The sequence below is a fragment of the Strigops habroptila genome, chromosome 11 (assembly GCF_004027225.2).
Source record: "Strigops habroptila isolate Jane chromosome 11, bStrHab1.2.pri, whole genome shotgun sequence".
Lineage (NCBI taxonomy): Eukaryota > Metazoa > Chordata > Aves > Psittaciformes > Psittacidae > Strigops > Strigops habroptila.
Genome location: NC_046360.1, coordinates 28,679,655 through 28,823,833, shown reverse-complemented (window position 1 = coordinate 28,823,833; position 144,179 = coordinate 28,679,655). Strand labels below are relative to the sequence as shown.

The 144,179-nt window shown below is 38.2% G+C and overlaps 1 protein-coding gene across 1 annotated transcript; it reads left to right on the top strand.

Moving 5' to 3' along the window:
- The first annotated feature begins 36,465 nt into the window (after positions 1 to 36,465).
- On the top strand, positions 36,466 to 133,013 carry LOC115614361 (contactin-6-like). Its single transcript, XM_030501153.1, is given in 20 exon segments — positions 36,466 to 36,622; positions 52,605 to 52,700; positions 60,683 to 60,886; positions 62,696 to 62,798; positions 75,036 to 75,220; positions 77,768 to 77,904; positions 81,307 to 81,436; positions 82,476 to 82,626; positions 97,904 to 98,031; positions 105,170 to 105,345; positions 105,685 to 105,802; positions 106,665 to 106,823; positions 106,934 to 107,083; positions 110,735 to 110,805; positions 113,477 to 113,711; positions 114,235 to 114,350; positions 115,280 to 115,466; positions 118,918 to 119,030; positions 120,766 to 120,934; positions 132,926 to 133,013. Coding segments are annotated over 20 exon segments (2,781 nt in total). The 5' UTR covers positions 36,466 to 36,480; the 3' UTR covers positions 132,937 to 133,013.
- Positions 133,014 to 144,179: the final 11,166 nt, after the last annotated feature.

Genomic DNA, 144,179 nt, shown 5'->3' with positions numbered 1-144,179 from the left:
CTTCTGCTTCTGCTCTGGTAGTTACAAGTGTTTACTATTCAGTCTGTTATGGATATCTGGAAAATAGTTTGAGTGCAGAAAGCGCCTCAGGGATAAAAAGTTTGAAAAGAAAAATGTAGCTGTATATCATTGGCATTCATGAGAAAATTCACATTAGATGCCTTCGAATCAGGTGCTCAGGAGACAATACAGAGATCAGGAGCAATGGTGTGCCAAGAATGCAAGCCTATCTGGGACAGACTCAACTTATTTCCTGGCAGATGAAGAATACAGAAGTATGTAGGGCCAAATTCAAAAGATAATATAGATGTGTAGAAGCTGGTGGGAGGGAAAGCTGATGCTGCAGAATAAAAAGGCTATGCATGCACTCCCTGGATTACAGCCTCTTATCTTCACATTTTTATTCCTTTCTTCCTATATGCATTCAAAAGATCTCTTTCTATAGGTAGTTACACCAATATACTAGCCCTGGAGTGAAGCTCCTCTGCCCTCACCACTCTGGAATCTAGCCCCAAATCCCTGTTGTTAAACACTGTTCCTCTCACCAGGTCAAAAAGTTGCTATTTCTATAACATAGCTACATTTTGCCATGGGTAAAAATGTCAATTTGCTTGAATTTAGCTAAGAGCAAAATCTCATCATCCCCACTGCCTGACAACTTTTACCTCAGAAAGATGTCAGTTCACCACCTGAACTGACTCTTTCTGGCTTTTACAAAACTAACAGGCGATTGTGGCAGAAAAGTGAAACGGTGCGTATTTTCATGAAAAATCAGATGACACCAAAAATGCATTTGCCTCTTTGTCACATACTTGATCTTGTGTTTTGTTACTCAAAAAATAAGCACTTGAAGAAAGTATAGGTCTTGAAACCTAAAGGCTAGGAACCAGATCTAGCCTCAGCTCAATAAAGAACAAAATATTGACACTTCTGTTAATGCACTAAATATATGTCAGACCTTTTTAATTAATAAATGAATCTATAACATATCCCTGTCTAAATTCCATTGCCAAGGGAAAACAACAGTACAACTGCAAGCTTCAGACACATGACAAAAAAAAATTTTCCTTCTGTGCTAAGTGCAATGCCACTAAGTTAATATATCTACTCCTATAGCATGTTTAGACTGAAATTTTCAATATTCCAGATATCTGAAAAGAAATATTTCATGAAAGCAATACTTTTGGGCTCTTTCTTTCCAATAATATTACCCAGAGTATTTGCAATGCGAAGCGGCAGCTGCACAACCCATCCAGGCAGCAGCTTGGTGCTGTGCAGCCTGCAGAGCCATAACAGAATGGTGTATTTGCCCCAGACTCATTTCAGCCACCTTTTTCCACCACAGTGTTTATAGAATCATAGAATAGTAAGGGTTGGAAAGGACCTTAAGATCATCTAGTTCCAACCCCCCTGCCGTGGGCAGGGACACCTCACACTAAACCACGTGGCCCAAGGCTCTGTCCAACCTGACCTTGAACACCGCCAGGGATGGAGCATCCACAACCTCCCTGGGCAACCCATTCCAGTGCCTCACCACCCTCACTGTAAGGAACTTCTTCCTTATATCTAATCTAAACTTCCCCTGTTTAAGTTTGAAGCCATTACCCCTTGTCCCACCACTACAGTCCCTAAGGAAGAGTCCCTCTCAGCATCCTTAGAGACCCCCTTCAGATACTGGAAGGCTGCTATGAGGTCTCCATGCAGCCTTCTCTTCTCCAGGCTGAACAGCCCCAACTTTCTCAGCCTGTCTTCATATGGGAGGTGTTCCAGCCCTCTTATCATCTTCGTGGCCCTCCTCTGGACTCACTCCAACAGCTCCATGTCCTTTTCATGCTGAGGACACCAGAACTGTACGCAGTACTCCAAGTGAGGTCTCACGAGAGCAGAGGTGCAGGATCACCTCCTTTGACCTGCTGGTCATGCTTCTTTTGATGCAGCCCAGGATACGGTTGGCTTTCTGGGCTGCAAGCGCACACTGCCGGCTCATGTTAAGCTTTTCATCAACCAACACCCCCAAGTCCTTCTCTGCAGGGCTGCTCTGAATCTCTTCTCCACCTAACCTGTAGCAGTGCCTGGGATTGCCCCAAGCCAGGTGTAGCACCTTACACTTGGCTTGGTTAAACTTCACAAGGTTGGCATCGGCCCACCTCACAAGTGTGTCAAGGTCCCTCTGGATGGCATCTCTTCCCTCCAGCATATCAACCGAACCACACAGCTTGGTGTCGTCAGCAAACTTGCTGAGGGCGCACTCAATCCCACTGTCCATGTCGCCGACAAAGATGTTGAACAGGACAGGTCCCAACACCGATACCTGAGGGACACCACTCATTACAGTTTTCCAACTGGACATCAAGCCATTTACCACAACTCTTTGCGTGCGGCCATTGAGCCAGTTCTTTATCCACTGAGTGATCCATCTATCAAATTGATGTCTCTCCAATTTAGAGACAAGGATGTCGTGCGGGACAGTGTCGAACGCTTTGCACAAGTCCAGGTAGACTGTTTCTATCTCTTCATCTCATATATACCCCTGTATGTCCCACACGTCACATTTGAATGTCTCAGGACAACTTCCCCCATAGATGAGAAGAAAAAGCGACAGCTAAAAAATATCTGAGGATTGAGTCCTTCCCTATGGACTTGTCCTTTCTAACGGGAAAACAACAAAAAATTATGCTGACTACTTCTGTAACAAACATATTTATAAATTACATACTGTTGACAAATGGACATGTGATCAGTATTTTTAGGGGAAAATGTAATGTTTCCCCCATGATCATATTTAACATACTTTGTTTTCCATCTATCTATCTAATACTGACTGTTCAAACTGTGGCATAACAATTAGAATAAGTGATAGCGTTACATCCAGAAAACAAAGAGTATGATGGCACAATTTATCTTGTTACATTTCTTGATTTAATGCCAGTCTGGGATTTCTAGTCTGAACCAGATTTTTCTTATGCTATAAATATTTCATTTTTTTCATTTATTCTTGATTTAGTTTGACAGTAAATAATCCCATGGAAGCTGCTGTTGGAAAGACGTTGTAAAAATTATTAAGTGCCTGCTTGCCAGTTGGGTCCTTGTGTTTGTCAGAGAGAAATAAGTAAAACAGCTGGGTTACTTAAAGGAAATGTGTGTATAAATATATATATATTTACAATAATGCCCCATAATTTGCAATCTTTGAAGTAGAAAAAATACAGAGCTGAGGATTGATCAATACCTTATATGAATACAAAGAGGCTGGGGTTTATATTCTGGATATTTACAGCAGTGGATACTTGCTTCTCGGTTTCAAAAGACTCATGTATAACCCAGTGAGAGGAGAACAGAAAGCAGGGTGTTTTTCAGAAGGATCTGTCCTTGTAAGAAAGGGCAAGTATCTTGGAAAAGGATGGATCTGTTCAGTTATTGATTTTACTGGTGATTTTTTTTTTTTTTTTTTTTTTTTTTTTTTTGTTGTTGTTATTGTTGTTGTTGTTGTTCAGAATATTCCCCCTGGGTACCACAAGTAACATCGGAGGGTTCAAGTCCTTTTTCTTTTGACCCATAATTGCCTTTGGCAACTCTTGCATCTTTAAAATGGATTTCAGGTGATCTGCACAAAATAACCCACACACCAAATCTGTAATGACCAGAAACAGGACATGTTTGAGAGATCCTGAGGAAAAGGACTTGCGTGGGACCAGAGTTGGCAGCACTGGGAAATGCTCTCAAAATGAGCATTGAATGAAATTTCAGGGTTTTTTTACACAGCTGAAGCCATTTATACTTTCAAGTGATGCAAATGCTTCAGCAGACCCCAGATACGTGTGAAGTAGGACCTCATAGAAGGTTAAAAGAAACTCTGCTTTTTCCATCTTTTTTTTTTTTTGTTAAATCTCAAAAGCTTGTGTCAAGTTTTGGTCATTCCCTGCCTGAAATGGTAGCTAGCAAAGGTGCACCAGGTTTACACATGTCTCCCCTGAGACCACCTACAATTTTTAAGTGAAGTTTATAAAAACCTAAGAGCAGAATTAGGTCCCCTGTAGAAGTGGAATGACTCCCAAAAGAGTTGAATTTCTTAATTTTCTAAAAAAACCCCATCTTTCTTACTCATATTAACAATATGTTTCAGGGCAATCCTGTATGGTAAGTTTTCACACTGGTATGAAAAATGAGATAAGTGAGAAGGGAATATGGATCTGTAAATGTGGATCATAAATGTAATTTCTCAGGTGAAAATATTCAGCACTTAAAAGGTTTAGAATGATTTTATGATTTTGTAAACCCATTTTATTAAGTGATTTCTGGTTTCAGCTGTTTTATGAACTGATTCCCAACAGTAAATTACTAGTTTGCCCTTTGGGAGTGTAGGCCAAACAGATACCTTTTTCCTGGTTAAATTCATCATATATTGACTGAAATGTCAAAGTAAATTAAAGCAAATTGTTATGTAAATCCTTATGGGTGAATGTTTCATTTCTGAAGAATAAAGGTCAACAAAAAGAAGTTTGGTTGGTTTTTTTTACATAATGTAAGTACGACATTGTATTGCCCTCTCCTCCCATATGAGACCTACCATTTTGCATTACTACCTGCTTATGTTGCAATACCTTCAGCAAAGGATCTTTTCTGGAATCAGAAGCCATATTGCTATAGGGCAAGAAACATCATAAAGTGTTATGAAGATTTAGAAGTCAAGAAGAGCACATTTTTGCAAACACTTCCTTCTAACCCAGAAATTTTCGGCCGATTTTTCTTTCTTACTTGGAGAAACTCACTCCTGTGCAAGTGATCTCTGTACCACATGGAGTGGATGGATGGTTCTCAAGCAGCATGTATGATTTTAATTTATCTCATTGCCAGCTTTGTGTCATTTGGGAATGATTTTTATGCTGGGATGATCCTATCAACTAATTATTGCATTTTTAGTGTCTTTTAATGGTGCAGTCGAACATGATTTTACATGGGGAAAATTGGAGTATTTATTTTGAATCTGTACTTTAATTACTCAGTATCACTTCCTGTTTTTACAGGATATCAAGGTAGTCACACGAAGACACACTTTATTTTCCACTGATTGGATGGGAGGAATTTTTGACCTTGGAAAGTGGAGATGGTGTTGCTATGGAAACTAATAAGTCTGCTGCCATTCATGAGCTGCAGCACAGGTAAAATGTTCCACTATTAGTGTTTGTGATTGATAAATCTGTATCAGTATCATAATTCTTCCAGAAAGGAGAAGCAATTACCAAAACTAACAGTACTTATTCACATGAACAAGTGACTAAGGAGCTTTTCGTTAGGACATGCTTTGATTTTAAGCAACACAAGGTGCTGCCTTTCAACCAGGAAAACACGTTTCAAGACTATAAGAAAGCTGTACTCCAGGTAAAAATATTCTGAACTGTAACACTGAGAAAAAAGTACGATTGTTACTGGGCTAACAACATACACATGAAAGACATTTCTTAACCACAGCATAACTAACTCCCAAGCCAGTAAATGGAGTGGATTAAAAGCTGAAACTGGTAAGTGAGGTGTACGGGAATGCTGCATGGATGGTTTAGATTCCAGACTTAATATCATGCCCTTCAAATGCCTCCATTCTAGCAAAGGGCCCTTAAATCACATTGAATTTAAAGACAAATAAAAGCATTCATGTATGAAGTTCAAAATAGGTAAAAATCATAAGGACTATCAAAACATAAATACCAAAAATGAAAGAAAATCTGCTTAATGCCCAAAGCAAACACACATGTTCCTTCTTTGCCTTCAGTTGGCATGATGATAGACCCTCATGCAACCCATCCTGTCATTGAACCAAGTGCAGGGCATCCTCAGGTTGTATTCAGAGGACAGCTGTGGTTGGGGGAAGCAGGACTGTTTTACCCCATTCTCCTTAAATATCCCTTGTGCTTAATTAAAACATCAGCATGTTGCTAACATAAGGTAAAATGTTCATTTCTGCCTGGCTGGGCATTGTTCACAGCAAGGGTTTGGTACTCTGAATTCATCCTTTTTTGAACCTTTCTTTTAATTCAAAGCACATAACTTGACAATCCTGCTTCATAAAACCATATAAATGGGATTAACTCATATGACTCATTATAGACTCATCTAAAACCAGACACAAAATGGTAACTGAACCTTTGAGGTTATAATGAATTTGGGGATGACCTGACCCTTCACACTTATCTGTGATAAAAACCATGACAACTGCCTTTGTCTTCAATTAATGTATTGAACTCTAAATAGCCGGGGTGTTACTCATGTGCTTACAAGGAAATTGTATTAAAGTAACCTCAAATGATACTTAAATTAATTATGTAGTGCAGGAGTCAGCAGCTGTTTGAAATGAAGAGACAGAATCAGAATGCAGACTTCAGTAGTATTTTTAGATATTATTTCAATTAAACTAGATAATATTTTATCTAATAGATCCCAGGTAAAAATATAAATCTCAGGATCAGACTTTCTGTTAAATCAATACTAAGTGCCTATTTCAGTAATAAACAGCCAACATGATAAGGACTTCATATTAAAGTATTTGTAGAGATTTCAAGCAAGCAGTCACTTGTTTAGTCCTAAATATGCTGAACTAAATACAACAACCACCTATTTAGAACCCCAATCTTCCCTTTAATTGCCCACTGCACTGCCACAGCATCTATCAGCTCTCTTGGGTACTTCTTACAGATCATTTCTTTCTTTACTAGTCTAAGTAAAGGACTTGTACCAGTCGTTGGGAGTACAGGATTCCCCTATAATTTGTTGATTGCTTTTAGCAGTTTTGAAGTAGGTGGTGATCCTGGAATGTGAATTACTGGGTTGCAGTACAGCTTGGTGATGGACAAGATATTTTTATACCATGTTTTGTATTTCCAAATATAACCTTTTCCTTCACGTCTTTCCACAAAGCTTTCATTTTTCAAACTTTTTGTCTTCTTCATCTTACTTGCTAGAGTATCATCTTTTAATGAGACCAGTATCCTCAGCCAACTGAGTTAAAAGGTGCTAGGAACTCACTTTTATGTTAACATGTTTTTTTGAAGACTTAACAATAGATAAAAATCTAAATGTTTCCTATTCCCAGGCACCAAGAGCAGATCACAGCTGCACCTTTGTCCTGAAGCTGACATCAATTAAAGGAACAGCAAAAGCTCCCGCTGTCTTCACTGAAATGAGACAACTTATACCTGGGTATAAATTAACCCCATTGATTTCAGTGGAGCTATGCTGATTTTCACTACATGGCATTCTGAAATATGCTTGATTGCAACAGTCAAACCTGCAGTTATGGGCGAAACTTCTTTATTGTATGTATGGACTGTTCGCATCAATTTTTGAGTAATAAAACCAAGTGGGAAAATTAGGAATTAGTCATGATGCTCAGCAGAGCAGTCTTGTGGGCTGGACCTTGGAAGGTGATTCAGGCTGTTAGATGACATTGGTCTGTCATTTCTTCATTTCTACCTCAGGTCTACCAGACATGGAATGAAAATGATATTGATATAAATCTAAGGATTAAATGGGCTGTACAGCAGAGCTAGATGTTACTACCCTCCCAAACAGTAATTCAATTACTCAAAAATCAAACTACCCTTTATATTCTCTCTATATGGAAAGATTGCTAAAGAGTAATATTCCCTCCCACCCTTATATTCCAGCAGAGTTTTTTTATGTGACTTGACAAAGGTCTTTGGGTTTTCTTGCAAATGCCTTAGTGGATTAAATAAAATAAAGTATGCATGCACAGTGACACAGCAAGGGAACAGATTAGACTTTTTTTTCATAACCCATTGCTATTTAAATGAGATAATCTGATCTAAGCAGAGCACCAGAGACAAGAAGGTTGATTAAGAGAAACTCAGAGATCCTTACTTTAAATTCTGTATACTTGTTACAAGGATGTCTGGCCACTATCTTCTCACACTATTGTTGAGATTTAAACATTACCTGATATCAGTATGTTAAGAAAGAGCCCTCATTTTCTGGGTTAAAGATCAAGACAGAATTTTGAGAAGCCGATATGAACAGTAAAGTGTCCAAAGTGCTCAAAAAAATTAAAACAATTTTTTCTTTACACCAAAACTGTCTCAAGTTTTCCTCCTATGACTGCTCATGCTCCTTCCTCTGGAGCTATTGTTCAAGGCTGGTTACCAGCAATACCATTTTGAGAGTGGAAGCTGTCTTAAGTATCCATCAGCTGCACCTTAGACTGCTAATTGGAAATGGGTGCCAGGCCTGATTCTGCAGCATGTTGTCCATGCAACAGGCGCCTCAAGTATCTGTCTCTCTGGTCCCTCCATGCTTCCTCTGTCAATAAGGATTTATGGATTCTGCCCAATGCTGTAATGCAAAGAATAATTTGATCGTAAATATGTTGCAAAAGCCATTCTCCCACCCTTTGCTATTACCCAGTTTAGAAATATAGGATAAATACTGGTTGCAGATCTTAGGTAAGAAGAGAAACCAGTGCAGTCTGATTTTCTAACGTCTGACCTAAATATATGACACTGTGGGAACAGAAGTTGACTGGTAGCTCCTTACACAGCAGCTTATGTACAGCCCCACTTTGGCACCAGTTTCATAGCAAATATCTGAGCTTTCCTGCTTCCTTCTTTCAATTCTCTTTGGCTCTTTTCTGTTCAGGAAGAGGAGTTCGCTCATTATTTCTGCAGTTTCTGTCTTCCTCCTGGGTAGCTTATCCAAATTTTCTGTGTCCCTCCCATTTCTAAAGGTTGTCATGACCCCTCTTTTATCTGATTCCTGATGTCTTCTGCCCTTCAAATAAAAACATGAAGTCTTGCATATAGAGATGGCCTTTGCAACTGTCCTTTGCTCTGCTGATTGTCTTGACCCCATCGTGCAAGCAAATAGGTTTTCCAGGGTTAAAGATAAGGAAAAAGAAAAATGTCAGTAAAAGCTATCAGGCTCCTAAAATTAGCTATAGACAATATAAATATTAAAAGCCAAACCAGACAGTCTGAACCTTTGGTTTGGAAATGAGGCAGTAAATGTATTTTTACACAGTCCTTTGGCTTATTGGCTTAAATTAAATCGAAGATGCAACTGCAATCTCCCAGGCTGTATTTTGGCCCATCATTTTGAAACTGCTAAATTAGGGAGAGAAATTTCATGATGTAAAGTGCCCTTATACTCCTTTGGGTCATAGCATGATGAATATTGAATACATCACATCCCAGACTCTGCCTGCAGTCTCTTGCAGATTTATTGTTAGCATAACAGCACCTTTAGGAATGGAACAGCAGACCATATATTTTAAGACAAGTGACATCTTTGCTATTTCTAACAGTGAACTGCGGAGATAAACTAGTCCAGCCTGGAAATGTTAAGGTTTCTCTGAACAACCAGAGGCATTCAGAGACCCACTGATGAGTCAGAGAATGATAACAATTAGGTCTCCCTTGGACAACATGGAAGTTTTCGTGACTTTGGGAACAGTGACCCCAAAAGCTGTATTTCTGTAAATTACTTCCAAGCATCTGGCAGGAGAGGATGACTGGTGCTTCCATGACCTTCTCATAAGAGTGAAGAGTGACATTTAAAGAAAAACCTTTGTTTGCATTTTATGGGGTGCCATGTGGTTCAACTCATTTCCCAACATCAGTGCACAACAAACATACCCCGGTACAACAAAGCCAGCAAAAGATCGTGCCTAATGCCCTGAAGATGCAGTGCTGGGGCAGGTGAAAGAGTGGTGCTGAGCTACGGAGAGGTGGGCAGCCCTTCCCCTGCCATTTCAAAGACTACAGATTTGTTTGCTAGTGGCAAGACACAGGAAAAGGGACTGTGACTGTATTTAGAGAGGATGGGCTATGAAATTTTTTAGTTACTTTGATTTGGTGTTAACAGGGTTTACCTGATTTCTGTTCTTAGAAAGACTTCATAAAGGTTTTGCTAACTGGCATGACCTTCACCCTCATCTTCTTCTGGTACCTCATTTGCTTTCCCTTTATGTGCAGTGGATCAGTTACCTGGGTCTGACTTGGGCCAGAGTCATCCCAGTTAAAACCCAGTACTCTGGGAACTGCCACACTTATGCTCAGACACAAACCTGGGACTTAATATTTTTTGTACTAGCAGGAAAAATACTGTTATCAAAACAGACAGTCCGTTTTGAAAATATTACCCAAAATATTGCTTTAAATTGGAGAGCGGGTGAATCACAAAGACGGAGCTGCTTGCCCCTGTTCATTTCTGGAAGGGCTTACACAGAACTGGTTCCTCTGTATTTAATTATAAGAATGAGGATGAGCAATTTTACTACTTCCATTTCCTGTCTCTTATCAGAACCACAAACTGTTTCTAACTCAAGGGCAAAAACCAGACAAAATAAGACAGTATGTGAGAAATGTGAATCTCTGTCCTCAGTGCAAGGCAACATAAAGGACCAATCCTCTCATGACAAAGAGGACCGGTGCACAGGAAGCCTGTGAGCAATTTCTGTTTTTACCACTTGCTGGCTGCTTGAGGAGGAGGATGTTACAAAGCACCATGGAGTTTAAGATAACTGTTTCCTTCACTACTCAATTCAAAGAGGGATATACTAACACCAGTTTGTGGCTTTGGCTGCTATGATAATGAAGCACACGTAGAAAGAAATGATAATGCAGCAATGATAATAACTTCAATAAAGAAGTGACAACCTACATTAATGGCAATTAGCTGATGTGACAGTGAGAAGGACTCAGCATTGGTATTTTTGTGCCTCCAGAGATTGCAATGGCAGTCTTATCACTTGCTTTGTAAGGGAAGAATTAGGGCAAAGCTCTGCATTTTTTAAAGCCTCACCTTTTATATTCAGTGAATGTAAGCAGGTTTGAAGCTTTTCACTACAGACATAAACCCACCTTGAAGCTGTCGTTACTCTGAGAGGGCAACAGAGTGCAACATTGCCGCGTTTCCCAAGTATACCATATCACACCACATCAGACTGGCCTGCTGGATACAGGGAATGATAATAATTTAATACTGTATAACATGGCTAGACTCACATTATAGAAACATCTTCTTTATTAGTCTTCATATCCAAGAAAAAAGTCCTTTTTGAATTCCCTTGAGTGCACAGACATATGGTGAAAAAGAGGTTAGAGCTCAGGTGCTTCTTTGAGGGTGCACTTTCAAAGTTTAGGTTGCATAGATTTAGCTGTCAGAAAGATGTTATTTGCAGCTCCTGAAGTTAGGTGGAGCATGCTAGAATTTATGGAAGTCATTACTAGAGTTTTATGTTTTCTTTATCACTCTAGTGTATAAGCCTCTTCTATAGCCTGAAAGGCCTAACCCATTTTTAGTCTGGTTTAAACAATTACTCTTTCCTAATGTCTTCAATTAGTTACTTTACCTTTATATCTTTTCCCCTATGCTTTGAATTTCACATGATTTCTTTCTGCTTCATATCAAGTCATTTCATCTCTCTGTAGAAAAGGCTTCTTTGTAAAATAACATCCTGGTATTTTAGAATTTGTTCAAATTTTTTTCAGTTTTTGTTTGCAACAGCTTCAAAGATAATACAATTTTACTTTATTATCACTGCCAAGAAGTTGAAATTAGCAGGTGATTGAGCACTTAAAATATTTTGAGCATTTTCTGTTGCCAGCAATAGAAAATGTAAGCATAAAAAACCCCACCTTAAAATGGCACAATAACATATCACTGAAATAGTTTACTGAAGCACATTTAAAGGAAAATGTGATTTGAATATAATTCTTCCATGAAATATAAATATTTGGTAGGCAGCCTGCTTCCAAAACTCCAGATCAGTTACATATGAGCTGAAGCTGTACATTTGCTGTAGTCTTCCACATTGCACAAGATATTACCCTGATCCATTGATTTTGTTCACACCTAGAGACCTTCAGAAAGAAGCCCACAGCCTATGTTTGATCTCCCACTTCTATAACAAACTACCTTTTAAGCTAAATTTTAAGACATTGTTTTTCAAAGGTCACTGTTAGAGCAGAGTATTTTGTTTATCGGTGTTAAACCAAACCCACATTGCTGGATTTTGAGATCCTCCATTTCAGAGTTGAGGCTGCTGCATCATGATCCAACATAGTGTTATGGTAATCAAATAGTTACCAATACATGGAAGCCCTTGGGGTTTAATAGTAAAATTTATTATATTTTCATCTTCACAACCAATGCCTCAATTAAAGCACTGACATGTGAAACCTTAGGTTTTATTATTGTAAGAATGATACACATGTCCTACATGAAATGGGGAGAAACCCAGCTGCAGAAAAAAACCCACTAGCAGAAAAGTGATGTAAGTGGATAGTAAGAATGAGAAGGATTTGTTTTCAGACCTTGGAAATGCAAAAAAATGATTAAATCTGCTTTACTTAGAAATGGAAACCCAGATCAAATTTCCATGTTGTTTAATATTCGTACCCAGCAGATCTGCACACGCTGACATGGGTGAAGACCTTGCCCACTAACTTCTAAGAGCTGAAACAATATCTGCTACTTCCATGTAATCACAGACTGATTATCCTTTCCATTGTTTGCAGAAGCTCGAAAATAAAGCGTCTCTAGTTATTGATTTGCTACTTCTTTTTCATTTAGCAACTATTGATCTCTGTTTATGCGTGTGTGTTTCTTGTTGAGCAGAAATTAACATTGAAAACTTCTTGGAATTCACTGCATTCACACCTACTTGACATTCCTGGGGAGAGCTTGCTACCACAATCACTGGAACTGGGCTTTTAAAAAATCTGTTTTGTTTTCTTCTCCAATCTCTTGGCAGTAAAGAAAGACTTATGCACAAAATGTTTTTTTGTTTGTTTTTTTGTTTTTTTATTATTATCATCACTGGCACTTGGGACAGAAAATGTAGTTGTCACAGAGTTTGAGCTCACAGAGTAATTTCCAACCACACAGTATTATTTAGGCTGTGGTTATCATGCCTACATTGAAAAAATAAACTTCTTAGGAATGTGAGGCATTTTTTCATTACTATCTGGAAGAGAAACTCTTGTGATTACCACTAAAATTGCTTGCTGGGGTGTGTATGGGAAGCCAGCTCTGAGACACATGCTGATCTGTAATTTGAGAAAAATATGGATGGATTACTCTAGTGGGGCTTTGTGTAGGTTCTGAATGAATGAAAATATCAAAGATAGCAATGAACCATTCTTTGACTGAAGCTATTATATCTGTATCACCTGTAAAACAGTCCTCTCATTGGTCTTATTACATTCAGATGCTACAGTTTTCCTAGTTTTGGCTCTATCAGCTCCAAACACAAACAAAATCACAAGCCAAGTATAGATTTTCCATGAGACTATAGTCCTGAACCATCAAATAATAATGCAAATAAATTCTTTTTATCTTGATTTTTTTCCCCCATCCTCCAGAACTCCATTTTTCTATATTCTTTCATTAAATGCGGGGGTTAAACTCAAACCTCTCTCCCCCCCAGAAAAAAATTAAAAGCAAAGTTTAACATTTATGGAATTATATAGTTTCAGGAACTGGAGAAAAAACCCACAGCCACCATTTCAGGATTTATATTAGTAATTGCCCTAGTTGATGGCATAGTTATCATAATTAGCATCCAGAGATAAAGCTCTCTTCAGCTTCTTTTGGACGAGCAGAGAAGGGAGCAAGTAAGAAGGCAACTTTTGAATGTGGAAGTAGACCTCAGACACACAGGAGACCTGCAGCCCCCACTGCTCTGGGTCTCTGCTTCCCTCTACCTGTGCAAGGTCCATCTGGAGGTGACAGTCCTTGTCCTAGCAGGGCAGCCTAAGGAAGAAGCTGTCTAAAGTCCAACCAGGTTTGCAGCAAGAAGTAGACTTTAATCCTAATCTCTAGGCCTTTACTTTAATGTATTTGGTGTTTAGACCCTTTTTGAATTTTGACAATAGGATTATTTTTCTTTTCCTCCAGCATAGCATAATACCATGGTATTTTGTCCTTTGTTCAATATTAATATATGTTTTATTGTTCTATTCTAATTACAATCTCATTATTAAAGGGGCACTACGTTTTCCTCTGACAGACATTGCGTTTCATTGTTAGTGGATCTTGGTTGTTCTGTGCTTATTGTTATTAATGATATGTAGCAATTGAATTGGTATTAGAATATTACCCTGCTAAATCATTTTTGCTGCTAATTAAGGCCCTATCTGTGACATTGTTTAGCTCCAAACATCATGCTCCTGCTTTTCAGCCTGCTATAATTACCTGCAAGTCATTAATTTCTACTTATGTAAGTCAGGTCGTTTACTCAAGACTCCCGTGAGCTTTGTGATGGTGTGAGCTTCTGTTGGTAAGAATGGAAAGTTCTCATGGACAAAGGTATTTTTGTAATGACAAATGCACCTTCCACTGTACCCTGAAAATCCTTTAGAAATAAAATAATTGTACTTGATAGTTCCAAACTGGGGACAAAAGAAGGAGGGTTTTGAGCGAAAAGTGAAAGGTTACTAAAGTAACACAACTATTCAAGATAACAGCAAGGAAAGTCACCACAGCTTTAAAATGTCTTCTCTTCACAAAACACTTGTAATATTAGATGTTATACTATTTCTTGGGATATTTTCTCTAAATAGGCACCATCACTTCATTATATGCCTGGTAACATTATTTACTTTTGCTCCTGCACAAAAAGAAGATACAAAAAGGTCATTCTTCAGTCATTAGTGAAAACTCATGCTAATGGCTAGGGTCTTTTCGATGTGTGCCTGCAGTAAGTATGATTCTCTTTAAGTGATAGGACATCTGACATATTCTGCATATTGCAAACATTATAAACAATTCCAGGAAAATTAGAAATATTGTTTATTTCTGTGACATTTATTCTCTAGCCATTTTAGTGGAGAGTAAAAAGGTGTGACAAGGAAGGAGATATTTCTAGTGAAATTGCTATGCCTGAGCTATTCTGCACACACATGTACTTTACATTTGCACACCAGTGCCACAGTTACATAAAAGTTGATTTCTGTATCTTCATTAGTTCATTTGCATTTCTGATTTAGGAAGACAATACCAAGAGAGCCACAGTTACTGATGGTGTTCCAAGCATACGTGGAGTGGACTGAGGTCACACCTCACCTGCTGGCGATGTCACCCTGAGCCCCTTGTTTTGCTGCCAGTGTCTGCTCATTGGCTTCCCCTTTGCAGAATTGCTGTGGGCTCTTGGACAGGTTTTGTTTATATTGTTTCACTGTCCTAACAGATATCCAGGCTGCCACTCCACCCTGACCATGGTACAGTCTCCATCTCATAGACCGTGCCCTGAACTCACCCTGGAAAATGACTTTATAGTTTAGAGTAAAACCTATCCAAACTTTGACTCACATGCTGAGATGGCCTTCCCACCAACAGGAAAGTGATTTATGAAATGAAATTTCTTCATCCTCTAATATTGTCTCACTTCACACACTTATGCCAAATAGTTTTTGATGATTGATTACTTCTCCTACAGCTTATAAAAAAATGTATACCAGCGCAGGCAATGTGAAAAAACCTGCAGGGGTTAATCCCTAGTAACATCTTGTTGAGCATTAATCAGCTTCATATTTCAGTCATATTAGTCTAAATCTACAAAAATCACTGATGATATAATGCAACTTAAAGCAGAATATAACATTATACCTCCAACTACTGTTTCTAATTAGATTTATTCTGCTTTACACTGAACATAGTAGAAAGAAAAGAGTTTTCTCTGCATCTTTCTTGTAAACATTTGTGGTTTTGTGAAACACAAATAGTTTGCTTTAGGCCAGAGGCAATGTAGTCATTTATGCAATAGATATTGGATTCATATTTGCCTGACAAGTGACCTTATCAGCTATAACTTGTCATCTTCTAATCAGTCTACATTTATTTTTTTTTCCACTAAATTAACCCCCAGCCTCTCCTGAAGATGAATTGACGGTGTACCAAATTGTGTGTAGTGTTGCAATTAAAACGGTGGTGCATATGTACTCCACAGATTTGCCTTAAAGAAAGGTACTCCTCCTTAATATCATATCAGTTACAAATTGAAATAGTTTTTATTCCCAATGATGCCACTGACTTGCAAGGCTTACTGACCAATAACTATAATGTCTTCTCTTTAGAGAGTCTAAAAATAATCCCATAGCACTACAAGTGCCCAGTGAGATCTAGGGACCAGGAATACCTCTATATTATTAAAACACATTTCAAAGTACAGAAAGCAAACAACAAACCCAGCTTTATTATTGCTCTTGGAATTTTCCTTTTATAACAAATCATAAATAAACACCCCCTATAAAATCTGAAGCCACATGAAGTTTATCTGGATTCCAAGTTCATTTTTCTTTCCATATTTATTTTCAAGACTTTCTATGGCATGTTTAAATTGATAATTTCTGGAGATGTAGAGAAGTACAACTTTAGGAGCTGGGTAAACTTTCACATAAATAACCTTCATGTCCACAATTTTTGAGCTCCTCCAAGGACAGATAGCTGTATCTCAAAAGTTTTGAAGATTTGAATTTAATTCCTTCATAAGTTAAATGCTCAGGTCCTTAATTCTTTTTAACGTTACTGTGTTTTACAGATCAAGACTGACATGAAAAGAAAGCACCTGACATTTGTATGGAAAAGAATGAAATCCCGTGAACAGAATCCAGCCTAGCTCATCTTTTATGCCTTAAAATAACTTGGGTTTTCAGTTTTGGCTAAAAATCTAAACCACATGATTTGAAAAATCAACTGAAATTCACATATATTTAAAATAAACCTGACCTGACTCAAGATTTTATGTCACAGTCTGATATGTGTAAAACACTGCACTGTGCATATACATAACTAATTTATAGGAAGAAGTTGAGAAAAGAGCAATTTTGTCAGTCCAAAGCTGGACGTTCACTGCAAGTCAAAAAAATAGAACAACAATGTTATATTGCACTGATGTTTTACCAAGATGTTAATATAGTTTTCAAGATAATAGATAAGTGAAAATACTAGCATGCAGAAAATAAATGTGTTTAAACAAAGACGTGTTATAAATTTGGTTGGATACAATTGTTGAAGAGAGGAAACATGTAATACCCTACTTTCTTTCCTTTAGAACTCTGGATTCTAAACCTACCTAAATTAGAGCAGTATCTATTATTGATTATGTCATTCCCCAGAAATATGGCCTTCAGACAGTTTGTCATAACTCTACTGGTGATACTACACAGCAAACGCATTAAGTATCAGTCAAGATGATACAATTTTCCAACTACTACAAGTCAAGCAAATATGTTCTCAGTCTTCTGGGACAACCTTTCCTGTAGATGGATGACACCAGGCTGTGATGTACGGACTGAAACAGAGCAGTCAGTCCCTCATAGACCTTTATGGTGCCTTTCCACTGGTTTTGATCAGGGCCTTAACCCTTATGGGAAAGACAGGCACTTAAACACCTAAACCCCACTGAAATCTGGGCATCAAGTAATACCTGGACTTTTGCCTTTACAATCTGAAATTGTCTACCACCTTTATCTGTTTTGGTTTATTTTTATTTACAATATCTTTGTATTAAAGTTTCTTGGAGTTTTACTCTGCATTTTACTTTATTTTGTCTTTGCATTTATTACATTTTACTGCTCATATTAGCCCCATAATTGAAATACTCTCTGCTCCAGCTCAAGTTTGCTATGATGAGAAGTAGCTCCTGCATTGAGTGCACTTCTTCCTTTGGCACATTATGGCATCAAACCACTTTCCTTTTTTTCAAATCTGCTTCAGTTTGAATTTCACCATTGGCATAGATGAGATGACTAATCCAATTCCCTCTACACAGAGCGCTCTCTTGCAGTTCTTTCTGCACTTCTACTTTTTCCCTGAATAGTTGTCATTTAATGCCCTGTTATCTTAGATGGTACTCATTTAGTGGTTTATTAAGCAGTAATTTAGCAGCCTGTTATCAGTTCCTACTGTAGCTGAGAAAAATATGCAACCCAAGTATGCAAGATTTCTGCAGAATTACAGCATTTTTGTGATTTTTGGATTAGAGAAAAATTACTGAAAAGTAATACATATGAAATGTTTCCCCTGCATTTCATTATTGTCCCTGCACTAAAGCTCCCATCAGGCTATTCAAAATGTAGATTGTCTGATCTCTATTTCTGTTTCCAGCCCAAGCAGTGAAATTTTACAAAATTGCAGAGAGCTCACTGGACTGAGATAAGCGCAGGGAGGTCCTAAACCTGGACCCTGGTTTCAATTCTTCTGCCTGCACTCATGCTATCCTTTCTGCACTGTTTTCGGGTGGTGAGAAGGCATAAGGCTTAGATTAGTTTCTGTGAGCTGCTTAAAAATCAGTGAGTTTAAGTGAAATAATGGGCAAGGATAGAAACCAGAGCCTGCCCTAAGCATTAAATACACTAGGATAGAGGGATCAGTGTAAATCCCAGCTTGAAAAATAGTTTTGCAGGATAATTTTGATGATAACATAGAGAAAAGCTTGATTTGAAATTTACAGCTTTTAAGATCGGGATTAAAATAGAAATACTTTTTTATCAAAACAACTTCATCAATAAAGCATTCCTGTTTCTTAAAATTGCCAGATTACAACAAACAATAAAAGTAGAGACAAAAGGAAGCAGCTAAGAGGGTAATGAGCAGCTAACCAGTCAGCTAAACTGGCCCTGGTGACTGAGCAGGTACCAGAGGTATGGGATTTTTTGTATCTGCTTGTTAAAAACATTTCTGGTTCCCCTCTGGAAACATATGCACTAGAGACACAGCTAGACAAATCACACAAAACCTCCCCAGAAAGAATATCATCTCACGCTCTGGAGGCTTTTCTCTGGAGTGAGTGCTGCAGGAAGAATTAACAGGGACACCTAGAAAATTGTATTTTGGACTATTGCTGCTTGTAACAGTATAGCATTGAAATGATGTTAGGAACAAACTTCTGAAGGGGAAAGGGGCTGCCTTAAAAGCATAATGGTAGGTCTCTCCAATTTTCCCCAGGCTTTTCCAACATAGCAAGATTTCCCTTTCATGCATACCTGTCTCCAAGCCCTGCTGAGGCCAGGTTACCCCTGCCCACTGAGCCCTTCCCATTCTGTCTCTGGTCCAAAGCAGAACTTCAGTGCAGCCTTATCAGCCTACATTTTTTTTTTTTCCCCCTCCTTTCAGCTGGGTTTTGTTTTGCTATTTATGCTGTCATTTATTTAAGAAGAGATCAGATAAAGGCCATTTTTTACTTGAATGGAAAAGAACAGTAATTTGACAGTAAGACATTCCCAGCTTGCAGTACATCAGAGATGTTGATATTAGCTCCTTTAAAACAGAGACCAGAGACACAAGTTGCCTGAGCAACTCCATTGCTAGCAGTTACTTTTTAAAAATAGAGCATTTACAAAGTTATGTTTGTGGCTTCTGCTAAATTTTGGGATGCCTTTACTTAAAATGATTTTAACTTCATTTGTGTTTGCTCAGAAAAAGATCATCATGAAGATATTGAATAGTCACAAAAGATGATGGCTTCAAATAGTGTCTTTTGGCTGATCTATAGCCACTTGCTTTGGCAATTTTATTTGAGAACATTAGCACTGATGCTGTGTTCCTAATTATTTCTGAAATATTGTGCTGTTGCCCATGCTGAAAAGCGTAACGAGCAAAGCAGTAGGCTAGTGTGAAATGCAATGTTCTGACTGGTTTTTAATCAATGAGTGATAATGATAGCTTGTGTTTTGACTTTCACTGTTTAATTGCCAGTAATAAAGCAGATCTTAGTTGATGATATTTAACACAGTTCAGTTTCATTTATCTCCATTTATTCTATTTATTCTAAAAGTGCCTGGGAGCTTTCAGTGCTTGACACAGTAACAAAATATACAATGCTAATTATATTTTGGTTGCCTAATATTTTCCATGATAGAGGATCATGATGCCCTTTCATGGGAACCATTGCACCTCACTGAAATGCAGTAGATGTCTAATGGTAAAGCTATTTTCTATGAAATCCCAACCAGATTTTTCTGAGATACAGGCAGTTCAAATCACTATGTCCTTTCTGCTGCTTATGATAGTTGTGATTTTTCTTTTTCCAGGATGCCAAAACATTAATTAAACATAAATATTCTAAGGGTGAGGCTGATCTGCAGGTGATGCTGCTCGAGAAAATACATCTCATCAAAACAGCCATCCTGGCTCAGAATACAGGTGCATCCAACTGATTACATGACAGCCAACCAAAAGCAGACACCTAAAGAAGAACATAAGAGCTGAGATGGCGGATAGCTTGAATACTATGTTGCATATACTACAGGCAATGACCAAAGCAGAGCTGAACCAGGGTAACTTCTCTGGTCTGGATAGTGGACAAAATCAAGCAAAATCCCCTGGGGGCAGAGAAGCGTGCTGTACACCACACACCAGGCAGCAGTTCTCTATTTGTATGGCAACACAAAGGGCTAAGAGGGAAAGTGAACAGATATTTCTGCCTGAACCTTGAGTTTCTTCCCTGGCCAACAGTCAATTTTGCAATAGACTGTACCTGATTTTTGGTCAAGAAAAATCATTTTTTGTGCTAAAGTTCCAAATTTAGTTTTAATCTACTAAATGGATGTCAATACTGTGATAGCAAGCATATGTAAATCAGTCAATATGATAAATATTTCTATAATATCCTGCCTGATTAATCTAATTTAAATCAGTATTGGCCTTAGGTTTAAAATGTTATAAATACCTCTTGCATTCCTCTTCAATTACATGTAAGAAAATAAAGACCCTTTTAATCTTGCCTGGATCATTGCTTAAGATGATTTATATTTCAAGGTTTTATTCCCAAGTTATCAATCATCTGAAAGCAAGAAGTAGGTGGCAGCCTGAAATTTCTGTATTAGAGCTTCTTGTGTCCTAAAGATCTTTGCTGTGGTAGTAATTTGGACTCCAAAAATTCTCTTCACATGTTGTCAAATGATTTTCATGATCTTTGTAATTTCTAAGCATTATTCGAGAATATAAACCTTCCTACCTACATACAAACTCATTTCTGGTGTCAAGTTCCTACAGCTAGTTCCTGACTAGCTTTATTCATGCCTGTTATTTAAGCCTTAGTGGGAAAAGCGTCTATGAATCAGCCATTTTGTTCCAGTTATTCAAAGTAAATAAGCAAAATTTAAATAACATGTACACAGGGCTTAAGCATCCACCTGCAATTTAAGTCCCCTATAATGGTGACTGTACCTAGCTTTCTACAAGGTCTGGGACTCATAATACTGCAAAAAACAAAACACTACTTCACATTACAACATGTTTCTTCTTATTGAACATAAATGGGAATCATGAAGCGTGCCCTCTGGAAACAAAAAAGGAGCTGCTGTTTGTTTTACTATATTCAAACTATTTGCAAACTAACCTTTTTCATCATTTCTTTTTCTTTCCAATGTGGCTGGATCTTTGCTACTAAGTAACTGCCTGTACCTAAGAATATAATGCAGCTGTCATCAATATCCAGTAGCTATTGCACACCAAATTGGTACAGTTCTCAAACTCCGTACTATAAGTACACTAATTATAAGTTATTAAATGGTTTGCAGTCAATATAAAGAGCAAAGAGATATTTTTAGCAGATCTCTTCCCTCTTTCCCTACAATGTGTGTGTATGTATAATTGCTTGTATGGATGTATATGTGCTATATGTTTATATGCATGCATAAATATAGGATAAATACGTGTTACATAGTACAGTGTTTCACACACAGAGAAGATTAAGAAAAAATGGAGCATCAGTTGCTTATATTTTGTTCATTAGGGGTTGATTCATTGCCCATTGAAGTTTATGAAAGGGTTTCACTGACTTCAAAGCACTTTGGCTCATAGTCTTTACATAAAAAAAAAATGGATGAAGCATGAAACTGTATCTACCGCCAGCTATAAGAATGCTAGCCAGACATAGCATTCATCAGGCTGCTGCACATTTTCTGTACTGAAATTACAGTCACACTGGGGAAATTTAAAAAAAAAAAAAAAAAAGTGTCCTGGTACATTCAGTCATATTTGATCAGTATTTTTCCAGCAGATTCCCCAAGTCTTTTTGCCATAGGGTAGTAAGAATGGTGCTATGAAAGATGGCAAAGATTTGTGTGAATGAACTTGAAGATTAAAAGGCTTGGTTGTCCCAGATACCTCAGGCTAGCCAAAAACAGGGGAGTGGAGGAATAATGCATTTCAGTCTAACTCCTTGAAACCACTCAGATGATTTGTCCTAACGTAGGAAAGGGAAGAAAAGAGAAACAGAACTATTCCTCCCCCTAGGCTTGCTCAGGATCTGGAGGGTGGAGGCGATGGAGCAATTCCCTTTGTCTCTCTCTGTCTCCAGTCACTGGATGAGAGTGCAGGGCTGCAAAGCAAGATGCTTAATGAAAAGACTGAAATGGGTCTGCAATAAGCTTAAAGGCTGGAAGAAATTTTCATCTCTCTTACCTCCCCTCCATCTTTTGAGCATAAGCAGAACTGTAGCTTGCCATACTGTTACACGCTTATTCAACTTAGTATTTTGCTCTCTCCTCTTTACAGAGCATTGATCAGTAGCTACAATGGAGTTTTGGAGTCATTACACAGAACCCCAGAGCTGATCAACACTAGCAGTAACAAAAATTGTCTGACCTTAATTAATCACCATCCTCCTAACACAGTAAAGTGCACTTCTATCTTGCACAAAAAAAGTTACAGAGAAACAAAGTTCCAGATTTATTTAACTAGCAGGGTATTAAATGATATAGCTGTTACCTTTTCCTGTATTATAAATTATTGAATTAAGCCTTCAGTCAGTTTGGCAACAGTGCCAAATGAATATTACAACAGTACAATGCAGCAAACAGTATCTGTCATTGAATCTAGGTCTCACTTATAACTGAAATTACAGTGAACAAAATGCTTGTGCAGTAGATTGGAAAAGGTTCATTATTATTTATTCATCTTGCCTAGTAACACAAAAACTAATGAAACTTCATTGAGAAGAGTGCACGTCAGGATTACTATACATCATAGACACATCCCTCTAACTTCATTGTGGATATTTGTCTCTGTAATTAGATGTCTCTTCCACAATAGTTCCGTACCTGAAGGACATGACCAAGTTCATGACATAAAACAAATCACCTACACAGATGAAAAGGCTTCTTTTATCTTGTCTACATCTTGCACAACAGCACAAAAGTCTTCATAAAATATTTCCATAAAGCCAATGAAGCCATGCATAGGTAGTAATTCTAGCATTGTTACTCACACATTATTTAATTTTTAATAAAATACTAGATTGTTAATGCAGTTCACAAACCAGTGTATTCATAACCCCTGTACCTATTCAGGCTATTGTAGCTTTACACGTATCTCTGCAAAGAATTGTTCATAAATCTGTTTTCATCTGTAGCCAAAGGTGTAAATTAGTGAAGCTTCCTTGAATGCTATCCAGAATGCATCAATTATCAGCAACTTTCCTTCATTGTAGCTTGAACTTGTGGTCTAGAATCTTTAGGGAATATTTTGTTTTTGTATTGAATGCAGCCAGGATCATGTAAACCAGAAGTAAGAGTTTGATTGCTATACTCACTATGAAATTATGAGAAACATCACATTTCGGCACTTAGAGATCCATCTTTAATTATTTTGGAATTAGAATGTGCGTATCTGTCAGACCAGAATGCAGATGGGTAATAAATTCACTGATACCCAATTATATTCACAGAAATTTACCTCAAAGTGTTGAAGCAATGCTGGTTATCATAACAGAACTGTTAAAAATGTTTGAAGCGTCAGATTTTGACAAATTCTTTTGTCAATAAATATTTAATTGAAAGAGACTTATAATTCAATGTGGTCAGTTTTGCATAATAATTACCACCTATGATATATCACATGTTTTTATATGCTAGATTCTGACAATCCTGACAGCTGGTAAAACTACTAATTAAAGTCATATTTTATACTTTTATTGTTTGTTTTCACACCCAAGTACTTCAGGAAAATGTGCAGTTATTGTATAACCTGAGTGCATTGCTTGCCACATTAGCCTCAGATCACCCTACCTACACCATCATACAGGTTATGTTTAAATATAAGAAAAATATTGGAATATTTGAATAATTTTTCAAGGAATAAATTTAGGGGCTACAGAACTGTTTGCATTGAAGACATTAAACACTTTTGTGCCATTAGCCAGGGCTGGAGAAGCAGCACTATTTTGGTCTTGACAGTTACATCTCCAAACTCAAATCCAGAACGTGGTTCTCCAGGTGAGCAGGAGACCACTATCCCAATTTGACTTTTTCGATAGGAATTGAGACTTGAAGGGAGCCCTGTGTCTCCAGAGCTTTGCTCATCAACATCCGCAGGGAGAAAACTCATAAAATTTGAAAGCCCTTTGGGGAAAATACTACAGGTTTTAGGTTGCTTCTGCCTGCTCAAACCTGTAACACCTAATCTCCCTTTCTCTGTATATGTCTACTGCTTCATTCTCTGATTCAGAACTGAATGTCATCGAGAGAGAGACGAGGGAAGCCTGCCTCCCATTTTCTGTCATTCTGGCAAGCTGTTTTTCTTTTCACAGAATGCTTTCATGGCCCTTTTTTTCTTTTCCCACCTTCTTTTCCAGTGTTAATATCTGATTTCTTGAACTGATGTGCATTACTTTACACTTTCCTGATAGCAAACAGTGTCTCATCAGTTACCTCTTCTTTTGCATCTGTCATGCTCCTTTTAAAGTCCTTGAGCTACCTGGTCCAGGCTTTTGATGAGGCAATAATCATTCTGTTCTGCTTCTGACAAGTTTAATCAAAAACCCCAATGTTATTTGCAGGGAAAGACTCAACAACATTTGTGGGCCCTATAAATTCCTCCTCTTCCAATTAAAACTTGCCAATGTCTTCAGCTGTGAAGAAAATCAGATGGATTTTGAATTCATTTGGATTTTTCATATTTTTTATACCGATGCTGTCAGTACAAGGAAGAAGTCTCTAACCCACTTGTCTCATCTTTTTAGCTAGAACTGACAGGTGTTTTACTATCAAGCTGATTTAAAAGAGGCCTCTTAATCAGGTGTCAGCTTTGGCCCATAAAGTCATATTAATGTTTTGGATCAGATATGAGGCTCTATCTAAGGCGCATTAAGAAAGATTCTTTAGAAACTCACTATACCTGGAATTTACAGCCTTCCTTGGAGCTTAATAGCCTGGATAAATTCCTCCTTATCTGGTTTGCTTATGTGAATTATAGCAGTTTTGCATTTAGAAGCTTTTTAGAGTACAGATTTTACCATCATTTTGGCCTCTTTATTCTTACTGTCTTCAGTAAGGGTAAAGTGATAGGCTACATATAAGCCTACCTGGGCAGCAGCATCACCCCTCCGTGCCTGCTGCATGAGTCCAAGCGAGGAAAGAACAGCCCTCGTCCATTACTTATCTGGGATTCTTCAAGCACACAGGACTCCTACAATCTTTGAGCACCTCCACAAAACATGGTCACAACAGAAATAATCACAGAAGTTGCAAATACTGCAGACTTTGGAGCTCTCAGAACAGAACTGTACATTTCCGGCCCTTGAGTATTAAAACTCTTGAGTTTGTCTACTTGGAGCTGATTCACACAGGCAAACCCAAAGCCTTATGTGGTCTTTCTCTGCCAGCAGAGCATGATGTTTCTAGGACAGTTTCACCAATCAGAATTTATCTGACATTACTGATCAGTTTTGAGTAATAATAATTACAACTCCACTTCGCAAAAAAATCGTAATAGAAAGAAAAAGCTGTAGTACGAAAGGGATAAAAAGAAAACCAACTTGTTTGCAAAATTCGTCTACTAAGTTATCTATACATATGCTACAGACTGGGTCTTGACCAGTCTAAATTGCTCTCAGGCTGTATTGCCTATCATTTCCAGCTGAGCAGATAACCTGATAAGGAGCTAAATATGAAGCCAGCCAGAGTCAGGCAAGAGAAAAGAACAGGGAGCAGGATTTGGCTGGAAATTAAGTTGATCAAGTGTAGGCTCCAGATTTGTGATTTATTTTCTCTGTCCGGATGAGACAGTGCATAAGCATTTAAATATTTCTTGTGATTAACCAAAACCTCTGACTACATTTGACACGAATATCGTAGCCCGAAATAACTAACCGTTGCCCACAAAGCACTGTGATATTCTCTGCTGATACATAATTATGAAGAAAACAGGCTTCCTCCTCTTCCATTGGCACTGTGTTAATCTCAGTATTGGCTGAAGACAATATGAAATAACGAATAAATGAATGCTGATTCATTTTAATACTTTAGATCTGAATTCAGACAAGGATAATTATGGTCTTTATGGAGATCATTTAGTATCATGAAATACTTTTTAAATTCTTACAAAACATTTCATAACAAGAGTTTATGTTTGCTTTCTAGCACTATGCTGAGGATTTGCACACAAGTTTTATGTACAAAATGATAAATATAATAAAATATTCATATTCCAATAGATTTAAAAAATCTGACTTACTTAAATCTTAACAAAAGTAAACAGTCCTACAAAGATTCATTTGTCATATGTATCTCTGGAGAAATCATGGTGACTGGTGTTGAATCTGGAGAATGGGGGAGAAATATATGGCTATTTGCTACACAAAACGCAAAAGGATGCATCAGGAAATTAGAAATGACCAACCTGACCTTTTCTATAAATAAGAGATGGACTCATAGTATACCATTGTGCATTGAAAGTGCACATCATTTCTCACAAATTTCATGTTATTCTCTGCTGCGGATCAGGCAGCAAGAAAAGGATATTAAAGAGAAAACAAAATGATAGCACAAAGCCACCTGCACTAAAATTCATGGACAATTTTTTTTTTGACAGGGACTGTGATGTGTCTGCTGTTAAGGAGCTGTTAGGGTACATGTAAACCATTGTGTCCTTGTTTGACACCATAAGGGTCTGCTGTATTAAGGACATTGAAAAGGGATGCAAGAAGTAAGATGTTCAAAAGTCTGCAAATGACAAATGAGTCTAGATTCCATTTAGAACTCATTATGAGAATTTAATTCCAGATTTACCAAAATATTTGCATTTTTATCATCTAAAGCAGGGATTTTTATGTACATCAGGCAGCTCACCATTGTTAATTTCAGGCCCACCCAGCTACACTGATTTAAAAAATGATCCCTAGGTCGTTTGGGCACTTTAGAAAAGCTTTTCACTGGTGCCTCTGGGAAGTTAGCAAGAAGGACTAACAGGCTAAGTAAATTAACCCAGAAGGGAAAAAAAAATCTGCCAAAGAAAAGACAAGTCAAAGGATCAATTGTAGAAGCAGCAAAATAAGAAGTCTTAAAATTTGTCAAGGGATTAAAAATAGAAGAGTAACAGGAAAAGAAACAGATTATTTAACTATAGCCAGCCACCCTCTCTGAGGGCCACTCTGCCTTGCCCCGCATGGTTTGCTGAACAAATTGTCTTCTTCCCTACTCTCCACAAGACGACAGACTACTGTGAGAAATAGAAATAGTGCTGGTTTACTTTACAGTCATTTGATTCTGAAAGTGTGAAATAAAGGAAAAATAATTTGGGGTCTTAAGTCAGTATCGAGAGATGTGTAAACTTTCTGATAGAAAGTTAGAACTGTAAGATACGAGTTATTTATTTTTCCTACAGCGTCTTGCTCTATGACTAGAGACCCTTGGAAGAACCTCAATATAAAGACTAAAAAAAAACATGAATTTAAGCTCTAGACACAGGTGAGGACCAAAACACATGCTTGTCTTTAGGTATCCCCACCAAAACCAAACAGCAGGGCCATATCATGTTTTGAATGTAGTTGAACAACATACATAGTCTGCAAAGTTTAACAAAATGAAAAAGTTATGGAAACTGATACTTTTTATGTGATTTACTGCATTTTATGGTCTGTTATGTCACTTATAACATCACATATAACATTCAGCCAAGTTTAATATTTTGTCTTCAGACCACTAGCTCATCTCAGCTGTTTTACTGGCCTGACTTACTTGATATCCTAAAGTGAGAGGATGTATTGCTGCTTCCTAGTGTGCCCATGCTATCTCCTTTATAACATGAGATATTCTTAAAATGAGATGTGTCTACCCAAACAGCTATTGTAGTATAAAACAAATCAATCTTTTTGAGTGCTACTTTGAATTTTACTCCAGTTCTCTTGAAGGCTATTTCTCACAGGTACTGATCACGAAAACACACTCACAGCTGGGCTGACATTCTGAGTTTCTAAAGGATATACAGTGTAAATTGGGACAACAGACACACAGGAATAGACATCTCGATTATGATATGTGAAAAACATTGTAATTATCAGATGCCATCCTTAAAAAGGCTTCTGGTCAAAAAGCTGAAATATAAAACATTTTGCTTTGTTCATCACTCTCTAGTTTTGCCAGATGTTCTTTGCTTTAGTTCCACTGAAGCAAGAAAGTCTACATTCATCAGTAAAAAGCAATTTTACCCCTAGAAAGATGAGGTTGTCAACTTTTCTGGTTTAGTGAAAAATATTTGAGATATAAATTAAAAATAATTAAACAAAATAAATAAAAATATATAATTAAATATTACATTCTTATTGCTTCAGAACAAAATTATTCATACAATTCCGGGATTAGGGCTCTCATAAAATCAGCAAGTGTCACAAAAGTATGCAAGCTGACAAAAGCGTCGATCTGGCTTTCTCAAATTGCAGAGGACATAGACTGGAGTGGTTGAAAAGTACAAAGGGAGATGAGTATGCATACAGCTGGTTGCAGTTACAGATCTGATTTTTGACATGCACTCTCCAGTTGCTTATAGCCCTACAGAAGATGCTTGGGTTGACAGGGTGCCAGCGGCTGGAGCTGACCTGGCTGGGGGGAAGCTTGGGGAACTGCCTGAGGGTTCGCACTGAGTTCATGCATCAGGACAGTTGATCATCTGTGGGGATGCAGGAAGAGGCTCTGTTGGTGTCAGTAGAGCAAGACCTATTTGTAGCAGCTAAGAAAATTTTCTAGAGTTACAGAGCTATAGAGCACTTGGAGGATTGCACTTGGCAACCTGGGGACAGAAGTGACAACACAAAGTGTGGTAAAGCAGTGGCCTTTGGGAAGTAGGTGGTACTTTCCCTCTCTCATTACCAACAGACAGACAGAATAGGTGAATAAAATCACTGCCAATATTTATATTGCTTCCAGAATACAACTGTAGAGCAATTAGTTTTTAAGGTTAATATCTCTTCTTCCCAGCTATGTAACTTTACTGCAAACTCTGCATTTCTTGGACTCATGTAAGATATCCAAGAAGTGGAGGACAGCTTTATTCAAGGATCTGGGATCACTTATTTGTTCTACCACTAGGATTCAGTTATAGCTGTGAAAAAAACCACTTAATCTCCATGAAAGGTTTCCTTGCAGGAACCTCTGAGATCCTGAGGAAGCAAATGGGTTTCACCCCAGCCCAGGTCTCTTGTTCCCTGTACTTACATGCTACAATTAGACTCTGTGGGTCAATAGGAGGCATACTTCTGAAAATTATAAATAATCAACTTTTACTTAATGCTGGTTTTGTTTTAAAACGGCCCAAACAAGGGAGAAAAAACCCAACCAAACAAAAAAACCCCCAAAACCTAAACTCAACCCCAAAACCATTACATACCTTGCAATCCGGAAGCTATTTGCTGGTCTGCTAGGGGTCCTCCTCTCCCTCTCCCATGGCATGCACTGTCATGGACCATAGCAAAATGCCTGTGTTGCTGGAGTTTGGCTGCAGCCTGTGAGCTGCCTGTCTGTTGAAGGGTGACATGAGGCAGGCACATCCACCAGGTGAGATGGGAGGTAGAAGTCCCAAACACAGAAAGCCACAACTTTATCCTTTCCTGCTTCCAGTCACCATCTAGAGCACAAATATGACGTAGATGGGGGAGATTTAATAGATTGTGTTATAGCTTCCAGAGGAAATATGCAAAGAAGTTAGTCTTCACTGTCACTTGCAAAATAAATCACCAACACCTGGGATATGTGATTTTATAATCAATCAGTCTTGAAATATTTCCTCCTTAATAGCCAAATGTCTGGAGGTGCATTCTCTGCTGAATATAACAGCACACCTTAACTTTTGACCAAAAGCAAAGGACACCAAAAGATGCTTTTATGTGTAAGGACATACTAAAGATGTCTAATCTTAAATTATTGTTTTTCTTTCACAGAGGAAGAAATCCTTCATGGTCCTATTTTTATCCAAGAGCCATATGATATCACTTACTCCATGGGCTCAGCAAATCCAGAAATCTTGCTGAACTGTACAGCTAAAGGACACCCACTCCCATACTACAGGTGAAGTCAACTTTGGAAAAGCAGTGTCTCACTGTAAATCTATGTTTTAATCAGTAGAACGCCATCATGCATACCTCAAAATGTGTTGAGCACTTACAGAGAGAATGCACATGGGTATAGTAAATTTGAGGAATGAAGGAAAAATACTTTTGCTAGGCTACTGTTAGGAAAGTTAACATAGGAGAAGAAAGTACATAATTGAAAATTGTCCCCAGATTATTTTAAAACATACAAAATTACTTCTGATTCCACAAAACAGCTGCAGAAAAAATGGAAAAATGGAAGCGTTGTGTATCGGTATTTGATAAAGCTTTCCATACATCAATAAATGCTTGGAAAGCAAACCAGCAACATCCTTGCCCATTTCTAGTTCTAACATTTCGGATATATATTTATAGTGTTTATTTAGAGAAACAGCAAGGCAAAACTCTGATATGTAGTTCAAAATACTCTATAGATGCACTTGAAACCTTGGTACCTAAGACTGTGTGTTTATTCAATAACTATCGACTCATTTAAAACAGATTGCTGCACCAAGGATGTGCAAACCTGAGTCTAATAAGAGGAAAAGCTGGAAATCTGGGAAAAAATAACAGTGTGCTTTCTTCAGAAAAGAATGGGGAAAATAATTGCCTGGGAAAATAATACTACTAATAAGAATAATGAAGAAAATGAATCATTCATGCAAGACATGAAAGTTGTGTCTTACCAAATACTTGGTACTTATTCAATAGCTTTTAATTGCTCATACAACAGTTTCCTCTGTAAAGTACTACTACTAGTTAGCAACTTGGCTTTTATGCTTCATGTATTAATTTGTTTCAAAATATTGTGCTAGTAAAAGAATACTTTATCTCCTTTTCACAGTGTAATTTCTCTTCCTATGAGTAGAAATCTTCACCCATTTCCTATCTGATTTGTTCATCCTGTTTTCAACATGAACATCTACTGTTCCATGTCACAAATCTCAAGTTATTTCCAGTTCATTCATCCACCTGCTTCATATGCACATATACAGGCAGCATCATCAGAGACCTGTCAAAATTGTTAGCTCTTGTATTGCACCCATGATCTCCTCACATGCACAGGTAGTAGAGACAGCAAGGTTTCATTAGGCAGGAGACCTTTGAAGTCTCTTCACATCATATAGCTGGTATTCATTCATATTTTCTCTTTCACTTTTTGCCTACCCATCCATTAATTAGATTCATTATTTTCTTTGCACTATAAGGACATTTTTCAAAGCCTCAATTACTCTGGTAATCTGATATCAACAGCTGGGGATAGATCCTGAACCATTTAGGTCAATTAGAAGTTATCAGACTATCACTGCTATTACAACCTGGGAGCTTTTCACTATGATTTGAAATGAATAAGGAGTCTTCAGCATTTTGATTTCACTAGAGCTAATGCCAGTTTTGTCAGATAAGGATTGAACCCATACATTTAAAGTTCCAACAATTTTAGATAAATGAAGAACAATATGAAATTTTAATCATACACTTTGTTGAGTGATGGAAAAGAACAGCAAGGGCTACTGCAAGGTTTTTCTTCCTTCCAGAAATACAGAACCACTACAACAGGAATAAAGTTAGACACAAGCTAATTTGCTATTTAGCATTTTTTACATATGTATGCTGATTAATACATTTATTTAAGAAAAAATGCTTAGCATTTCCTGAAAGTTTTACTATGTACTATATTAGCCTTATAGACTCAAATAGTAATAGCTTTTTGCAACTGCATTTCAAAATCCTGGGTGTCTAACAATCACAATGCAAGATCTATATAGAGTTGAAGTAGACATAAGGGCTAAGTAATAAAAAAGGAGGGACCCTGATTTCCCGCTGGACACTGTTGGAAGTAGAGAACATAGATCAGATAATAATGGAATCAAAAATATGGACATGTATCTCTAAAATCAGCACGTGTTGGGAAATCTATATAAATGTCCCGCTGAACACCATTTTATCTACTATGCCTTTTCCTACAAAATCAAAATTGTTTATAGTATCAGGTACATTATTTCAACCGTTTCCCTGTGTGGTGATGGTGGCAAATAAAAATAACCTTTCAAATCAGATTTGCGATTTTTTGTACTTAAGCTTTTCTGTTATTCTTGATTGAGGGATTACTATCAACTAACAAAAGTAACAAATTTTAGTTCTCTTTCTGCTTACAGCCTATCCACGAGCCTATCACAGTTCCATAGTTTTCTTTCATTAAGTCATATAGTTCAGTACAACTAACCTTCCATCATACTGGAAAACAAAACCAAACAAACAAAAGAATTCACCTAGAGCCAAGCAAATGTTTTCTGCACTATTTTGACATTTCCTGTTTGGTCTCAGGTGCTTAGTTCTAACTTTTCCTGAACTTACGTTCAGTACCCAGAATAATCACACAATATAGCATTTTCAGGCATGTTAGAAATTGAGAAGTTTTTTCCCCTCAATCTTCACAGGAGCAGTCAATTGAACAAATAAATAAGAAATCTAAGGACAGCATAAGCATTATTCATTATAACTGTATTTTAATATTTCAGCATAACTTAGAATTATGCAGTAAAATAAGATAAATAGATTTGAATTCAATCCAAATCAAAGTACCTTAGAAAATAACTGCATCAGACAAATAAAAGTGAGAGGTACAGAACCACAAAGTCTAAGATGATTGCAAATGACAAAATATGTTTATAACCGTTGCACAAAATCATAGAATGATTCCCAGTAACCCCAAGAATATATTTGTCTTCCTTATACTCTTTCCCTACCAAAATATTAAAGATTATAGGTGACCAAACAGCAGGTTTATCTTCCTGAAACAAACTTGCTCCAAAGCTCATTATCAGCCTGTGTAAGTGTTGGATTGCAAGCCAGATGCCTCATGCCTTTATTTTTTCTTTAAAGAGGTGGCTCTAGGCTGAGGAGTCTGTATTCTCAGCTCTGCTGGATTTACTTGAACATGGAGCAGGATATAAGGAGAGGTGTCAGGATCATGGTGTCAGTACATACATTGCCCAGAAGAAATTCTACTCAGAGGGAAAAAGTGAAGTCTGAACACCAGAGAAACCTGTGGGTTTGAAGCTTAACCATCAACTTGTGTATAATGAAACATAGTGACATTTCTCAAACAGGTCCTAAGAATACCTGTACTCTGCAAAAATCTCTGATGTTTCACCATTTTTATAAGTTTGATGTGCTTCTGTGTTCTTCTAACATTCTTAGCTAAATATTTTTGCAGTGTGAAAACATGATAGAAATTCATTATATTATTTTTTCCACAATTCCTTTATAAGATATGCTATAGAGAGATTGTATAATTTCCAGTTGCATTATAAATGCACATTACTCACACATTCATGTCCATTAATAAATTCTACATATCCTTGTTTTTATTTGCTTGGAAGTGAAGGCTATTTGAATAGTAAATCACAAGTATTGATTAAGTAGTATAAACAACAGGTAATTACCATATATTACAGGTTTATTCTTCTGTCAGTGATATGACTGCAGTGTACTTTAGAAGGAAGTTCCCAACAAGTCCAGCATAAAAGATTTAACATAACCCAATGGCTTGGAAAGATAGTAGTATATTGGTATATTCCAATGTTAACAGAAACTGGTAACAATTTAAGAAAAGAGAACAAGAGAGTGTAGACTACCTCTTACTTGAGAACTTTAAGCCATTATGGGAAGCAGTGGAGGTCCCACATATAGATGTTCTGAAAGTCTTTAGCTTAATGAGGAGTTTACTGGGAATATTTTATAACCAGTGTTCTATAAAAAGTTAGATTTTTGAAGCTAATAGCATATGATAATTTGGTTTATGAATTCCTAAACCACAGTTTTCTTTAAGTTTGGACATATCAGTATGATTTGAGAAGCCTTACATTCTTAAGGAACTCATGAATTCAGCATCAGAACATAGCATATTTTAAAAAGTTTGTGTTATGAAACAATTGGTCCAGGAAGCATTTCCCGTAATTGATGAAAAGTATTTGCCAATCTTTGCTTGAAGTTCACAAAAATATGTAGGTGATCCCTGCCTTAAAAGTAAGTTATATTTTTTTTTAACATAATTCTTCAAAGATTTCTGTGTATTAGTGTACAGCAGAACACACAAAGTGGTTAAATCTTTGTCTATCACATGAATTCGTTAATTCGCTCCCTTCAGTGATATAAACATATTAATTAGGAAAAAGCCCACACCAGGAGATGAACCTCTGATCTATATGCAAAGTTTAATAATCATTGTACCACAGTGATTAGAATGATTATGGGGATACTGTGAAGAATTCATTTGCAGCAACTAAGCCAACATCTTTGCATTTGTTTTGAAAAACAATTATAGACCTTAATTGGGAGCCATGTAATGATGACAGCAGTTATTTCAGTGATTGATTCAGAAATTAAAGAGAACTGGCAAACTAAATACCAGAATATCCTATATTAGAAAACTGAAAGGTTTAGACAGCATGTACCATATGCAAATAACAAAATATGGCAAAATACTAACACTGATACAGACAACGGCTTCATAGAACAGGCTTATGGATGGGCACCAGCTAAGATTTTGCTCCTGTATGAAAAGGAAGAAAGCCAAAATGCCCCCAGAACAACAGCATAAATCTAGATCAACTAAAGCAAATCAAAAAAAGGAATAGAGCAGAGGTACATAAAGGTCAAAAATCAGGTGCAATTGCTGGTGTTCCACTGTTGCGTCTAAATTTCTTAATGTTGATGCATTCATGAAAGAGGAGGCAGTGATTGGAAGACCCAGATAAATAATTTAACAATGCCAGATTTTTTTCATAGGATTCAATTGATTTCATATTTTAATCAGTCATTACTTATCTTTAAAAACAACAAAGGCCCACTTGAAAAGTCAGTATCCTTGTTTTCTCTGTACATATTCATCAAGATTTGCCTTGGAACACAAATGTATTTCACAGCACAGATTGAAAAACCTTTCTCCAAAAGAAAAAATGCCTGTGCAGTCTGATCTTGTAGAGGGAGGTCTGTGGGCAGCAGAAGTAAAGAATTGTGCTGTGTATCCAGGTCAGATCTTCCAGGAATAAAGTTATGATGGAAGTTTGCTTCAATCTGTTATATGTGGAAACTACCATCACTATCAGTAAGTTCAGCTTTGCAAATAACAAGAAGTTGAATTTTTTTTTATGCTGTGATTTCAGGTAATTAACAAGTGCACAATTGCCCTTGTTTCAAGAACTGCCACAAAGCCTGCAAAAGTGAGCCATTAGCAGCTCCTGTGTGGTTTTTGCATACTAGGGAGGGGTACACAACACACATAAGCCAGCAGATGTGTTACAGACAGAAGAGATGGTTGTGGTATAAAATTAGGAAAAGAAAATATGTGGTTATATAGTTTTAGGATGTTGGCAACCTGAAGTGTGCCATTAACAAGCCCAAAGCTTGCAGAAATCAGTGAGGTACTTTATTGTTCCATCAGACCTTATGTGGAAAATGAAAATTCAGTGACTAACAGTAAAGCCAAAGCCACAAAATTTCCCTTCTTAAAGCATAATATTTATTTTCTTTGAAACATAAATTTTATTTTGACACTTGTAAGTAGCTTTGCAATGTTGCAGACCATTCATTTCCTACTTATTGGACTAACAGGGACAAATCATGATTTAAAATAGTAACACTCACCATTAAATTATCAGTCTCAAACTTGCTGTACAAAAACTTCTCGTCTGTCCTCTGAAGTATAATTCTTCATGATCTATACCTCCAAATCATTTTTGTAACCAAATTTATGGCATCATTGCAAGGACCATAAAGTACATTCAGGTATCATTTATACCATAAAAAATAAGGTAGCTGTAGTTGAGGCATATACAATACTCTCAAACGGATGGATAACTTAGTTTGTATGAATAAGTAATAATTACTTTTTGTAGACATTTGTATGAACACTGGTGACTAGCATAAAAGCAGTAAAGATTTTTCAAAGAACAGAACTATTGGTATTAAGATTGATATAAGAAGCAGTCTTGTGTGAAAAATTATGTAATTTTGTGATATTTAACTACATTTTTATCATTACAGGTATGCTACAGCACACTGTTTAAGATAAATATGAATAGGCTCTGTAAATTATAAGCATAATTTGATTTTTTTCCCCTCAAAGGTGGAAGCAAAATGGCACAGATATTGATCTTACCATGAGTTATCACTACAGGTTGGTTGGAGGCAGCTTGGCAATCAATAACCCACATAAAAACCAGGATATTGGAACATACCACTGTTTGGTCACAAATTCATTTGGAACAATTCTGAGCAGGAAGGCAAAGCTTCAATTTGCATGTAAGTTGGGAAGATCATATTTATTAGAGCATTATTTTCTGATTAATTCTGCACATGAAGTGTAATTTATTGGATAATTAAAGTATCATCGGTGATTCTTTTCGAAAGGTTTGTCTTACTTCAGCAATGCTTATTCTTAAAAAGCCTTTCCTGGTAAATATTAATAACAAAACCAGACATATGACGGCTGCTGGCTCTCAGGAACAAGAATAACATTCAGAAAATTGAAAGGTCAAGGAAGATGAGTACAATTTTAACTTAATAAAAGTGTTTCCACTTTTTAAGACAGTGCTTTCTTTGTTATATTGCAAGCAGTTACAATTGGAGGGGGAGAAATGTTGCAAAAAGCTAGGCTTTCTATTGTCTATAGCATGATGATACCAGAGTCCTAAACACATTGTACTCCTAATTGCCATGCTGATATTTTGCTACATTAACAGGATAAAAACACTTTTTTCCTTGTACAGTGTGCAAAATGGTGAGCTGTACACCAAATGTTGCATATTTCAGCTCAATGGGGTATAGCACGCATGCTGTCTTGAGACTACTTAAAATTTATTTTAGGCTTGCTCCCCATTTCACTTCACAATCTTTTTCACAATGTTTATACGTGGTGTCTGCGTTCTGTTAACGCCCCGGGGTGGGGGAACAGCAGCAACAGCCAAAAAACTAAATATTGCCTCCAATCCTTTTCCTTCAGTGTAAAGGTCTGAGCTGTCTGTTGCTGGGAGAAAGCAATTGTTTTCAAACCTCATTAATAAAACATGTGTCTAAAGCAAGCCTTGTGCCGCTATTTCAGACACCAGCAAACGTATTACTTATTAATCTTGTTCCATTTCTCATAGCAAATCTCATGTCACAGGGGTTATACAAAGGAGACATTAGAGGTCAGAGCGGTTCACAGACTCTCTTTTAGTAGAGCTGATCAAATGGTATACCACTAGTAACTCATTTAATAATGTTTTACCCTGAATTTCTCAAAGAGCTTGTTTCTCAAGAGGTGATCAAACGGAATCAGAAATTTTGATTATCTTCCCACTTTTTCTGAAATATCTTTTCAAGCCAATCTTCCTGTATGGGAAATTATTTCAAGATCTGGAGATTAAATTGATTAGTTTTTAGAAACTAGAAACTTTAGAATGAATAGATGGCCATTACAAAAGGCTGTCTATGGAATCTACAATCCCCAAGGCACCCGGAGAGGCCAGAAACTGAGCTGGAAAAGACCCAAAGAAAAGGAATACCCTCAAAAGCACAAAAGAGATATTAAAAATTAAAAGGGGGAGGGTAAAAATTAAAAGGGGGGGGGGGGGGGAACGAGGAAAACCAGAAATGTCTTTGGAAGAAAGAAGGCTCTGGTGATTGTTCAGCATATCATATTACACAGTGATTTTATCTTTTTCTGGAAAATTTTATCCCCAGTTCAAATTCCTGGAAGCAGTTTGGTTTGCCATCACTGCTCTCCCAGCCCATACGGAATCACACTGGCTTGGTGCACCAGCTCTTGGGGAATATAAACAAGTATTCTCACAGTGCTTCTTTGCACAATGATTAATGGCACTTCTTTCCTATGGCTTTCTACGTTTACTTTTACCTATCACCATTTCATAACCATGGGTAGGTCCAAAGCTAGCTCTGGAAAACTAGTTTTAAGACTTTGCAAGGAGAAGGGTTTGGAGAAAGCTGAAATTGAAAGAAGGGAAAGAAAGCTTATGGCAAAAGCCTTGCTGGTAAGGAAGACAGAGGAGAAGAGCCCTTTCTCAATGGACAGTTTTCATTATGAGATAGAGTTTACTAAGGATCTCAACATGGGTGTGCACCTTCCTGCAGAGAGCAAGGTGGCTCTGCAGAGGCCTCTTGCAATTCCCCCCCTCCTGGTGCAGCACAGCCGGGGGTCTGCTATCAGACATGCAAACCTGAAAGAAATCACATGTGATTTCTGCCCTGCCTGAGGCAAAGCACATCTCAGTACAATGCAGCTGATGCCACTTAGCAGCTAGAGGATCTGTTTGCCAGAAAACAGACTTTGTCAATGGCATTAAGCATTTTCAGTTAACACTGTGCTGGTGAAGTATTCCTTCTGAAGAGCACTTAGCTCACTAATAGCTTGAAGTCTAATGCCAATATACAACAATCAAAACAGGCTAAATATCAAACAGTTCCTTTACTTAGGCTTCATACCCCCACCAAGGCACACCCCAAAGTTACCATGGGGAACAGGTCACAAAAAGTTGGGTCTTGTTTGTCCACAGCAGCAGTCAAACCCACAGCTCCCATCCTGTCTTAATCCTCCAGTTCTTAACAGCAATCATTTAAATACATCCCATATTCAAGAAGCACACCACTTTTTCTTTAGCAGTGACAGATATTTACATCCTTTCCCATATAAAAGAGAAGACAGACAAATTGAAGGTTGCCATTTACACTGGAAAACACAAACATACAGGAAAATGCCTCAATTTAGCAGCATCACTGTGAAACAGTTTTATCTTGTCTTACAATAGAAAACAAAAAAACCACACTGCATGGAAAATGTTATAATGACCTCATGAGAATAGTGGAACAAATTACCTCGAAACAATTATTTCACAGCTAACATTTTCTTATTTCTTCTTTTCATGTTGCCATCCAATTTACTTCTTTGTTTCAACCAATACTTCAGGCTATATCTTAAAATCCAGGCAGGCATGTTGATATTATGACATTTTCATTCAATACCTAACAAAAATGGGACTTTTCCCTGAATTGGGCTGCCTTGCATATTATTGCAATCATCATGATAAATAATTGAATCAAGACTATTATCCAAGTAATGGGGTTTATGTGTATTTGTCTTTTACTACAAGGTAACTAACTCCTAGTATGAGTTTGAATTAATGATACCTCTGGAAACCTATTGTACATGCCAACTTAATATGTGAAAAATACTTCTTCCTCTGTTCAAGATAGTGAGCTCTCTAACTAGCAAAATAAATGTGGTAAGAGATTAGAAATATGTCTTCAGATTCAGCTGGAGTTTCATGCTTATCCTCTATTAAAAACAGAGCTGTCAAATGAAAGCTGCAGGAGGAATATAGTACAGAAGGAAATGGCATAAATTATTACAGGTACAAGCTGAAAATGAGAGACAGCATCAGTGAGAGCAGAGCAAGAGGACATAAATGCATTAACAGCGTACATAGGATGGCAGTCCTGTGATACCTGTACTTCCTGGCTAAGGTTTGTTTTGTCATAAATAAAGTTGAAAGCTCCTCATAAATCCTGTATGTCTGTTGCTACCCAGCAAGCAGTACATTTTGAAAAACTAAGATGTTTTCCAAGAGCTGGAGCTGTTGATCTGGATCTTCAGTCTGGTTAAAAAGCATTGGTGTCAGATCTCAGCTTGGGTAGCCAGAGCCCATCACAGGCACAAAGGTCCTTACACAGATTTGAGCTTTGCTCCCAAGACACAACCTGCCATCCGCATGGTGCTTCCCCCCCTCAAGTTCAGTATTAACATCCAGCACAAGGTCACCTGTAATGCTTCAGGTGTACGTAAAGGGAAGGTCAAAGAAACTGCGTGGGGAGCTCATCTTTGTGAAGAATGCAAGAGTCAGCTTGAAGAAGTGGGGACAGGGAAGGTTTTCCTTCCGATTTTACAGTTTCCAAACCAAAATGAAGATGTTCATGCACAAGCTTCCCAGATGCCACAAGTTTTGCTCCTCCTGCATGCACAAGGGAGCAGACACTTGTGAAGCAGCTGCCCTGAGCCCTGCCATCAACAGTCACCTTCCAAAGCCTGACAGAGTCTGACCAGGCACAAACACAGCAGCTATTACTTTTGAACCAAAGATACTAAGATCACAGTCACATTCAAAACTCATAAAAGAAAGAAGCAACCAGCATTAAAGGACTATTTTGATCAGCAAAACTGGAGTTTCTCCTGTGGTGCTAAGATGCATTTATATCCATATTAATGAGGTTCTGCAAAAATCTATTTTCATTAATGAAGATCATCTAAATTGAATTTCATGCCTTAAAAAAGGACAAACAAAAAATCTGTTAGAGAACTGCTTACACATGGCTTTAACCAGAACTCAATCCCAAGGCACACAGGGGATTTGTTTTAATTATTTCATCAGTTTTAAGTAAAAGTAACTGTGTGAAAATGACTAGTCTTGAGGGAAATACCCATAACTAGCCATAGTAAGAGAGTCTGTCCATGCATGTTGCTAATTCTTTCAGTTCTCATACATGTTTATAACAGAGGCATTAACAGGTACATAGAAGAAACAAAAAGTGCAATTAAACTAGAAAAAAAGTACTCCACCACGAAAAAGAATCATGTGTGAACCTAATTCATAACTATTCAGGACATAAACCCAAAAATTCAGTATTAATTGAAAACATCTAGTTGCCTAGGGATCTTAGATTAGATTCTCAAATTGTCCTACCACGGCTGACAGACAGTCTTGATTGTGGTTCTCTCACACCTCAGGCCCCCATAAATTATCATGAATTCTGAGAAACAATGACAATTTAAATTCATGAATAAGCTTAGTCATTTTGTCCTGAACCACACATGAGGGCACACAGTGGAGGTGTTAGACCACGTATTTAAAAGTTCCCCCTACAGACCAAGGAAGGATTTTCCCTTGGCATTTCGGGGCTGCAACCTTATTCTCACATTTTTCAAAGGGGTGCTCAGGGTGCATCCCTTTGCTTGGTGTTTTTTCTCAATAGCATTTTTCTACATATGCACATCCTGCCTCCTCTTGGCCAGTGACAACATACAGCAGTGTGAATGAGAGCAGTAGTGCTGGAGCACTTGGAATAAGATCTGCAGCTCCCAAATGCTGTCACATGCTTTCTGTCAGATAGACAGAAGACACAGTTTCGCTGAAATAGATTAAAGAGACAATAACCCCTCCTGGACAGAGTTTTTCCATTCCAAAACATAAAATAATAGTTCATCATTAGCATTTAACTGTTTCAGGGGAAATATAACAAAAGCAATCAAGTCCTTTTAGTCTTCACGAGATCATGACACTCTGAGCATTAGCAAAGCCCTGTTAGAGTGACTGTCTATGAGATGCTCAGCTAGCATGAAAGCCCACTATTCATCTGATTACTTCATCATGTTATTTACCTTTGACTGCACACAAATTACAGAAACATCACAAAGCAATACAGCATGCCTCAAAATGTCATAACCCTTTTTACTTGTAGTATATGCTTTGAAACAGAAAATGGAAAAATCAATACACTTAGATCAGATAGTCTGAATTTGCAAAGTCTGAGCATGCATGAATTTTAGTCTAAGTGGCACATACGCTTTCAGATTGGTTGTATTGTGGTACTGTCTGCGTGTCCCCAGAAATCCCTCTATAGCAATTGTATTTGATTAAAAGGTGTACTAGATGTTGTAACTACCACCTCGAGTAAAGCTCTCTGGGTCTTTAAACTGGTTGTTAATTCTTCACTGCATGCAAGGGCTGGCATACTGATCAGGCTGTCTAGCAGCTTACACTGCAAGAATGAACACTGCAACTTTTCTTTTTCAAAAAGAGGTATATGCTTCTCAATTTAGCACTCAGTAGCACTCAGAGATAGCGAAATGACAACTGAAGAGCAAAGAGGAGGAAGAGCTCAGCTTTCCAGTGGCAAAAGCAGGTCAAAGTTACATCCCACAAAGTTCCACTTCATTTACTAAGTTTCCTTATCCTCTATAGGGACACTTCAGGTAAAGTCATAGGTTTGCCTCTAGTCACATCATTCTATAACCTACAAATGCTAAGTAATGCATTAAACCTACCTCTCTGTTTTGAAAAGATTTCCTTATATATAATGCAGAATCACATCTCAACTTGTAGAGATGTGGAGAATCAGGTAAAACCAGCGTCCTTTCCAGGCTTTGCACAGCCCTCCTGATGAACCTGGCAATGCCTCGCTACCTGCACCTTCCCCTGAGCAGGTGAGAAAAAAATGCAACCTGCAGCAGCAGCACTCCCTGCAGATCAATCTTTCTTGAAGGAGAGAAATACTACTGTCATCACTTCTTATGTCACTAACTAGGCTTACAGCTCAAAATTCCCCTTTGGACTTTTAACCACAGTTAAAGAATCAAATATAACTACAGCAGCAGTACCTACCTCTCCCTGTGTATAGGTAGCTTCTGAATAGGATGAGTTACAGTAAATACACCAAGAATTCAGTTTATTACTTGGAAATAAAGCCCATATTTTGTCAAAATTCTGCCTGGAGTAAAAAGAAACAGAATTTTCATTTATCAGTTCTGATAGCTATGGACACTTTGTGCCAATGCTCCAGCACTCTTGGAAGCAGTTCCCCATGGTAGGAGTCTGCATCAAGATCTTTACTTAACGGATGCTCTCCATGGAGGAGGCTGAGTCATATTCCACCCCCCCCCCCCCCCCCCCCAGTTCTCCACAAAATTAGGAAAAACCTGTTGATAGCCAATATGCATTGCTGTAAGAGGTCTGTACACTGCTCTAGCTACTCTCAATCCGGGCACTGTTTCCTTCAAGGCTACTTTGAGCACAATATTTGCATAGAACCAGCTATAAGCAATGCAGCTTAATCACTCAAAGAACAAAAGTGCTGCGAGACCTCACTACATTCAGCTCATCTTTCTGTATCTCTGTCAAGCTTTCCAGTATGTATTTCTTTGCAGAAGTCTGTGCACATGCAGGCTCTCACAGGCTTAAGGAAACGCAGGAACCATCAACCACCATTCAACAGTGACAGGACAAGGCAGGTTGATAATAGCATTGCTATTTTAAAACTCAGATACTACAAGAAAGGGATTATGCAAATATTCAGACATTCCTGAAGACAAAAAGAACAGCCTGGAATCTTAAAACCAGAGGTAATGGATATGTCTACATAATGAAGAGGTTTCACTTTCTCCGTAATCCCCTAACGGTTTGAGCCAGCTCTGTTTGCAGAGCCCAACTAACATATATCAACACTAAATGCAGTCATTACCTCTTGTTAAACACAAACTGGAGATGATTAGCTAGTAACACTCCCCTTTTTAATGCTGTAGTAGACCAAACAGTATCAGAAACCCAAACTGCATTTTTCTGTCTCAAATGGTTCTAAACATCTCTCAGACTACTTAATCACCATGTTCAAGGCTATATTGTATCAGAATAATTTATTAAAGCTGTTTTATTCCATTAGGCTAGTTGCTTAAACTTTTATTATAAAAGCAGGCTCTCACTCTTCTTATACAGGAATTCTTTATCTGTGAAACACAGACATACATTACAGAGGTTGTAAGGAGCATTAGAGGCAGTGATCTGGTCAGATAAAGTAGTAATAGGGAACGTGTAAGTATTTGAAGATTATCTTTTAGTTATATATTACTATTCTGTAGTTCCTATAAGTGTTTATCCTAAATCAACCCATTGCAAGTTGTATTGGAAAAGCAATATATGGGATTGAGATATGGTCTGTAAGAAAGCATCTACAGGTCCCAAAGCCACTGGATTCTGATAAAATTTAATATTTTTTGAAGGACAAAACAAGTCTATATTTGCAGTCTGGGTGATTTTCTTTATCTGCTCTACTTTCATTGCAGACAATATGACTTAGATTCCAATAAATTACTGAATATCCATAACATCCACATGAGCTTCTTCATTTTTTGGTGTGACAAAAAAGTTACAGGTAGACATTTGCAAGTTAAAAAAAAAAAAACCAACAACCAAAAAAAACCCCAAAAACACAAAAAACCCCAAAAAACCGAATTACATTCTTTGGAATAAATAACTGCCTTTTTTAATAAAAATAATGAAATTTATTAGTTATTTTTGCAGTGAAGGTTGATCCTGTCTAATACAAAGGTTCAAGGTACAAAATAAATTTTTCTTTTCTGTAGTTTACGTTGAAGGAGGAACAGCGTTATTCCTTTACACTGTGCAAAGTACCAATAAAGCCACAAGCACAGTTTTTCTCTATAGGCAAACCACATCTGGTACAGAGAATGCACTGAGCTGTAAACATTCATTTCTAAATGCTACTGAAAGAAAAAACTAAACATACATTACACACGAAATCCCACTTACAAAACTCACATTCAAAAATCCTTTACACCAATCATTCAGATAAATCTTGAAATTCCCATTGGAAGGAAGTCTTTGTTGGCTTTGCAGCTGGAATGAACAAGATAAAACAGTGGTGTTTAGAGATAACCCAGGGTAATTCTGCAACAAGTATTGGATCAATATCTTGAAAGGGCTGGGCAGGAATTTTGGAAGGGCTGAAATATACATAGATATACTTGTTACATTTTCAGCAGTGCATAAAAGCCTGTTCTTCCTTGCCACTTTTTAATTGTACGTATTTGATCATAGATCATCCTATTGGTAGAAACATTATAAAAAGAAATTAATAACCTGAAGTGGGACTGCAGGGTGTTTAAGAAGAGGAACCCAGCAGGACCCTGGACACAGAGGACAAGCAACCCTTCACAGGACTGGGAATACAGCTGCCCACTGCCAACAGGGTGGCCAAGGTCCAAGGGAAAGAGCAAGTTCATGAACTATCTCCACACATCCTGCAAAAACAGGTCACTGAAGGAGCAGGGGGAAATATAAATGAAAGAAGCCAGCTTTGGATAAGAGTTAACATCCCTGCCGAGAGGTATTTTGACACAGAGGGCCAGGGCCATCTCTGGTATAAGTCAGTCAAATCAGTGTAGTTCTGACAGGGATAAATCTGGCCCATGAGATTTACACTTGGGAGACAAATCTGTTTTTAAGAGCACTCCAATCTGGAGAAAACGCATGCAGACGGCAAAGTGACTCTGATGACAGGTGACAAATGAACTCTGCTGTGACAAGTGAGAAAACTGCTCAGGAATATAAAATATTAAAAATATATTTCTTACATCCCCCTCCCTTTGAGAGGGTCAGATCCTCAGGTATGCCTCTGGCCTGCAGATGAGGTTTAGCATAAGAGCCCTAACGCTGCACCAACACTTATTGCTCAGTGCAAGTCCTGTGTTTGGTTCAGAAGAGACCTTTAATATTTTATGCTGCTAACTCTGTAAAACAGAAGGGAAAAAAAAACCCCAGCTGTAGACAAGCAGTACATCTTCACAGCATATGTTTCTTTGCACTGGATTTCTTGGTGCATGAGCAAAAATCAAGTCAGCTAAGGATTCTTCCCCTCCCCATGTTTAATTTAATTGTGACCTTCCATTTTTTTCCTCTGGAGAAGCTTGATATTACTTTGCAAAGGGCATTTTCACTCTTTAATTGAAAAAGAATCAGGCTGCAGCAGAAATTATTGTTCCCCACCTTGAAAATTAGTGCCTAGATTGGCTATTCATACCATTTAAGCTGAATTGAAGACCTGGGGCCTGTGTACATCCTAATGTGTAAATTACAGGTCCTCTCCCCTTAGAAGCTCCAAAGCAATTTAACTAAATAAAGGAGCACTGATCAAGGTCCTTGGTTGATTATGCAGCTTTAGACAAAAGACAAGACTCAACAATTATGCTTTTCCCCTCTCAGTTTGGCAGATTGCTCCATCAGGGCAGAGAGTAGCATCTGGGCCCTCCTGATGTCCTTCTTTAGGGGGGAGAAATAGGGAAACATTGTCTTTTAACCAGGGTGGGATGCAATGTTCACCTCAAGTGGAGAACTAGAACAAAAGTCTGAATTACAGTTGATTTTTAACCTGTCCTGGTGAAAAGAAACACTCAGGTGCTGCCAAGGCTTGTCCTGGCTGAAACAGCTTCAACTCGTACAGACCCTGTGATGTTACAACACTGACAAAGCAGAGCATCACATGTGCTTCAAATGGGGAAGGAGCAGAAGAACCCAGTAGGTGTTCAGTGGAAAATGCAAGTATTTAAAAAATCAGGAAATGGAAAACGCTAAGCAGCTTCCAGACACCTTAATTAGAGATAACACTGTTCTTAATCTCAGAATTGAGTTTATAGTAAATCAATTAGAACATTCAAAAAATTGAGATTAGATGGTAACAGGAAAAGATTAACGTATTGACACTATTATCAAGACAAAGGAACTGTCAGAGGATTTGTTTAGCAAGTTTACTACAGTTTTGAAAGCTCACTGGAAAGTAAACTTTTTTCAAAGTTGTAGGAATAAGATTAGCCATTCCTGTGGGAGATGTTTGAAGAAAAAGATATTTTCCATTTCACCTATTGGTAACCAAGTTTCAAGAGGTTGGTACTCATCTCCTACAAGATCTTGAGGAAAAGAAAAGACATAGTTAGATGCACAGGTCTTCTGGAGTGGTCTGAACAGATGATCACAACCTTTTGGTAACAGGCATAGTCTGTTTCTAAGAGTGTTTTAGCCCAACAAAAGTTTGGGACCTCATGTGAAAAGGAAAAACAAGTCCAAGATCTGGCCAAGTACGGGACCTCCCAGAATTTGAGATAATTTAAACCATCCAGTAAGTTCCAATTTTTCCTATTTGTAGCTATAACAGACCTGATTCCAATGAATCAGGCACTGAATTCGGATGCAGACTGACCAATTCACTACAGTCACAGGCAAGTGAAGGTAACTAATTTTCAGCTCATAACACAGCTGTTAGAATTGCTTATAGCAAATCATAACAATGAACTACTTTTAAGAACTGCTGAGGGTGTAATTTTTATCCCCTTTTCTTGTGTGAGAATTTCTATTGTGATACATCACATCCAGTAACACTGATCATATTCTGATATATCATAGCCAATAAGAAAAACTAAAAGACAGAACAGATGCTATATATCACAATGTGACACAGCCACACGGCAATGTGAAAAATTGTATTGATTTGTCCTCAGGAGCATAGCTAATTTGTAAAGTGCTCTTACTACTAATGCCTTAACATTCATTGCACATTTCAATAACAAGTAATTACAACTATAATATTTGGGATTACGTAATGATAAAACATTTAAAAATCAGAAGTTCAAGAAAGCATGAAATTGCATTAATTCATATGAACTGTTCATAATTATGCAAGGTGATAAATTAGACTCTTTAATTGTCTGTAACTAACAATTCCATATATTAAAACACCCCAGTTTACTTCTTTGATTATATAGAGACATCTTATGCTCATTTTTAAAATGGACTGGTTTGGAATTGCTACGCCTATCCCTGAGCAGTCAAAGGATTTTCAAGCATATGATTCAGAGGTTGAAATGAATGAGTTGCTACTTGTGATTAGGTTTTTGTTCATATCAGACATATTTAAGTAGTTCATCAAGCCAGGAAAACTGACCTTGTCTTCACACAGGGTTGTGCAAGTGAAACCTACCACTCTAACACTTGTAAAGCAGTTTTACATTAAAATACCAACCCAGATGTGTGGGTAATAGTGGTGATGGGAAATTAGAAGAGCTATATTCATGATACAATCAGCAGTTACGTCAGTGCTGAGCCTTAAAACACTAAAGAAATTCTGTGTCGCTGGACCTATTAATTAGCCAATTAACACAAGCACTTTAGCAGGAAATAGTCGTGTATATCAGTCATAATTTCTAGCTCTATCACTTCACATATCAATGGCACCTCTGTGCTCAGTAAAGCTACACTGACAGTCATCCTCATTCAAAACCACTATACTTCTCAACTTCCGTTTTTATTGTAATCAGATATTTACATGGAAGACTTGCAGGCCATATACCTCCCTGTCATAAATCGGCATTACTTCTTTGACCGCAGTAGGGGCACTATTGACTTACACCAGCTAAAAAAAACCTGACCCATTCCTTCTCCCTGTTCCTCTTTGTACCTCGTAATGAGCCATAAGCCTCCTTCACCTCAAGTATTCCCACTTACATCATAGAAAGCCCTGTAGTTCTGATTCAGTTTCCACAAAATGCCATATGTTTTGCTTGTTCTGGGCACACACCTTTCTTGCTTAGGTCTGCAAATGTTCCCAGCTGAAAATGATGACTTCTTGCCACATGCAGCTGGGTCCATGCATTTCTACTCTTCACTGTGAAGAATCACTTATTCATCTGAATATTTTGCTTAGCCTACATGACCTCATTATCACATCCAACTGATTAATTGCGCTATAGCAATAGTAATCTGCCAACACGCACAGTGCTGGAAGAAAGTTGCTTTTTGTTAAATTCACAGCTGATAAAGCAATGCAGTCTGAAGGAACTTGCTGTTCAAAAAGTGAGATAAATACGAAGAATGGAAGGAATTATGTAGGAACTAGGTGATTATTTATAGATCTCTGCAGAAACACTGAAGCTAACAAATATACCATCTGTTAAATAGTCATACTATTCCTAAGTGCATATTAGGATTCCAAATGTGTGCCAAACACCTGATCTTAGCAATTTTAGCTAATACTCTTTTTGACAAGGAACATCATGCTTTATCAGATTATGTCACATTAAGTTATAAAGCTGTGCTAGGTAACCGGGGGAACAGAGTGGTTGTGCTCTGTTGGTGTAAATGCCTGCTCAGGGCAAAGAGAAGTAGTTTTGAGAAGTAGCCAGATTTGCAGAACAAGAGCAAAGAAGTATGTCTATGTTTATATTAATCTTCAGTGTTATTATACATTTAACATTTTAAGATTGCAATTAGTCACTGAAAATACACACTACTCCATAGATGGGAAAATGGCTGCAAAAATATTTTGGGTAAAAAGAAACATTATTTCTGATGGTCCACCTCTTCTCTGTTACCCTGGACTACATAAGAAAGATTTAACTCAGTATTATTCTCGTCTGAATGAGGTGTCATAATATTTCATAGGAGATGTTGCCAGCCTTAGAAAGGGTCCAGTAAAGATGAAAACAGAATTAAGACTGACTCCTTTAATGAGTTATTTTTACTCATTTCACTTTGTTTTGCTCTTTGAGGTTTTTTTAATTCTTTATTACAGAAAGACACTTAATATATTAATTTTGTATAATTATCTATCAAAATCAACTTCGATAGAAAAAAAGCATTCCTGTTTAGGCCTACTAACTTCTTGGAGGTGGCAGTTTCTAAAAGATGCAGTGTGATGAAGATCTGAGTCAAACATTGGAATGAATTCTCGAAAGAAAACTTCTATACCTAGAGATTTTTAAAACTGGGTTAAATAGTTATCTGCTAGGAAGGACATCACATGCTGGTACCCATCAGAGGCCACAAAAAACCAAAAACAACGAACAAAAAAAAGGATTAAATGGCCACTTACGTGCCTTCATATCTACTTTATACCTGCAATTCACTAGTAAGCATAATGGGATGAAAATCTCTCCAGCACCAGAAAAGCCGAGTTGGTTTGTATAACCGAACTATAAACTTGCTATGACGAAGCTCAGACCTCTGCATACAGAATGATACTCAAAGTTGAAAGTGTAAATTAGAAAGACAAAGTCAAGTTTTCCCCCACATACACTAAATAGTCCTGCTAATTACAACACAGTGAATCCTACAAGAGATCTAGTACTACTGCTTTTTTGTAAAGTCAGGGATACTTGTCATGGTTTTAATGGAGGAACAGGCAGGTAATAGTTTCCAAGATGAGAGTAAAAACAATACCATGATATCTTGTCATTACATACAGAATTATTAGCAATTTATTCCTTCCAAAAATCTCTTCCAAAATCTATTAAAATTTCAGAGTATTACATAGTTAATTCACACTTGTCATGAAAACCTTTTGCTTCTGTTACACTGTGAGGGTGGTGAGGCACTGGAACAGGTTGCCCAAAGAAGAGGTAAATGCTCCATCCCTGGCAGTGTTCAAGGCCAGTTTGGATGGGGCCTTGAGTGACATGGTCTAGTGCAAGGTGTCCCTGCCCACAGGAGGGGGGTTGGAACTAGGTGATCTTAAGGTCCTTTCCAACCCAAACCATTCTATGATTCTATAATGTGCTTCTTTTCTTCTCTGCCCTTTTTTAAGTGTCTCATAACAAGTGAAATTTTCTCAGAAAGAAAAAAAAAAAAAAAAAAAAGGAGAGACATGATTTACCATAGGCAGAAAGTATTGGAAACCACTAGTTAGACTACATGTATTTTCCATATTCCTCAAGAGTATGAGTTTTTTAAACTCCATTTTTATGTAGAAACTGCACAGTCTGCTTTGTATTAGCAGCTATATAAAGCAATAACAAAGGGAAAAGTGACCGTTTTTGTTGCTAGTGCCAGAATCCAAAAAGTTATCACTTTTTGCACCTTTCCAGTCATCTATTTAACATAAACACTAAAATTTGAGGGTCTTTATTTTTCCAAAGCTAGCTTCTTCTCCCAGAGGGCAAAGCCTCATGCCAGCCAACCCAAGCAAATCACTATCTAATGTCTTAACAGTTATCCCTCTACCACTTTCACACACAAATGTTTTCTGCTGACTTTTTCCTTCTCAGAAAACACTTAACCCACAGAGAACAAAAGACAGATGATAAATTTTCTCAGGCTGACTTTTCAAAACAGGTAAATAATCCACTCATTCAAAGATTGGACCAGTAAGTACCTTCTAAATATGAAACCAAACTAGTTGCATCCACCCACTGTTTTCTTTTCCAATTAGTATTACAGGATGAAATAAATCAGTTTTTTTTCTGGATTTTGTCTTTTTTTTAATCTGTTCCCACATCCTCCTACACCTTCCCCCTGCCCCTCCCCAAGACTGCAAGGCAGCGATCTAGCCAGCAGGTAATTAAAAGAGCATCAGAGTTTAAAACACTTTCCCAGTGTATTGACAGGTACTATCTATTGTGGCTATGACAGAGCAAGGAAGTGCTACAGCTGGCTAATTCAATTCAGTCACCTCTGGGTAGACAATGTCTTCATAGGAGACCAATATACAGGTGATGAAGAGGAGGAAAAGAAAAATTAACTGTATAAAGTTCAACTAAGGGGTAGAAAATTGATATATTGACATAAATAGCTGAGCCTGTACAGGTAGCAATCATTATTGCTTTGACCAAAGAGAACTGTTTCTCTCTATTGAACTCTGGATCGGGTAGTTGTTCAATTGATGAAAAATGGAACAATTGTTTGAAACAAGAAGCTGCAGCAAGGTAAATAAAATAAGCTTAAAAGCAAGCACTATGCCACACCAGTATAAAGAGATATAATGGGAAGATGATACCTATTACATTAAAACATATTTTCAAAGTATTTCAAGCAATCATTTTCCAAAGTACTCCAACCAAAGTAGAAAGTCTTCTCATTAGGATGAGAAATTAACCAAAAAGTTAAAAAGTTTAAATGTACATCTGTTGTGTTATATTTTGTAACTGAATTATTTAAAGGTAATGAGACTGCCAATATTTCCACATTTCAGTAAAACACAAACAAGCAAAAGAGAGAATATGGTGTTAGATGAAGTAAAAAAAAAAAATAATAGCTGTAAAAATCACATTGGGAGATAGGCATGGGCATGTTTATACAGGAGATTTCCCTAAACCATCACAATTTGCTTCTGAAAGTATCCTCTTTCTCACCTTTAAAGCCAGTGATATAAAGTTTAAGTTAACTAAAACATATCCACTTACTGCAGCCAGCTTTAGGACAGAACAGACTCAAGAACACAACATACTTTTATCATCATTTAAGTACACTCTCTGTGGGAGACCTGATGAAGTTCAATTATCACTTGTATATATAGACAAGCACACCTGCCTTTATTTCTATAAAAAAAAGAAACAATGCAAAATGTTTTTCTTTCTCATGTAGATTAAGAATTTAATAAGCTCCCAAAAAATGATGCTGGAATAATACACTAGTTTTGTGATAAGGCTATGTAAATACAAACTCACAGGGTTAGAGTAGAACTGCTTTATGAATAGGTATCTCATGATTGCCTGAAGACTAGATAGTATGTTGGACAAGCTGTTTTTTCCACGTAGCATGTCATCTCACATACTGAGATTATATGATATTGAATATGTGAATATATTGTAGAATTACAGAGCTTCATAGCCTGGGATACAGTTAGGAACAGATCTGATAGATAATAACTACGTCTTGTTTTCTCCTTCTCTCTCAAGATCTTGAAAATTTCGAAACAAAACCAAGAAGCACAGTGTCAGTCAGAGAAGGACAAGGAGTGGTTCTGCTCTGTGGTCCTCCACCACATTACGGAGGTATGGTGAACAACTCTACATACTGTGCACCCTCACCATCAACTGCTTGCTACTTCAATACTGTAATTTGAATTCTGCATTTTACAGATCTGATTTGCCACGAAAATGTGGCTTTTGTTCTTGCATACCCAATTCTCGGCTTCTCGATAATCATAAAAATAGTAGAAAGATGTAGATTGGAAGGGAATTCTGGAGAAGCAAGCTCACTGACTAAAGGGGATTTGATTAGGTCAGGTTGCCTGATAATTTTCAATGCTTCAGGTAAAGAATTAAAGGGTTTTTCTAGAGAATTGATTTGAGGGCACTTTGAATGTGTTGTCACTGCCTACTACCACTTCTTAACCATAAGGCTGTTTTGGAAGCCTTCCTTTCTGCATGAGGAAAAGTCCAGGTGACATGCAATGAACCAGTAATGTATTTAGGATATTTCATACTTTTCATCCAAGAACACCCTACATATGGTGCAACTTTCCTTCTCCCCCTCTTTATATATGTATTACCACTTCCAACATCAGCGCTTACAGAGCAATACAAAGGCTTGAACATATATGTACACTGCTGCTGTGATCTTTTTTCTTAACACTTTTTGTACCTAGCAGAAGTGAAGCTCTTGAGTGACCTTTTGAGATTATTTTTTTCCCCAACATTGACTCTTGCAAGTTTTGAGTCATACATATTCACTGATCTTCTCCAGTGGTGTCAGAACCAAGATCAAAACTGCTTCAGAACTTTTGAAGCCTGGAGTAAGAACTGTGGCTTCCTAACATAACTAGCTGAAGGTAATTGGACTTTTACTGCAGAAAAACAAATTCATTTTAATAAACGGGAAATATCAATAACAGTAACCAAATTGTCTTGTCCTGGACTGAAAGAATCAGAAGTTCTTAGATGACTCATGCCCTGCTTTCAGCAGGAGTGACCACACATCCACAGGAGCTGCAGTTTATGTGCTAGCACCAACATCCCGCTTTAAGCAGTGTTTCCTCAATTCTTCAAGAAACAGAGTTATAAAACAAATTCCCATGAGAAGGTGAATAGTGATCTATAAAGAGGATGCAGTGTATCAGAGATGTAGAGAAACCCATCAATCAATTTAAAGCCTGCAAGTCTTGAACAGAGAGGAAATGTCAGTTCACTTAGTGTTTACAGCCATATGAAAGAAGTATATAATCAAGGAGATGAAGTGAAACCTGGTCCTTAAGGGCAGAAGAGGCTTGATGTATCAATGGGACAGACAGAAAGACAACACATCCATCCTGGAGTCAGTAAGCTATATATTTTCTTCTTGCTGTAGGGTAAAATTATGATTTGACAAATAGGAATGAGTAGAAGAAAACATTCAGAACAAATAAATAGTTAACAAGTGAGTTCACCCCAGATTAATTGAACTGACAAAACAGTATCCATGAACAAAGCATTAGCCACAGTGTTTCTTAAGCTGCAGATGCAAGCTATTGACCAACAGGCTTGAAAAATACATTATCTGAAATAACAAGTCTCTAGAAAACAGAAACTGAGTTCTTTTTGTCATCCAGAAACACTGTGTTTATGATTCAAAATTATATGCTATGGAGATGAATTACATAGTGTGAATTATGATAAGTTGTATACCATCTTAGGATGCTTAGGCAGTTTTTATTAAAAGGATTGTATATTTAAGGTTTTAATCAAAACCTTTGCCTCCAACATACAATATCTACAGGAGAAAGGATTACTAACCATGCATACAGCTTCCATTACAAGCATGCTGCACAGTACTTTACGTGTGACAGGAATTAGTTAAACATAGACCAATAGGAAAACAGTCACCTTTCCTTATAATGTGAACAGAAGATAAAGCATCTGTATAATGTGTCCTATACACTAGGAAGCAAATTGTTCTTAGCATTTCCTGTCCAACTTAGGAGATACAACCTATAACCAACGCAGACTTTTTGCTAGTATGAGCATTTACAAGGAAACCAAGGTTACCTGTTCAGGTGGAACACACCAGCTATCCTCTTAAAAAGAAGTTATCCATGTCATTGAAAAGGCACCCAAAGGAGCCAGAACAGATGGATACAGCCCTTCAGTCACTCCTTCCTATAGACCAGCTGCTACTTTCTCCAGGATGAGTCACTTAACAAACCTGGCCCAACCCACACATTACAGAGAAGGAAAACGAACATGGTTCTGATGGTTACTTTCCTTTGACTTAAAGACAGAAAGCCTCTGTACAACACTTGTTCAAAACAGTTAATAATATAGCATTCTGGAATAGGATGCACCAAATAAAACCTCCTGCCTTCCTGATAACCTAGAAAGTCTGTGTCTCTTTTTTCAAGCAACAGAAGACAGACAAGAACCTAAGAAAACAAGGAGTTTTTATTAACCGAAGTTTCTTTTACAACATCAAGCAGAACTACATAGACAGCATGAGAGCTCAAGAGGTATTTCTGCCATCTTTAGCATCCAGAGAAGTGTTTCACATCTTGCTGCCTATCACTAGGAGGAAACACCGCTAATCTTACCTAGCCCTTTAGCAATGGGCTTCAGACAAACAATCTGAAGTTAAACTTTCTGCTAGGTTCACAGGAAAGCAAGATCTGAAGATACCATTAGGCTGTTTATTATGTGCTTTATGTACTTTTCCACATTTAGAAATATTTAAAACATTTAAAGCTTAACAAAGCTAATTTGTTTGATACAGGTAATAAGAACAGCTGTACTACACATCTCTGAACTGAGACTGCAATAGTAACTTTTTGCTTATACAGGAGAACCAAGTATTCCTCTCTCATCAGCAACAGAGGATACATTAAGCAGCAATTTGATAGAAATATAACAAAAAATTATAGAGAGGTTGTTCCAATGGCTTTCACATCAGCTTTATACCTCAAACTAAGTCTCAGGGAACAAAAAAAAAAAAAACCAAAAAATACCAAAACCTGGAAGTGTTGTGTTAAGGCTATACTAAAAAGTTTAACACCAAAGAGGAATTTACTGTATATTATTACGAACAAACATTAGCACTTTTAGCAAAAATAAAAAGCAAACCTACCTCTCAAAGACTTCGCTTGCATTTTAAATTCAAGCAAGCCATTAAAAAGCTGTTATAATTTATGAACAAAAAAACTAGAGCCTGTAATGAGCTTTTGAGAGTACGAGCAAAGCTGCCCCATGTTATGCAGCCCAGCCTAAACCCTTCCTTGAGCCCCTCCTTGCCTATTTATGTACCTGCCACTCTCCAGCTGTTGTTGTTTATGAGGCTCATTAACACACCTTATAAAGTTCAGCATGTGAGTTTCCTCTGCTTAGTAATGAGGCTCTGGAGTGCAAGGATAGGAAGGTAAGCTGTGTTTCTTCCTCTCAGAAGTGTCTCTAGCTTAAGTTGTTTAGGTCAGCTGATTCTCCCCCCCCCCCGTATGTAACTGACATATAGTGTTATTTTATTATGTAAAGGTTGTTTTTTGTATGGAGTTAATACCTGTAGACAGAAGGAAAGAAGGAAGCTTGAAGAAGTCTTTGTTTTCTAGCTGTGTACAAGCTTGACCTGACTATGATTAAGAAGTTGCTGCTTAAATGGTAATACTTGACACAAGATTGTAGGGGGAATTGTTATTCGTTTATTTTCTTAGAAGTGAAGTCTAATATAAGGCCTGTTTCCTTCAAGCTGGCTCCCTACAGAGCTTTAAGGAAGTTGCTAATCTTGTTAGGAGCAGCAGGGTCCCTTACACATTTGCATTTACTTGTGCATAAAAGCAGCTCGGATTTGAAGCTGGGATGCTGAGTCTGTAGGCTTTTCTCTGTGCTGACATTACTACACCAAGTCTACATTAAAAAAGTAAAAGACTTTCAAGGAAGTAAGAGCTCTATGGATCTGCTTAGTGTGGGAATATGCCAGATCCTCAGCCAGCAGAAGGGTGGGGAAGGAGGTGCCCATGAAATCAGGGTATAGGAAACTGGGTGTGTAGAAAGGGTAGGATGAGACAAGTAGCGTTGCTTTATGTAAAAGGGTCTTTGATTTCTGCCTCAAGTTGCTTCTGCGTTTTATACAACAGCGTACTTGATAAAATGTGTAATGTTAAAGTGAAGGTTTGAAGCATATCACTGTTTATAGAGGTGAACACCCTAGTCATGGGTTTAGAGTCCCTTTCTTTCTGCTCCTATTTCTCAATGCTCCTATGAATCTTTAATTCTTTCCTGCCAGCTCTGTCAGGAGAGGGAGAGTCTCTTCCTTGAGACCAGCCTGTAGCTGTTCTCTGGCAGAATGAGCAGAATTGATTTGAATTTGCTTGGGCTGAGGAAACTGATGAAACATTATATTCCCTAGACTAGTATATCAGGAGTGATTATCATCTGCTCTTCTTTCTCAGCTGTGCTCTGAAAGAAAGTGTTCATAGCTGGTGGGCATAGGTGATGCTCTCCTGCCTGGCCAAGCTTAGGACTTGCCCATCAGGCAGTGCCTGGCTGGAAGATGAGTTGACCTGCCTTTGGGGGCCTTCGAAATGAAAAAGGAGACTGACACCATATAATCACCTACCTTGGATTAAAAAAAAAAAACCCGAAGAAACCCATACATGCCTTAGGATTGTAGCACTAAAAATCACACACACAACACCTTGTGATCAGTGCACACCTCTGGAAGGGCTTCCTTTTTCAGCAGCTTCTCTCCCTTAAGCCCCACTATGTAGTTTTGCCTCACACATTTATTGTTCAAAAATATTGCACATTAGCTATAGCGAAAAGATCAACAGGAAAATTGGGCTAATTTGTCTGATATCGAAAAAACTCTATTCCCTTGCTTCAGGCATGTTGATTCATCTTCAACATCATATGAAAACTGAATACTCTGGAAGGAAAGTTACAGCCAAACAGGCCTATGCACAAAGGAAAAAGCAAAACAGAGAAAAAAAACCCTGTAAAATCTTTGGTGCTGATAAAGGCTAAGACTTGTGTAAGACCTTTTATGCTGAAGCCCTCTCATAGCAGTCTCTGAAATTCAATACTACTGATGCTGTGATGGGTATGTTGAAGTGTGTTCCTAACCGCTGTTGAGAAATCCTGTGGTTAAATGGGAAACAAAAAAAAAACCCTTAAAATTGTAACTTTATTTGTTCTTCTATGAAATAGCTGGCAGCAATGATTTTCAAGTTCATTTAAGCTAGACTTCAGTAGGAGGTCACTATCTCTTGATAATTTCCCTTCTATGCCTCTACTACCTTCTGTTCAGCATCACTTTCATCGGACTCTTCCTGGTATCCAATTTATTCATTCAAATGAATGTAACCCTAAAAGTGTTAGTGTGGGCCTTTTGTTCCTTTCTTTTGCTCATTCAATGGGTCTGCTATATGTCTGATTTATTCAAAGTGACCCAAAATGGAAGTGTTTAATAATAGCTTCTTTTATAATGCAACATTAGATTTTCTAGCCTATTACATCTGTTGATGTTGTCAACTTTCTAAGAAAAGATATTCTGTAAGGGAGTGTTCTGCTGGTATTATTCCTTAAAAGAGGAAAAAAGTTTGATTTCCAAAGTTTGGTTCCTTTCTCTTGAGATTTCATCCAACTCCCATTGAAGACAATTAAAATCAGGGTTTCTGCAGTTTAGTGGAGCTGAATTAGGCTCTAGGCAAGTATGGCCTGCGGATTGGTGGTGATGAACCTGCACTTAAAAGAGTGGTAATGTTTATATCCCTTATTCTGGGGGGAAAAGGATTTAAACTGCACTTGCTCCCAGTTAATGGGAAAATTCATCAATAGGCCCTAAGGCAATGGTGGAGTACAGGACAGGGAGAGTAACAAACTTCAGAAAATGAAGTCAGCTGGAACCCCTTGAGAACTGAAATCAGGACAGACAAGGACTGGTTCTGTCTTACTTATTAATTAATTCAAAGACTGACCTCATGAAGAATGTCTGTGTAGCATAAAGTTGGTTTTAATAGAGTTTTACTAGGAATCACACACTCTAGCTGCATCATCAGGTCATACAGTAGGAATGTGTTTTTTAATTGCAAATCATAACATGGTTTAAAGGTCCTTCATGGGCATCTATTTGGTGTCTTAGCAGGTATGGTGGTACCTTGTTAGAGTGGGTCAGTGCTTTCTTCAGCCCTGTAATTCCCAGCACCAGAACTAGATGTTGGCAAGGGAACATCCAAACTCCTTTTTCCTATTAACTCATCTTTTAGTTTACCTCCAGTTTCATCACTATCCTCTCACAGAAGTCTGGGCATCCAAATATCATGTTCCAACCAGTCAGTGCAGTTCTGTTGCACATAAGCCCTTATGTGCCTCTGTGTAGGTCTGTGTGAGGAGGAAAGCAAGAGTTCCAGCTGTTATTAAAGGGGCATCAGCATATGAGCCCTCAGGTGTTCTGAAATCTTGAAGAGGTTGCAGGCTGTATTTCTTCTTCAAAAAATCACAAGTTTACAACATACTGTTTAATTGAACATAGATTAAAGTATTTACCCTGCCAACCCTCAGCATTTTGTTTACAGTCCCTCACTTGCAGATTAAAACTTCAAAAAATTAGTTGAAAACCAGAGCTTTGCCCACCCGTCACTTCAGTCTGTTTGTCCAGCCAGTCTGCAGTTGTTAAACTTTGTGCCTGAGACAGGAACACAGTGTGTACGTAGTCTCCATAAGATGTATCAGGTCATGGCTACATCCCTTCATTCTAGCTACAGGCTGATCCTCCCTGTGGGGAAAACCCATCCTGCTTCAGATATCTTTCTGTCAATAGATGCTTAAAATGGGTATCTAGAAGTACATGCAAATGTGAAAACATGATGCTTTTATCTAGTGTGTATGCATATGTATATATAATATTACCGTATATTACTTGTGTAATATAACACGAGTTACATTATTTTAGGCTTTGTATCTTCTGGGTTTACTGTACACTGGGAAAAAAGTTTAGCGTTATTCTGTAGTAAAACAGAGCTTATTTGCAGGATTTAGCCAAGTATAGAAAGTGTCATTGATTGCTCCCTGGAGATGCATAATTTCTAATGAGAGTCCTAAAATGTTAGAAGATGATAACATAAAAGTCCACAAAACTACTAGAGTTTGCAGACTTATTACCATACTGTACCCATGTTGTAACTGGGGGGGGGGGGGTGAGGGGTGGGCAGGGAAAACATAAATAATCTTTCAAATGGGATTGTTGATGGGAAAATGTGTAAAAGTGAAGCTGTTGGCAGAACACTGTTAGCTTATGAATTATACATTTAATTAAGGAAAGCTAAACTGGTAGGCTTTGAAACTTCTGATTTACTGTGTCTTATTAAAGACAGAATTCCAGTCCTGCTCCTACCATGGTGTGCTGGCAGCAAGGCACAGCAGCTGCAGCGTGAGGCTGGCAGGACACCTCGGGTGTACCCATGCTGTGGTATGCTGTGTTACAAGCACTGAACCTGCTTGCTGGCAGCATAACAAGGCTTGTCCAAAAAACCCATCTGAAAAGAAGGGCCCTTGGATGATAATCTCACAGGGAGATCTGCACTTCAAGGGTGGGCTAGTCAAATAGTTTTAAATTGCCTCCAAAATATTTGCATGCAGCTGAGCTCTCCTGTCATGATAATTTCATGATAAAGCTCCATGTTACCAGTTTTCTTTTTCTACATTCAGAGTGAAGAAAGGAGCTATAACACTGACCAGCAATTTACTCTCTGGATGTTCATAGGGAAAGTGTTATAAATAGAAATTATTTACTAAAACAATGATCTCATGGCACTGCAGCACAGCCATTCCTACTTAAAAAGAGGCTAAGCAGGAAAATGAAAACTAACAGGGGACAAAAACTTTTTTGACCTTCTGAAATGGCTTGAAATGAGTTTAAAACTAAAGTAATGCTTACCTTGTTGTTACTAATTTGTGTATCCCCAGTGGTTTGCCCTATAGCTCACTTGTTCTTTCAACTGGCAATGTTGCACTTAAGCACTAATGGGAGGCAGATTATACTGGAAAAGGATGCATGATACGTATCTGGTGTTTTCTAGGCTTATCTTATACATGGATCTTCAACAATAATACCTTATACGTTCAGGAAGATAGTCGCCGCTTTGTTTCTCAAGAAACTGGAAATCTGTACCTTGCCAAAGTAGAACCATCAGATGTGGGCAACTACACCTGTGTTGTGACTAACTCTAAAGTGGACCAAAGCGTGCAGGGGCCACCCACTCCTCTCACTCTCCGCAGCGATGGTAAGTTATCTGAGCATTGTTGGCTAAAAAAGTGCAGCACAATCCTAACTGGTTCACCTCCAGTTACTGATACTGCTATATGTCCTCATGGAGGTAAAAGGCTTCCAGTAAAAAGTTATGCAGGGAGATGTTTGTACAGTTTCTGCTGGATTGAAATGACATTTGAACTGTCAGGACAGGGATGACGAGTTAAATGCATGCAAAGAAAGCAGTGCTCAACATCATTGAAAAATAGCAAGAGAATGTCAAATGATACGCTAATATTTTTCATCTTATAGATGCCTGTGTTGAGGTTTAAATCCACCAAGCTTTCTAAATTTATAATCTAGGTTTAGCTCAACTATCAAATCTAGAAAGGTGTTTCAAAATGAGTCATTGAGGTGAGAAATTCACCTGCATATACACAAATAATTTTCTGGCAACACTTCCAATTAAATGCTCACAGTCAGAAATATATACTTAGGAAATTTTTACACAAAGTTTGTTTTGTAAGTTTGTTCACCTAAATTTCAATATAGTTGTACTGTTTGCAAAACAGTGGCAACAATCAGTAACAGAATTCTGTATAGAGTTAGATTTCTAAGGTAAATAAAACTCAACCATGCATTGTAGAATAATACTTCCACTATGAGACTGTGCTGCTTTATAACCTAATTGGATCACCCAAAACAAAGTTATAGTTCCACAGTTCAAAAGTTAATAATTTGGTATAGCTGCAATTGTAAATGCTTAAGATCCTTTCTGAATATTTTCTTCCTTTCAATCATTTTATTTTATTCCTTTTCTCAAATTTGTTCTATCAGTCTTTTCATCTTCCCCTGTTCACTTCGGTGGCCTCTGGATTGTGCGCTAAATAGGCAGCCTCTAGGGCAATGGTGTGAATTGTATGTGCAATATTAGTCAGATCCCTGCTAAATATAAAATAAGAATCAGTTCATTTTCTGGGCAAAGGCACTGTGCAGAAACATGGTAGAATGGTTTGGGTTGGAAGGGACCTTAAGGATCATCCAGTTCCAAGTCCCCTGCTATGGGCAGTGGCACCTTCCATTAGACCAGGTTGCTCCAAGCCGTGTCCAACCTGGCCTTGGACACTGCCAGGGATGGGGCAGCCACAGCTTCTCTGAGCAACCTGTGCCAGTGTCTCATAACCCTCACAGCGAAGAAAATATCTGATTCATATGAATCATTACTGTTGAAATGAGTTACTTTTAAGAAGTTTAGCTAAAAGTTTAGTTTGTTAAAATAATCCCAAACCTGTCGCAAAATTAAATGCCCTAAACTGATACTGTGGTTTATCAGATGTTCAACTACATTATCAAATCTGATAATTACATCTAATCAGCCTTTCTCAAGTCTGGAACTCACATTTGGATGTTTTAAAGAAGTTTTAAGTCTTTAGAAGTATTTTGGACACAGAATTCCATAATTCTCTTGTATCTAGAATATAACCAGTGTCCTAAGAAGCAACCAATGTTAGAGGCTTTGCTTGTTCACACCTTGAGATGTGAACCCTAAATTATCTCTAAAACCTTAATGCACAACATTACTTGTACATGTAGAACTTGTACAAAGCCATGCTCTTCAACTCTCAGATGCATAGAACTCACAGATTTCACATAAGCTTTCAGCATAGAGTTGAATTTCACCCAACAGGCTAAGTCTGCTCCATAGGCATCCTGTGTTGATTGCCATGGGTGGAACATAAGGCTCTAACATTATTAATGCCATCCTTTCTTTTACACTGAAATTCTGTTGCACTAGACAGGTCTGAGGCTCAACTGGAGTGCTAGCTGTTTTGATGTTCAACAGGTGTGATGGGGGAGTATGAACCAAAGATTGAAGTACGTTTTCCAGAAACAACACATGCAGCGAAGGGCTCATCTGTTAAACTGGAATGCTTTGCCCTTGGAAAGTAAGATTTTTGTCTTATTAAAATGCGGGTTCTAAGGTTCTAATGCTGCTCTACAGTGAGAAGCAATGGTTCTTTCTAATTTGCACAGTAGAACTCATTTGGCCAGAATGTGAATTTGCAAAACTTTTTTCTTTTTTTTTTTTTTTTTTTTTTTTTGGTACCTTACCTTGGTTAGATTGTTTCTGCCCAATGTGTTCCCAGGAAAATGAAACACAACTACACCATGAGTGAAGCTCACTTGACTGCAGCATGAAGCTGGGTGGAGGAAGGATGGAAGGGAAAACTGGAACAGATACTATATTCCTTGAGAATAGTTTTTACTGTTAGATGAAATCTTAGTTCAGATTACAGCATTCAGTATAACTGCACATTCACATCTGATCCGCATCAAAACAAATGTTTTCCTGTGTGGCATTGTTAAGAATGAAACTTGGCGATATAGGCTGTGTTTCAAGTGCACAAAGACTGTCTAGAATGGATCTAACATGTAGCTCCCAGCACCTTCACAGTAATTCTGAGGAGCCCTGCGAAGCCCTAGCAGTAGCCCTTCCTGCTAAAATCTACAGATCTATTAGGCTTGCAGTAGGCTATGTTTTTCCTAGGTTGTTTTTGTTGTATTCATTTACAGAAGTAGTAGTGCATTCAAACAGCAAGGGGTGCTCTGTATTTAAAGAGCAGATGGTTAACTGAATAAATGTAACCAGCCTACAAAAACTAGTCTTTCCAATGAGCAACTGTTTTCCCTGGAATAGCTAAAATAACCTTACATTGTTGATCTCTATTTAGTTTAAGTTTACTTCAACAATCCGTTTTAAGGCTATAAGCTTTTAAAGTGTTCAGATCTTTCCCAGAGGTTAAAAGCCTGACTTGCAGACAGCACAAATTAATCAAATGTTCCTCTGGAACCTATGCTGGGAAGTAGAAAAATAAAGCAAATAAAAAGTTAATAAGACAGGAAATGGCCTTCCCTTTCAGATGAGATTTTTATATAAACTAACCTTAGTGCTAATTTTTATTTAAGGCATATGCTTTTTTTTTTTTTTTTGGCCCCAAACAAGTACCAGACTGGAACATTCCTGCTAAAGCTGATTCTTCCTTTCCAAATACTGTCAAGGTACTTCTCTTTAAATACTTCCTTAATTGTGTGTGAGTCAGTGCAGGCTTTGCTTTTCAAATTGTCATTTTACATTTCCATCTGCTGCATGGAAAGCATTTAACAATGATACATTGACTGCAGAAGAGCATTTCAAAATAGAGTAAATGATACGTAGAAAACAGTGCCTTCTTACTGAAGGGGTAAAGACAAGTAGTGTTAATGTTGAACACAGGTTTTGCCATTTCGAGAACATCTTAAGGAGAAAAAAAAAAGGTGGATTGAAAAGACAGATAACGAAATCCCTCAGTGAGCACAGTGCCTTCTGTCCTGTGCTTAGAAAATGGAATCGCTGAGAGGGTTAATGCAGCTCAAATATACATTTTTCTTCATATGTAGGACTACAGCTGAAATCTCTGCTGCCATACTTCTCTGGAGTTATACTGCATAAATAGCAGTGATCCATGGGGTGAAAATCCATTCTTTGCAGGCTTTTTTATATCATACTGTTAATACGCATCTAGTCTAGTGCACATGTTTGAGAGGTGCTGTTGTGAGTAAAGGCTCTTTAGTGGTGTAACTGGAGAATTTCTCCTCTAGATTTTTTTTACAGATGTCTCATACTCAACTGTACTTGTCTGCTTTTTTTACTCTGAACAGGCCTTGAACCACACTTTCACTAATGTGTCAATCAGTGAAAAAGCTTTATTTCAGAGCTGGTATTTATATGTGAATAATGCAAAAGAAACAGATTGCAGGTGAAATACTCTCAATTTATTAGGTAAGGCCAGATTTCTAAAGGTATGTAGATGATTAGCGGTAATGTTAAAAGCTTTAAGTTTCCTACCTCCAGCTGCTAACAATTGTGGTTAGGCACATATAAATGCAGGAGTGTGGCCATCTGCACCTTTAGATGCTTGAATTCCACTAAAACTCTAACCCCTACTATTGTCTGTTTATGTTAAAATCAATTCTGCTCAACATTTGTTGAGCTATACCTCTGATCTGTCACAAGCACTAATGGTTATTATCTCTCTTGGATTTCAGAACTGCTTTCCCATTATCCATAATTTTCTATATTCATACTGTTAGTCCACTGGTACAGACAATGCTGTTAGCTGCTACTACCTCTGTGCTATGAATAACAGAAATCTTTCACATCTAAGACAGATTATAGGCAACCTGCTGTGGTTTTGGTCTCCAAAAGTCTTAAATGATAGTACTTTCATGGTATTTAGAGAAATAGCATCTCTTTTTCTATATGGAACAGCAAATCATACCCATCGGACTTCCACATTTAAAACAAGTACAAGAGGCCAGACTTAAGGCTGAGTTTTAAGATGCATTTTTACCTAGGAGAACTCAAAGCCACCTAAGTACTCCTACAGCTAGGCATGGGACATGCAGGGACAAGTATATTCCACATAGCTATATTGCAAGGCTCTCTTTTTGCATTTGACATGAAAATATCTCAAAATTGTCATGTAGCCCAGTCATAAACTTCTGCTTGTTTTGAGGAAAATAAATATAAGGGGGCAAAAGAGTCAGTATTTATTTCTGGGGGGAGGGTTTGGAGCAATGGATCCCAAATGGACAAAAGCACTTGGGCCAAGTCTTGACTCTGAATCCTGTTTTGTAGCACAGAGACCATAAATAGCAGAGAAGATTTTGAAAAGTAAATTAGTCCTCACTGTGATGGGAAGTGCAATTCGGCAAAAGGGAATGTGTGCAGTATGTGACTGTCTGATGACTACATGGGAAATGTAAAAAGGCAAAAAAAAAAAAAAGGCACCTTATATCTTTAAAAGAGGGAAAAACTGAAATATAAAATAGCTTGACTATTTCAAATACTGCAGCCTGTGGCAATATAATAGGAGAGATGAGGCTTTGTGTTCTGCACTAATATTCATTATGTTGACAGTGTTTAATAATATGCCAGTATTAAAAGTCATGTTTTGGATCAAGCTATACTAATCATGCTATACATTTAAATTATTCTTCACTATCTCTTTGAGGGATTGAGTAGCATGGAAAGAATTACATTCAGTTCAGTTACTGTGCTACTTTCTGTAGTTTTCTTCCCAAATCACTTTTTTTCTGCTGCACAAGTAAGAATAGTTTCTGGAATGAAAATAAAGTATGTATGTCTGGAACACACATTTATTAAGCTGTGCCTGTGTTTCACATTTTTCCCCATTCACTTCTTGAAGATAGGGAAATAATCTGCCCAGAATCCCTGCAGATGGGCCACTGCCAGTTGAGGTTGTAAAGAGCACATGTGAATAATGTAAAACAGTATATCTCTCAACTCGGAGCATAATTTTTTTTGTGGGAAGACCCTATATATTCCTGTAAATGTATTCCAGGAAGGGTTTTTCTAGATGTTGTTAGTATAAGTAAATAATCATACAGCTACAAGGGGATTCCAATTAACTATTGTCAGTAAAGATGGTCATTGGGTATTCTTCTTTGCACAAGAGTACTAGGTTTCACTTCTTCATTAGATGGCTATTGTAGGATATTCTCAAGGAGTTTATGTAGGAGGTGAATGGGACACAATGGCAGGTTTCAGGGAAGTTTCATAAGTAATATATCAGGATGATTGGAAGCCTGAGTGGTTTAATGATGATGTCCTTTGGATCTTAATTCTTCCTTATGTCAGCAGCTGATGCAGACCTGATAGCAGCTTTCGAACCTCAGCTTTGCCTCTTTTGTTTAACTAGGTATCATCTTCATTACTGAAGCTGTAGATTTTATTTTATTGTGAAATGTCCTCAGATGCATAGGACAAAAGATGAGGCACAGATGCCATGCATCATCTGGCTGCTGAGTCTTTGCTGCAAAAAGGTGGAACCTTCATCTTGGTGTGGGTTGTAATGCTGAAGACAAATTAATTTCATGTTCAATGTGACAAGACTTGCCACCAACCAAAAAATATTTTCCATTGCTTTTTGAGTTAGTAACATACGGGTTTGTGATTCTGGTGCCTGTGATTCTGGTATGTAGAATATAAATTAAATTAGTACTCCTAGGTGCTCTGAAGATTTAAAATAAACTGTAGATTTATGTACAGAGACACTCTCATATTTATGCACTCTTATTTACTCAGGTGAAAGCAAGACTTTGTCTATGAAGCGTAATAAATTTGAAAAGTGTACTCATAGTTTCTTTATACATTCCAAAACTTTTTAGCCCTAAGCAGTTATCTATCTTAATCTCGTTATTGGTAGTGACTAAATGAGAGCAGACCCACCCGTTGTGGGACTACCCCAAACCTGCATGAGAAGGTACTAGTCTGTGTAGCAATGTTGGATACTGGCCTTCAATAGAGTATAATTATGCAACATCCTACAAAAATTCAGAAGGCTATATTTATTAAATTTGGGTTTATATGCATTTTACCTACATATGAAGGACATGCAATTGCCGAGGTGAGTATCTCCAGAGAGGAGGCCTTCAACATCGGAGCGGGGGGAAGCACAGCGTCCCGGAGCCTCAGTTCGGAGCGGCAAGAGCCACCGAGGGAGCCTCAAGCCCTCGACAGGACTTGCCCAGGAGCCGGCAGCTCAGCTGACGCGAGCAGCTGACTCACAGGGGGCGGTGCCAGGAGTGACGGCACCAGCCCTCAGTGGGTAAAAACCCGCCCCAGGGAGCGCGGCGAGCAGGGTGTGGCGCGGCAGTTGGTGCAGGCAGGGCGGGCAGCGGGCTGGATGGTGAGCATTCGCCTCAGGGCAGGGCTCGCTCTGGGATCTCTGATCTGGCTGCCCCGGCGGTGGCCAGCGTAGGCACCCAGACAGAGCAGATGAGAGGGGAGGCTGCGGCGCAGACCTGGGAGTGTAGAAAGTGCCTCGACTGTCTCTTGAAGCGAGGGTGCACAATGGACAGGGCTGCACTCTGTGTGCCCTGGTGGAGGTCCTCCTGCAGCAGGCAGCTGAGCTGCGGGAGGCTGTTGGAGAGCTAAAAGATGCCAGGGAAGCTGAGAGGAAGCTGGGCTGCTTGCTCCAGGCCCAAACTGTGCAGGGGCCACATGCGTCCATCATTGCTCATACAGGAAAGAAGGAGGGCAGCAACCCAGGAAGCTGGGAACTAGTAACAAAAAAAACCAACACAGAAAGGAGGAAGAGGACAATTAACAGCAAGGGGCTTCGTCCTAAGTCCGATGTCTCCACAAAGAACCACTTTGCAGTTCTGCAGGGGGCTAACAAGAAAGCACCCATCACACCTAATGAACAACCAGCTGATGCACCAGTAAAGAGGATCACTGCTGGTGCCTCCAGGAAAAAGCAGCGGGTCATAGTAGTAGGGGACTCTGCTTTGAAAGGCACAGAGGCACCCATCTGTTGGCCTGACCCAGTCTCAAGGGAGGTGTGTTGCCTGCCAGCAGCTCGGATCAGGGATGTTGCTGAGAGGCTGCCTTGTCTAGTAAGTCCCGTTGATTGTTACCTCCTTCTAGTGGTCCATGTGGGTGCTAGAGATATGGATAGCAGTAGCCTGGAGAACATTAAGGACTACAGAGCCCTGGGGGAGGTGGTTAGGGGCTCTGGAGCTCAGATAGTTTTTTCATCGATTCTCCAGGAGAAAGGGGAGGACCTTAAAAAAGCTAGGTGTATTTGGCAGGTTAATAAATGGTTAGAATGGTGGTGCCATAGTCAGGGGTTTGGCTATTTAGAACATAGGACTCAATCTGGGAGGCCAGGTCTACTGAAGGCTGGTGGAGCTGGTCTGGCAAGGCGAAGAGCTGTTTTGGTAGGAGGCTTGCCAGGCTGGTCAAGAAAGCTTTAAACTAGATGTGTTGGGGGAGGGGGCATCGATCCATCCCAACACTCCTGGTCAGTTGCCAGCACCTGTAATAAGTGCTTGGAGACATGTAAAGATATTTCAGCTGCTCCAGCCATTGAGTCGGCTTCATTTGGAGCTCGCCCAGATGCCTCTATACAAATGCCCGTAGTGTGGGGAACAAACAAGGGGAATTAGAGATGTGTGCAAGGCTACGGGGATATGATGTCATTGATATCACAGAAGCATGGTGGGATGGCTCCTATGACTGGAGTGTTGGAATGGAAGGTTACAGGCTTTTTAGGAAAGACAGGCCTGGCAGACGGGGAGGACATGTTGCTATTTATGTCAGTGATAGGCTGGAGAGTATGAAACTCTGTCTGGGGACGAGTGATGAGTTAACAGTGTTTGTGGGTCAGGATCAAAGGGAGAACAGCGATGGGGGACATTACGGTGGGGATCTGTTACAGGCTGCCTGATTAAGATGACTCTGTGGATGAAGCGCTCTGGAGACAAATAGGAGCAGCCTCACGCTTGCAGGGCCTTGTCATCATGGGGGACTTCAGCCATCCTTATAGCTGTTGGAGGGACAGTACGGCTTGGCACAAGTGATCCAGGAGGTTCCTCGATTGTGTGGAAGACAACTTCTTCTTGCAAGCAATAGAGGAGCCGACGAGGAGAGGTGCCATGCTTGACCTCATCCTTACCAACAGGGAGGGACTGGTTGGAAATGTGACACTCCAGGGCAGCCTTGGCTGTAGTGATCATGAGATGGTTGAGTTTGAGATCCTCAGGACAGTGAGAAGAGCATGCAGCAAGCTCACTGCCCTGGACTTCAAGAGAGCAGACTTAGGCCTCTTCAGGAACCTGCTTAGTAAGGTTGCATGGGATATAGTCCTAGAGGGCAGGGGGGCCCAAGACTGCTGGTTGGTATTCAAGGATCACCTGCCACGTGCTCAAGAGTGTTGCGTCCCGACTAGAAGGAAGTGCGGCAGGAGAGCCAGGAGACCTCCATGGATGGACAAGGAGCTGCTGAGGAAACTTAGAGGCTTATAAGAAGCTTATAGAAGGTGGAAGCGAGGACAGGCGGCCTGGGAAGAATATAGGAGCATTGTCTGGGAAGCTAGGGACCAGGTTAGGAAAGCTATGGCCCAGGTAGAATTATATCTGGCAATGGATGTGAAAGATAACAGGAAAGGATTCTATAGGTATGTAGGAAATAAAAGACAGATCAGGGACAACGTGGGCCCTCTCTGGAAGCTATCGGGAGAGCTAGCTACTGTTGATTTGGAGAAGGCTGAGGTTCTTAATGACTTCTTTGCCTCAGTGTTCTCCAGCAAATGCTCTGACCACACCACCCAAGTCTCGGAAGGCAGATGCAGGGACTGTGAGAATGAAGACCTTAGGCCCAGTGTAGGAGAGGATCAGGTTCGAGACCATCTGAAGAACCTGAATGTGCATAAGTACATGAAATGGACCTGAGGAAATCCATCTGCGGATCCTGAGGGAGCTGGTGAATGAGGTTGCTAAACCACTGTCTCTCATATTTGAAAAATCCTGGCAGTCAGGTGAAGTTCCCGATGACTGGAAGAAGGGTAATATAACCCCCATTTTCAAGAAGGCGAAGGTGGAAGACCTGGGGAAACTACAGACCAGTCAGTCTCACCTCTGTGCCTGGTAAAATCTTGGAACAGTTTCTCCTGGAAAGCATGCTAAGGCACATGAAAAACAATGAGGTGGTTGATGACAGCCAACATGGCTTCACTAAGGGGAAGTCCTGCCTGACCAATTTGGTGGCCTTCTATGATGGGGTTATGGAACTGATGGACAGGGGCAGAGCAGTTAACGTCATCTACCTGGACTTGTGCAAAGCGTTCGACACTGTCCCGCACGACATCCTTGTCTCTAAATTGGCGAGACATTGATTTGATAGATGGACCACTCAGTGGATAAAGAACTGGCTCAATGGCCGCACGCAAAGAGTTGTGGTAAATGGCTCGATGTCCAGTTGGAAACCTGTAACGAGTGGTGTCCCTCAGGGATCGGTGTTGGGACCTGTCCTGTTCAACATCTTTGTCGGCGACATGGACAGTGGGATTGAGTGCGCCCTCAGCAAGTTTGCCGATGACACCAAGCTGTGTGGTTCAGTTGATACACTGGAGGGATGGGATGCCATCCAGAGGGACCTTGACAGGCTTGTGAGGTGGGCCGATGCCAACCTTATGAAGTTTAACCAAGCCAAGTGTAAGGTGCTACACCTGGCTTGGGGCAATCCCAGGCACAGCCACAGGTTGGGCGGAGAAGAGATTCAGAGCAGCCCTGCAGAGAAGGACTTGGGGGTGTTGGTTGATGAAAAGCTTAACATGAGCCGGCAGTGTGCGCTTGCAGCCCAGAAAGCCAACCGTATCCTGGGCTGCATCAAAAGAAGCGTGACCAGCAGGTCAAAGGAGGTGATCCTGCCCCTCTGCTCTGCTCTTGTGAGACCTCACTTGTAGTATTGTGTACAGTTCTGGTGTCCTCAACATAAAAAGGACATGGAGCTATTGGAGCAAGTCCAGAGGAGGACCATGAGGATGATAAGAGGGCTGGAGCACCTCCCGTGTGAAGACAGGCTGAGAGGGTTGGGGCTGTTCAGCCTGGAGAAGAGAAGGCTGCATGGAGACCTCATAGCAGCCTTCCAGTATCTGAAGGGAGTCTATAAGGATGCTGGGAGGGACTCTTCCTTAGGGACTGTAGTGGTGGGACAAGGGGTAATGGCTTCAAACTTAAACAGGGGAAGTTTAGATTAGATCTAAGGAAGGAGTTCTTTACAGTGAGGGTGGTGAAGCACTGGAATGGGCTGCCCAGGGAGGTTGTGGATGCTCCATCCCTGGCGATGTTCAAGGCCAGGTTGGACAGAGCCTTGGGCGACGTGGTTTAGTGTGAGGTGTCCCTGCCCACGGCAGGGGGGTTGGAACTAGATGATCTTAAGGTCCTTTCCAACCCTAACTGTTCTATGATTCTATGACAGCTTCACTTATTAGAGCATTAACATGGAAAATAGATAATTTGTTACAAAAAGCAATTTAATGAAATTTTAAATTTAAATTCGGGGGGGTTACCTTGAAGATTTCATACTGTGGTAATAGTTGCTGTTGAGAGATTTGTTTATAAAAATGCAAACTAATATCAGAAGAAAGTGAAAACAGCCAAAAACCCTGCCTTCTGCAAAATACAGTGACTGAAGATACTGGAAAGTCATGATAATGGGGTGTCAGCAATGGCAATGAAGAAATGCAGATCTTCTCAAACTGTGATGGTAAGGAAGGTCCTTTCTATGGATGATGGTACATGGCTAAGCTGTGGATCCTCCTGCAGTCTGCTTGTTAAACCTATACCTCAGGGTGATGAGGAGCTGCTGTCTCGACAAATCAATTCCTTCTGCTGATAAAACTAGGCCACTTGGTGCAAGACTCCCTGGCAGCAGAACAAAGTGCTGTTAACTCTGTATTGCAGTTACACATTTAAACACAGCAAAGCTGATGAACCTAAGTCTGAGGTTTTTATGTCATCCTGCTACAGCTAACAATAGAGGGAGAGCATTTCAAACACTCTTGTATGTGGCCAAAAATGAGATGAGTTTGTTTGGAACCTCCCCAAGGATGTCATTAGTATGTGATGTGGATAAGGAAAACAGGACAGTGTCTTCAGTTTAAACCTTGGTAAACTTGACTTGACAAGGGGCCTTTTCCCACAGAGCCCTGCCTCTGGCCTTGGTGTCAGTGCAAACTTATTCATGAATAGTCAGTACTAAGAGAAAACAAATGGCTAATAGAACAGGAAACGTTTAGATTAAGCACTTTCAGGTAGCACAGTGTGAATGAATGCATCTAATTGTTTTTCTTTTCCCATATGGCTTTAGTTTCCTTTAATCTATTTGTTAACAAAAAAAAAAAAAAAAAAAAATTTAATCCAAAAGAGACGCCTTTAAACTAAGTAGTTAAACTTTTCTGGCATTCAATGCACTGCATGCTTCTGTTACACAGTAGCTATTCACCCACTATTTAGTATGCAGTAGCATTTTAAAAGCCAGCCATACTCTCCTTTCTGTCACCAACCATCTGAATCAATCTACTGCAAGACTGCAAAATACCTCTGGCTGTTTTCTTGACTAAAGCAAGCAATTGTGGGACAGACCTATTCTGCACTAGAGCTGCATTTCTTTTAAATAACTAAAAGTAACTTGGTTTACAGAAATTCTGCACAAATGATGTCATGCAAGATTTGTGAAGGAGACAGCACCTTTTAGCAAACTAACCAATGCATTTGAGCAAAATAGACAAGCGCTTTTAAAGTTCCTAGTAAGGAATAATATTAAACCAGTTTGTAATTGAAATAGGTTTTGGTCTCATAATGAAGGGCAGCTAATACAGGTGGTGATGAGAACTACTGTTGTCCAAAAAGATGTGAAATTTAAACTGTATAGGCCTTGAACCAAAATAGGAAATAGAATAATAAAATCTCAGTAGTTCTTTATATGTTTTCACTAGTTAATAATGTCTGGCATGTCCCAGTCCCTCTCGTTTGTAGTAAATTGTTCAGCTGTTTTGGAGGGGTCTTGTGAGAGTCAGAACATGTGAGTATATATATGTTATCCATGTATGTGTACATACATACCAGTGCAGAGCTAATACCAGAATCTGTAGCAAATTGCTTATAGTTCCAAACCGTTTTCATGGGCAGCTCAGTTCTGGTGGAAAATGTAAGGTAGCTAGAAAATTTATTGTGCTGATTAAATAGGTCATAGAGATCCCTTGATTAAATCTGTGGTCTTGGGACTGTGACTTTCTGTTTCACAATACAGGGGAAAGGGAAGCTTGGAGGTTTTTTGCCCAGCTGAACTCCTGCCAGCATGAGGAAAACATTTACAGATTTCCAGTGCACCTGGAATCCTATCTTTCAAGCTTAAATACATGGATCTTGAAAGAATCCTATCTTTCAAGCTTAAATACAGAACTAATGGGATTATTATTTGTTGTATGTTAGAGTGGCTGAGCTGTAAATTGCCCTGTACGTAGTCTATTTCTGTTGATTTTGTTTGTAGTTACTCTGTTAATACCTGCCTAGCTGTTCAATTTGTGTAATTTGCAGAGTACTCACACTTCTCCTGCATCCTGGTTCTTCTGGCTTTGGGTGAACTTGTTAACATCATAGCCACATAGACTTTAAATGCAGAAGTTAGGCTTAAACTTACCTGTGTGAAACAAATCACAACTGCAGACAAGTTACTTTCTTTGGTCAATAAACTTGAATTTGAACCAGAGACCTAAATAGGGTGTGAGCAGTTATAGCCTCTGCTAAAAAAGGAATAAATAGTTTGTAAGTCAGTGCTGCAGGACTGAGGCCTTGGAGACTGGCAGACAAGGGCAATGTGCCCTTCGAATTTCCATGGAAGTTGTTTTCAAATTCAGCACCAAGTATTTGCTGTTGATGTTATTTCCAATCGAAAAGTCAGCATTTAGCCAAAGCTTCTGTAAAAAGCTGTTCAAAATGTAACTGTTCGTCTGTTTAGAAAAAGCAAGTTTAGTTTTGCAGATGCAGAAAGCAACTGTGAAATCCAAGACTATTAATATTTCAAAGTGTTTTGGTGGCATAATAGATCATGAAAATGAGGCTTATATGGTTTGTGATATTATCAGAAATCCAAGAAGTATTTATAGCTGCCTTTACACTTGACTATGTTTTTATTGTATTGAATACATTGATCCAAACATAAATGAAAATGACAGAAAGCTATGAAAACATGAAATAAGAAATATTCTCTTTTGTTTCTATCTCCTTTCAGCTTCAGTGTCTCATGCTTTTTGCTTCTTCACTCAGCTATCTGTCTGCCCTCCTCTACCCTGGCACCCATTTTTTATACCTAGATTTATTGGTATTTTTAGGTCCTTTGAGTTCTTGTCCAATATTTCCTATTTTGAAGTGTGAAAATACCTCTAATGCTACAGGGAATTTGTTTGCTCTGAAAAACAGTCAATAATTCAGTGCTTCTATGGTGTTTATTTGGACTTCCAAAGTCACTCCTTCAGTATCATAGTGTTTACAGGCAGGCTTGAGCCCTAGCTAAGAGTTACTGTGGGAAAAATCCAAATCGGCCTACGAAGAAATCATAGAATTGACTGAGGACTTCATCCCACTGTTTTACTTTCGCTTCTACATAAATTGGACAGGTTATAAAATCTGCCTTATGTACCTCTGTGTGTCAGAAATGTAAATTATTCATTTTTTAAAGTTTTATTAATCTTCTGAAAGGATTTAACATTATGTTCTCCCTGCTATAACAAATGTTCTCTCTTTTTTCTTACCTCTAATGAAATATAATTATTTAGTCCTGTCCCTAGTATTAGCTGGAAGAGGTCTGATGGAAACTCATTGACAAAGAAAATTGAGCACAGCAAAACCAAAGGAGTTCTTGAAATCCCAAATGTTCAGCAAGAAGATGAAGGCTCTTATGAGTGCATCGCAGGAAACATTCGAGGAATAAACATTGCAAGAGGTCAATTATTTGTCTATGGTAAGCAGATTGATTAATTTTTTTTCTTTTTTTTTTTGTGTGAGAATGTTGGTGTTCAGATGTATTTTGTAGATGAAGTCTATTAGCCCCTTACTGGAGATAAGAAATGTAGTTCAGGTTAAGCTGATTAAAAAATGATTGGAGGTCTGCAGTGACCTTCACTGAATTACATCCTCAGCAAATAAAGATATTTTGCATTAAAACTCAGATTGAAAATGTGGGCTGTGACATGATGAAGTTGTAAAGGTTAATACGAGGCAGAAAGAAATCCCTACTACATTTACATGAAACATTAAGGTCAGGCAAAAAGATTTACTCTCAGTAGCTCAGCAGCGTAAAGCTGTGCTGCCCCAGATGCAGATCGGGGAAGGATTCATGAGGTTTTGGTTCATGTGAGTGTAAGATTATTTCACCTCTTATTCTATCTGAACTGTATTGCACCATAAACAGATGAGAGCCAAGCAGGGGAAACCCATTCCACTGCTTCCCTCCTCCTTGTCTAAAAGGGGAGAATAATATATCTGTGAAACTGTTCTTACTTTCCTGTTCCCTTCCCACACACATTAATTTCCTGTGATGCAAGTCACACATGATGGTCCCTCACAGCCAAGGCAAATTATATGCTCTTTAGTCCCATTGTTAATACTCAGGGAAGGTAACATATTTCAACATGAGTAAGAAGGGAGATTGTTTCCTTACCTCATAAATCTTTCAAAAGAGTAGGAATAAAAACCAACCCAACCCAAAAGCACCACAGATGTAACAGCAAGGAAAAAATTACAGAAAGCTAGACTGAGCCTACAACTGACTAGCATCTGTTGAGAAGACCTTGGAAAGTATTTTTGTTCTTTATAAGTAAATCTCTCCTAATGAAGAGATGCAGGCTTTGCTGATAAGCCACCAGTCTCCTGCAGCCATGACTAATATGAAGATATATGCCAGGAACACAGCAGTCTGCTGCTCTTTTGAATATTTAATTATTTCTTTGCTTTTGGGGTGTTATTTTTGTTCTTGTTGCTCACTAATTTTTGCAGAACATCAATCAAGCAGTTCCATTAAAATTAAGTTCAGTAGATTACCTGAACATGATTGATAACAGCATAGGCAATTACAAAATTATGATCAGTTAATGCAATCTAAAACAATGAGCATATTAAATGTGTTTTGTAAATTAATTAATAGCTGTTCATAGTGAAATATATAAACAGCAGTCATGAAGCTTTTGCGCAAGTTTGGTTTTTATCATATTAGGAGTGGGCCGGTGTGTTATCTGCGTAATTGACTTGCTCTTGCTTAATTTCTGTGCTGCAGTGTTTTTGCTCGGTAGGCAGCTTGTCTCTAGGAAAGAGGGTTTATTTCCTGGACATCGTCTTTTGCTTTGTGTTTGATACCTAGATTCCATGCCTTAGGCTCTGAGAGCAATAAAAATGGCATGTAATTAGAATCACTTTTAAGCATGGTAATCTGTACCCCGGATACTTTCCCATTCTGGGAAGCGGCTTGTTAGTTAATCTAGTGTAGTACAATCTCAAAGTCCTTTGTTGGGACAAAGTCATGAGCTACCTGCAGGACCATGCTGTAGAGGGAGGCTCATTCTGCTAGTCTCAAAGGATAATGATTATCTTCTTAAAATTGAATTGCTCTATGTAAGAACTGCATATATGTGTATATATGTATATACATATGGAGACTACAGCATTATGATTTAATAACCCAGCCACACATTCTTCACAGGATGTTGACACCAGCCACTCATGGTAGAGGCAGAGGGATGCAATCTAGTATCTCACTTTGCATGTGGCTTTGGTCTGTCCCAAAGTTAACTGGGTGCCAGTTGTTCTCTGTAGGTCTCATATTCACCTGTATCTTGACAACTATCCTAAACGTCAGCCTGCTCAAGCTAATTCCTGCTTAGTTGGATGGTAGTACTTAGTTGGATATTTACAGAGCTCATGTGATTTCTGCAAGTTCTGCTGTTACACAGAAATGAATTTATGCCAATGTGCCACAAGTATTCAGAAGGCGTTATCCTAATCTGAGTAGCCCTAATTCTTTTGTGTAGTATTTGTGTGGTAAATTACAACCAAACAACCCATGGTCTCAGGTATGTGGGTAAAATAGAGGGGTAATATTTATAATCCATGATTTTTATTAGCTAACTGACAAATGATTTTGAAATTCCTATTTTTGGTGCACAAATTCAAGTACCTTTAGAGAAGACGGTTTCTCAGAAGGGTGTAGTCGTAGTGCTTTCAGAGAGCATGTTCAGAATTTCAGGCATTTAAAATCACTGCTTCTGCAAACTTTGGCCATAAAAATGAATAATATCTAAACCAAATGCTTGCCTACCAGTCACTTGATCTCTAACATTTTTTCTCAAGTTAGCCCTGAAGTTTAATGTTAGGGAATTGTTTTGCAGATTTCACTTGTAATATAAAAGAATGTCTTGGACAAATACTAATCAGCCTTGCTCAGTTAATTAATGGCAACACATCTCCAGTGAAATCACTTTTCTCCTGTTTAAACTGATTTGCATATTCTTTTCAGCACTCCCTGAATGGGATAAAAACATCCAAAATGCCTTTCTGTCTCTCTATGACAGTTTATTTTGGGAATGTAAGGCTAAAGGAAAACCAAGCCCTTCCTACAGTTGGTTAAAAAATGGACAACCACTTACATCAGAGGTAAGGTTCCTGTTGTCTTGTTTGCTTTCTTGCTCATCTTTTGGGTTAGTTTGTTTGGGTTTTTTTTTCATGTTTAGTAATGACATTCATCCTACAGTGCATTACCTTTTTTCAGAAACTTAATTAAAGGTTAACATCAAAATATATATAATAGCACAAACTCTTTGCAGCAAAGCCTGGGTTTTTGGAGTTAGTCTTTATTGATAGTGTATGATATTGCCAGTTTATATAGAGATATGTCAGTTTTCTCATATGACTTCTTACAGAGCATCTAATTGGTACAAGATATGGCAATAGGTATGGATAGGTTTAAAAATATAATTTATAGTGAAAGAAGGATCTATCCAGAAACACTAAACACATTTGTAGGCATAATGTGTAATTTGGGGAATTGGTAAAATGCCGAATGACTGTGGAGGTGTGTTTCAGAGCTGGCATTGCAAAATTGCTTGTTAACTTGGACTTTTTTTCTGTTTGTGTTCTTAGTTTGTAGGCTGGATGGATCTTTGCTCTCATGCGGTATGGCCATTTTTAGGCTATCTCAATCCTTTAACCAAATTAATCAGCTGTGAAAATCGGTTAATATTGAGATTAATACTATTCCGGCACTACACAGAGGAATAATAGACTAAAGAAAACCATATAAAGTTATAAGGAAAAGGTGAATAAGAACTTTCTTAAAGGGAAAAGAAGGATCAAGTGGAAAGGGAAATAGTGACGTGGAAGGAGTACAGGAGGAAAGAGGCGATTGATTGAAGCTCAGACACTTAACCCTGATCAGATACTTATGTAGACAGGTCTTTGAAACCCTGTGTTTCTTTCCAAGCAGTATAATTATACTTCTGTGGTGGCTATGCTTTGGCGCATTTGTCTTCTAATCTTCAGTTGTTGGCAACCTCATGGAGAATAACTTCTGTGGCAAGAGGGTCTTTGCTGTGCTTGCATTCTGCTGAGGCCAAGTTTTCCTCTTTTATTAAGCATTTATTCAGCATTTGTTGGGCATAAAATGGCATGGATCATCTGTAATGTATTTTTACTTGGTTGGAAAAAATAATACTGTGATTAATTTCTGTGTAGCAATAACAGATACAGAATAATTTCCAAAACACATGGGGTGAATGAACACCTGCTGGGTTGCAGAACTAGGGCTTATTTGACTTAGTACTAATTTGAAGCAATTGGAGTGGAGTCTGATCTTCCTTATGATTTTGTGCTAGATTAGTCCTAAATAGAATCCAATTAGCATGTGCGAAGGCTAGCCAGAGTTTACTTGGATTGCAATTTTCCTAAACCCAATCTTATTGTCACCTCTTCCTAAGCAATATTATCTAGTTTTTCTCTTTGAAGACAGCGATATTTAGAATCTGTCACTTACATTGTATCATTTCAATAAAAAAGAATAAAACACTCTACAGACATTTTCAACCAACATTTTCACGGTACTTACAGTATATTGTAAATGGAATACTTCAGGCAACAAAATGCGGAATGCTATTGCTCAATGGACAAAATAGATAGAGGTGAAAGTACAAGGAAGGTGTAATAAAATATTCAGTCTTTCACAGCATCCAGCTCGTTGGAAGTATCATAGGAAGAATACCCTGCAGACGCTTTACACCTTGGGGATGGTTCTGAAGATAATGTCTACTCTTTGTCAAACCTTTATTTCTGACCACCTAGTTGGTCATACCTGCATTATTGCTGCTTGTGTACATGGTGTGCTTTATTCTTCTTTTAGTCTGCATAGCTCAAAAGAGCCAGCAGAGAATGGTGGGGAATTCAGCATGTGTATGAAACATGAGAGTTGCTTCAGAAGAGGGTTACATATTCAAAGAATGATTGTAAAAATAGAATGTGTCAAGAGGATAGCAAACAGCCTGAAGGTAAAATTAAGTATGCAAAAAATATCTGTAGTGAGAGCTTCAAAAAAAAAAAAAAAAAATTGAACAGTGGATAAGTAATGTAATGTTGTTAATTAGTTTGCAATACACCAGCAATACAACCGCAGGCTGTGCTCTCATCAAATCTCCAAGCTCAACAAGGTTGGGCTGGATCACTCCTCATTTGGGAGACCTTCAAGGAAAAGCCAGAGTGTTGGGAGATAGAGCTCCATGGCTCAATAGGTGGCACTCTCCCCTCTGCAAGCACCACAGGAGAAGTCCCCCCCAACAGGTTGTGCTACTGGCTTTTCTGTGGCCACACAAAAAGTTAGGTTCTATAAGTTTAGCAGGTCACAAATACATTTTAGATGTTTGTAGCTGATCAGCAAAGACTGTGCTGTATACTCAGCGTATGCTCCCATTACTGGTTCAGAGGCAGTAAAGCCAGATTAAAGGAGCAGCATAATAGCAGTATCAGTTGTACCAGACTTGCATTTGGTGATGGAATTTATAATCCCTGTTGTGGGTTTCTTCCAAACTCGCCGGTTTTGGGGAACATACTCTCCTCCTCAGTGGAGCTATTGTCTCTGGAGGTTAATAATTGTAAAATCACAGTGTATTAGTTCTGAGTTATGCCAGTAGCATGAAACAGGCTTTTTTCTATTTGCCAAAATAGAGCAGATAAAACTCCTTTAAGTACACCCAAACTCAAGCTCTGGTCCAAATTTACCTACTGTGCAGTTTTCTCTATTTTGGCAGAATTGCACTGAAGAAATTTAGTGTGCATAAAATTCAAGCTATGAGAGGCATGCTCTCCCTCGCTGAACAGCTGATCTGAACTCCTGATCTGAACAGCTGCCTGTGGGTTTCCAATAGGAATTTAAAAGAGTTGTCTTTCAGTAGAGCTTTTTCAGTAGATCATTTTTCTGCGGCTTGTGATCTGATGACATTTGAAACGTTTCCATTATCTGAGCACCTCTGTCTCCTGTGGAGCTTTTCTGATCATCTTGGATCATCATCATCTGATTTATCTAATTGGATGAGGGGGGTAGGCCATGCTTCACTGTACCCTCAGACAGGGCTGCTGGTGCAGCTTCTCAGGAGCTATATGGAAGATGCTCCAGGCTCCCAGCATGGAGCAGCCGTACCTGCTCTATGTACCTACTTCAGCTTCTGCTTCACAGGGAAGCATACCCACAGATTCACAATTCAGCAAGGCATAGAAATTCATGCCACAGCTGGAACATCTGGGCAAACCTGCCTAAGGCAATGACACAGCAACATGTGCTTCAGGTTCTTGGAAAGTTTGAAGAAGCTAAGAGGTCCGAAAACATAACCACCGTCATATAGTGAGGTATACACCACATTTTGTATTTCTGATGTATTCATCCACACTGCTTCCAGGGAAATAACATTTCTCATTCTGAATTTTGATCAGGTGCACCAGTGTGATACCAAAAAACTTTGGGATTGTACGCTCATTGTCTCTGTCACTGTTTTTTGCTTATTTTTCTTTTATCAGGAAAGAATTCAAATAGAAAATGGAACTCTTATCGTACCTATGCTGAATATGTCAGACTCTGGCCTCTATCAGTGTGTGGCAGAAAACAAGTATGATACTATTTATGCCAATGCTGAGTTGCGGGTGATAGGTGAGTAAATGTCACTAAAATGAGCAGGTACTGAGCATAAAAGGATACTCATTGAAAAAAATTGAAATTGAGGAATTAGTAGATTCCATTCCACCTGGCAGTCCAAGTCTGTTGATACTTCTTTGCTGCTTGCTCTTCACCCACATGCGAATGTTCTTTTAATTTTATTTCATACGTGGCTTGGGGGAAGAATCTAATCCATCTATGGTCTTTTTTTAACACATACACACAAGTTTAATGAACATTGTTTCTCACTTAGTATTTTGTGTTATTAATAGTTATTCTGCAGTTTTTAAGTCATTTGAGAAAGCAAGAAAAATAGTTTTAACTATAAACAAAGAGCATATGGCAAATATGTATATAAAAACAAATAACATGTAATCTCATTAATGATTACTAGAGATGCACATAAAATGGAATTTGTACATATATATATATGTAAAGAAGTATTCTGTTATAGATACCCAAATATAAAAGTTTGTTCAATGGTCAAATACTAATGAAACTAGTAAAAGACTGTAAGAGCACCTAACCGTTGTACAGTTCTTGTGTTTTCTCCTTCAAGAGTGAATTTTCACATAAATTACTGAAAAAATAAACACATTTTCAGTAAATGGTGTCAGTTTTTGAACAGAAAGCCATTGAAAATCTGTGTTTATAATTGAATACTCTCTGCAGATGAGTACATGTGACTGGGATCAGGAATTTGATGTTTATCCTGCTGACATAGCTCTGCTCAGGGTTCTTCATCACGGATAGAGCTATTCTCCCAGGCTGTAGATAACCCTAAGGAAAGATTGTCAGAGTCGACAGTTTCTAAGTAGACAGAAGCAGCATAAACATTAAATAAGGCACAATGAATTCCATTATTTGGTACTTAAATACGTCTTTCCTGTTAAAAATACATGTACTTTTGCTGAAACCTCAAAAGCGAAGTAATTATTGGATTCACCTACTATGTAACTCAGAAGAATTTAACAAGTTAATTTAGTAACTTGTCAGCTGCATACTGTTCTGCTCTTTCTTCTTCTGTTTTCAGCTGCAGCACCTGATTTTTCCAAAAATCCTGTGAGAAAAAGGTCTGTTGTTCAAGTTGGAGGTGAAGTTACAATTGGGCGTAAGCCAAGTGCTTCTCCCAGAGCAGTTATTAACTGGAGAAAGGGCTCAGAGATTCTGCACCAGAACAAAAGGTACTGTCATAAACCAGTTGTTGGATTGATGGGAGTTTTCTCTGTTTTAATAATATCATTTGAATATCACTGAAACACAGCTGGCTTAGTATTGCTTTTGGCAGCTCATTGATGGAAAACTTTGATGGCAGAGGCCGCTTTGTCTTTAGCGGTGGCCATACAGTTCTGTAGATACAAACCTGGCTGAGAACAAAGCCAAACCGAATACACGCGGGTAATTGTATGATACATATGTTTGTGTTCATCAGCAGTTAATTCACTGCAATGCTATCAGAGTTGACTGTTTACCGCACACAAAGCTGGAGTGAATCAGCTTCATGTAGGAGACATCAGTGGAGGCTTCAGGGAAGCGGAATATACCCCCAGGCTATGGCATAATTGCTTCACAGCTGTACAGGTTGTATAATAAGCCATAGCTACATCAGCCTCCATATTCTATCTCTTCTGCTTAGGGAGGATTTAGCCACTGGACCTGCATACTGGTATACTCCCCCAACAGCTGGCATGGGGGTGCATGGTCTTTGCAGGGCTTTACTGGCATTTTGTCTGTGATGGCCAATAGTTTATTTGAGAGTTAACACAAACCATCTACGTTATTACACGCTAATGTCAATTAAATGGTAAAGTATTAAAAACAAAAGTTACTTATTGATTTACGTTGTGAATAGTATACACAATATATAACTGTGATGATATTTCCATATTCAAATGTAGACACAAAAATGGGCAACAGTGTCTAAGAACTGTAATCTTTCTCAGTAACCCTTTCAGTTCACAAATGTAACAGCAACACTGTTTTATCACATTATCATTTTCAAAGACCAAAACCAGAATCAGTAATTCAAAAAGTCCTGGAAATTGAAGATCAGATTTTGTGCACGGGACCTCATGGAGGTTAGTTTGGGTCATATAAGACATAATACATTAAAACAACATTATCCAAAACTGTGACACGAAGAAATATTTCCTGTGTTACAGTAAGGTACAATGCAGCTAAAAGTAAATCAGAGAAGTATTTGTGAAAGAAAGTACAAATCTGAGAAGTATTTCACATAGGTGCTTGTAATGAAACAGCAACATTTGTGTAAACAATCCATGCCACAGGGCATAGAGAACTTTCCAATTATTTCCCCCACTTTCACCAATAGCAGTTTTATTTGTATCTGCTCAGCTGATGACGAAAAATCATTTTCTATTTAGTGTTCAGTCAAATCTTTATTTGCATTTTGATTGTACTGTCAATGAAAGTCAACAAAGACCTGCTCATCCTATCAGACACAGCCCATCCCTACAGTATGTAGAAAACATGCTCAGTATACAGTTTGCCACAGATGATGGTCTCTGGATTTTCTGACATTGAAAACAGGAGCGAGGAGAGCGCTGTTTAAAACTTAGAATTTAAATAGTTGAATTAAGCCTAGATCTTGAGATTCTGGTACGCTGATATCCCCCATCTGATTTGCTTGTAAAAAATACTTCCTTACTGCATACTGTATTTACATGTGCTTCTGTATTAATTTACTAACAATAATAAGCACATTGTAATTTTTGAACATCCCAGAAGGTCTTCTGGTGCTTACCAGGAGTAAACAAAAGGAGCAGGATTTACACTGAGGCAAAGGGAGAGATTGTTTAAACTCTGTGCAAAACATTACCAGTATGTCCACTCATGTAGACTTTGAGATTATTAAAGTAGATTATTAAGTAGTAAAGTAGATTATTAAAGTAGTAGATTATTAAGAAGAATTTGAGACTTTTTGATTATTAAATGACAAAATAGCACAGTTTTAAAGGAGAGAAAAATCATCTATACAGTATTTTTCCAGAGATCTTTGTGGCAGAAAGCAGAAAATGAAATAACAATTTGTGTTGCTGCAATAAAGTACACAGCTAATTAAAGTACTGAAATCACGTTTATCTTTGCTCCTAACAAAGAGAAGGAACCTGGTCTGCCTTTCTCTCTATATATGATTAAACCCTGACATGTCACATACAGATTAACTATTTTAATGAGCTTATTTCTGCTCCCTTTTTATTGCTCAGCAATTATAATCTCTATGGACTTCTTTACTAGCTTTAAAAAAAAAAAAAAAAGAAATTGGTGCAGTTATAAGTGCTGAAAAAAAGGAAATACAAATCCCTTACTGTTCTGACAGCAAAACTGTAACAGACATATTGATAAATAAGTCAGATCGCATAATTTCTTCAGAATAATTTAGACAAATTTAATTATTTGTTACAGAAATAGTGCAACTAGATCTATTCTACCCTGAGGGATAAGAATATTCTTTCTTTTTCACCTTCTTCCTTTCACTCATGGTAATAGTTTGTGGTAGTCATGCATACACTGTTACTGCTCTCCCTGATCATCTGAGCTCACGGTATGACAAGATAACACTCCTTCGTAGTAATGTTAGTTTGTAAGTATGTATAAAGAAGTGTGTTAACTAGGAAGAGCTAACTAATAGACTATATTAATGAAAGCACCAAGAAATATTTTTAATTTCCTCTGAGGAATTTTTTTAACAAGTATTTTTAGGTTTATGAAGCTGCAGTATTTGGGCCCCTGCTATTTGAAAAATATCTTAACATTTCCTGAGTCCAAAGTATAATATGAATCTATTGCCATGGTCCAGCACTGAAGGTCCTTAGTCCTTGATCCCCTTTTCAGGCCACAGACAGTTTCCTCCAGTCCTGCTTGTCTCTCTCATTTTCTCTGTAGCTCGAATACATCATTGCCCAGATCTTCAACAGATTGTATGCTCTGATTTATGTAGAATATTTTATTGCTACTGATGTGTACATTTAAGTCCGTAAAAATCCCAGATAAAACAGTTTTTATATTAGATGGCAAAACAAAGCCTAAATATACCTGTACCAGGTCTGCTTACTGATCCCAGTCTTCATGTCCCTTCTCCTTTGAGTATTCTACTTCAAAATTTCCAGAAATAGCTAAATTCCACCCTCATTCATATGCGTCATCCCCCTAGTTGCGGGATTTATCTTTGGTTCCTAGTACTTGCCACCTTATAGAGGGAATTCAAGGTTATCAGGGGCAGGAATCAAAAAGAAATTCCACAGTTGGCTAATCCTAGCTACTTTTACCTTCTCTCTCTTCGTGTGATCCCTTGGTCAGCTTCTTTGGATCATGTAGCAATACAGCTGCAGGTTTTATTTTGGGCAATAAACCCCCTTCTTTGGATCAAACTCTTGAGAAATGAGCTTTCGGGAGCAGTGGTGCTTGTCCAGTGGGCAACTGTTTGAAAAGATTGTTTGCCCTTTGCCAAAGTGTGACTTCTTCCTGGCATGTGCTGTGGATTTTAGTTCAATGTAGAAATGAAATGTGACAAGGAAGAACAAGCTTGATGTTCTGAACTCCAGCCCTGTAGTTTTTGACATAGATAAGAGCTATTTTCGTGTATGTCATATATTCTCAGGAAGGGCAACAGGGGTTTTCTTCATCTCCCTTCTCCCTTCTGTCATCCCATGAGTCCACTTAGGAAAAGGAAGAGTAGAAGGGAACAGTTCATATATTAAATAAAACAAATTTGCAAGTCTAGACACTGATCTCATCATAAAAATATGCCTTGTTAGTGCCTTCAGTGGATTCAGGATCAGATCCCTCAGGGGAAACTTATTTTATAAAAATTCTTTTTGATTTAAGCATTTAATAAATGGGAATTGCAGCCCGTTTTGCTTTACCAGAGAGAGGTGCTATTCCCTCACCATGAGTTGAGGATCTCCAAACATTGTAGTGGATGCACACAAACATATGTGATTCACTCCACTCAGAATTTAAATGAGGATAGCTGAGGGAAAACAGAGAAATGAGGTAGGCTGAAATAATGCATTACTCATAAGCAGCACTTTCCATGCATTAATAATCAGTAATAAGCAAATATTCATAATTTAAATTGTTTTCTGGGACTGGACAAGAAGCATGTTTAGGGGTCAGTAACATATGCTCAATACTTGTTGGCTCCTAGGCTTGCTTTCAGGATTCAGTTCAGTCCCATCTCTGTGAAGGATGATAATTGGTTCTCTGCCATAATTAAAGCTGCTCTATGTGGTAAAATCCCTCTCATGCTACACTTGGTTTTGGTGTTTTGCACTCAATTTCTTGCCATTATTCAAAAGAAACATGGGACAATAATTGAGCACCAAAATGAAAACCTGTCTTTCAACAGCCTTATGCAAAGAAAACTAAGCAGGTATTGGATCTGGAGACTTCTAACTCTATGGGTGGGGACAATTATCTGGGAACTGTTGAAGTCTTACAGCTGCCCCTTGGAACCTCAAAATCAAGGGGATTTCCTGCTCCCATGGGAAATGTAAGGACCCAAAAGGTTTTATTACCTGCAGAGTGAGGTCTGCCCACAGCTGTGTGCTGCATCTGGATTGCTCTATCAGTCTCCTAGGCAAGACCATTCTCCTACAGCCTTCAGAGCACTCATGGCCACCATCTGTTTCTGCTTATCTTCTGCTGCTCCACTGCTTCCAAAACCATGAACATTTTAACACATTTTAAACTTTTTTGTTATCTGAGAAAAGAATTCTCTCGTGATTGCTGTTGGAATTAGAGACATAGGGAGTTAAAAAAAATAAAGGGAATTAATGGGTAAACAGGAGGGGAGTCCTCAATCAACTGATCAAATACAACATACAATGCATATTGTACTGTGAAATAGCATTTCAGCTTGAAACAATTTGAGAAGAAATGTGTCAGGGCAGTTCAACAAACTTCAATGAAACATTTCAATTACCAGAATGTCAACACTGTTTGTTTACCTGGTACTGAAACCTTCCAGATTATCCATTATCTTAAAAAAAAAAAAAAAAAAAAAAAAAAAAAAAAAAAAAAAAAGAAAGTGTTTGGGGCAGGAATCAAGACAGAATGGATTGAAAATTCCAAAGTTTGCACTACTCTACTAACAAAGGAGGAGATTGATGTCACTTAACTTTAATTTAGCTGAAGTCAATATATGGTCTAAGGTAGTTACACATTTCTTGGCACTCAACTCCGTCTTACATGAGAGACCTAACTTTCAGATGAGCAAAGCTGGGGGAATGAAACCTATCCACAGTGTCTGGAAGAAAACCCCTACATATTGGGGGTCAGACCAGGTGACTAGCACAGGCAAAGCGCTTTGCTTGTCATGCTTTTTAGTGCCACAAACCACTCTGCTTTATGCACCCACTCTTTAGAGATAAAGGTGATGTAGACATTTGTATGCTGGTAGCAAGTTTCATATAGAACATATTTTCTCATGCTATTCCAGCTTTCTCAGCAATGTGGCTAGATGAATAGCAATGGGATATTAATATTACTATTATTTTATTTTTTAAGTCTCGTGTTTGAAGCCTGGATTAAGCATATCTCTATTTTTTTATCCTTCTTGCTTTTCTACCACAAGAAGCTTTGCATAGCTTTGATGTGCCTTAACCCTTCTATCTTATCAGTGTCTGTGTGCTTGTAAAGAAGTTCATTTCCTGTTTTAGTTTTTAAATAGAGCACTTGTAAAGTGGTATTGGCGATCATAGCAATTCCAGATATCTCAGATGCCATCACTGTAAGTCAACATGAATACAAATTAAGTTTATCTGTTGATGAAATTCTACTTTTGCTCAGGGAACCAATAGAGTTGATTCCACATCTGCTAAATCTGATTAATCACTTCAGTTCCATTCCTTGCTGACAGATTGATAGAAATCAAAGGCATGGATTCACCTGCCTGCTTCCAGTGCTTGGTCTGAACTTACATATTAAGAAGTAGTATGCAAGTCCTACAAAAGCTGAGATTGCTGTATAGAATTGCCTTGGTTTTTAATCTCTCAGGCCACACTGCCACTGCATATTTGGTACTAAGCAGACAAAGCCATCATTATACCCTTTGTGAGGGAATGCTGAGAGCTGCAAGGTATAGTCTATGTTCTAGCTAAAAATATCTTATGCTCTTATAGTTTTGATGTAAAGGTAGCAGACAAAAGGGTGTTGCAAAAGACTAATGGAGACAGCTATAATATATTTCTTGAATATTTGTTTGCTATCAGCAGTGGTATTTTTCCGATTTCAGTGTTGGCTGTAGGCATAAATGTGCAAGCATTTGTCCATGCATCCCTCTGAATAACGGCCTTGAATCTAGGAGGAGTATAAAACATAGCAGCACCCACTGAAGAATGAGTACACATGGGCAGAAATATTTGGTGATCCAACAAAACTAATGATACTAGCATTAGAGAAGTTTTGCAACCAAAGGGTTGCTCAGACTGACCTGAAGTACCTTCAGTCTTTCCTTCTTTGCGTTCTCAATGTTTCCAGTTATGTCTGTCTTCTCTCCCAAGCTGAGAGTGAAAACATTGGAATGGAAAGCATATGAGTGAAGGATGAGGATGGAGATATAACGAAAAGGAAGAATGAGGATGGATAAGGGAAAGAAAAAGACTATTTTATTTTTCTTCTTAATCTTATTTTGCTTTGTTTTTCCCCTTTCTTCTTTCTCTGTTATCTTTCTGTTTGAAGTCAATCCACTGCAGAGTAATGAGAAGGCAGAAGGGGACCCCCTTTGCTACCTGACTCAATGAAAAGCTGGCAGGCACCAGATAGAGAATATTAGTGCAGTGGAAGACGTAAGAAAAGGGCTTTTCATTTCTATTCTCTCTCCTTAGAGAGTTTCATAATGGAACAAGCCAATAAACCTATTTTCATTATGTATTACTGACTATTTAATGCAATAGTGTTTAGCACATCAGATAGTATGAGCATCAAGTAAGCAAATGAACCATATGTTCTCACGTATGAGAAAGAATGACAACCTGCGTGATGTGTATTTATTACAATTTCCCTTTTGTATGACACCTCTCTAACACAATTTTAAGTTGTTCCTACTCGGCTCCTGGGAGCCTTGTTAAGGTGAGCCTTTCTGAGGGGCTGTCCTACACACTGAGATGTCCCAAGCAATCTGTCACTCTTCCATGTCATATGGAGTTGCAATAAACTAAACCCCAGTTGTGCCCTTTCTCCCTTTCAGTTCATGTTCTATCTCTGCTTCATCCACATATTCTGATTGATGTTCAGGATTTGATCCAAAGCCAGCTAATCTCATTGGAGTATTTCCACTGACTTCAGCAGGCTGTGAATCAAGATCCGTAATTAGGAGTTTGTACAAAAAATAATGAGAGAATGCAACCTTCTGTGCTTCTTTTCTAGTCCAAGTTGTACTGCCATGTGCATCATTATGGTTGCACTACTCTGGTGTATATTGCCATAGCATACAAAAATACTATTATTGGATGAAAAACATGCTGCACAAGCACTAAATAAAAGATGGTTCCTGATTCCCAAACTTTTCAACCTAAGGGTAACATTAGAGGAACAGATAGATCAGGATCTGTTAGGGAGGTGATGCAAAAAGGCACAGTAAGATATTAATTAACATGACAGGCACATGGACTTTTGCCAATCATACCGTATACATGATGAACAGTCTTCTAGGGAGGAGTTTCTGGGATCATTTTGAGTATGAAGAGTTACGTGAGCAAAAGCATAGCAACACCATCTTGAAAATGTGTTTTATGTCTGGCCAACATGCAGGGTTTGTAGGAGGGTGCTATGATTCCTGGTTTAACCATGGAATTTTATTACAAAGAAATGTTGCTATTTCATTACTACTTTTTTATGAGAATTAAAAATATTTTCACATTTTCAGTGAAAAGAGGATCTGCTTAAGGGACATACACAAGTGGTAGAATATGACTCGCGCATTAAAAAGACGTAAAATTTCTATGCTCTGTGATATTTTGTGCAAGAACCTGGGTCTAAGATTTCAGTGACCCACTTACAATCCCTATCATTATCACTCAAATTAAGCATAAATTCAATAGCCCAATGAGGATTGCTCCAGGGTTTCCTACAAGCCTGCAGGTAGCCCAACCAGGGGCACAAGAAATTAGAAGTGATGAGAGCTAAAGACATGAGAGCAAGGATATGTGCAGCTGGAAGATGAGTCATCAGCATGGGAGTTGAAATCACTGAAGATGAACACTGTTCACCCAATATCTACAATGGATGTATGCGCACATGAACATGCCATGCAGGGTTTCTGAAAGGAAGCCAGTACCACATTGCATACCTGGTGTCAGTTGCTTGTTGTATATATAGAATACTTTAACAGCAGGTTTTATTGTACTTTTATTTTTGAAATATGTTCTGACGAGAAGATAGGGAACATTCCTGTAAGTGAGTTGAACTTCCACACAGAGGGTAATTCAGGGCTTTATGTACTGTTTAAATTCTACTTAAGTCCCATATTAAGGGCTTAGTTTTACATCTGGAGTGAATTTGGTTGTACGAATGGCTGTCTAAACTCCTAATAATGTCTGAATCATAAAAATAATCATTAATGGTGGGATTATATTGAATACTAGTAATGGGGGCATACCATCCCGTGCTGAAAGAACTTTTCTCTGATGTACCAGAGTTATAAAGATTTCATAAAACTAGCAGAATTTGTTGGCTAATAGAAAAATTGGCAACCATTTTCTTTGGTAATTCAGTTCATTTTCTACATGGATTATCACCACAGAATTTTGCAAAGTCTAGTTCCTGATCCTTTCCTTCTCATGTTCTACTTCATCACTATCTTTGTGTTATGAATGCTCAAACTAACCAATGTATGGCTACATAAATACGGTGTTTCATTACGTCCTGTCCACAAGGTCGACTAATAACCAAGAAGTCTTTCTTTTTGCCAGGACATGCAAAGGTTAGCTCTTATCTCAGTCCAGGGTTCTACTACATCTCTCCTCTCACGATATGCACTGTTTAGATGCAGATTTGAAATAGGGCAAGGACAGATGCAGGAAAGAGAAGAGCCATAAAGTGGCCATATCTTGTAAATGTGACACAAGACCAAGTTCTCTGTGTGGGAAAAGACCAGAAACATGAGTATTTGTTTAACACAGCAGACTGAGGATGACCAGGCTCACAAGCACCTTGAAGCTATCACAAAGATTTAGAAAGCTGAAAAGATTAAAACACAGCAAGAAACATGTTTTGGGGTTGCTTGTTTATTTTATTTCATGACTAAACTAGTTGGTTGGCACCTCTTTCTTTCCCATACACATAGAGGTGCTGTTGTCCAGTATTCCCCAGCTGCAAGTTTTGAGACATATTGCTACAATAGATTTAGACACATCTAGAGACATATCATTTTTGTAACTTTTTTCTTTGGTCATCACATGAGAACATCTGTCTCACATTTAATACTTGAGTATGTTAAAAACAGGGCAAAGCCAGTTTTGTTATTTTACGTTAAAGGGAGCACCATCTCCTGAAAAGAATGTATTTTGTCTGGAAGCTTTATGATGGAGTACAACTCAGTTCAGATGTCTGTTTATATTTACATAAATATTTGTGGTCCTAAATTACAGAGATTCTATGCAAAAAAAATGTTCATTTTTAGGAACAGATGGGAAATTTAGGAAATAGCAAGGAACAGCGTTATAGTGTCACCTTCTATCACTGCTAATAGTATTCTTTTCTAAAATATTTTAATAAGAGTATTCAGCTAGATTGTGTAATTTTGTTTTGATCTGAATAGTTAATGCATAGTTTAATGGCATTTATTTTATTTCCAGTTCATTGTCAGTCAAATCTGAAGCTCATTTATATCTACATGCAGATAAGGAAAGTCTTCTTTTAAGCACAGTTTATTAAATGGCAATACTATTAGCATACAAATTACACTCAGAATAGGATAAACAGGTACAAAGATCATTACCATATAACACAGACAGTTGAATCTCAGATGGGACTCAGTGGGACCTTTTCAAAAATACCAGAGCTGTCATCAGTAGGTACAATTCATTCACTCAGTCAGACTTTACTCACATTTACATCTGCATAAATCACTAGTAATTCTGACTCACTTGAGAGCTGTGCTCATGTTTCTGCTCCTCACTTACTTTACCTTGTACTTTTTAATTCATCCTCTCTCATGCTTCTCAATCTTTGTAAAATTAGAAAAGTCAGTTATAGTGTCAATGTCTGCTAGCATATCTGAATATATATCTTTTCATAGCCTATGAAAGCAAGAGTGTTTTTGCTCTTGAGCAGTAAAGTGAGACTGAGAAGACACCGTTTCAAATAGGATTTCTCAGATAATAAAAATTACTTTGCCTCTGATTTCATCAGATCCAGTATACTCCCTTTTTATCTGCACAGTGCTATGATGATGACTTCAATAACATTGTGAGGTGTCAGACACTTGATGTTAGAGGCAGACAGAAGAGTGAATCTTTACATTAAGTATCAGGGTTACTTTATTTTGAAAGGAATTACTTTACACCCTTGAAGAGATAGCTACCCTACTGGCAGTGCTGAAACCTGCAGATGTAAGCTTGGTTTGCCCCCAGTTTTACACCAGTACAGGTCAAACAATTTTGATGGGGATTTCAAAGACGTTTGCTGTATTGAGTTAATGTAATACACATCTATGAATTAAAATCACACCTCTAAAACAGATTGGCTGAACAGTATAGCAATGCACAAAATTTACTTCTGCTATACCTTAAAATCTAATGAGTTGACACCTCTTTCTTTTCTCAGATTTTATTTTTCTATCAGCTTTGTTAAATACATATTATTCTTTCATGCTCTTAAGATCAAAGCAAATAGCCATCAACACTCTTTTGTTCACATGAGACAACACTTTTGGAGATGGTTTGTTTGGCCTGGTTAATTAAAAGCTGTACCTATCAACCCTGCTTGATTTCTCAAGTTCTTTACTTAAAAAGTATGTGTGACAATTTTAATGAGCTCTCACTTCTTCCCAGTCTGTCTTCTACAGAAACATTGCAAACTATTCTTTTTGAACGTTATGCAGAGTTTTGACTCTAGCAGACCTGGGATAGGTTGCTTGTTTTCCCTTTCTGTAATAATGGAGTTACTCAGAGAGGACAAGGATGTGGATCAATCCAATGGAATGAGTAGATTAAAAACTAAAGGAGGTCATTTAAATAAACTAGAGAAAAACTTCTCACAAACTGTTGTGAGACTAAAGGTTGGGAGAGACTCAAAGGTCTTTGGAGTAATTCCTGAAGACAGATTTCGTGTAATATAGATAGGCATAATCTCTAGATCCAAATCCTGGGTCACTCGGTGCTGGGAAAGGACCATGGTTCCTGCTGCTTCATCCTTACCCTGCCCTAACCTTCTGCCAGGGGCTTCCTGCAGGTGCAAAATTGACTAGACACATTTGTGAACTGGGCTTTAAGAGGTTTCCTTATGCTCCTGTGGTCCACATGAATGAACTGCACCCAACATATCCATCTTTCTGCAGGGTAAATTCCCAGGATCGCTAGATATTGAATGATATTTTTGGGTATTTCTAATTAGCTCTTGTGTGTAGTACCTTTGTATGGATTTATGTAACTGGATTTTCATCTCTTCTTTTTGTCATAGCAACTTTGCCTAATTGAGCTGTTTACCCAGAGGTAGCACCTGGGTAGTTTAGGCAGGAACGTGGGTGTTGGCATTAGTCTGATAAGAATTCAAGCATTTTGCCAGTCGGAGATGCTAGTTTAGAGTTAGGCTTATGCTTAAGCAATCCCTTGCTGCAACAGGGCTTTACGAACAGCTGTGTCCCAAGTAGCATATTTCATCCTTCCTTCTTCTCTTTCTTTCTCAGGGATGCATTTATCAGATCTGCCTCAGATCTTTTGTTTTTTGTCCCTCAACAGACACTTACTTACTTACTGAGAGAAGTCCAGTTTTCCTGGCAGACAAAATATTCTACCTGCATTATATTGGACAAGATAAACTTTCCTGTTTTGTCTCAGTATTTGGAATTACTGTGTCTTCTGATGCAAATGCTACGTATTATTATCTGTAGCCTTCATGCAGTCTAAAATGTTGTGAAAAGTAGCAGTTTTCAGAAAGAATTTCAGCAGGTGAGATGAGTTTCACAGCTTCTTTTTAATACGCTTGTTAGAACTTGATCCAAAGCCCATTAAAGGAAATGTTTCCATTGCCTTCAGAATCACAGTTCCATTATTTGAAAGACAAACAGACAAGGATAAAGTGCAGCCCCTCTGAACCCAGTCATGATATAAAGTCATGAGTCTGGGGAAGTTTATGGCAACTTTGTTGTTCATGGCAGCTGGCTGGATATATCACATCGAGGTTTTCTTCTTGCGTTTGAAAGGCATCATCTTGATTTTCTGCTGTGCTCTGCTTTCTCATCCCTCTCCTAACGCAGACCTCAGTACAGCTGGAAATTGCTCACTTTTTTTTTTTCCCTTTAATTCCCTTTCCTGTTAACTAATTACTCTAGAGTCCTTTGTGCTTTTACATAAATTCAACCTGAGTATCTTATTTACTGCTAGCTCCCTAATTGTCTTTAAGTAGCGTGACCTCTGTTTCAAACAACTCTGAAGCTTTTACTAACTCATGGTATCTCTTTGCTAAGCTACATTTTGATCCACTGAAAGAGCCATTCCTGCCCAGCCATTGAAATATTGTTTCAGAACAGCATTTCTTCAGATCAAACATCACCTCGTCAGCTCTTGAGTGGGTACGAACCCCTCCTAGTGGATAGACGAGGAACCTGGGAATTATTCAGGTTTCAATTCCTAATGAAGTATAGAGGAAAAAAATCTGAGCAAGACATGACTAAACTTCAGTGAAAGAGCCCTAGCCAGAAATCCACAGGGGGCTAAGCTCAGAGCATGTGCATTCCATGATTCTCCCCTGTAATAATCTGATTTTCATAGACTATTTTTTTTCCTGTGTATTTACCTACACTAGAAGATTTTGGGGACTGGGACTGTCTTTTTCTTGCCTCATGCCCACTTCTGGATTCCAATTTGTACGTAGATCTTTTAGGTGCAACTGCAGTAAAAATAACAGGGCATCAATATTTGATGTTGAGAAAGACACTACAGCAACTTGTTATAACGTATTACTCAGGTATCTGATTTATGAACATTTGCCGACTCACACTTGAATGTCTTTTGATACTCTTTGATGAAGCCACTATATGTTAGCTAACCAGTCAATTGAATCAACTATTTTATCACCAGCAGTTTCTAATGAGGTTTTTTTCTTGTGGCTGGTGCAAATGGATGTGAACAAATGCATCATTAGTGCAAAGAAAATTGCAGAGGCACAGGTGGAATACTTGCAAATGTTAAATACTTAAACATGCCTTTGGAACACTGTCATCAGATGTGTCCCCATGCTGAGAGGGAGAGGCACCCATAGTCTCTTGTTTTAATGCACAGCATCATGGATACAGCAGGGTCTCACTTCTGTCATGATTATTCATCCTTCCTTATCTGAAAAATGTCATTTAGTTGATACATCATTATAGTGAAGAGCATACTTTGTTGCTTCATATTTTGCTCCTTTCTAGTTTAATATGGATATATGATGGATTATTAAACCTGAACGTCTTTTCTCATCATATAACAAATTGCATGCAAACAACTGCTGCAGTACCTGGTGATTATTGCCAAGGAAACAAAGATTTTTCATTCAAGCCTAAATCCCCTCCCCTCTCAGCTCTATGTCCCAGTAGCAGAGTGCCCAGCACCACAAGGACATCTCAGCTTTTCTCATTCCTAAATCCACCCCTGCCCTGCTCAGGGGCAGATCTTTTGTCAGGGTAAGGTCAGACGAGCGTGGGAGACATGAAACTGGGGGGATGTACGTGAGAAGACCCCCAGAAATCCAAGTCTAGCACTTCTCTACATCAGTTGAGAGGCTGGGAGCATGTAACAGGAAGCAGAACAAGATCTAATGTGTGTTATGCATATAGCTACAAGCATACAAATACCAGAGTGGAATGCAGCAAGACACTATGATTTTTTTTTTTTTGGTGTTTAATGGCTATGATATTACTGCCAGCTTCAACTTCTGCTCTTGTTATTGTTCATTTCCTTTAATAATTCATTACATCATCCAATCTTATGTTGTTAGTAATAAATATTGAATACCCAAGCTGTGATGCATGAATTAGATATTTTCTTTTTATAAAAGGATTCTTGTATTAGGTTTAAATGTCAATTAAAAGAGGAATATAAAAAAATAATGCAGTGCTTATGTGAGCACCGGAATGAATGAAGCCTGATTTCCTGAGAATTTGTGACTTACAGCTGTATTTTGTCAGATGTAAGAAAGTGTGACATCTGAGTGCAGCTCTTCCCTGTTTGGGTGCAGATTCTCTGATGCCTACTAAGGAGTGTGCTCATGCAGTGGCCTTACTGGCAAGAGGGGCTGTACATATAGACCCTGACCCCATTTTCATGAAGTTTCCAAGAACTTCATGTTTTTCAGCCCACTGTCCTACTAAACTCAGAAAAATTTGGTCAAAAACTTCAACATCTACCAGGTGCAATACGTGGATAGAAGAACTGACCAAAACTAATAAAACATTATTTTCTGTCCTAAAGTTCATTGCTTACCTAATTCAGCTTTCAATTTTAAATTCCCTACCCTTGTTATATATGTGTTCTGTATATTTGTGAAGAAAATTCCCAAACCCCGAACTGCTCTCCTTGTACATAAAAGCAAAGAGGTGCCAGGCATGCAGTGAAAGGTTACGTAAGGGAAACTGAACAATGTACTGATTTACATCCTAAAGTATCTCATTGACATGAAGAAGCATATGAACAAGCTTAGAAATTAATTTTGTCCATAAAACCCAGGAGTGGTCGTAAAATTACTATTAAATGCAATTTACTCAATACTCTGCAAATTGTTGTAAACAACATACTGACTAATAAGGTGATTTGAAGGCCCCATGAGACAGCGATGTATTTGATCTGGCTTCTTGGCTTGTGAGATGGCATTTCAACATCTCAGCTAGCCTGCTAATATCTTTTAATAACCCTGACAAAATTGCAGAAGCAACTGGGCTCAGACACAATATTAGTATGGCATGGGAGCATTGGGATCTGAAATAAAAAAAAACCAACATGGTAAAATATAGCACAATTAGGTAACAACTTGGGTCTTCCTTCTTTCTCTTGAGACTCCAAATTTTACTGCAAGAAAGTCAGCTAGACAAGTTAACAGTCAGCTCCAGTATGTCAATATAACATTCCTGATATAGAAATCAATAATAAGCAGAGGTGAAAATCGCTTGATACGTATTCAGCTTGCTGTGGAAGAGAAAAAGTATAATAGAAGAACTTAAATATTAAAAGTAGCATTGCATTTCTATTATAGGTCCTGTAACAGAAGTGGTTTTTTCTTCTATTTTGTTTTGTTCCCCAGGGTCATCTTACTGGAGGATGGCAGTCTCAAGCTCTATAACATCACCAAATCAGATGCTGGGGTGTACACCTGTATAGCAACAAATCAGTTTGGAGTTGCCAGAAATTCAGGGAACCTGATTGTGAAAGGTACTTTAGGTTTTGGTCTTTTTTTGTGCTTTGTGAATATTAAAAGGTGCCTTTTTTCATTAGGATGCCCAAGTCTGTGCCAATCAGTGCTAGTATTGACAGGTTTTTGCTTGCAGTTTAAAGCTGAAACTGAGCTCACCACTGCCTCTAGCAAAGAAAACCTCATGACTACACCATTCCGATGATCAATTTGTTTATCAGGGAGGTCTCCCAAGATATCCACAGAAACAGGAGGTAACATTAATGATGATATTTTCACCGCAGTACTATCTAGACATTGCAGGTATGGGCTGAACTATTGCAGGCCAGAGTTTGATATGACACTGAGGCAGTGTGGAGGTTCAGTGTACCCTATGCAGTGTGCTGGGATAAGTTTATTCAGCTCATTTACCATTTATATCACATCTGAGACTACACAAGAGACTTTAAGGCTGGGGTGCCAAAAAGAAATAAGATGTTATGAAGTAATCTGAAAACTGGGTGGGTTTGTTTTCTTTAGCATAGGAGAGATAGATGTTGCACAAGTTGCATTCCTGCAGGTCCTGAAGCCACCCACTCCTTCCTTGCACCCCATCTGCTGTATACTACTTTGGTAAATAACTCCACAACAAATCAGAGCTAAGCAAAAACTCTTCTTTGGCCCTTTTCAGGGCTTCTAATTCTGCATGTTTAAATGGCCGTCTTCCACAGCCCTCTCCCAGTCATATTGCTGTATTAATAATAAAACAAGGGTTCTGTTAGGGTATCTTCTACACTTTCAGACTAGTTTGCTTTCCTGGATGTTAGTACTAAGACACCTCATTTCACAGAACACCCCTTTTAGGCATTTGATTTTTTGCTTATCTGTTCTTACATTACATTTTGGTTTAATGAAACCATTTCAACTGTTAACTACAGGTTAGTGTAACTAAACAGTTTTTTTTCTGAAGGGGGAATGAAGAACAACCTTCTCTCACCTTACCATTATTTTCTTCTCCATTATATATATGAGATAAAATTTTAATTGTCTCCTTAAAAAGAAAGTGACTTGCCTCTTTGAGAGTCATTACTATGAACTTGTCCCACCAGGATCATTATAAGAAGCCAAATGCTATGTCCTCTAAGACAAAATGACTGATGAAATCTGATGAGATGTGCCAAAGTGAGGCTACATAGTTACGCATGATGTTTCCCAAACTTTTAATGGATGTCAGCAAGGACTGGCCTGGCTGCACAATACTTCCAGCTCCAATGCCAGTCATGCTTTCTTCTTCTATTTTTCCTTTTTTTCCTCTCCTTATTTTTGATTAAGGCTCTAAGTGCAGGTAATTGTCTACCTTTGTAGCACTTGCACAGTCACATTTTCTAGCACTTGCATATAAGCCAGAAAAAAGTCTTAGGACTGGAAAGCCAAGCTACCATCTTCTGTCCTTTCCCCCTCTATCTTCATTGCATGCCCTCACTGGTCTCAGGTCTTCTCCAGCTGGAGTGGAGTTGTACAAAGTCATGGCTGAGAGAACTGGGAGGCACAGGCAAGTTCAACAACTAAGTCAGTTCTTCAGACCACTTTGGTGAGGCGAAGAATTTTATTTGGAGATGTTGCAATGCTTTAGTTGGAAATGTATAAATAACTTCCCTAACAGCCATCCTGCAATTATCAGTTTAAACATCCAGAAAATCAAGTTATGGGCTAGGAGGCACATCAGATTAAATGGTCATGTCTGCTGTAATCCTCCTTCCCTCCAAAGCTGCAGCTTTGTCTATGCTGGGTTTGAGCTTGTGGTGTGACGACACACTCTGGCTCCGGTCCCAGTCCAGTGATGCTCTGCGGGGCAGTGTCTTCCCTGCAGTATTTTTCACCCTTCTTTGAAACACACTTAAATACATTGTAGAACACATTAGAGTACATTATGTCCAAAGCAATCCTTTGCTTCGAATTTTTGCTGTGCTGATGGATGGTCTATCTCCATGAGTAAAAAGAATTTGTAGAAACTTCTTGCTCAGATGGAGTAGTCCAGAGCTGGAGGACATGAAAAGAGATCGTTTTTTGTATAGAAATTTCTATGAGCAGCATATGAAATGACTATGCTCTGATCTTTGATCACTGAGGCACACTTACTATGTTTTTTTTCTATTTGCTGCAGCATAATCTTTTCAGTACAGATATTTGCTTATAAAAGTATTCATATTTGTTGATTTTAAGTGAGAAGAACAAGTTAAAAAGTGGAATTTCTGAGCTTATAGTAAGCATATTAATCGGTTTTGCAAAACAGCTAATAATAATAATGTCTGTAGTTACAAGAAGAGCACATTATTACATGTAATTTGTAACTATCTCTTTTTTCTTAATATTCTTCTTTCCACTGACTTCAGAATGGTTGCTGTAGCCCACAGGCATGACCTCCTCCCTAACCTACTGCATCTGGCAAAATTCTTTTTCATACTCATAGTATGAAAGAGCAATTAGCATTGATGCAGTGCAACGTGTAATCTGAGACAATGTTACAGCACAGCTAGCAATGAATAAACCAAGAGGTTTAGGGTTTAGGCAGCTCTGACTTCATTAAGGTTATATACCATTTCACATATCACATACATACATCCTAATGGAGCAATATGGGAAAATTGCATTAAAACATGGAAAAAATATTTTGTTTGGCATTTATGAAGTTTATTAAAACACTGAGTAACAACATGGTATAAAAATGATCTTGTTTGCAGGGAACATTTGTTTTTGTTTCCCCTCTGGAGAAGTTTTGGCTGTTCAATTATAGGCCTCATTGCTTCAGCATTATTTTCAACTGAAATGTCAGAACTTGGAAAAGCATATCTAATGTGCAAATTAAGTTTATTGCTGCTCATTGAGTTGTTTATTCTTTGTGCGAGAAGTCTCTATTATACCTCCAGCACTCACATCATCTTATCTATTTTCTCCTCGGGAATGGGATTTGCCATGTATTGCATGTCTGCAGTTGCTAAGCAAGATAGATAGATAATGTAGAACCAAGAGCTTTTAAAAGCTTTTAAAAGTATTGGAGGTGGAAGTCTTAAAGACAACCCCATAAAAGAAGCAGAAAATATTGCACAAGTGAACCACTCTATGTCAGTGTTATCACTGGATATGAGCAGGCTAGAACAAGAAATAGGAAAGGATAATAAAACCATAATAAAATGGATTTTTTGCTAATACTACTAAAAAAATCCCAACAACTCACACACAAACCAGTATAATTCAGTAAAGGACAGTTTTCAATATTTATTTGGTGGGAGCAGATAGATTCATGCCAATAAGTAAGTAGACTTCTTAGAATACTAATGGGATATAGATGTTGGGATTTGTTGTGTTATAAGAAGAAACCTTCATGTTCTGATATTCAAAAATGTCAGTTCACTTGAGGGTTCCGTAGAATGCTTTTTTTTTTTTTTTTTAAATATTTATCTTTTCCCTGAAGAGGCATTCAATAGGATTTAACAGATAAATGATCTCTGGAATTTTTATTCCTTCCAATAACCTTTTCTAACAGGATTGCAGGTGTCTCATTTCTGATCTTTTTGCATGTGTGATCAAAAAATGACACAAGAAATTACATGACAGACCTAATGAGGCAATAATATTATTACTGGAAGGATCTGATGAAGTTGTTCAAAAAATTCCCAGCCAGTTTTATTACAGCCAGCTGGAGCTAATGGCCCCTTCCTGTACGATGAAAATGTAGAATCATAGGATGGGTTGGGTTGGAAAGGACCTTAAGATCATCTACTTCCACCCCCGACTGACACCTCACCCTAGACAATGTTGCACAAGGCTCTGTCCAACCCAGCCTTGAACACTGCCAGGGATGGGACATTTACCACTTCTTTGGACGACCTGTTCCAGTGCCTCACTACCCTCACAGTAAAGAACTTCTTCCATATATCTAACCTGAAATTCCCCTGTTTAAGTTTAAACCCATTACCCCTTGACAACTGGTTTTGGTGGAGGCTTAAAGATTTTGTAAAAACCAGGACATAATTTCCTATTTGTATTCTGTGGATTTTAGAATATAATTATTGAATCTGATTACAAATTCCATGCAATACTGTTTGTATCATTCTTGCTTAGTCTTACTTCGACCTTTACATAGAAATAAATTGATTTTATTTATAGTATTTTACTTATTTATAGAATGCTGTAATTGTACACAGTGCATTGTAGAAGAATCAAAATGCACCAATCCTGGTGACCAACCATCCAATACAAAGAAACAGGAGTTACAAAATTAGGTGACATTATGTCTTGTGGCAGTAAAGGTGATGTGGGTCTTATGAAGGGTAGATATTTTAAAGAGGAATTTGAAGGACAGGGAGAACTTGAGACGCAGGCAATTCAGTAGTAGCAGAAAGTTTTACTGATGCTGTATGAACTAAAGAAGAAAAGGTGAATTTCATCCCTGGTATAAATGCCTTTATTTGAAGTTTTAGGAGAATACCCTATGCAAAGGGCTGTCATCAGAGCAATGCAAAACAGATAGATACACTCAAATCAGCTTTAAGCAAGACAGATAAAATAGCAGCAGTTTATACCTGGCAGCAAGGAGCTCATATCAGGCTTTGGGGTCTATCTGAGAGGGCTGGGAAGCTGAACCATGTAACCACTGTTTACTCATATCCAAATACTAAGCTTAGCAGTGGGAGGCTCAGGAAACATGCTCTTGCCCATCTAATTGATTGACATTGTAAACGAGTCTCATTAAGGCCAGTCCTGTCCATTCCCAGGGCAGTTACATTGTACATAAGATAGGAGCTGTGGAGGAGACCCTTGCAGTGATTTCAGAGGACCAGTTTCCACCTCCCGGTTCTCCCAGCTCCACTGCAGAGGTCAGACCCAGGGTCTACAAGAGGTTGGGGACAGCCCAGGCTAACTTGCTAGAGCCTTTGACACCCTCTAGTGAATCAGGCATAACCTTTTGTATCATTTATGTGAGAACATGTGTTGAGACAACTCTCCTGCACAGCTAAGGACAGAGCAGACAAAACCCTGGGAGAAAGTGTGTCATAAACATTCAGAGCAATGTAGAATTTCCACTTTAAGGTCAATCTTGGTATTTAGGGGAAGACTTTTGCTTCTCCTATGACATATTCTGTTGGCTTTAAAAGCTCAGTGTGGAGATGAACACAGTTTGTAGGTTTAAGGAAGGAGAGAGTCTTGCAGGATGACTCTGGAGGAAGAGATGCCAAGCTTGGAGGGCCATATCAACCAGAAGATCATGCCTTTCCACCTGCTAGTGGCAAAGTGAAGTTCCAGCTATCATGAAAGCAATTTTCCAATTATTAACATATACCAGGGTATTATTTCTTTTTAATTTTTTTAACATATACCGCATTATTGCAAGTAATAGAATTTCTGTCCTCAAAGTGTTATTCATGCAGTTCTATTTCAGCTGTGAGAATAAGAAGTACAGGAGGAAAAGCAAGAAAAGAAAACTTTGTGGAGGTTCTCTGTAGTTTTCAAAATTATTCTATAAAAGTTACCTGTATTTCACGATAGAATTACTTCATTTGAGATTTATGGAGCCAAGTTCTTTGACAGTGTTTGCTGAAATCAGTGGAGTTGTGCAAACAAAGAATTTGGCCCTTGAATCATCTGGAATTTATTGCATCTGACACACTGCTTCCAGGGAAAGGAACAGATATCTTTAACCTAATAATCGAGTATCTTTAAGACAGTCATCTGAGGCCTTCACATTTTTGCAGTCCTTGACTTCAGACAAGCTGGTGGAGCTGCCACAATGATAGTTACACGTGGCTGTGAAGAAAAGAGTACACAGAGAAATCCGAGAAAGCATGTTCCGTGTCTGAGCTCTAACTCAATGAGAACCTCTGATACTTAATGATACCTGGAAAAAAACCCACTGAAATTGTTTATAAAAACAAAATACAGACAAGTTCTTTCTTTGTTTTCATTGGAAAATGTTACTTGATGCCTACAGAAAGTCTATCACTGAAACCAGTGAGATCTTTATTTTAAAAGGTTAGCAGAAAATGCAATTTTCTACCTTGTTTCTACTTGACCAGTACCATTAACAGTCACTCACCAAGCGCAGCTCAGATGCTGGGATGAAGCCCTTCAAGTTTCAGCCCATATTCCCTGTCTGTAACTACATATTAATCAGTTACTGCAACGATGGTGACAGTCTGAATGAAGATATATTTGAAGGTAAGGGGTTGGATGCCCTATCATGTATCATTCCTTTAGAACCAAGGCCTCGGTAAAACCAAAATCCTGAATTTTGAAGTACACTGTAACACAGAGTTAAGCGAGAATGCTGAGCTAATACAGTTCATGCAAATTTTCTTCTCCTCCTCTCACATTATTTTCAGAACATATTAATATTGTTGAATAGATTCTGCTCTCATTTTATAGATGTGTCTAAATTCTCACTATTTTGTAACACTTTCGTGCACAAAAGCTTTATTCAAGGGAATTGCTTACACCAAAGTGGTTGTTATCTCTAATCTGTCTGCCAGTCATTTCAAGAAAAGTGAAGCCGTATAAACCTATTTCTTTCCCTTTGAGTGAGCTACTGCTTCCCTTACTAAGAGCTGAAATTTTGTTTCTCAGTGTAAGGGGTTAAAAGAGATTACATAAATAGTTTCTCTGTCTGTGAAGATATCTTCTCTGAAGCTGTAACGTAAACAGCATTGTGCAGTAAACTACCACTAACATTAATATAGATTAAGGATCTCAATGTATGTAGTAAGCAGAGATGAACAGCGATTTTGCTGTTGCTGCAGTTTCCTGTAAGGAGCAATTTTCAAGTTTGAAGAACCAAGGGAATATTTTTAACAGTCTTAGTAATGAAGTCTGCACTTTTTCAACTGAAATCGTATCTACTGACTATAGGCTTTACCAAGTAACACATGACTAATTTAGCAGGTTGCCTCTGACATCTGCTCGCTCTCAGAGGCGCACAGTGTGCTCATTGCATTGACACTGCAAAAGTAATAGGCTACATACAGGTAAGTGTTCCGAAATCATCACTGTATTAGAAATAATTTTCTTTATTATGGAACATTTTGGCCAATTTTAAATCATTTCACAAATGGTATAAAACTCATTCAAAGTCTACTATTTTTATATGCATTTTAATAAAAAGGATTTGGTTTTTTGTCTCTACAGAGAAGACTGTAATTACTATTCCACCTTCTAATACGGATGTAACAGTTGGAGAAAGCATAGTCCTTCCATGCCAGGTGTCTCATGACCCCTCCATTGATGTGGCGTTCATATGGTCATTCAATGGCAGTAGAATTGATTTTAATAGAGGACTACATCATTTTGAAAGAATTGGAAGAGTAGGTTTCTTAAACTCCTTAGTGCTTAATGAAACTATTTGCCACAGTCTTTAGATGACACAAATATTTATCATAATTCTTCCATTGCTATTTATATGCATGGTGAATCACTGTTTCTTTATAAGAGCTGTAGCTATTTATTTTTCTTTCTTAAATTTCATAAAGGCACTTGAGTTATTTGTGAAGCCATAATAAAAATGTCCATATGAAAGAAACTGATGATAGCTATGAATATTTTAATTTAAAAGCTGAATTTTTATTAATATGGAGCAATTTATAAAAATGTCCCGTACGGAAACCATGTTGTGAGTGATTAGTTTACTTTTTTTGTATTTCCAGGAATCTGTTGGGGATTTGATGATAGGAAATATTCAGCTACATCATTCTGGGAAATATGTATGCATGGTACAAACAACTTTAGACAGTCAATCTGCAACAGTAGATATAATTGTGAGAGGTATGTCTGTTAAATGTAAACACATATATCTTCTGGAGGAATTAGAAATTCTTATCGTCAGCTGTTGTTTAAATGATTCCTAGGATATCAGTTCAACGTTTCAATAGTGAAATGCTATATATATTGCACTCTTCACCCCAGAATTGAATTGAGATTGTGGCCAGCATGATGCTAGTGTGCAGCTAATCCAGGGAGATCTGTGCAACTCTCCCATGGCATCTTCGGAAGGTAAACTCTTCTGGCCACACAGGTCAATATGTCAGGGCATAGGGAAGTCCTCTACTTTCAGCAGACTGCTGTCTGTTGCTCCTTTCTGGTCATCTCTGGGTCACTGTGCAGGCTGGAAAAAAAAACAAGAGAACTGCTTCCTTTCCGCTATTTGGAGATAGTATGAAAAATTTTCCATGGTCAACTAACTAATCTTCTGTTGCTGCCAGCAGCAAGAGAAATGTTGTGATGGAAGCAGATCACCTAAATCCTAGCAGAAATCAGAAATCTGCATAGTGTCCCACCTTGCATTCTTTCTAAACCTCAGTTTTGATTAGATGCAATAGCAATTCTGAAAATGTTGGATGGCTCAGCAAAAGGCACATTGGGTAACTTTCTTTGTCGGACGAAAAAAAAAATCATTCCCTTGTTTGTAGTTTTCATATTAGTAACATAAAGACATTAATTTTCCTGACTCAAACCCCCTCATTAATTAGAAAAATGTAATACAGGCATGAAGCCATCATTTAGATATTGTGCTGCTGTTATGAAACTGCAGCTTCATTAATAATTTCACTGACTTGAGAAAGTAAGAATTGCCCAACACATTCCAGCAGCAAATTTTCTCTTCATCTTAAAATGCTAATCATATTAGGCCCCCCAGATCCACCAGAAGATGTTGAAGTTGAACATATTTCTAGCACTACTGCTGTGTTATCCTGGAAGTCTGGAATAGATAATAATAGTCCAGTCCAGATCTACAGTGTTCAGATGAGGACTCCTTTCTCAGTTGCATGGCAGGTAGTTTCAACAGGTGAGCAATTTGAGAGTTGTTTTGGGTTTTCTTTCATATAACATTAATCTGCATATACCATTAATTATTTCAAAAATACATTGTCACTGACATGTTTATTTTGCCTTTAGTTCCTGAAGTCATTAGTGGTAAGACTCACAAGGCAACAGTGGTTGAATTGAGCCCTTGGGTTGAGTATGAGTTTCGTGTGGTTGCCAGCAACAGTGTTGGAATTGGGGAGCCAAGCAGACCATCAGCTGTACTGAAAACTAAAGCAGCAGGTAAGTCCCCAGTTTCTGTCAGTTTTTTCCATGCAGACCCTTTGAATCCTCCAGGGTGTGAAAATTTCACTGCAGCTGAGCCACTCACTCGTACAGGGTTACTTACATATCTGTCTGGCATTTTAGTCTGTGGCTGCTATGGCTTCATGGCAGCAGACCTGCACCACCAATGCAAGAGATGCTTGGACATGATTGAGGTACCACATGCTTTGCTGTGTGGTTTGAAGGTCTTTTGGGCCACCAATAAAGGCTGGAGCTGGCCCGTGCTTCCTGCCTTTGTTATGTCCCAAAATGTATCTAATCCACATGCCCGCACACAACATTTCATCCAAGCAATGGGGAAGCAACATTTATTTTCTTCTGATTATAACTGCTTTTATACCCTGTTCAGGAACTTGCATAGAAAATGATAAAGCCAGCTCTCTGGTATATCCTAGCACAAGCATGTAAAGCCTTTGCTGCAGAGGATGTTTGATACCTGAGCATCAGTAGGGACAGGATATTGGCTTTAACTGGAGGAAATAAATTACAGCATCCAAAACCCAGTGAAACTAATAGCTTCCACTGACTCCAGGGCAGGATCCTTGCTCTCTGTCTGTCTAACCTTTACACATCTATCTCTGGGACTTGGAACCTCATAGGAAGAAGACTCATTCTTGGATGACCGACGCTGTCAGTCCTTTGACCTGCTCAGTTTGGTACAATTTATTTGACGTCCAAACCTTTGGTTTGCTTTATGTTTCTCCCAGCCCTCTGCTTATCAACTCTCTCCTAGATATAAAATCAGTACTTATAGGATAGAAAGCAGTAAAATGGAAGCAGCTTTTACAATCCACTTTCTCTTCTCTGTTTATCTCATTTGCCAAGCTCTGAAGTTTGGCAAGTTGCATTTCGAGACAGAACTCAAAATAAAGTATTGTACATTATACAGTAGAAACACATATATCCTTAGAAAGGGGTATCCATTTTTTTCACAGAATACCTACAATATTTGTCCCAAGGCAGAATTACTTCAAAATGTATTAAATCAGTTGATTTAAATTTAACAAGTTCTTTTTCCCGTTGTTGAAACAAAAACTTATACCGAGTGCTGATGCTAGAAAAAACTATTTGATCATTAGAACACCAATCTTCATAGATTTTTGCCAGCTTTCCAGTTGCAGAGAGACACCAAGTGAATCTTATCAGCAGTAAGAACTGCCTGGCCAGTGTGGTAGTAAAGCAGATTGCAGGCTGCTCCCAAGTAAAGGGAAGAGCCTGAGAGCCTCTACTAGGGAAAGATGCACTGATCCTGCCTGGGCTTGGATGTCTGTGGGATGCATGTCTGAGTGGTAGATGAGCCCTTCCTCCAGCAGGAAAACGCTAAGAAACATTCACATGCAAGGAGTAAAGAGCAATGTGAAAAGGGAAGGCTAAAGAAAAGCTGGAGACAGGAAGAGTCCAGATTTTCTAAATTTCCCAGCAGAGTATCACAGATATGTGTTCTCAGTCTCATGATCATGAAGTCAAAATTACTCTTGAGAAGGTCTCTCTTGCTGTTGCCACTGTGGGGCTTTGTAAAGTGATGTTCAAAACCACCTATGTAGTCAGTAAAAGCTTTCATCTTTTAAAGTGGGAGTGGGTTTTTTACTATTCACAAGATTAGAAGGATTCACAAGGCTAGGCCTAGTAAGAAAAAGAAGCAATAAAATTAATATTATTTATCATAACAATAGCACAAGTGTAGCACTGTCTGAAGCTTAACAAAAGGAATAGAAAGACTCCAGGTTTTAGTTGCTTAACCCCTACACTGCTCTAAATCTGTCTCAAAACACTGTTCTGCAGTGGAAGAAGTAACAACTTATCTTTTCTTGGGTTGTTGTTTTAATCAGACTAGGAAACTGAAAACAGTGTGGACAGCAAAAGTGTGGCAGTGAAAGGGTGAATTTGAACTTTGCTGTTATAATAGCAATTTTGCCAGCTAAAACCCGAGCATCAGTAGATTTGTGGATGCAAATGAGCCACTGTTCATTTCATTAAAATGGAGCTGAGAATTAATTGAGCCTCTGTTAGTGCACTCAGCTGTAAATTTTCATCTGTTTCTCAACTGTGACCCAGTTGAGGCTCTGCTGAGCAGTAGTACAATTTTTTTCCCAATGCAAATGTGGTAAGTACTAAGCACATTTAACACATGAACTAATTGAGCATCAACTGGTTCATGAAACAGTGAAACACTACATTGAAAGTCTGTTTTGGCATTTTTTTCCTTAAACATGGTACTTTTTAGTCTTAGATTATTTCTCTCTGATGTGTGTAAGAGACTGATTGTGAGTGACAAAATGGAATACTTATGCAGAACTCTCCAAAATAGCCTAGTCTGTTTGCACCTGCACTCACTTTTATGACTACACAAAAAAATAATTGTGAAATTTCTACATTTCTAGAGAGGATGAAATCAGATGAAGATTTATATGTATACTGGAATCTAGAACTGATAGTGGGTTGACATAAATTTCCATGAACTGAAAGGGCTATTGCCTTTATTGCCACTCCTGCAGCTGGGCTGATGCTAGGTGGATGAATGGGGAAGGACAGGCAGACATTGTAAAACTTGCAAAATCTTTGAAAAAGCTTCTGAGATGAAACCATCCCACCAGTTTCTACCCTATCTTCAGCCCTGTCTCAACCCATCCAATTTTCAGACAGTGAAAGCTGAATGAACAAGAAAACCATCTTGAAATTTCTAAAAATAGTACTAAGGGTTTGGAGATGGAGAAGCGTATAAATGCCATCTTATAGGGGGTTCCTGCTCAGTCAGTTCCAGACCTGTCCTCTTGTTTATACTTCCCCAGCAGCTGAAAAGGAACATGATATCATCCTTGCAAGTAGATCTGTAGTGAACTTTACCATAAGAACAAGGCTGGTCTAAATTCCATCTGTTTTATCACACTCCAGTTCCCTAAAACTGTCAATATTTATAGGCTAATGGGGCGGCCATGTTTATGGAAATATAAAGCAAAAGGCAAGAAATGCTAATATTTTCTTTGCCTCTCTACCAAGAGTCATTTGAATGATGAGAAGCCCCTTCATCCCGGGACACTCGCATGTTGCCCGACCTCAGCCTTGTACCCATTGTGCCATACACCTTGGGACAGTGCTGGGGAAATTAAGGTCTAATCAATGAACTTTTGGGCACTTTCAGTCTTGGAGAAGGAGAAAAGCAAACTACAAGTTTTGAATTTCCTAAGAAAAGCATACAGTCAATTAAAAAAAAATTAATATATTGTTCCAACAGCATGTTTGCTGAACAAATGCATAATTAGTAAATCAGTAGTGTTGCAGCTACAGTCTGAATGGAACATCATTTTGCCAATTAGTTGATGAGGCATAATAATGTCAGATACTTGATGCTAGTAGCTTCTTTAATTAATTTTTTGAACCAGGGTACTCATGTATCAAATACATCTGTGGCTTCAGCCTTATAAACTTGAAAGTGTGTAAACATGATTTCAGTTCATTTAAAATGTACTGTTATACAATATAGTACCTGTTCTACATGTTAAAAGGCAGAATAGCTGCATGTGAGCTAGGAAAAGCTCTTAGCATCCAGTTGATGAGACCCACAGCAGTAGTTGTGGGTAGTTGCAAGAACCAATGTATTTTCTTCTCCAGTTCCTGTTGTGGCACCAACAAACATCAGTGGAGGCGGAGGGAGCCGTTCTGAGCTGGTCATCACATGGGAGGTAATTGTTAGTTCAATTAATCTAAGTCCTTCTCTAAATGGGGAAGGGTCCATGGGTGAAATCACAGCCCTGCTGAAATCCAAAGGCTTTTGGTCATTGGCTTGGGCTGAGCCTGGATTTCATCCTGCGTCTGGAGAGAAAACAGCCTGTAAGATATACAACAAGTTTTCTGTGTTATAGTGAACAATTTATAAAAATAAACAGTTTAAGAGGCATGTTATAAAGATGTTTAGAAGTCTATATAACCCTCTTATCTTCATTGTACAGGAGGTGCTTAACACACTAATCTGCGTGGCCATTTTCTGCATTAACATTTTTCATACTTTTGTTTACATGTTTTTCATTCTGGAATGCTGTGCCGACAAGACATATCCTATTATGCGTTAAAGGAGATGAGCCCTTTAATTCTCCAGCACTCCACTGAGAGGAGAGAATATACATTTTTAGAACAGTTAATACCATACTATAAGTTGCAATGGGTGAGCACAGGTCATTTCAGAGAGTAGAAAGTAAGCAGTGTGGGAAGGAGCCCCCCTTCTCCAGCCTCCCAGTAGCCTCCCTGAAGGCATCCTGATGAAGGCAGGCAGCCTCTTGCAAAGCCCATGCAAGGATGGGGCAAACGCTTAGTCAGGACTCAAGGCCCTATGGAAGAACTGCCCAAAACACATGTCCTACCCTCTGTTTTTTTATTACCCCTGAAAAGTATACATGAAGTTAATGTGATTCACCTAATTAAATCTTTCTGCTGGCTTTGAGGACATCTGACTAAAATAGGAGCTACTCCATGCCATTAGGAGCACCCAGCCTGGAGGGAAGGAGCCAGGCAGCCTGGCCACATATCTTACTATCAGGTGTAACTGTCTCAGGGGATGCACAAGATGCCCTCTGTTCAGAAAGGAAAAAAGACTTCTAGGTCAGCTTAAGCAAGAAAAGCAGTCTACTCTCTCTCTCAACTTCATTATTTTTCCAAAGAAACAACCAAGCTTATGTATTGAAGGAAAGGAAAAAGAATTAAATTAAACTAAAAGTGATGTTATTCATCAGCTGAGTTTCTTGTGTTCTCCCATATGCTAAAAACCTGTGCCATTTAACCAGCCTTTTGAGGGAAGAAGGGAAGTGACAGGGTAAAAAACAGAGGTAAAAAAACGCATCCTCACTAGATGAATACTGTTGCCAGTGCTTCCCGCTGTCCATGCTCCAAACAGAGTGAAACTTCACCTTTACCGAACTAAGTTTTCCTCCATAGTATCTTTCACTCTTTTGTTTCATTTGCTCCTCTACTGATCTACTCTTTGGGAGCAGAAGAACATGAAAATTGAAAACAACCTGAGACATTTCAATTAAGTTATCCTGTTGGACTCCATAGTGTGTCCTGAAAAATAGCCAGAAGAAATACTAATTATGCCAAGCTAACAACACTGAACACAGCTCTCCATCTTTCTGTGATGAACTCACTAAACATCTTGATTAAATCTGAGGTCACAGAAGTCTCAAAAACAAATTAAATGCTCCAGAAAGTAGCTTGAACTCTTATAAATCCCCAGTGAACCATCATCCCTCACGTTTAACTCTCTCAGGACTGGAAGAGAGATAGAAGGGGGCATATCAGGGAATTAATGTTTGCAAAACAGCTAAGGAAAGACACATTTGTTATTTATGCCGGGCCAGGCTTACTATTAGAAGGAATTTCTGAAGAACATAATAAAATAAGTACCCTGAAATCTTCTGATGTACTTCCTGATTTTTTTCTCTCCCATGGTCTCACACCATCAGTGCTCCCCACTCCCAGGAGTGACTCTGCAGGAGAGGAGATTGGAGCCAGGAGGGATCACAGGGTCTGCGCTTCTGCCTCTGTGTTTTTCTCCCTCTTTTTGCACCATTTTCCATATCTGCTTTTCCATGCACCTTACTCTGATGCAAAGATCTAAAATAAATGAAGTTTTCTTGAGAAATCCTTCCTTCCTCCATGTACTACTGATCTTTTCTTGTTTCATAAATGTTCTCTTGCTTTGAGAAGCCAACAGAGAAGTATTTTTATCCCATGAAAACAAAAAATTCCATGCTGGATACAGCGTTGATGTAATTGCCTGTTCAGTATGAGTCATTAATACATATCTTGACATGAGATTTTATTAATAGAAACATTAATTTTGCCATGTTGACTTGCAATAACATTTCTGTTCGTAACAAACTTAAATAAGAATATGTTCTTGCACTTGAGACTGAAAAAAAATATGTAAGTACTGCACTCATATGCAGGCAGTTACACAGCTGACCACTGTTGTGTGTATACATTTGCTCCTTTGCCAACTCTTATTTTTTCTTTAAAAATCATTTATTTAAAATTAGCACTCCTACATCCCTTGGGGGAAAAAAGTCAGCTACAACCTGTACTGAGTAAAATGCTTTTAATTTTGAAAACTTCATGCCTGAAAGACAATAACTTTAATGGTGCTGATCAGCTTTTTTGTTTCTAAATTGATTGCTTCAATAGATTTATTATTTTGATTTTTATTTCAATATTACATTGACTGATGGAGCAAACATTATTATCTTCTCTAAGGCACAGTCAACTAAATCAATACTGCTAAAATATAGTCAGAGAATGAAGATTCAATTAAAACAGTGTATACTTGCAAATGCTTATTGACTGACTGCCTTGTCACTACAGCCAGTTCCAGAAGAGCTACAAAATGGCGAAGGTTTTGGGTACATCGTTATGTTTCGTCCCCTTGGCTCAACAACCTAGACAAAAGCAGTGGTGGTTTCAGTGGAAGCAAGCAAATATGTTTATAGGAATGAATGCATTACACCTCTCTCTCCTTTTGAAGTGAAAATTGGTGTCTACAACAATGAAGGAGAAGGGACTCTGAGCTCCATATCCATCGTCTACTGAGGAGAAGATGGTAGTGCGTGTTACTCTTACTAGCGATGGTTGTGTAGCATTCAACAGGTCCCAGATGTGACCAGACAGATCTTCACAGGGATATTAAGCAGCCTGCTCAAGGTACATGACAGAAGATGGGAAATGGAAGTTAAAAAAAGAAATCAAGGGGCAAGTTTTCAACATTGCTTTATGTATACACCATGTTTCAACTTTTTTGTCCCCAGGAAGCTCCCACTGAGTGAGCTGGGAAAATCAGGAGACATTCAAAAGTGTAGCTTTCAGAGGGTCTAGCTTTTCAAGCCACTCAGTGCAACTGAGTAGTCTGAAAATATTTCCCAGCTTATGGGTAATGACCAATTTTGAAAACAGGTTTTGCTGATGTTCCACAATAAATGGGTAGTAAAGCTAGCAGCTCACACCAGGTTTCCTGAGCCTCTAGGAGCTGCTTCCCCCCAGAATCTCTTCTTCTTTTCTTGAATCTCCCACAGTTCCTGACATATAACATAAATGTTCCACCAGCTGTGTTTTCTGTCATCACCCAGAGCCACAGATAACACCAGCAGGGGCTTCGGCACTGAGTGTTTCAGCAGCAGAGGTGGAGGTCTCCTGGCAGCCCATTGCATGGAACCGGCACACAGGCAGGGTGCTGGGCTATGAGGTGAGCCAGTGCTGGTGTCTGACACCTTACAGATATCCTTTTCATGGCCACGTTTGTATCCTGGTTCTTCCTCCCTTGCTTCCAAGTCAATAGACAATGGAGCTCTTCACATGACTCTTATTAGCAACATTTCACCTTAGATATTCACAAGCATTTAGAGACCAGGACTGCATCTCTGTCCTGGACTTTTTGTAATGTATATTAAAACCTCAAGATTAATCATGTGTGATGGCTACTAAAAAAGGACACATGCTTGATTCCAGAGGTGCCTCCAGCAGATGAAGGGGGAGCACATTTTTGTATTAATAACAGGAGTACTTCGAAGTAACCTCAGATATAATTCCTGTGTGTTTTAGTTACACAGTAGGGTTTTTTATAGATAAGATAAACCAATAGTAAAGCAAGTCAGAAATACTTTAAATTCTGTCATATCATTATAAATGTGTAAATGAAGGTAATAGGAGTCATGTACTATACACAAATGTTGCTAAATCAATTACTCATAGGTAGAAAAAACCCAGCAGGTATAAATAGCTGTCCCTGAATCAAAACCAGAGGCAGGACACAAAATAATTAAAAGATCTCTTGGATGACTGAGATTAATGTTTCTTTGTATCTTTTAAAGTTTTCTTCAAATGCATTCAAACCATAAAACCAAATGAGCTTTTAAAATTTCTCACCTTATCAAAAGTTTCTTTTTAGACATCTGTAAAGTTAAGGATTTCATTTATTTCCTTAATTGGTATTCAGTCTCTGAAATTTTATTTCTTCTCTATAAATATTCACACTTGGTTTTATTTCCTGCTAGTTTTGAATACAAAAAAATCCTATATTCCTTGAAATCTTCATTGTTAGCATGTCTGCTTCCCAGCCAAATCTGTAATTGATGGAAAACAGTGAATTGCCTGTTCTTTGTTCTTGCTTTTCAGGTTTTATATTGGACCGATGATCCCAAGGAAAGCACAGCTAGTAAAGTCAGAGTCAGTGGGAGTGTAACAGCCAAAAATATCACAGGACTAAAAGCTAACACAGTCTATTTTGCAACAGTTCGAGCTTACAACACTGCAGGGACAGGGCCCTCTAGCACCCCAGTAAATGTCACCACTAAAAAATCACGTGAGTATTCAATTTAGTACAATAAATGTTGCCAACTCCCAAATGTGATAGTGACATTTCAGCTTATTGTGACCCTTCTCTGCTAAATGTTGCAATATCAAAGAAAACTGTATCCCAAATTTCTTCATAAAATTAAGCAACAAAATCTGTGACTAAAAAACTTCTCTAACTCTTACTTGGTAATGTTTTTGTGGTCACCATCAAGTTTACTCAGACTCTGGTATTTAAGACATTAACAAATATTTAGTTTCAGGTCTGTCTCAATGGAAGCCAAAATTCTGATCAACTTAAACCAGGTTATTTCTATTTATATGCTAAAATAATTCTGTACACCTACAAAATTAGATAACACCGGTGTTTGTGTTCATACAAGTACAGCAACCATTAGGAAGGATTTCCTTTTGCACTGCAACAGCATGCCACTTGCTTTCAGGAGTTTTCAAAAGATATTCAGAGTCAATAACAGAAAGATGTTCTATGAGTCAAACAATAGATTTGGCTGTGGGAATATGGGTTTGTTTCTTTAAAGAAAACTGTTGAATGCTCCAAATAGAGTGCTTTTTTGAGACCTTTAAACTGTGAAATATATAGGGGGGCATATGGATACATTCATATAAATACTATTTGGTCATAATTTTTTTAATTTTTCTGGAATTGTAGAAGCAAAGACATATGCTATTCTTTTTGTCAGAAGCACCTTAGGTGCTTTCATGTGGCCATCCTCCAAGGTAACAGGAAGCACTGAGCACCATCCTGCAGGATTGTACCTGTGAAATAAATGTTCACTAAGAGCAAAATAGTCATAAAGCAGTAAATCTTGGTAATCTGCCATGTTCCAGAGTGCCCCAAATCCATTGCTGTTTAAGCACTCAATTTTTTTATACTTTCCTTGGGCTACGTTTTCCCAGTAAACAGTTGACCAGCCCTTTTGCAGAAAAGGCACAAAAGGGGAAATATTTCTCCTGTCTTTCGCCAATTTTCCTCTTGTCTATGTGCTGTTCCATGCTATTACTCAAAGTGCAAGACAGGAACCAACTTGTAAAATGAGCTATTGGTAAGTTACCATTTAGTGTAAATAACATAAACCAAAATAAAACCAGAGAAGGTATTTCTTAAAGATTCAAAGAGGACTCTTCTCACAGGCAATTTCTTAATGGAAAATGGACTAATCTCTGTAAATTATTCTCTATATTCCTATGTGCATATGTATGAAAGACAAGTTAAAGACATGGCAGTCAAGTGACAAGACATATAAGGAATAAATGTGCTTTTGTTTTACATTGACTTCATCTTCTGTCAAATTCAGGATCGTGCTAATGGGTCACTTAAAAATTAAAGTCAAAATAACACTTTTAATATTTAAAAACATATTAAATTTTTAAGCTAGGCTCTGAAAAATGCAAGCACTTTCAATATGAGTAGAGATATGTCAAGAGAATATAAACAATGTGCATCTACAGCTGGAGCTTTAGCTTCAACATAATATCTCTCTCTTCCTACTCATCGTCCAGGATTCCTGCGGTGTTCTGTGCATGCCATTATTGTAGAGGCTAAGCAAAAGTAAAATGGTCCTACTGCCAAATAGGTGCAAATCTGATTGAAACATACTTATCTGAGATCAATTTAAGGTCTAAGTTGATATCCTCGTTTAAATTTAAACTACTCAGGAAAGTGGAAATTATGTCCTCCTTCCATGAATGTATTGCTCCATCAGGAGCTGCTGTGAAGCTCAGCTCTTCTGCTTCTTTACTTAGATGATGGATTTCAGCAATTGTTTTGCTTTTTTGTTTTCCTTAAAAATATATTTATCAACAGATATAAATATTAGAAATACTTTGCAAGGATAAGCCTCAACTCAGTGCAGCAACAAAGCTACATGTTACCTAGAACATGAGAGTAACATCATTAACTTCATAAACTTAATCATATACTTGGGACTTCTATTATTCTTGACAATGTTCATTACAAGAAATTAGTTGAGGAAATGGTCTGCTAATCTTAGATCTGAAGAACTGTTTGCAGTGGTTTTGTTTGCGAGTATTACTATGGATTTGGGGAGGTGCTACGTTGCCTCCTATTCTGGTCCCTGGTTGTATAGCAAAACCAGATAATTTGTCTTGAAACTCATCCCATGGTAGTTTTCAGCTCAAAGACTATTAATTAAGACAGTTTTAATTGCTATGCTAAAAAGCTTTGAACAGGGCAGTATTCACCGCTTTTTGAGTGCTTCCAAGACTTTTCAGTGTACGCAGTCAATTAAGTATTTGACATCCATTGCCTGTTGTGAGTTTTTTTGTTACAAAGTATTTGCTGAAAGCAACAAAGAGGTTTCAAACAACATTTAAGTTAATTTGCAGTTTAATTAACTTAGATATAAATATCCTCAAAAAGAAAATGAGTCTTTTTCCAGAGCTGACGGTATGGCACATGGAAGGACATATGCTTATATTCAGCTGGGTAGTCCACTAACACTTCTTTTCCCTACTGGTAGGATGGATTAAACTTATTCACAGTCAAGAAGCAGACAGATATGAAACAACAGGCATCATCAATTTATTATGTCTCCATGGGAAACAAAAGAAATTGTGGGATATTACCAAATCAACAGTACCTTCCAAGTTACACACATTAATCATCAATTTATAGGTTCTGTAGGGAGAAAAGAAGGATTTCAGAAGTTAAGCATTTTAAAGTCAAGTCTGGGTTACTCAGAATGTGTTCCTCCAAGTCTCTCTCTTTTTTCTTAATTCTGTTCAAGTTCTTATTTCGTCTAACACCCCCAGTGCTGTCCTCCCAGGCAGGGTCCAGGAGGATACACCATGGAGAAGGAGATAATGTGTTCTAAATCTGAGATACAGTTCAAAGGCACAGTTTCAACTTCACATGTTCACACAGGATTCGATTTCAGTCACTTGTAGGCAAATTTTCAAAGTCCAGGCACTTAAGCATAAAAGCCTTTGAAAAGCTACTCTCAGCCTATTGTGCTGAGAATTTATAAAATCTACAATGTTTCATGATGGATCACATGGAGACTTTAATGTGTAGCTCTTTGTAACCTGTCCTCATGGCTGATGAAAATCTTGTTTTTTGTATTTTGCTCTTAGTTTTACCTTTTTTTTGAAATCCATACAACAAAACATTCTCTGTGTATTAAAATACAGATAGGAACACAGTACTTACTTAAACAAAATCTGTCAAATATAACTTGAGCTGTCAGACACTCAGGATTTTCCTAATTTTGAAAATGAACTCTCACAGTAAGTGGTTTTGTGCTATGAATAGATCTTTATTCTGACTAATGTGGGAGCAATGATGGACTGGAAACTATTTTTTACTCTTAGATTTGAATCACCCATGCATTTGCTGTTTCTGTGTCAGCCGCTCATTCAATTACACGATGCAAATTAATATTCAGTTGTGTCTTCTGATTATCATCATCTTTTTTTTAAAGCACCAAGTCAACCTCCGGCAAACATCGCCTGGAAACTGACAAATTCCAAAATCTGTTTGAACTGGGAACATGTGAAAACAATGGAGAATGAATCAGAGGTGCTAGGCTACAAAGTAAGTAATTTCTTAATCTCATTCATCAGACATGGTTTTTATAATAGAGGTACAAACAGTCACTTGTTGAAAGGGGACTGTTTATTACCTGGAAAACAGTGACTTCTCTGACATCCCATATTGGGATGGGTTGCTGAAATTTATAAAATTGGAATAATGTCTGTGTTTGTTCAGAGTAGGACCTTTTACATCCTGATAGAGGGGTTTTCTGTCCCCAACACTAGATCTCTCTTGTCCCCTTTCCCTTATAATCTTACTTATCTAAGATTCTTACATTCACATCTTTTAGGGGAAGGAGATTCACACATACATAAGGATTAGAGCACAATCTCTTACTCATTAAAGATAGGCATAAAACACATTTAAAAGTCCTCACTCTCTGGAAATTCATAAATGCAGCTTTGAAAATAGAAAGGAAGATATGTAAAGTTCAATGTGAATGAAATAAAAGCACTCCCACAAATCTATTTTTGAAAGGAAAGAAAAATTAGTTCAAAGTTTGTTTTCAAACAGTTTTGGCTCTGACCCCAAAAGACCCATGCAAAGACTTTTTTACTCCTGAAGAACTATACAAATGGAGGTGGAGAGTGCTTACAGGAGGAAAGGTTCTCAAGATCAAGATCCTCATGTTGCTAGGCATTTTAGTGTCTACACAGAGTTATTTATATCTAGGGTGGAAAAGGACACACAAACTTCCACCTTGCAATATTTCTTGCATATCCTTTTACACCTTAGTGAGTGTGTTTGAGTAGCTTCACACACTGGGAAGAAAGTCAAAACTAGACAATTAAGCTTTTTTCCTTTTTGTCTAACCTACCTGCTTCTAGGCTACACTTACTTAAAGCATTCTGGTGTGGAAAGAGTTCTTATGTACTTGCTGTGGTATTTATTGTATGATCCCTGTTTCTCCTTCTGCGTTGCTCGTCAGTTGCTCTTCTTAGCATAAATATGTTAAAAGATTGCCAAAGGAAAGGAGTCAAACACTGGTGTGCTAGCAAGGAAAAAAGAATTTGTGGAGGAAAAAAGCTGTTCATAGTCTGTAGGATCCCTGTTTAGACAGCCTGAGCTGCTCTGCTGCTCTGTACCTTGGCCCAATGATTCATTAGCAAAAACACCTCCGTGCAAGCAGGTGTTGGATCCATCATGTTTAGTTGTAGAAATGTGCTTCCTAGATGCTACTATCCAATTTTCTGTCCTTTCTTGAAGCTTTTAAAAGCATACTGCTATGCAATGTCCCAAGTTTTCATTAACAGGTGGTAATTTTACACAGAAATCAATATATTTCTGTTTGACTACAAATGCTCACTACAACCAGGCAAAATTAAAAAACAAAACAAAACAAAAACAAAACCAAAAAAAACCTAAACCAAAACCACTAAAACCTTAGTTCCTCAAGCATTGGATGAGTTCTGGGTATAAAAGTTCTTACAGGTTGAAGTCTTCTTTAAAGGTGCATATTTATAGAACAGTGTAAGTGTATTGGATAGGGATTCATAACCTCATTCTAGCAGACAAAGGCTTTCCTGAAAGTTGGAGTAAATGCCCACTGTGGTCTCCATCACAAAAATTTGCAGAATATATTTCTATGTTTTTAATTAATTTTAATTCTCTGCAGGATGCTGATAGTGCTCTGAAAAGTTTGGGACATGACAGAAGATATTCTCAGCTCTCCAAAAAGCCATGAAAACCTAAAAATATATTAATAACTTCTGCTTTCTAATTCCTTTTAACTTAGATTTTGTACAGACAAAACAGACATAGCAAAACGCATATACTGGAGACAAACAACACTTCAGCTGAACTTCTGGTACCATTTGAAGAAGATTATCTTATAGAAATAAGAACAGTCAGTGACGGTGGGGATGGCAGCAGCAGTGAGGAAATTAGGATTCCAAAAATATCAAGTACGTGAGATCTTTTTTTCCCTCCTCTGAATGTTATTGCATAATAAGAAATCTGTGTTCCTCTAAATACAATAGATTAACAGATTTTCCATTACCATAGCTGGCCTCCTTTCTGTTGCGTTGTGATGCTGGGTTCATCAGCATTAGTTAATCTCTGGTACTCTCAGATTCATTAGCAGAGAAAGTATTTAGCACAACACCTAAATGTGACCTTATTTTTAGTGTAATGGCCTGTAATGCTCAGGGAAGAACAGAGAAATAAGTTTTTTTGATAAAGTCGAAGCTGCAGCTCTCATATATAACACAGCTCTTAATCTGCTCTGGAGCTGCTGAAGTTGCTGAGACAGAGAACCTCAGCCTGGCTCCATGCTGGAGTGGGGTTCCCAGGGTCCATGCCCTGCTCTCACAAGTACCTTATTTTTCCTGCAAAACAAAGCACAGTTTTGCAACAAACTAGCCAAAACCCTCCTAAAAACAATATTCACAGGGAGGGTGGGAAGATGTTTCAAAACCAGACCCCATGGAACTGCTGCTACAACTGAAAAGATAAATAAACAGAAGTAACATTTGTGGATAATGTTTCATTTTGGAAATAGAACAAAGATTACTGTTATGCTAGAATGCAGAGAAAACCTTTATTTGAGACAAATTTACTTTTGTCAGAAAACTTTGTGTGCTTATATTTTTACAGGTTTAATCTCTGGAGCAATAAAATTGTCCCAAAGGGTAAACCATATATTGACATCTGGGATCCTGCTATTGAATTCTATTCTTATATAGCCTTTTCTTTGATGATTAAAAAAATGCTCAGCCATGGACTTTTAAAAATAAACCATGTGTAGATTTTATCTTAACTATGACCAACATTCCTGATAAAGAAAAACAGTGTGGATGGGGCAGGGAGAAAGAAGTGGTCTATTATTGAGAAAATATTAGGTATCAATATTACATTAATTTAAAAAAAAAGCTTAAAAATTAATGGATAAATGTATATGCATTAATTTAATGGAGTGATGCCAAAGGTAACTTAAGATTGTAAAGAGAGTAATCTCAAATATTTTACAAACAGTATTTCTAATTGAAACTCCAGTATTATTCAATTAGATAAAAGCTATTTGTTTACTTTTTGCACTTGTTTTATTACAGAGGGTGTCATACAATGCATTATATGAAGTGTACTGTACTATTTTCTTCAGAAAAGGAAAACTTAAATAAAAGGAAGCATATGTACCAGCCCAAAGCCCTTCGAATTCCACAGAAAGACTTTCAATGGCATCAGCAAGCCTTGAATCAGGTCTGAATGAGACCATACCTTTTGCAATATGAGATACCTTACATATTCTTAAATACATTTTAAAGGATTTTTTCATACAAAGACTATTCTGACCAACAAAACTAGCAGAGATGTTAAATACCTTTTTTGAAGGGAGATTGAAATATATCTGTCTTCAAGCAGGTTCAGTTGCTTGCTCACATAATACTGTTGTGTGCTGCAGCTTGAAAGTGTAGATTCATCTTTGGGCTTGGTATGAAGCTAAATGAGAAGAACATTGATTTTCATCATCTTGAAACAGAAATAAAAGCACCAAATTAAGCCTTTCAGTCTACTGAGTTATTAGAATGACAAATTAAACATCAGAGTGAGCGTGGCTTTCAAGTCAGTAGATACAGCTCAAAATATGAAGTCACACTCATGTCAGCTTTAACATCCGATAAAAGGCATTTTTTTGTCTCATATCTGTCTTCCTTCTCACTTTACTCTGAAGTATATTTTCTTTCACCACTGTCAAATATGTGTTGTGTCATCTTTGTAACCATTTATAACTACAAGTGAATCAAATATCCCCCAATATTTTTTAAAAGAAAAATGTTCAAAAGGGGACGGTGATGTCTAAGCACATGAATAAGCAAAAGGCTAGAAGTTCATCTGTGCATGATAATCCTTCAAACAGCATCTTATCCATTCTTATCCATGGAAATAAGAGGCCAGATTGGCAGCAAGAGAGTCTAAAATGTGAATTCATATAGAAAGCTACCAAAACTTTGGTACCCGAGATTACTCCCAGAGCCCATATGCTGGACTTCAGGGACAACTCCACACACACTGACATAAAATAAAATTATAAAAACACTGCAAAAGCACATGCTACAGAACAAAGTCCAATTTTGATCTAGACTCTATAGGATGAAAATGACATTAAGTCCCTAGGTCAAGGTGTTTCACTTGGAGTTGCACTCACCATTAAGCATTTGCATCTTGTGTTGACATTATTGAAGCCAAAAAAGCATGTTTCATGTTCTCATGGCTGTGCAGCTGCAGTCTTATGGAAGAAGTGACTGTGAAATTTGGGGTTTTTTCTGTACTGTGGATAAGGAAATATCACTTACACCTGGTGATGTTTAACAATCTCCATATCAAATTCAGCAAAACATTTCACAGAATTGATTGTTATTTGGTGGAGCTCTTTGTATATGTCCTGGTTTTGGCTGGGATGGGGTTAATTTTCTTCCCAGTAGCTGGTACAGTGCTGTGTTTTGGCTTAAGTCTGAGAACAATGCTAATAACACACCAATGTTCTAGTTGTTCCTAAGTAGCACTTACCGTGATCAAGGAGTTATCAGTCTGTCATGCTCTGTCAGTGAGAAGGGGCACAAGAAGCCAGCAGGAAGCAGAGACAGGATACCTGATTCGTACTAGTCAAAGGGATATTCCATACCACAGAACATCGTGCTCAGTATAGAAACTGGGGGGAGCTGCCTGGAAGCAGCTGATCACTGCTTGGGACAGTCTGGTATCAGTCAGCAGCAGTGAGCGATTGTATTGTGCATCACTTGTATTTCTGGGGTTTTATTTCTCTCTTGTATTTGTTATCTCCTTTCTCATCGTCATTATTGTTATTTTTCTTCTTATTATTATTTTATATTTTACTTTATTTCAATTATTAAACTATCCTTATCTCAGCCTGCAGGTTTTACCTTTTTCAGATTCTCCTCCCCATCCCACCAGGGAGGGTGTCAGTGAGCAAGCGGCTGCCTGGTACTTAGTTGCTGGCTGGTTTTACACCATGACAGCATAATCCCTTCCCAGCAGGTCTCCAGCAGCAACAGGAACTGCCCTCTGCCTTGCTTGCAGACCATCTTGTGGCCATTAAGAAACAAGTACCTTTATTTTATTTTTTTCAGTGGATGATTTTTATCAGCTCATTTTATTTAATAAAGACCGAGTCGAAAATTCTTATATTTCATGACATAAATGCAATCCTGCTAAGTTTAAACAAAACATCACTTTTTATTCAAGTGAAGAGAGATTTTCTGCAGAGCAGTTATATACAACTGAATAGAAGGCCTGATAGATACTTAATTACAGGGAGGCTCTAGAAATATAGTGCCACTTTTAGAAGCCTGTCATCTGGGATTGCTACAAAGATGCTAATCGCAGGAGTTGTAAGGAAGAGGTTTAACATAGATTTCAAAAGAAGAGAAGAGTTTAGAAAGAAGTGGATATGGTGTTACAAATCTTGATAATACCCTAATGAAGTAAAAACCTTTTTCTTTGCAGGGAAAGTAAACAATGAATCACTTTTTCAGATTTGTTTTCATTTCTGTATGTATTACTGATGTTCTTTGCAAGGTACTTTTCTCACTGTAGAAGATGCCTTTCAAAATCGGGATCTTAATGTCTCCAGAGTTTAACCTCATAATTTCTACGTTAGTCCTGTTTTGTCATTCCCATGGGAGTAACCCTTTTAAAAGTAAAGAACAATCTAGAAGGACTGCTAACCTGAGTACATCTATTCCCTTGCTGACCTCCCTCAGAGCTGGAGCACAAGTGGGTTGCCAAGTGACTATTCTGCCTTCAGAGCAGAACTTCAGCCTTAAGGAGAATACCTTTAAATATAGATATCATGATAGCTCCCCCATCCTCCCTAAATCAGTGTAGCCCTCTAACTTGTGCAGGTTCATTTGTTTCTCTTTGGCTCCCCAATATTTTTTTGGTATTTCCCCAAGATGAACTGATGTCTGAGCTGCCCAAAGCAGTGAAAGTCCAGATTTCCTTTCTACGTGAAAGTGTTATTAAAGCACCTGATGCTGAAACAGAAAGAGTTCAGATGGCTGGCAGATTTCATTAAAAGAAAAAAATGTCAAAAAATAGTTTTGTCACTCATGGTTGCAGGAAAAACTTTGAAAATAGGAGCACTGTAAATCCCCTAAAACCAGAAGTCAGAATGAAAACTATGGAAAAAGTAAAACAAAAAACTCTGCAATGCTCCTGATTTTTAGCAACTAGGAAGCTGAATTAAAAACCCCATGTAAAGGTGTCCAGTACAGGGAACCTTGGGCCAAGTCTTAACAGATTTTAGAGGGACCAGAACAAATCACAAACCAGCCTAAGTTTTCAAAGAGCTGGAAGAGTAATATCTATTTTATTTTGATAACCTAAGAAAAGTACCAAAAAATGAAACAGAGCCACAGTCAGAGATTTACAGTTTAAATTTAACACATCAACAAAATATTTCTCCATGAAAAAAGCAATTTTGGGTCTATTCAAATGTTTCAGTTCACTTTAAACACAATGTTTCTTTGTGATTTAAGAGCATTTAGACTTTATTTAATGCCTTCTCCCTTCTTTATAGGGCGATTTTTGAATACAAATGCCAAGAAACTAAATAAAATAGCCCATGTGTGCTATTGTACCAGCCCTTAAATCAACATTATCCTGAAGTGCAGAAACACCCTGTGTTTCTGCAGGTCGTTGGATTGCAACCCTGGTGGACGACTTGACACAGAACTCTAAATCACACTTACATATAAATATGTTGTAAAAGCAGAAAAAGATTTTATTAATATCTCACTGTGCTGCAGTCACAGGAAATTTCCCCCAATGACTTTCAGAGCCTGTGTGAAAGAGAGAATTATTCTGCTGAGAGGTTTTGGGACGCACTGGGCTGTCATGAGCCTGTTTCTAGGGATCCCGCTTCCCTCCTCTACACCTCCACTGATTTTTTGTCTTCTCAGGGAGCACATGTTCAACCCTTTGCCTTTGCCTTTCCCTGGGCAAAAGCTAGGGTAGAACTTGTCCTACTCTGAATAAACCAATGACTTTGATCCCCTCTGGCACTGATATTTCCAAGGCACTGTCACTCCTAATTTCCCTCAAAGTGCCAGAGGAGTTGCTGCATCTTGGTGCTCCGGAATATTAGGTTTCAAGTGCTATGTAGATGCAGCCACAATACTGCCTTTGGGTGAGTGTGGATTGAGGTATGGTAATACTAACAGCAGACTATTGAACTGTTGCTACAAGGATGATGAGCTCTTCAAAGCATAGGGAGCGCAGGAATGTGCATCGCCTCACAGTCTGTGCATTATTTATGCCAAGGAGTGGTCCAGCCTAACTCAGAGATCACGTCTATATACTGCCTTCTGCTACTGAGTGTGAATTAATGGAGGGATGCCACTTACAGGATTGTTACGGACTGAAACTGTAAAAGAATGGTAAATGGTGCGTTCAGAATCATTTGCCTGTGTAAAAATTTAAATAAGGTTGCAGAGATTTCATATATAAGGCCCCTGGTCATCTGGCCATCTTCAGAGTGTTTGTAAGGATTTGGCATTTCTCTTGCTCTGACCATTATCTAATCAAAAAACTACATTGGGGGGGGCGAGGAGGGGGAGGGGAAGAGGGGAGGTGCGGGGTTAGGATCAGCGCTATTAAAATAGTTGTATAAAATATTTCTTGGAGAAATTTACCCATGTAGAAAAGGTCAGTTGGACATTTTGACAGCATGGTACAATAAAGGCCTCTAAATGGCTTCAATCATTCAGGTTTTTTTTAATGTGAACTTCTTTTTATCAGTTCCTAGCACTTAGTACTTGAAAATGTCTGATGTAGCAATTAAAATGTCATATTAGTAATACACTTCTGTATTTCTTTACTTAACCTATTCTATGTACACCAATATATTTCAGTACTGAAAAAAGGCTACGAATATTTCCCATCCTCAGAGAATGAATTGGAAAAATTCTGAAATACAAAAGGATACAAGGAGACCCCTTACAGTATGCAAGTTTTTACAAGATATGTTCAAGTCTAGAATATTTCCCAAAGGGCATGGGAGAAGGGCCAATTTAATTAAGGGACACTGCTGTGCATGGCTCTGGTTCTGGTCTTGCCAGAAATGACTGGTATGACCCTAACCTGCTCAGTGTAGCTCTATTAATTATTATGCAGAAGCCTGAAATCCCCCTTCAGCCCATACTCACCACCTGTGCACATACTACTGCATTCCTACTAATGCTATGAACAACTTCATGTCTATCACCACCTCCTAGCAATTTCTTTTTTCAGGACACATTCAGACCCATGGCGGAAAAGCCTAACACAAATTTTCGCAAATTATATTCGCATTTGACTCCTGCTTGTTTGCCAGCCACGCATGGAGGAACAATGCAGCTGGAGCAGAGGGACAGCTGCTGCAAGCAATGCTGCTGCCATGAGCCCAGTCTCCTTAGGCATAACCTTTTGTTTTTCCCTTACAAGCAGCATGTCTGTAGGCTCTGCCAGAGGTCTTGCATGGGACTGGCTATGGCAATAGGTAAAAAAAAGAGATGCTTAGGGTCAAGGTTCTATAAAAAGTGGAGGTGCTTAAAGGAACAATCCCTACAGCTGTTGGGGCTGTAAAATAACCAGATTGCAGGGCAGCCTTCCCTTCCTATTCAGCCTGGCCTTTTCCTCTTGAGGTACTGCACAGTGCCAGAAATCCCCTGTTGGCTGGCAGATTTTCAGTTGAGGGATATTTTCTGGGGCTCTCATTGAAGCAGACTTTGTGTCTGAGCACTGCTAGCATGATTTAATTACATTATTTGGCAGCCCTGCTATCCCAGAGATTTTTAAGCGAAAACAGCACAAATCTTCAAGTGTCCCACTGCCCTTAGTAGATTTAAAAGCCTATGCAGTTTGAGTGGGGTTTAGAATTTATTTGAAAGCCTTCTTACACCGGTACAATTTATCCACAGAGTCAGCAGTTTACATCGTATTGATTAATGCAGTTATTGATTTATTCTGCAATTGTACTGGCTGGGTATATACAGTAGTGGAAAGTGCTATTTTCCAGGAGTGATTGACTTCTTTCTTTATTGACTAAAATGAGCTGATAAAAATCATCCACTGGCTGAGCTAGAAAGTACTGGTTTTGTATTCCTGCTTTTTAGCAGAGAAAAGTAGGAGACAAACTGTGATGCAGAGCAGAGGAAGGAAGTTTCCAGGCTGAAACTCTATGATACTACCCTGGCTGGGTTAAATCCAGCCCACAATCTTAGTGAGATAACAAGCTGGAAGGATTGGATGATAAAAAGACAGACAGGCATTTGAATTTTGAAGAGCATTAAACTGCTGTTCATTCTTCTAACTTCAACTGGTGAACACATTTTTCAGACCTTGGTTTCTGTTTCTAATGCCTCTGTCTGCTTCATCCAGCAAAAGATTGGGAGCTTCGGTTGGGCTTCTGACGAGAAGGGCTCGAGGCATTCCAAAGTATCCCCAAAGGATAAAAATGCTGTTCTTTTTCCCGCTGTATAGGAAATGTGCTATCTGCAGCAAAGTTTAGAGCTATTCCAAGCACCTGTGCCAGCTGGCTGTGGCACACAGACATTGTTTTACAGTGCCATGAAGTGGATATAACTCCGTTTATCATGAGTGGCCTGAATGTCTATCCATTGGAGGAAAGAATGCCCGTTCCCATGAAACATGTGACTGTTTACACCACAATCGGCTTTCAGCTGTTTCTCCTACGTGGAGTGTTCTCTCTGGGCCAAGCAAAGTACACCTTTGAAGTGAGTACCTGGGTCATCGACACCAGGACCTACCCCACTGCCTATGCAGAGTATCTTGGACTTCCTGCAACTTCTCCATTTAATAGGAGCTTGGAAAATCTGAATTAACTTCAAAGGGCAGATATTCCTCAGGGGTAAATTCGCTCTGTTTTGAAGCTTTCAGTCAACCCGGGCTTCAAATCTATCCTGCACAATTTCTAAAAAACTTAAAAACAAAAACCAAAGAAAGCAAACCCATACATCAAATACTGAAACTCTCTCCCCCGCACCCTGAGGATTCAAGGCTTCTCTTACCATGTTAAATTTCAAATAGAATTAGCACTCCTGGAGAATCTGGCACAGCACACAGAGAAAGGGAAGAAAAGGCCCACAAAAGGCCAAGTGAAGATACATGGAAACAAATAAGAAATAAAAAAAGAGAAAATTTTGTTTCAAACTCTGCAGTGAAAGACACAGCATGAATTTTGTCAGCCCTTCTCCCCCCATTCCAGCCACCATGAGTGCTGAAGCCAGTTCCTGTTTGATTTTAAATGAGCCCTCAAAGCCAAAAGCTGCTTCAGATGATGATATAGCTAAAATACAGCAAACATACAGAAACATCAGTGGGACAGATCAATTGTTACAGCTCCAGAAAAAGAGAGAAAGAGTAAGGTGGGAAGCTGCAGAAAAGTTCTGCTCTAGCTGTCAGACTTTCCTGCCTGTTTAAAAAAAAGTAAAAAAAATGGGAAAGCAATGATCAGCTCTGAGCATCCAGAAATTTGGCAGTTCCATCATGATTTGATTTTATGAGTTTGCCAGAAAAAACATCATTTTACTGAGTGGGATTTCATGACAATGCTTTTGCTTACTCAAGGTCAGGAGAGGGGCAGAGGAACATTAAGGCTATTGTCCCATTAACAGGATGTTCCTCACAGCCACTTCTCTAACTCAAAGTCTTCTATTAAAGAAGCCATTTCCCTGCATACTGCTAGAATTGAAGCTAAAATAAAATATATTTTTCACTTTCCTACACAATGACAATTGGCAGTATTTGTGTTAAAGCTGGTTGGAAAATGTTTCGTAAAACAGTTTCCTGTCAGAAAACACTGTTTCTTCAGAGCAAAACATTAACAGGAACAGGGCGATTTTTGATGTTTTCAGGAGATGTATTTTCCAGTGACTCAGAATTACACTGAGTATTTTTTTTTTTCAATGTCACTGATTCTCTTTTTTTTTTTTCATATGATGCATGCACTGTTTTGCTTCACATAAACATTTTACTTAGTAGTTTTGTTAGGTTTATAATGCGTGATGTCTCTTGTTTACTACACCCCCTCCCACTCTACCTTGCTCCAGTTTTATGTTACGTTAGAAAATAATAGCATTTCTCCAACATTATTGGAAGAGGACTTTCTAATGTTTTCAAAAATAATCATTCAGAATAAATTTTAGAACCATTCCAGTTTTCATTCTCATTTCCAGTGGTAAGGAGTTCCGGAATTGTCTAGAGAATGAAATATTTTTACTCTTATTTCACGTAATCTCTTCTGCATGCAGTTTACAAGTCAGCATTGCTATATTTATTTTTATATATGTATATTCATATATTTGTATAAATGCAGTGTATAGTGAAATATTTAAAGCAAAAATATTATAGATGGGAAATAGCTTCTTAGAGAACATCTATGAACACCCACACTGTTCCAGTTCAAAGATATCACTAACAGAGATATTCCTCCTAGGCTACTGAGTTTCACAAGGCTTTAGAAAATGTCTTTTAAAGTCTAAGTCATAAAATAAATCCTTTGCTCCTGCTTTAATATACACACACCTCTCTCCTCATATCCCAGGTATCACCATTATCTGCTAGAAGAGAGATACTGGTATTCTGTGCCTATTGTATTGGTTGGCAAAAGATGAAGTTTATTCTATTAGGTAATGGATTTAATGCAGAGAATAGTTTGGTTTTATGGATTTACATTAGGTTTCACCTCTTCTCCTCAGAATGAATTTTCTGTCTCCAAAGAATGGAATAGACAGCTCCAAAATCACTGGGGCTGCCCCAGCGGTATCAGGTCGTGGATGCCAGCATGCGGGGGCACAAGCTTTTTCCACAGCTACATGCACCCACCCTTGGCACCCACAGAGGAGTTGAGTGCACCTTAGCAAAAATAAAACTAAAAATAAAATTTAGCAACTAAATGAGCTTTAATATATATACACACAAACAAATATGTGTGTATATATATGAAGCAGAAAACAGAGCGCTGTGTAGTGAAGAGTAATACATTTTTTACTTTCCCTCTCTCCCTGAGAAGGAAAATCATAAGAGTGATTCTGCAATAGTAGGCAGTGGTACAGCAGGCAAACATTGGTTATCTACAGCCTAATAATAATTTGTCTAATTTAGCTATGGCACTACATTCATAAGTATGAGCTCCCAATCATTTCTCTGCATTAGGAGATGTGTATTCCTTCTCCATTAACTCCTAGTCGCTGGAAGATTTCATCTATAAATACATCCTGCTATAAATACATGGCTGGCTCTCTCATTTATTAGTTGCTCTGAGGAAATAAAATGATAACATGCCTTGCACTTTAAAACTTTGTTTATAAAACATCTTCATAAAACCACTAAAAGGCACATATGAAATAAAATCACGGCCGTTTGCTTAACCATCATGCCAGCTCTACAATTGATTCTTTTTTTTAAGATTAAAGACATCATCTACAGTACAGCCACTTTGTGGCAGTTCACGACTTTAAGTATAATAAGCTGCCAGTACTTACTGATTCATAAGCACTCTGGGCTATGCTGGTACATAACCTTGGTATTTAATAAAATTAAATAGCCCAGGCAAAATTATGCCATTGGCTTTTTTAATCAGTGCAATAGTCCAGTGTTCAATAAGGCTTTCATCATCATTCAAGGTGGCCAGGATGCTGCCCATGTATCCATGGGCTTCTCCCAGCCAAGCAGGCACCGACAGAAAGATATGTGTCCTCTGAGGATGGGAAATTTCAGTTTGGGGAAACATACCATATCCTGATTTTATCAGAGATACTTGATTTTTATGACATTTCTTTTGAGGTCTAAGTACACTGAAACACCTACATATTATTCCATGCAAAGTCTTCATTAAAGCAAATGTGCTAGTAACCAAATACTGCAAGTAGTTTACAGAGAACTCTCAGACAGCAATGTGGATGACTTCATGTTTTAAAGAGCTGTCAAAAATGTAAGTACCCATTGGGGCTGGCAAGAAATCAGGTTTTTAGTGCTTCCCAGGGGTTTTTTGGGTTGCTTATTTTGTTTCTGGTTGGGAACAAAACCTAAAAATTTCTATTTTATTAGCAAAGAGTGCTTTCATGTTTTAACATTTACTTAATACTTCAGCATAATTATTTTGCATTTAGATTAATGCAAGACAGACATTTTAAACAAAAACATGTTTTTAAAAATTAAAATGGGGAACATTCTTTTGGTTGGATACTAAAATACGTTTCGGTTTGGTTTGGTTTGGTTTTGGGGTTTTTTTCCCATCAGTAACACATTTTCTTCTGCTTTATTGTGATACAACTCTGTTACTGCCAAATCCTCCTAAGCTGTTAAAGCCAAAAAAGGCGTCAAAATGCCATCAGTGTTCTTCTGCTGTTGTGCTCAGCCCCTGTGGGATCTTTGGGCTATGGGCTCACCCTCTCAGGGGGTCAGAAGGAGGTGGCAGCTGTCCCTCTCCAGAACGTTTGTTCTGTGAGCCACTCTTTGGCTTCTTACCTTGAGTTTTTGTTTCTACCCTCTACATGACAAGTTTTGAGTGGAAATAATTTTATATTAGCGAATGAAATTATCCAAAACACAGTGTAGAAAAAATACCCACAAATATCTCCTACATATTTTCTATTCTGCAAAGATTAACGTACAAGAAGTGATTAACTGAAGCTTTACTTCGCAGACGATCTCTCAGGCCTAACAGCATACTCACACAGTCAATATTTTTGCAAATGTTTTGATTAATAAGTCTTTATATAGCCCACTGCAACTTTGGAGAGTTAAATTGATGCTCTCACTATTTGGAAAGCACACTCTTTTTCCCTGCGTGGTTTCCTAACTCAGGCTCATTAGCCCAGAGTAAAGAAAACAAATAATGCTGGTGAACATGAAACCTTTTACTTTAACCACAGAAACACTCTGAGGTACAACACTGTTTGGAGGCAGCTGTGTTCTCTGCAGAAGAAGTCATCGTCCCCACCAGCCTCCTCCAGCACCCTGGCTCTGCTCTGGAGCATCAGCTGCTCCCAGAGCAAATGCATCTGCAGGTGCCCAGCACCACTTCCATCCCCTCTCACTGTATTCACAAAATACAAACCAAGAACCAACATCCCTCTGACATCAGCCCTCCATTAAGGATCTGCCTCTGGGAGGACAACAGTCCTTGAACATCCACTAGAATGGAAAAGATTTCACTGCAAGCTCTCACGTTAAAGATGTTCATCTTTTATGCTGGAGAGTAAGTTCATTCCTGCTTTGCTATTTGCTCTGACTTGTGTTTAATGCCACAAGCACAGAGTGATTCGTGTCCAGCTTGAAAGGGCTTTTGAATAACCTTTGAGCAAAAAGGGCCCGGTGGAGGCATGGGTGGGCTAAGCTTGCTGTGGGGCTTGGCACGAGGAACTGGGCTACCAATCCTGCCTCCTCTGCCAGGATTACAGAGGCTCAACACCATCTCACTGCACCTGGACACATAGCTATGTTTAGATGAACATCATTATTGCCTGTCTATTGTGGGAAAACTCCTTCATTAATAAACTTGGTCAGAGTCAAGGGACAGTCAAAGTCTTGTGGGGTGCTTCTGTTAGAGAGAGGAACCAAACAATAGATCTCTTTGGCAGTACCCTATCATCTATGGGGAAAAAAAAGTAAAAAGGTTTCTGGCTGTTTTCTGATGCAGAAGATCGAACACTGGAAACCAATTTTTCTCACAGCTCTGTATGTACCTCCCATAGCCTCTAATTCTCTTCACTTTCTTGATGGCATTTCTAGTCCCCTCATGCACTCTTCTGGACTGCTTCTTGTATCTGGCATTGGCACTTCAGCAAATATATATGTATATCCACACAAGCCCTCAATCTATAATCAAAGAAACTTCTCCTCTGCAACAGGGCAGTGCCAACGGCTCTGGAACAGCAGGGTGTTTTCATTGAACAGCCTTGGGGTTTCATCACTGCTCCCTATTGCTTCCATTTTTTATGAACAAAAGAAGGACTTAGCAGCTCCTTCCATCTATCCAGACTGAAGTTTGGATGTCACATCCAGTGACTTTTCTAAGGTTTTACCTTAGTCTGATTCTTGATAATAGAAATACAAAAGGCACCATAATTCTACATTTAATGTATCTCCAAGAGAGTGAAGTACACTTAGGCTATACTGATACTGCACAAGGTGCCATTTTTTATAAAGAAGTACCAGGAAAGCACTCAAGTGCAAGACAGAAAGCTCGGTATCATTTTTTTAATAGTAATGGAGTATATTAATGAGAAAAATTTGGACCCCAGCATTATAACTCTTCCAGCAGATATTGTCATTACATGCATTTCACGTTATTACTAATTTCATATTCAGCATACCAGGACCATTAATTCAGATTTTGTCTGCATCTGAATAAGCCAGATTACTTAAGAAAATAAATGTCTCTATTACTTTTTATAGTGTTGAAATTAATTTACAGTTCCAGTTTGTGATAACTAAAATTGAGAATTAAAACTATATTTGGTACCTGAGATTTCCCCAGAGATTAGCATTCACGAGGCTGTAAAAATATTAACTACTTTAAATAATGCTTGCAATATTTTCTAGGGTTATAAAGCATCTTCCCTTATCCCATTTTAATTTATTTAGTATCTATCTCTTTAAGCCTTCCTTTTAGCATATTCATACCACTGGAAGATTAGACCGAGAGCACTGCATTAAAAGAAATGCCTATTTACAACAATGGCATGTAATACAATATGTATTTCCAGGGGCTTTAAAATGCATGCAAATAAAAATTTTAATAATGGTCTTTAAGGGCTCTTCAGGTTGCTTTTGTGCTATGAGAAAAGTTGAAGTTGAGTAGGATTTCTTGAAGCAGAATGGTATCAAGTCAACAGTGGAGTAGATAAAACCTTTAATAGGAAAAAGGAACTCAGTAAAACCACACAAAAAGGCAACATTATTTCAGATTGATCTCTAAGAATCATGGGTAGCAAGAAGAGAGAGATGAGGGCATCAGAGCTGGAGTCTTCAGGCTAAGCCAGTGGAGATACCTTAAGATCCTTTCTGACTCTCTGGTAGTTGTTCAATCTCCGCTCCAGTCAACTCCATACCTCCAACTGTAGGGTGGGATGTGCTGCACTTCTCACCTCTAACTATCCTGCTCTGCATCTCCGTGTAAATGGTGCCTTCACCCGATGCACCTGGTTATCACTATTGCTACCCAAAAGTGGGCAATAATTTTAACAGATATATATATATATATTATATGGGGGTTTTTGGGGCTTTCAGTATGTACCCAAGTCCTCAATTCCTGCCTGTCAGACATAGACTTCATTGAAATGAATGAAGGCTGAGCTGCTTATACAACTGGTTGATCCAAGCAGCTGAAGCTTAAAGAAAACCATCAAATTTCATAGAAAATTGGGTGAGCTGGGCATGGTTTGTAGGGTTAGGTTCTCAATCAATAACATCTGTTCTAAGATGTCCCTTGTAGAAAGAGGAAATAGGATTTAAATTTAAATCCACAGATTGAACAAGAAGTAGAGTGGCAGACTCACAGCTAGCAAAGTGCAATACTCCCTTAGAGGGTTTGGTAAATACTTGCCTGATTTTGATATTTACTGATTTAATGAAATATCTGCGTAATTGTATCCATCTGCAGAAAGTTCAAAGCTGAACAACCATGTAGCAGTTTGATCTAACCTTTTGCTGGCTTCTTTAAATTTAATTTTGGTTTGAGTGGCATAGATGCAGTAATTGGAAGGATATTTTGTCAAGGGAGCTGCTACAGAAAGCTCTCAAGTTACTGTTAGGACTATGTGTGATGGTAAATAATTTTGCCAGATCTCCTGCAATAACAATTTTTTTTGAAAAAGGTAATTTCTTTGACCACATCCATATAGACATTAATTTCCTCTTGGGTGTTACCGAAGAAGACATCATCTTCCCAAAGACTTCTATTTGCTTACACTAATACTAATTTTTTATTAAATTGAAGGGGTTTCTATAAGGGATTTTAGGATGATAACGTCTCAAGCTGAGTTTCAACAGTCAAGTTCATACTCACCAAATAGCACTGCCTCAAGCTTTAATTTAAACAAAAAAAAAAAAATACTGTTCTTAATTCTGAAGGACAGAACCCAAATGCTTGAGTGTCATTTTATGAAAATTGCCCTTACATCACAAGTGAGTCTCCAGTGTTCCATGGCTGTGCCTTTGCAATAATGGTTTAAAATGGAAACATTTATTTTCCCCAGTTTTTCATAGACTACAGAAGAAGCAGGGGGCTAATTACCAATACTGAGCTGCAAGGGTCAGATCGAGAGGAAAAAATGAAACTAAATGTTTCAGAAAATAGGTGAAGGATCCTGCTGTGGCAAATTTGGATTATTTAGCCTAGTGATGTTCGTTTTTTTTCCCTGTAATCTATAAGTTATAGTGGAGTTTGGGTGCTTTTAGAGTATCGAGCTGGAACTAGCAACTACACATAGGGACAAAATCAGAACTGGACAAAACAAGCTATTAAAATATTGAAGGGCTATTTTCCTGTTAAAAACAATGCATATTTAAATTTAAAGATACATATAAAATCAAAAGCTGAGAATATAGATATATATTCACAATGGAAATAAATACACTTCAGACGTTCAGCAGCAGTGACACAACTTCAATTTTTATTGCTCTTTAATTGCAGGTAGGATACCTACTTAAAGAGAAGTATCCAAAATAGGTGACTGGAAAAGGAAAGGACTGAGTTTATAAGTATTTTATCAGTAAATTATGCTTGCTTCTATGTCACCCCAACATCCTGGCAGGAAAACTAAGTGGAACTGCTACATGTCTGTCAAAGACGGCCTCATTGTCACATTGTTGTCTGATACAAAGGGCAAAACAAAAAACATTGCCCAAATCTTTGGGTGAGTCAGAGTGAGCCTTGGCCTCAAAAACACAGATATAAAAGTATTGAAAAGCAACATGGAGCTGGTTGAGCTGCCTTTTGAGTCCAAGCCCAGACTGCTGCTGCTCCCCATGTGCCTTGTCCTCGTCTGCCACCCTGAGACCACCATCACTGCAGGCAGCAGGGAGGTGCCTCCTCTAGATCTGAACAGAAACCCCTGAATTGCCTGATTAGCTCAATTTTGACAGAGCCAGAGCAGTATTAGAAGACCCACATAGTCATTGTAGGACACCCGAAGGCCTGGTTACCCCCTTCATGTTACACAACCCTGTAGGACTGCAAGAGCAGATAGATAGTACATGTACACTGATAGTACAATGTACACTGAAGACATTGGCACACAGAAAGCTTGACAGAAATGTGTGAATTTAGTTTCACTATCTAGCAGAAAGCTTTAGGATCCTTCCAGATTCAAAAATTAGATAGTTAAGACCATGTAGGAGCACCCTTCTTCTTGCCAAGGAGTTGTGCTTTGTCATGGACGTCATAGCAAGATCCATTTAATCCGATACCAGAAAGCAATGGGCAATTACTGAGCATAGCATTGGTGGCATAAACGAGATTGAACACCCATTCACATCAACAAAGTTAAAGCAAATGGAAAAGTGAGGGAAACCAGTCCTCAGGGCACACTGGAATCTGGGTTATTTTTTGTTTTTCCTTTTGCTTTTCCAGAAAACATTAAGAGGTCCCCTTCATTATGGTCAGTTCAAATGTAGCATCTCACTTCAGTCATAGAAAGGCAGGCACTAAGAAGTTCTCAGAAGAAATAAAGAAGTTGAGAAAATCATTTTATTGCCTGACAGAAGGGGAGGCTGCCTTAATTTTGTTGTCACTAGGAGTCTAAATGTATAAGGACAGCTGCTGTGCTCAAGCAACAATGCAATCAGTTAATGCTTTCAGCAGGGAGACATTAGCCACTTCTCCCTCCTGCCAGGCAGGGAGAAACAAAGTTTACCAAAAAAAAAAAAAGAAAAAAAGGAAACTTTTAGACATTTCTTTCTTTCTTTTTTTTTTTCCTTTATCCTTTGAGCAGAGGGAGGAAAAGGACCACACCAGAACAGGGAATGCCTTCCAGGAATTTCCCATTGCAACATTTTGGTGGTGGCGTTCTGACGTGTATGTTGGCAATCGCATGTTTTCTGAAACAACTGCAGTAAAGCCACATAATGACAATTATTAAATAGCATAAAGTAAGGAACAGATAGATTGTGACCAAAGCTGCTTTTGATATTGACCAAAAAAGATCAAAGAGTAAAATATTAAATAAATTATAAAATGAAGCTGTGAAACCAGGAAGAAGTTTGCCCTACATAATGATGAAATTAGCATAAACAAAATGAAGACATTTGCTATTTTTACATTCCCAATTTGAGATGAAGGTAAAGCAGAATAAACAAGAAACTAAAACTATATGTAAAGTCTATGATGTGTTTCTGCCTTAGAGCTGTAATAATGAAGGCTTCTTCTAAAGGAACAATCGTCAGTACCTACATATGTTTTATCATTAAAAAGTTTTGAAGTGATAAAAAGGAGAATCAGGAGCCTTATCTTAGCATAATGATCTATTTTTAGGCATTTCATGAGGAACTAGAACAAGCGAAATAGGACGAGAGGAGAAAAAAAGAGGGGAAAGAGAAGCAAGAAAAGAGATTAAACTCATTCATGTTACACACAACCATTAGTCCGTTTCAAGTTAGGGACACATAATCATAGAATCATTTAGATTGAAAAAGACCCTTAAGATCATCGAGTCCAACCATTAGCCTAACACTGCCATGTCCATGGACCGGCTTGAGGGATGCACCGGGATTTTGTCAACGTCAGTTATATTTTCAGATCTGCAACACAATTTACTGTGCTTTTTAACAACCCACTTAGAATTGGGGTTTCAGAAATGCAGGTTTCATGCTGCCATCTATATTGGCCCATGCACAACACCACCATAGGCAGAGGGTACTGTTGGGACCATAAGAGATGTCAGTTTATTCCACCACTTTCTTCCAACCGCTGCACCAATTTTACTCCCTGATGGGCAGGAGGAACAACTTCTGACTGTTCATTTTATGAGCAGTATGAAAAGGTTGGGATTCCATCTCCAAAATGTCTTCATCCCCACAAGAATAAGTGAAGAATAGAGCAACATGGGAATTAGGAATGGGAGTGTGTGGGAGATGAGGAAAGAGGAGACCATCTTCCTCAAATCACTGAACTCTTTTGTTCCAGCTTTGCTTATGTAGCAGTTTTAATAATGATGCGTTCATTAATAAAAAAAAAAAAAAAAAGAGAGAATAAATAAGCACATGTATAAAGGGTAATTGAGTTGAGAAATTAAAGCAAGAAGGAGAAACGGAATTTTAGCAGTACCTTGAACAAATTTTTGAATAAAGATAAATTATTACTTTAACTTATAAATCCATACAAAAAATAGGTACTTAGTCAAAGAAACACAAAAATGAAAAATGTTACTGAGTTAATATTTTTTTTAAGAGACAGAAACATCTGATGGCGGTTGGGTATGTTATCCTTATTATGGAGTATTGGGGAAAGCAAACAAATGAAATCCTTGAGTTGCAGATGTAATTTGGAAAAGTATGTACCTTGAATTAGCATCCTATAACTAAAAGATACATTATTAGCATCCACTACAATACATCTGAATGCAAGAATCACAAGGAGAGCATTACCAGTTCTTATGGTTACATGAATATTTGTCTCCTGGAAATTCAAAATGGTCTCAGAGAGAATGGGGTGAAACTGGAAAGAAATAGTGGTGACAGTAGAAAGCTTTTGGATTTTGGCACATTCAAATATGTTTAAAAGGTTAGGACTTGAGAAGCACATATGATAGATACTTCAGTTCTTCCTCTGACCAGTGCTGTTGAACCCTTCCCTTCACTCAGTAAGTAGTCTTTTAATAATTTCATTGCTGAAGCCTGCATTGTGCTCTCAGACAGGACACAGCTGCTACCCCCTAGTCAGCTAAGGAACCAGAAGACCTGAGGTCACTCCTAAACTCAGATCTCAGGAGAAAAAAAACATTCTAAAGAACAATGTTTTATACGCAAAGAGACCAGGCAAAATTTGGATGGTTTTTAGTCAGCAAGTCTGTAATATGATAACATAAAAAGGATACATTTCAATATAAAGGAGCAGCAACAATATCACCTTAGAGGAAACAGAAGAACGTTGATTTTGTAACTTCAATGTTCTCAGGCCATCACCAGCTGAAATGAATGAATTTTCCTTAAGTTGCTCTAAGCTCCAATCTTGATCTTATTCATCGTTATTGAATGTTGAAAGTTTAAATATTTCATATAGATGAGATGAAAAGATTGCAAGAAAAACTGAATAATCTCCAGACTTTAGAAAGCATAGAGAGCAAACCCAGCCTAAAAGGAAATGAACACTAAAACTACATTGTTAATTAAATTTATAACATTTGTATTAAGTTCAAAGATTTATTTAAAAGGGATTTAAATAAGATGAATTAATGTTACAAAATGACAGACTAGTCCTTTCTTTGGGACCAGTGATTATATGAAGGTGTATGGAAAACAGCAGAGAATGCTAGGTATGCTTGGTGGACAGATACTACACTTCAGTTTGGACATTAATCTGCAAAAGTGGATTAGAAAAGTCAGATGGTTAGACATTTTCACAAGGGTTTTACTCATTCTTAGGAATAACATCTACAAAGAATACACTGATGTTGTATAGCTCAGAGAAACCCCCAGGGAAGGGAGATGGAAAACAGATCTCAGTTCATTTGAAAAGATTAAACACTGCAATAAAGTAATCTAATTAGTTGTATTCTTTGTTCTTCTTGGGACATCTTCAGAGCTGCCTGTTTTATTCTTCTGCTGCTTTGCTCACTTTGCCCCCACAGAAAGGGCTGCCCTCTGCATCAGCAAGGCTCTGAAACACAGCCGTGAGTGCATCAGAAAAGGTCACTCTGCAGATCAAATGAAGCCAGATATAACAAGACTCATCTTTAAAACCTCTGGTTAATTAAAAGACAAAAATCTGAGCCTGGTCATGCTTCTAGTCAAAACAAAGAATGATTTGCAGTCATTTCAATGGCAACCAGATCAGGTTTCTGATAATATTGATCAAACATCAAATGCAAGAGAGCGAGATGTTAAGTATGGGAGTCAGAAAGACAGTAAGCAGTGAGGACACTAAGCAAAAACACACTCTTTAGATATTGGCCTGCTAATACAACTCAGTGAACTAATTAATGATCTTTGGAAACATCCTTAAATTGCCATTTTGATCACAATATTACGCCATGTTTGTTAAAGGCACTTCATACCACCATTGCCTTTCAACCACTTAAATCCAGAAGTCTGGCTTGATCCAGGCTATTAGAGAAGAGGTACAGAGAGGCACAGATCTTACGTACAGGCTGGAGATTAGGTTAGAAAGGACTAAAATGAGATGTCAAATGCTTTCATTTAAGCATTCTGGAGAGGATTCTTAAGTCATTGAGCCTTAAATACATTGGGAAAAAAATGAAGACAAAACCAAATGAAATCGAGAGATTGTCTTAAAATAGAACTTGTCTTTACAGATTATACTACAACACAGGGTATTTTTATGAGAATCAGGAAAATATGTCAAAAACAGAAAGAAAATTAACTATGACCAAGCAGAAAATACAGTCACTTACTGTGAACAGCAGATATTAGATCTGAAGGAAAAATAATCTATACAATTCTTCTTTCTCCTGAATAGAGCTGACACACATTTTGGCTGATAATCTGCTTTCCCATGATGTATCTGCATTCTAAATTAAATTATATAATCATTTCAACCGGTTTGAAAATATTGTGTCCTATTGCTGTGAAGAGTTCAGGATGTGCCACAGACCAAGGAAGTATAAGCATGCCAATGGTAAATCAAAAGCTATCAATTTATTTATTTTAATTAATTAAAGTTATTTCTATTTTTGTGTATCCAATATGATACAAAAATCTAAGATGATGTTCTAAAGCAGAAATGACTAGAGAGACATCTTGCTAGTGTTTATAAAGTCTCTTGCTGCTGTTGCAGGTTATGTTTTTCAGTGGATGAATAAAATAAACAATTTTCAATAGAGGTGTGGCCTTTTGCAGTACTTGTTTGTAAATGGAGCTTCTGAGGAGAAGCAGCAGACTCGCAAAGTGTCCGTTTCAAAGGCTGAATGATTCCTGGTGAAAGGGATTGCAAAATGCTCTTTCTGACTTTTGGCGTTTGCAGAAATGTGTATATTGTACATTAAGAAAGCAAGTCTGCAGACTAGAAATTGTCCTCCATTCTAGAAAATCTCCTAGCATGTTAGTAGCATTTCCATCCACCTTCACAAGAAGGGCTAAACGCAATGACAGAACAGTTACTTTGAACACAGATGCGTAATATAGTATCAAAACCGGTAAGAAAAATTAAGTGAAAATTAACACTTTCCACCCATTTTTCATAAATGTTTCAGATCTTGCTGAAGTTCTCTCCATGGAGATTTTATTCAAATGCCGGTGCCTTGAATAGCATCTTCAATAAAAGAGTTTATGAGGGTTTGAAAAGGTTAGCCTCTGTCTTTAACCTCTGCTTACAATTCCATCTGTGTTATCTACATCCAGGTCCAGTCCTGAAATGAAGCAAAGGTAACACACCTTTATTTCAGCAATGTGATAGAAGAAGTCCCTCACTCCTTCGGAGATTATTTAATTTTTTGGCAATTTCCCATCTCAGTTCTTCTTGTCTATACAAAACAAGATTACTTTTTCTTCTTTCAAATAAAAGCTAAAGATATACAAATGAGAAGATATTGCCCAACTTCAGTTCTCTCGTCTGAGGTTCTTTGAAATTATTTCCCTTCAACTTCCATCTTTAAAAAGCAGATTACTTTAAACAACCCTTAGAAGTCTTTAGAGGCATCTGTAAATGCTTTATCCAGACAATCAAAGGCAGGAGACTTTTGTTTCTCAAATCCTACGATAAATAAAGAACTCTGACTTAAAATATTATCTATATATATAAACATACGAATCATGTTAAACTCTTGTCATGTTGTAGAAAGTCGCACTTGACTTGCAGTTTGGAAAGACTTCAGGGCATACTTCAAAGCCTGTTTATTTTCCCAGACTTGCCAGAAAACATAGGTTCTGAGGGAAGCTTTCGGTGTACAGGGGACCAGCAATTTACCAAGGATGTTTAGTGATGAAGGCTGCAAACTTCTCATATGGTGCTGGCTTGCTGAACACCCATAGCCATGATAACTGCTGTAGGGTTAACTATCCCAAGGAAGTAAATTGGTCATCCACTGATGAATTAACAGTCAGCTTTAAAGTCAGAAGCTAGAACGTGGTCTTGGTTTGAAAATTTTTCGAAAATTCACAACCCTCAGTTAGTGTTCACTGGCATTGCCTGAAAAGCTGAACTTGAAACTTGTTTAAATACGGGTTTCTAAGCAAAGAATTTGAGGGGGCTGCATCACATCACATTTGAGAAAACTAGCATATAGGCAATAAGCAATTGAAAATTCTTAAACCAGCATTGGCCTAGACCTCTAAAGGGGGTGATTAAAGGACTGCACCTATCTTCATAGGTGAGCTCATATTTACTTGTATTAATGTGATTTGTCTTGTCTCCTCTATCTCTCTTGGTAAGAATCCCTTTGCACCCTGCATGAAAAAAATAAATGAATGCTACTTAAAGTTTAGCCTCATTGATTTGCATTTTATATGAGACAGTAAATTAGATTATGGCTATATGATAGCATATATTCTTCCCTCCGAACCATTAAAGGGGGGGTGGGGCTACACAGTGCAATAGGTTTATATAGATTATGTTGGTCAGTCACAAGTTATTACAACTGTTGTACTGGATCAAAGTTTCTTAAAATCTGGAATATTAGGACCCTCAAACGTTCCCCCAGGAGTAGTTTGGCAATTCAGAAAGGAAGCCTAAAAGGCAGCATCTTTTAGTTTTAAATGGTCCTTGACAGGTTTACCGGATTTCATACTTTCCAGAAGAGTTGGCGGCATGGAACTAGAAATGACAGGAGATATTGCTTTCATTTCATTTCATCCTCCTATAAATAAGATCTCATAAAATCATACATTCATATCCAGGAAACCTTTCTGAAATAATGACATTTTTTCTATGAGCACAAAGACCTCTGTGTAAATCTGAGAAAAGTTTCTGAGTACTCAGAGGAAACAGATGCCCTAGATAGTGGTTAGCAA